Source organism: Corvus moneduloides, chromosome 15 (assembly GCF_009650955.1).
Source record: "Corvus moneduloides isolate bCorMon1 chromosome 15, bCorMon1.pri, whole genome shotgun sequence".
NCBI classification, from domain to species: Eukaryota; Metazoa; Chordata; class Aves; order Passeriformes; family Corvidae; genus Corvus; species Corvus moneduloides.
In genome coordinates this window covers 2,369,954-2,511,898 of record NC_045490.1, presented here as the reverse complement: position 1 = coordinate 2,511,898, position 141,945 = coordinate 2,369,954, and the positions used below count along the sequence as shown (strand labels likewise).

At 47.4% G+C, this 141,945-nt stretch overlaps 6 protein-coding genes across 8 annotated transcripts; 1 reads left to right on the top strand and 5 right to left on the bottom strand.

Annotated features, from left to right (window-relative positions):
• The first annotated feature begins 11,055 nt into the window (after positions 1-11,055).
• On the top strand, positions 11,056-13,537 carry NKX2-5 (NK2 homeobox 5). Its single transcript, XM_032125389.1, has 2 exons — positions 11,056-11,524; positions 12,202-13,537. The coding sequence occupies exons 1-2, from the start codon at positions 11,227-11,229 to the stop codon at positions 12,807-12,809; spliced, it is 906 nt and encodes a 301-aa protein (XP_031981280.1). The 5' UTR covers positions 11,056-11,226; the 3' UTR covers positions 12,810-13,537.
• A 15,864-nt stretch (positions 13,538-29,401) lies between these two features.
• Positions 29,402-34,798, bottom strand: BNIP1 (BCL2 interacting protein 1). The gene is made up of 6 exons (XM_032125275.1): positions 34,677-34,798; positions 34,504-34,596; positions 34,081-34,172; positions 33,154-33,255; positions 32,330-32,448; positions 29,402-30,521 (listed from the first exon to the last, which is right to left on the bottom strand). The coding sequence occupies exons 1-6, from the start codon at positions 34,758-34,760 to the stop codon at positions 30,325-30,327; spliced, it is 687 nt and encodes a 228-aa protein (XP_031981166.1). The 5' UTR covers positions 34,761-34,798; the 3' UTR covers positions 29,402-30,324.
• Positions 34,799-35,705: 907 nt separating this feature from the next.
• CREBRF (CREB3 regulatory factor) lies at positions 35,706-62,204 on the bottom strand. Of its 3 annotated transcripts, XM_032124808.1 has the most exons (10): positions 62,103-62,204; positions 52,510-52,687; positions 52,077-52,392; positions 51,429-51,554; positions 49,454-50,537; positions 45,139-45,333; positions 43,257-43,446; positions 42,730-42,803; positions 42,221-42,343; positions 35,706-41,610 (listed from the first exon to the last, which is right to left on the bottom strand). In XM_032124808.1, the coding sequence occupies exons 4-10, from the start codon at positions 51,537-51,539 to the stop codon at positions 41,495-41,497; spliced, it is 1,893 nt and encodes a 630-aa protein (XP_031980699.1). In that variant the 5' UTR covers positions 51,540-51,554; positions 52,077-52,392; positions 52,510-52,687; positions 62,103-62,204; the 3' UTR covers positions 35,706-41,494. The 3 variants fall into 3 exon arrangements, with proteins under 3 accessions (XP_031980699.1, XP_031980697.1, XP_031980698.1); XM_032124806.1 differs by lacking the exon at positions 52,077-52,392; XM_032124807.1 differs by lacking the exons at positions 52,077-52,392; positions 62,103-62,204 and adding an exon at positions 59,671-59,749.
• Positions 62,205-64,615: 2,411 nt separating this feature from the next.
• On the bottom strand, positions 64,616-75,224 carry ATP6V0E1 (ATPase H+ transporting V0 subunit e1). Its single transcript, XM_032125134.1, has 4 exons — positions 75,074-75,224; positions 72,918-72,965; positions 67,728-67,855; positions 64,616-65,117 (listed from the first exon to the last, which is right to left on the bottom strand). The coding sequence occupies exons 1-3, from the start codon at positions 75,175-75,177 to the stop codon at positions 67,762-67,764; spliced, it is 246 nt and encodes an 81-aa protein (XP_031981025.1). The 5' UTR covers positions 75,178-75,224; the 3' UTR covers positions 64,616-65,117; positions 67,728-67,761.
• Positions 75,225-76,942: 1,718 nt separating this feature from the next.
• Positions 76,943-81,083, bottom strand: RPL26L1 (ribosomal protein L26 like 1). Its single transcript, XM_032125258.1, has 4 exons — positions 81,001-81,083; positions 80,062-80,234; positions 79,010-79,150; positions 76,943-77,114 (listed from the first exon to the last, which is right to left on the bottom strand). Exons 2-4 carry the CDS (start codon positions 80,227-80,229, stop codon positions 76,986-76,988), a joined length of 438 nt encoding a protein of 145 aa, XP_031981149.1. The 5' UTR covers positions 80,230-80,234; positions 81,001-81,083; the 3' UTR covers positions 76,943-76,985.
• Positions 81,084-82,737: 1,654 nt separating this feature from the next.
• Positions 82,738-141,208, bottom strand: ERGIC1 (endoplasmic reticulum-golgi intermediate compartment 1). Its single transcript, XM_032124677.1, has 10 exons — positions 141,084-141,208; positions 119,359-119,420; positions 113,115-113,187; positions 103,575-103,669; positions 102,838-102,962; positions 100,381-100,485; positions 97,171-97,231; positions 95,981-96,081; positions 93,205-93,327; positions 82,738-86,493 (listed from the first exon to the last, which is right to left on the bottom strand). Exons 1-10 carry the CDS (start codon positions 141,101-141,103, stop codon positions 86,386-86,388), a joined length of 873 nt encoding a protein of 290 aa, XP_031980568.1. The 5' UTR covers positions 141,104-141,208; the 3' UTR covers positions 82,738-86,385.
• Between the last annotated feature and the right edge of the window lie 737 nt (positions 141,209-141,945).

Sequence of the window (141,945 nt, the reverse complement as noted above, 5' to 3'; positions counted from 1 at the left end):
GCACCATCAGCCCTCCCTTACGTGGTTTCCCAAGTGGCACAAGGGATGACAGATTCATATTAATTCCAGTCAGCAAATGGATTATAAATACTCCCCCAGCCAGTTGCCACCTGATAGGACTGTCCTTGAGTCCTCCAATTGTGGAAGGGACTTGTCAACTCTAAATTTACCCACCAGCAAGTATTGTATAAAACATAATACTCTGTGATCCTTGGTAGACACTTGTGCTGTAGCCCAGCATGGATTAAACCAGAAACTGCTGGTTCCATCAGCCAGACAGACATCTCACTGCTGCTTATCTCGAGCCTTGGATGGCAGGAAGGAGAAAGGGATGGGTTTGACAGGATGCGTTGGTGTTTTGGTCGTGGAATTGCCCCCGCGCTCACATCAAGTCTGAGTTAATCAAGTGAGGGCCCACCTCACAGCTTTCTGATGAGGTAGCAGCTTCTGTTCCCAAGGACAGCCTTTCCCAGCAGAAAAATGTCCCACCACGACTGATAAAAGTGAAGCCACTCCAAGGATGGGGTGTCCCAAAGCAGACAGAGCTGATACCGAGCAGGCTGAGATAACATTCCCTGTAAAAAGCAGTAAGGCAGGACGCTGCAAGTTTCTACAAATGGACTGTTCATTCGGAGAACCCTAATTAGATGGATTCAAATTTACAAAATGGAAAGAAAACAAAAAAGCAAGCAAGGAGCTCCACTTTTTTCCAGCTTTAGAACTGTCCAAGTGTCTGCAGATGGAGCAGATGCAGGTGTTGGTGGCACCTGTCTGCAGCAGATTTTCTCATCCCAAAAAAAGGGGCTGCCTGAGCGGGAGGACAATTTGTAAACTATCAGTTCAGGCTTTTACCCAAGGCAAACTCCTCTTTTTTTGCCTGTTTCATGCACAAAAGCTTTCCAAGCTGGCCAGCTGGAGAAGCATCTCATCCCTGGCCCTCCACCTAATGGAGACTTGCCTCATATTTCCATTATTTTCACTTGCTGAGCACTTTTTAGCAGCTGAGCCAAAAGGTATCTGCCTTTTTTGGAACCTGTATCTTCCCAGTTGTTTTGGGGTTTTTTTTAACCCCAGGGGAGAGCAAGGCTGGAGAACAACGCATCAGAAAAATCCTGGGGATTTTTGCGTTGAGCAACTGTAGCACATTTAGGAAAAGATTTGACCTTTGTAATAGGACCAGGATTTTTGTCATCTACATGAGAATCACCTGAACATAATCAAGTTACTCTCCACTAAATAGCAATTTCTCCAGGCTTTCTCCATGTCTGGAATACTGTAGCATCTTTTAACCTCCAAAATTCTTTTTAGTCCCACTGCAACCATCTCTAAATCCATGGATGCTTTTAACCTCAAACTCTGCACCTTAAATCCAGGGGTAAAACTCCTGGGTTATTTCCTCCCCACACATGGGATAGGCAAAGGCAGAACCTCTCATACCTTCTGAGCACTTGCACATCCCTGAAACGAAAGAGAAACTGAAAAACTCTGAGGTTTAGGAACAAGGCTGGGAGCTCAACAACAGGGACAAAACTAAATATTGAATTGTTATTTGCTGCACAAGCACTGTGCATCCTGTGCACTTTGGGAGACACAGGCTTTAGGGGAAAAAGGCAAAGCTGAAATGAACCCAAAAGCCTGACAGCGAACGTACACAACAGAGTCACATCCTGAGTGCCGAGGGCCTGACTTTGCAGCTCGCACAGTTTCCCTTTCCCCTCACTTCTGCTCACATGTGATACACATAAAATGTTGCTCAGAGTGACTCCAGTCATAAAAGGGGCTTTTTCAAAATGAGGATTTACCCCAGGGCTAGTGGAGCTTACAATAAAAAAGTGCTCAGAGACAACAGCATTTACTGCCCTCAAAACATAGAGCAGAAATCCCTGTTGCAGGACATTTTATCCTACTGGAACTTTAATCCAGCTAATGCTAACGAGTCATTCAGAATAAATGCGGTGGGAATGAGGACAGGATACACTCTCTAGCCATTAGATCTCCACCATGGAGTTACCCAGCCCATTGCCTCTTCCTCCACAACACCGAAATCCTCAGCACCAACACAGCCAAGGATCAGCCCAGCAGAGCTTTCACATCCCTGATGGAATTGAAGTTCCCAGGACAGGAGATACGTGGGGATTTTCCACTCTGTTTTGCCACAGCTTCCATCACCTTCAGTGGAGAACATTGCCTAAATGTGAACTACTGGATCAAGTTCGTATTTTGTAAATATTATTGTTCTTCCATGAACTTTGGCATCAATGAGAGTGAAGCTGGAGAGGCTGGAATATGACACAAGGCTCAGGAGCTTGGCTGTTATTTGTCCATTTTTTAAAAAGTGGGAAGGGACGGGAAAAAAGAATAGTTTAGAATTGTGGTTAAACACTTTTTTTTTCCCCTAGAGACATTGAGGATTTTGCCTTTGCTTTGTTTATTCTTCCCTGGGACTAAGTAAAGTCGTATTTTTAAACATAGGACATCGCCCCCTTTCCTTTTATATGCTGAAATCCTGAGAGTTGCTCTACACAGGGCTCAGGCTGCTCTGACTACTTGAAGCCAAATGCATCTTTCAGAGTGTTTTCTTGTGGTCTAAGAACGTATTTATTTTTTCAGCCATTCCACTTGGATGTACCTTTGTTCACTTTCCAGGGGCAGTTCACTTTCATGACTTTCTTTCCTTTAAATCACGATATGTGAATAAAGTTTCCGATTTTTCACCTCAGTTCTGTTATAAAAGTTCAAGCACATGAGTGATCCTTGTAACCCAGATATTTAAAATTTGACCAGCACTTTAGGATGTTATTGAATCAGTGCTTACATATTTCCTTATTTCTCTTTGGGGAGTTTATTATCTTTTAACTTTTTTTAAGTGGATATATGATCCAGCTCTGACACACACAAAACCAAGGGCACGTTTTTACCAAAGCACATTTGACAGTGAGGATCCTGGCTGAAAGCATGGATATACCCCCTCATTGAAAACCGTGGAGCAGCTAATCCTGAACTACACATACAGAGGTAGTGGTGAAAACAACTTCTGTTGGACACAGTGAAGGGAAAAAGCCTCAGAAAATAATTCAGGGTAGAGATTTCCACCTCCCTGGGCTGGCTGTGCCTAAAATCCAAAGCCAGGGAATGAGAATCCTGGAGGAGCCAGTCCCCCTGTGTGGACAGTGTTGAGTATCCCGGAGCTGGAGGTGGGGAATTCCTTGGACACAGAGGGGCTGTGCTGGGGCAGCTGCAGGGCTGGAGGGGGGAAGGCATCTGGGAAGAAGCAGTGCAGAGCCTGACAGCTCGGAGACGGCCAGATGTTTTCATCATTATGGAAAAAATCTGTTGGTGCCTCTTTGCCCAGAGAAACACTGGAGGAGGAAATGTCCTCTTGAGCTCTGATCAAGGCTGCACATTAAAACTGCGCTGGGCCGGGGTCAGAAACACAACAGAAATGAGAGGAAGGGATCTTTTCTGACTGCAGCTCTAACCTTAAACGTGAAGGTGCCCCAAAAAGCTGCAGTGTCTCCCCAGGGACCTTTTCCCAAATCAGAGAGCTGGAGACACAGGGCCTGGAGATGGGGCCCCAGTGGTGTTTCTCCAGCACCATCACCCCCGTGCTCTCTCTTCCCTCCACTTGCAGCAGGTGCTGCCCCAGGAATGTGCACTCCTGCACATAACCCTGGAGCTGCAGAGCTCTGGAGATGCTCATCCGGGGGTTGCAGGGAAACTGAGCGCAGCAATTACACAAACAGGGGCTGGAGATCCCTGTCCTGGCTTACAAAATCAGCTCTGAAGGATTCCTGCCGCCCCCCTGCCCCAGACACCCCTGGGTGACACAGAGCCCCGCATCCCAAAGCCAAGATCCAGCAGTCCCTTCTCCCAGGCAGCTCCTCGGGATTCACCCCTTCCCGCGGATCCCCCCTTCCCAAAAACAGCGCGGCTCCCGCCGGCTCCTCTCACTAATTTTAGATTCCAGGGACGGAAGATGCGATGTAATTAAAAACCATAAGTAACTCTCGAGGACCGCCCGGGAGAAGAGAGGACAAAAGAGTAAGAAAGTGGCACCAACCAACCCCAAACCCTTTCGATTCTACAGCAAATAAACCCTGCCCGAGAAATTAAAGGGCGATTAACGTTTTGTGCGTTTCACTTGGATTTTTTTGCCCTTCAATTGGCAAATAGAAAAGGCGGCGGCTGGGCTTGATCCGGGCAGGGATCGCACAGAGCTGGCAGGGAAGAAAGCACCGAGGCACTTTTCCCTCCTTTCCTCCGGTTCTTTTTGTTGGATTGCCGGTGCTCCAAGACAAAAAAAAATAAAGGCTGCCATTTAAAAGGTGCTTCCCCCTCTACCGCTGAAAAACGGGCTGATAATTAATGCAAAATTTAGGGAATAAAAATTCAGATCTGGTTTTATTTATGCGACATTCCTTTGAAATAATAATAATAACAACAACAACAACAACAACTCTCAAAGATATCCAAAACTTGAAAATTTTACCCAGAATAGGGGAAAAAAAAGTAAACATTTTGAAGAACTTTTACAAGGTTTTCGTTTCTTTCTACCCTTTTCTTCTTGCCATGCACTTGAAATTTCTGTGTTTTATATACAGTAAATTACACATTCATCAGGCTGATGAAAACTCTTTCTCGTGCGTGTGTTTACCGGTTTCCCTTTCTTATCTATTTTAATTTTCCAGGCATTTCTTCCCAAATGCTTTCTTTCTGTAAAAGAAGCCGCGGGAGCACCCGGAGATTTTGCTTTCCGGAGAGGATGCAAAAAATGGAACAATTCAGAGAAATCGATCCATTCCCCGTCAGACCTTTACAAAACCCAACAACGGATAATTTCCCCGCTTCCAAAAAAAAAAAAAAAAAAAAAAAAAAATGATCCGGCCATGAATCGTCCGGGAGCCCCGGCGGGGCTGAGCTTTTCCCGATGCCTCCGTTTGCGGAATTCAGGAGTAGGAAAGGAGGAACCGGCTCTGCCAAACTCGCCCCTCAGGGCAAAAATAATCGCGGGTCCGAGAGCTCCGCGGTAGCGGGGGGTATTCCTTCCTTTCTTCTTTTTTTTTTCTTTTTTTTCAAATTTTGGTAGTTGTTGGTTTGTTGAATTTGGAGGGGATGTTGGCTTTTGAGGAAGGGTTGTTGTGGTTTTTTGAAATTATTATTACCTGAAAGAGGCGCGGCTCTCCCACCAGGAGCGTCACCCTGGGGAGCGCTGGGGCATTTTCCAGGACAGCGGGGAGGCTCCCTCGGGGCAGCCCAGCGCCAAGTGCGGCAAAAGAAGCGGGGCCGAAGCGGGAATTCTCTTTTCTGGAGCAAGGGGACAGGCAGGAAGGGCAGAGCGGCCATCCCGACCAGGCCCCTCGGGAGCAGCTCGGCGGGGACGGGGAAGGGGACAGGAACACACACCGCTCCCGGCCGCGGCTCGCCCGGGACAGCCGATTTCATGGCTCTCCGGTTGTGGGTCACAGGCTGGGAGCAAAGGGGACACGGCCGGGAGACGCCAAAGAGGAGCCGGGGGTCACGGCTCTGTAACTCTACTCGCCCGAGTTCATCCTCCCATCCGTCTCGGCGGAGCTGGTCCCTCAGGAAGGGGCTTTTCCAGAGGGTAGGGTCCGGCACGGATCATGCTGCGGGAGCCCCGGGGGAAGGCGCAGTCCCCGGACAAAACCTGCCGCAGCCCGGCGGGGCTGAGCCGGCCCCCCCGAGCAGGGCAATACCTGGAACGCGGCCGGTCCCGCACCTCTGCGGGTGTGACCGGGAGAGGACAGAACACTTTTAAGACAAATAAAGCCCAAACATCGTCTCATGTTAAACGTGACCCGCCCCCCCCGGCCGGCCCTGCCCGCTGTCCCGGCCCGGCGCGGCCCCCCCGGGCTCCCGAGGAGCGCCAAGCGCGCACGGTGACATCGCAAGACGGATCGCATTTTACACGGCCAGCAGGAAGTATCCGAGAAGTCAGACCTTTTATCTCCTCTGGAAAACATCGTGCGGACAGACAAGCCGCAAACACCCTGAAATCTTGCGGCAGTTTCGGGCTTCCCGGACAAGAGCTGCTCCCGTTCCCACCGGAGCCAGTGGGAACCCTCTGCCCGGGGAAGGCAGATAGGGACAAAGTCCCGCCGCCCTTGTCCTTCGAAGCAGCCCAGACTTCACAGTGCCCGGAAGGGATTTCGTTTTTGAAACACTTTTCCTGTCCATCACCAGACACCGGTGTGCCCTGGCCGCGGGAGGCGTGTGACAAAGCGTTGTCGCATGAAAGTCTCTTCGGTCGTTTAATTCCCCGTCCCTAAAAATCACCGTGTAGGTCTTGCCCTGAGTGAGTTCCCCATGGAAACGTAACGAACAAGCGCTTTGGGGATTACCTGGACGCGTTAAAAAACTTTTTCTGGAGCGCAGAAAAGCGGCGGGTCCGAAATAAGCGCAAATAACGCGACCGCTGCCCAAGAACGGGGAGAGGGGGACGGGAAGGTTGCAGAACTCCCCCATCGCTCTCTCTTCACGAGCGAATCCAGCACAGTTACAGGCAGGGAAAAGAAGTTACAGGCAGTATAAAATTAAAGCTTTTCATCTATCTGCTCGGCTCCCAGCTTTCGCTTCAGCCTGGGGGCAAAACACTTCCAGCACCCGAGGTGCAAGAACCAGCTGAATTGTCAGATTCCAGGCACGGAGCCCAGGGCAGGAGGGAAAACTCCACGGAGGCATTTGCTATCCAAGTCCTCCTGCTCAACTCACCCCACCCGAGTCACCGACGGAGGCGGAAAGAGGCGACCGGGCCACCCCCGGGCGCGCCCCCCTGGCCTGCCTGGGAGCGGGGCTGGGGGTGCCCAAACCGAAACGGCACCGGAGAGGTTCATCCGCGCCTTTGCGCCAATTGTCCTGTAATAAAGGAAAGGCTCTTTGGTGCCGTCCGGCTGCTGCGTTTCGCGCTGTGCCCTGACACCCGGCTGCCCCCGTGCTCTCCCTCCGGTTTGCACGGAGGGAAGGGGCCCGATTATCTCCGAAATGCCCGGCGGGGTGAGCTGGGATCAGGAAGCGGCGGGCAGGGGGAGGCCGAGCAGCGGTGGCGGGGATGGTGGCGGGGGTGGCAGTGGCTCCCCTGGCTCCGGCCCTGCCGCCCGGTACCGGGGGTGTCCTGGAGGAAGCCCCGGGCTCGCAGCGCAGCAGTCCCGAGCACCGCGCAGAGGAGAGGCCCCTCTCCAAGGCCGGCTTCACGTCAAGGTCAAAACTCTTTTTTTTTGACGGCTGGAAAAGGGGAGCTTCGTTAGAGCTTGAAAAGACCGGGAGAAAAGAAAAGAATAAAAAACAAGTTTTTAAAAAATGGGGGAAGAAAAGGGGGGGGAAAATGTAGGAAGAAAAGGAGATTTTAGCTGAGGCAGAGTGAAGTGCCTGGACAGCTCCAAAGCCTTTTCCCTCTACCGAATTCGAGAGGGGTGAAAGCAAAACCTTCCCTGGCCCCAGCCGCCCCCCGGGACCCTCGATGGGACCCCGCCACGCACGGCAGCCCCGCGATCCCGCGGCAGAATTTATTCAGCCAGGGCTCGCCGGTTCGCAGCACCCCTTCCCAAGCGTTTGAAAGGAACAGCTGCCCAAAAGAGCCTGGGGAGCCCTCGGGGATCCGCGGAGATCCCGGGGTCCCGGCGGCTCCCGGCGCCACGATGGGAACCGGGAGATTGGCACTGGTTCTCGCAAGGAAACCCTAATAGGCTATTTCTGGACTACTGGCTCTTAACAAATCTATAGCACCTGAAGTGTTAGCACTCAATTAGTGACAAGGTTTCAAACCCCGGCGTTTACTGGCGAGGTATAAACAGAGTCCTCGGGAGATAGCTGGGAATTAGAACGGGAGGGGGCCCTGGACGTCTTAACCGGCTGGGATTAAGAGGAAAACTTTTTTAAAAGGTGCCATCTCTCTCTCTCTAAACAGTCCGAGGTGTCGAAAGCTCGGAGGGAGAGAGGATGTGCCCTCTGGAGCTAATTGCGGGGTTGGGAATTTTTTCTCTTTGTTTGGTTGGTCTCAGCAAGAAAAACCTTTGGTGTCTTTTTTTTATTTTTTTTTAAGAAAAAACAGCACCAAAAAAACCCCCAAAACACAAACCCCAAAATACAAAAACACAATAAACCCAGCACTAATCACATTTAGCAGTCCCGGAGAGAAGCAACGAGCGGCTGTGGGCGACAAGCCTCGCCTGCGAGGAGCCAGGGCAGGCTCAGTCCCGAGGGGGCAGCGAGAGCTGCAAACAGCGTGAAGCCGGCGGGGGACGGAACAGGACATCCACATTTTCCCCTGACAGTCAGAAAAATAGCAGCGCGTTTTTCGCCCCGTCTGCCTCACTTACACCCCTGGGGCCCGGATCTGCAGAAAGTTTCAGGGCGCTGCTCGGGGTCCTGGCTCGCTTTACTTTTTTTAATTTTTTTTTTTTCCATTTTATTTAAACGCAATCAAAAACGAGCCCGCGAAAGGTAAAAGTGATGAGGGAGAGTTCAGGGTCCCTCTCCTCTGCCCCCGACCCGCGGCTCCGCCGGGACACCCGGGCAGGTCCCCCCGGGCTGGGCAGGACCCTGCGGGCTTCGAGCAGAGTCCGGAGCTGGGGGAAGCGGTCGCCCTTGTCCCTTCCGCTGGACAGCCGGAGCCTGGCTTCAGCGGGCTGCTGGAGAGCCCCGGGAAAGAGAGAGAGGGGGTGGGAAAGGGGGGAGGAATGGGTGCTGAGCCCCGACCCGGAAAGTCCGTGAGCTGCTGTATGTCAGTAACTTATTCATCAATCAGCCGGACACAGAGCAGACCTGGCCTCTCTTTGCGGAGTGTTTGCTTTTTCACCAATTATTGCGGCCCTGCAGCTCTTTTTGTTGATACAGTAGTTCTAAAAAGTGCTAATGTTCATTTATCAGGGGGCCGAGCCCGGGACTCCCACTAGTTGTGATTCTTCCAAAAATATAAACACGAAGAGAAGGGCTAAGGCTAAAGCCCCCATTTGTTTCTAAACTGCAGTATTAAAAGTGATGCATTGTTGAAGATAAAGCGGAGATAACGCTGTCTGTCTCCAATGAATGTCTCCCCGACGCATTAATGACATTCCAAATGATAGCTCCGGCTTATCGTTCAATTAATCACTTCCACCCTCTGCAGTCGGGCCCACATCGATCGGCAGCCGCCGTGTGACTGGGGGGCTGGCGGGAGCCCGGCAATCCTCAATTAATCCCGGATTGTCGGCCGGCAGCTCCCGCCCCGCCGGGATGCGCTCCGGGCCCGGAGGGAGCCAGGTCGGACCCCGCCGAGTTCCCCGGGCACACGGAAACCTCCGGGGCAGGAACTGCCGTGCGAGCTCCGGGCCTGACCTGGGAAGGGCGTTTGGCCCAGGATAAAGGAAGGGAGCGCTGGAAGCCGTTTCTCCCATCCCGTGGGATGGGGATGTCACCAAGGCGAACCTGAGACGCGGCTCTGGGTTTGGGGAGGATCGGGATCACTTTGTTATTTTAGCCTGTATCTAACCCATCCCTATAAGCGTACAATAAAAAGGAGGCAACGAGGTTAAGAAAGCCCGCGGAGGGCCAGGGGTGCCGCAAACACTCTGCAAAGTCCCTCCACAGGTCACTCTCCCGAGGCTGCCTCCACCTTCCCCTTTCTCCTCTAACGGAGGAGCATCCATCCCCTCGAGCTGGCTCCCAGGGAAGTCTGCAGCAAGCGCAGCCGCGAAGATCGAGCTGGCCGCTTGGCCGACCCCTCCCCTCATTAAATCCCAATATTTCAGGCCTCTCCGTACACAGGGATCGCTCCGACTGTCATCGCCAGAGCCGGGGCTGGTTCGCCAACAAAGCGCTCCCAGCAGAGCCGCAGGCGGCTGCAGCGAGGGGCTGCGAGCGCCGGGGATGCTGCGGCTCCGGGCAGCACCGCCCGCAAAAACATCCAGAACTAAAGTGCCCAGAAGGGAGACCAAGGTGCAGCGGCGGGTCCGTGCCGGAGGGAGCAGCCCGGGGAGGGCAGCTCGGGGTGGGCAGGTGCTCACCTTTCCACCCGCCCCGGAGGGTCCCTTCCTGCGGGAGGAGAAAGGATTTGCACAGCTGTGACCCCGCCGTTTCCCGGCGCAGGGCTTAGCCAAGGGACCCCCAAACTCACCGCATCCCTTTAGGGTTTCCCTGCTCTGCTCCCACCGCCCGGGGCCGTGGACCGGTAAAAAGATTTTTTTTTTTTTTTTTTAATTTTTTTTCTCGCCCCCCCAACCCACAAAGCCCCGAAACGCCCCTACTCAACCTGATTTTGCTGCTAAGGTTTATTTTAGCGACTCCACGAGAGTTAAATGGATGAGTGGCCACCTCTGCCCCATGAACCCGAGCTGCAGGGACCCGGTGGGGACAGCAGCCCCGCGGCCGCTTGCTTGACTTATTCCTCTCTTACCCCTGTATATTTTGCGACACCTTCAACCCGCGCTTGTTTGGGTTGATTTTTAATTTTTTTTTCCTCCAGACAGTGCTGGCTTTTTGTTTGAAAGCTTCACAAATAAACGGGAGGAAAACCCAACCGGCATTTCCCTCTCCAAAGCCAAGCAGGGGCTGCTCAGGGTCTCTCTCCTGTCAACTGGACATTGCAAACACGGTGTTGCTTCAGAATATCTGTATAAACCCTAGGGGCGGATTTCCTCTTGAGCGCGCTTCACACAGCAGTGAACTCCCGTTTTTTGGTTCCTGCCATCGGATATTGCAGATTACCAAAAACGAAACCTCCGTTCTCTCGCTTAAAAAAAAAAAAATTAAATCAGCACATATTTGGTTGATGGTTTCCTCCCAGCCTGTTTATTTAATCTGACTGTATGATAGATAGCGTCAGATAGTGACTTTGTACACATTAGGCCATTCTGTTCCTTTTCTTTTTTATTTCAAATGGATGAACAAACTCGGCGCTGAAAAGCTGGATAAATGCAGTGCCGCCCCTTTAAAAGAGCGGAGCTGTTTTTGAGATGTATTACTATATTAGGTGACATGGAACTTTGCATCTCTCATACCATCACCGCAATGTTGGCCAATAGAAAGCTAAAGTCACCCAAAAACTGCCTAGTCCCTCCTTCCCTCGCCTTATGGTCCGCTCCTACCTGCCTGCAGTGCACAAGTCAAGGCTACTCTCGGGAATGCTATGTGCCCCCTCCGGGAGCCCACGCTCCACCACTGCTCCACCTTGGCTGCTCCCCACCTACTTTTCCATGACCCTGGGCTGCGGCCGCTGCCCCGCTGTCCTCCGCAATGTTTCCTAGCCCTGTGACAACGACCCCCTTCTCGGTGAAGGATATTCTGAACCTGGAGCAGCAGCAGCAGAGCGGCCTGGGCTCCATGGAGCTGGCGTCGCTGTCCTCCCCGTCCTGCATGCTGGCCACCTTCAAGCAGGAGGCGTTCAGCGCCGAGCCCCCGGCCCTGCCCGACCTGCGGGAGGAGCTGCCCGAGCCGCCCCCCAGCAAAACCAGCGCCGCCTTCCCCGGCTCCTACTACGTGAAGAGCTACGTGGAGATGGACTCGGCCAAGGAGGCCAAGGCAGACAAGAAAGGTAAAGCCAAGTGCTGCTGCCTAGCCGGTGTGGAGAAAAAGGGAGGGCAGGGGGACGGTGACCACCAGCCGGTGTTGGGCGCTCGGTCGGGGGGAACCAGGGCTGCGGGGAACAGGGAACAGTGCGGGGCTGCGCTCGGTCTCGGTGAGCAGCAGCATCTCCATCCCCTCCCGGGCCCTGCGCTGCAGGAGCGGGGCTGACGGCACCGCGGGGAGCGTCCCGCTGACCCCGGCCCGGAGACCCCCAGGCGGGGCCGGGGCTGTGCCCCTGCCCAACGGGACGGGCAGAGCTGCAGGGTGACACGCGAGGCCTCGAGTTCGTACAGAAGCCAGGTGACAAATCCGATTCCTGACTCGCTCGGGGGTCGGGGTGGGTTTCAGCACAAAGCTACGTGCGATAAATCCAGGCTGGGGCACAGGCGGTCGAGACTCGCATCAGTGCACGGGGCACGGTTGTTTTCAAACAAAAAAGACGGAGAATTTGCTAAAGAGGTACTTAAAGAGCGGGGTACGGCCGGTCCTGTTGCCGCAGGAGTGGGCGGCCACGGCGGCCTGCGAGGCCGAGGAAGAGCCGGGGCACGCTCACGTTGTACCCTGTTTATTAAATATTGATTTAGAAACTTTTTGCACCATTTTTTCCCCTCCCCCTTTTTCCTTGGCCCGTTTATTTTGCTGCAGAACTGTGTTCCCTACACAAGAGCCTGGAGCAGGAGAAAAGAGACCTGGAAGATCCCGAGCGCCCCAGACAGAGGAAAAGGAGGAAACCTCGCGTCCTCTTTTCTCAAGCCCAAGTGTACGAACTGGAGAGAAGGTTCAAGCAGCAGAAATACCTCTCGGCCCCCGAGAGGGACCACCTAGCGAACGTCCTAAAGCTCACCTCCACCCAGGTGAAAATTTGGTTCCAGAATCGAAGGTACAAATGCAAAAGGCAGAGACAGGACCAGACGCTGGAAATGGTGGGGATCCCTCCCCCGCGGCGGATCGCGGTGCCGGTGCTGGTGCGCGATGGGAAGCCCTGCCTGGGGGAATCCTCGCCCTACAGTTCGCCCTACAATGTCAGCATTAACCCCTACAGCTACAACGCCTACCCCACGTACACCAACTACAACAGCCCCGCCTGCAACGCCAACTACAACTGCAACTACCCCTCCATGCAGCCCATGCAGCCCTCGGCGCCCGCCAACAACTTCATGAACTTCAGCGTGGGGGACTTGAATTCGGTGCAAACGCCCATCCCGCAGGGCAACGCGGGCATCTCCACCTTGCACGGGATCCGAGCCTGGTAGAGCCGCCCCCGCCGCCAGCCCGCTCCCCCCGTGGAGCGCCGGGGATGGAGCGGCTGCGGCCGCGCCTGCGAGCCGGGCTCGGGACATTTCCAGGCTGTAGGGGGTGAGGACGGTTCAATGGAGCATCCCGGCGGAGCTCACGAGTGCGGTGGCCATGGACGGGGCGGGTTTGGGTATTTCGTGCGGTGGCTGCGCTCCGTGCGGGGCCAGGCGGGCCCCGGTGGGGTTTGCCCGCATTTCCCGGCCCCTCTCGCTCCCCCCCCCGCCCTCCTCCCGGGGTCTTCACCCTGGTAACTCCCCTCCTTCCTTCCTACAAAGCAGCCAGTAATTTCGCTTGACCTGTTCCCAACAACACCCAGCCAAAGCCCTGCAACTCTCTATTTTTTTTTTTTTTAACTTTTACTCTATACTAATTATTATTGACATCCACATTTAATTTTTGCACTTCCCATACGGTCCCCACTGTTTGGTCAGTTCGGCATCTCGCCACCCCCAGGTCTCCCTTGCGAGGCTGCTACCGCCGGCCTGGGCGGGGATGAGGACAGACCCCCCAGCCCCCCACCCCCCCGGCCGAGGGACACGGACACTCCGGCCCGCCAGGTCCCGTAGGGTTATGCACTAAAACGTGAGTTAGTATGGAAATGCACTGTCCGCCCCTTCGTACGTGTTGCCCTTTGCTGTACAAGCTGACGGAGATCAGCGAGTTGTCATTAAAGAGAGTGGCTGAACCTTGGCGTCCCTGGCGTTCCTTGCGCATCCCGGACATCCCAGGAGGGGGGCGGTGGATGCGGAGTCGCCCGTCCCGGGGGCTCTCCCGGGCCGCCTGCCCACTCCGGGAGCCTTTCCCTGCCGGTCCCCCCCGGGTTTGTGCAGCCCTCCCGTGCGTTCGGCATTCCCGTTTCGCCCCTTGCAAACTGTGTTTGTATTTTAAGGAATTTAAGAAATAATTTTTAAAGCCGCTTTCCGAGCTCACCGCCTGGCAGAACCGCTAAGCACCGGCCCCTGGTCCCGGGCTGGGATTGGGACCGACCCCGTTGTTCCCAGTCTCTGGGAGCGAGGTACTGATTTCTTCCCTGCATAAAAAAAAGCAATGCAAGGAGAGGTACCAACACCCCAAGTCATAAACCAAAGCTCCCAGACTGCCCCCAGACTATCCGCGGGAGGTTTCCACAACCCCTCCCCATCCTGTTCCCATGGGGAGAGGGGCAGAGGACCCTCTGCCCACCCCCAAACTGCCCAGGGACAGCGAGAGGGGCTCCCCAGCGCCTGGCTCCTGCCTCTCCTCTGCCTCAGCCCCAGCCTCTCGGCCGCTTTTACAGTAGTCGCTATCAAATGTCAATTATTGGGAGTGAGAAACAACAAACATTGTAATTCAGCGCAGTCACAACATCCTCTGAGAGTGTCTGAGACTGTCCGGCCGGTGACAGGGCGATTAAGGGGACTTGCAACCCCTCCTGCCTCGGCCGTATCGGCCCCATCAGTAAACAGGGATGGAGACAGGGTGGCTGTGGCCCTGGGACAGAGGATGAAAGGCTGCCGGGGAATGGAAGCTGCCTGCAGCCTCCCTCCCAACCCCACGCAGCCCCCGAGGTAGGATGGCACAGATAAGGAGCTCCCACCTCCTTCCAATGTCTGCAAATGCAAGAGGAGCCCGGGGTGCTGCTCACAAAGCCCCCTAAGGCAGCTGGAGTGTAGGCCCCTGTCTGGGGCTCAGGGCTGGGCAAAGAGGGAGCTTCTGCCTCGTCCCAAAGAGAATCTGCCTCGAGGTGCTCACCCCAGAGAGCCAGAGGGACATGGGATCTGTGACAAAGGGGACCAGAGTCTGCCATCCTGAAGCAGGGCCATCCCTCACGTGTGCAGGTCAGGGAGAAGTAAAGGCCACTTGCCCTCATTTGGAACCATCTCTGAGGCTCTGTGATGGCTTTGCCATCTTCCCACATGGGGCTTTGTCCTGGGAGGACGCAGGCTCCAGATGGGAGAGAGGCAGCAGATTAACCAGAAATTGCCCTGCCTGAAGACAGTCAAGAGTGTCCCCCTTCCCAGAACTCTGGGAAAAGAGAGTAGAGGGGGCAGGAGAAACCTGGGTTTAAACTGATGAGTGGTGGGGGGCAGTCACAGTTTGCCTGAGCTGTCAAATGGTCACAATGGTGCCATCCCACTCTGGGCACCTGCTGTCACCACCACAGGGCCTGGCCAGGGTCAGAGCCCACAGGGAGCCCTCAGAAGAAGGACAAGTCATGAGGGAAGGCATTAAGATTTAGCTAAAACTTGAACTTTCAGAAGCTGGCCCTGAGGAGGGCCCTTCACTAAGTGGACAAACAAGACAGACAGCAGTGAAATTCAGGAAAAGCCACAGGAAAAAGTAACTTCCCACATCAACATAGAACCCTTCTCACATACTCCCAACATCCTTTCCCTTCCTCAGACCCCGCTATTTTCTTCAAACACGTTTATATTTTCCTCCCATAATATCTCAGAGCTACAGCTACCAAGAGATCTGACTGCCCAGTGGGATTTTCCCTGCAGTGGCCGTTCTTGGCACCAGCTTTGGGTCCGAGCTCCAGGACTGCACTGTGCTCATTCTCAGCAGGGATGCATGTCCTGCAGCTCCTGCTCACGCACTCCCCTCCTCCCAAGGCTTCCCAGCTCCTGCGGGAATTGCATCACGAGCAGATGCAGGGCAGGATAAGATGGGGGGGCTTGGAGCAGCAGCCGGAGCCTTGGAGCCCGTTCAGAAAGCGATTTAGGCAGAGGACACGAGCACAGCTGGCTGAGGCCAGGCAGGCAGCGCTGGCAGGGGCACCAGCAGCCACGGCTAAAGACCTTCCATCAGCTGGATTAATGGGAAGTGCGAGGGAGATACAGCAGGAATTAACCCCCTGCACACTGATATTGGCCAAGGGGGGCTTCCCTGGCTTCACAGACACCCCATTGCTCCCATTCCTGCTCTCCAGCTCAGCCTCATCTCCAGCTGCAGCTCCACAGCAGCTCAGCCCACAGGGTCAGGCCGGGGCAAAAGGTCCCCCCAGGACTTCCAAGGCACCGCGGCTGTGCTCCTCTGAGCCTCTCAAAGGCTCAGAAAAACTGCACGTATCAAATCTGGCCTGCTCCCGTCTGAGCCCAAAGTGTTTCCCATCTAGAGCAACACGAGAAAAGGTTGCTTGAAGAGGTTGTTCCAGAGGAAAGTGCAGGATCCTGGCGTTTCCCCAGGGAATATGAAATCAGAGATCCTCCCAGTACCCAGGGGCATGCTAAGGGGTGTAGGAAAAAAGCTTCTAATAAGATTTGCGCTTGGATTTGATCTCGCTCTTCCCTCAGATTTTTTGGGGATTACGCAGCCTGGCACTGGCATTCACTGCTCTGTTCAAGCCCAGCTTTTTTTGGGAGAATTCAGTGCTCCAGCTTCACCTGAAGGTAACAGGGCGAGAGCAGCTCGGTATTCTTGAGACGAACTGCACATGGCAAGTTTATTCAAACTATATGGAATTCACACAATTTGTACAGAAATGAGTTGTCAGCTGTCAGGGGCGGATACCAAATCCCTTGCCAGTTTCGTAGGAACTGAAGTAATTGTTTTTCCCAAATAACACCCCTGCAGTGCCAGAATTTTATTCCTTAAGTTCAAGGAGTTTTCACATCGGAAGTTATTCTCTGGAGTCTGAAAACAAGATACGGTCCTGGCAGGAATTAAGCGTTTCAATGTTCCTGAGAAGCTCGGCAGGAAAACAACAGATCAACAACCCTCTCTCGCCAGCCCCTGCTCCTAATTCATCTCACTGACATCGCTTTAGATCAGTATCAGCAGTAAGTGATTTCTTGTTAATGGGGATTATTAAGAAGAATCAACACCTTTAAAATGCCACTCCAAAGCGAGAAAGGGATGGGCTTTCAGGCTGGAGTCCGAGGTTTCATTCCCAGGTGGTTTGTTATTGCCTAAAACACGAAATTAACGTTACATTTGGATGCAGAAAGAGAGGGAAGCAGAGATTTCTCCCAGCAGATCAAGCACGGGCAGTGCATTTGTGAAAGTTCATCAATCAAGGTTTAGCAAAGTGACACAGAATACATTACCTGAAGATCTCTACCTGTCTCCCGCAGTCATCTTAAACCCTGACACTCCAGCGTTTCACGCAGCAAGAAAGACCCATTTAGAGACAAGATCACCCCGAGCAGCCCATCAGCCACATTTCCTATTGTAGTCCTGCACAGACTGGCCCCAGACTGGTGCTAGAGCTGATGGGCTGCTGAGATGACCAAAACCAGGTGAGTTCCTTTGTCTTTGCAGGAAGGAGTTACTGGAACTTCAAACGAAATATAAATTATTTCAGCGGAATCTGGGTGAATGTGCTGAGATCGAAAATAAACTCTTTTCCTGGGCACCAGGGAGAGAAACTCACATTCAGAAGAGCAGAGCAGGGCATTTTTAATCCAGCTCTGTGTGTGAGCAGTTGGAGCACTGACCCCACTGAGACTCTAACACATTTCAAGTTATCCCAGCTTAAAATAACATTTTTTTTTGTGTCAACAAAGAATCACGGTCAAATGGCTAAACCACAGGTCTAAGCCAGGAGATTGGGCACTTTTCCCAACCCCATTAAAGGGGGGCATCATGTTTGCAGCAGGTTCAGCTCAGTCCTGCCCACTGTGAGCCGTCCAGGGGTTCTCCAACATATTTTGCAGAGTTCACTCAATACCTGCTCAGTTTGGAGGGCTGGAAAAATAAGTTATCCAAAAGAAAAACAAACAAACAAACTTGTAAATGGGAATAAATCTCTCAGTGGCCAAAATAATTTTATTCCTTAGGGTTGGTTGAGATTAATTGGTCTCAGGGAGACATCCCGGAGCTGAACTGTTGATTATGGAGATGGGTGAGCTGAAGGCATGAATGACTCTGCTGTGGAGTTGGCAAGATCAGGACTTAACAGGCTCAAATAGGAAAAGAAAAGCAAATTTCTCAAGTATTTCAAACTCTGTGAACTGCTTTAACAACAACTTTGTAAGAAACAAACAATTTAGAAAGGTGTTTTAGAGTTTTAGTCCTAGAACCAACAAATCTGGTTGTTGAATAAGTTAGTAACTTCCACAGTTCAAAACACCTGCTCTCAAACGTTTTCCAGGGGTTCTGTGCATTTGCAGCAGGATTTGGTGCTCTCTGCTGCCACAAGAATACACCAGAGTTTATTTTAGCACAGCAGACGTTTCCTAAACAGATTGCATTTTCCTCCTGCATAAGCTTGGAATAAGTCACAATACTAACTCCTAGAAATTGCCCCCCATATCCCATCTTCCTGGCCCAGGATGTTCTTGTATTCCTTGTTATCTGTGCAGAAGAAAAGCTGCTGTCAGAGCAGTGGAGGAGCAGCACACAGACACGGGCACAGTGCTGGCTGGCAGCAAGAGGAGCCGTTCAAAAACAGGCCACAAAAAAAAAAAAAATTCAAACTCATCTCAATCAAATAAGAAAGTCTCTCACATTTTTAAGCACCAAAAAGATGAGAACGAAAACCCACTGCCTTGACTTCAAATCTAATGATATTAAGGAGATGATTTTTGCTGTTTCAAAGGAGAAAGATTTAAATCTCGCTTGACTCGAGGTCTCGTGCTGCTTTAAGCATCGTGCAGCATCAGCTGCTGCTGCTCCCCTCTCTCCACACACCCTCAGAGCCAGGTCCAGATCCACCCTGCAATTACACACTTCACTTTGCAGACATGGCTAATCCCACTGGAGATTCCCCAGGGACACAGAGAGGGCTCAGGGGGAAGCAGACGGCCACGCTGACACTCAGCCTCACCTCTGGCACCCTCCCATGCCGAGGCTCCAGTGTCCTCCTGCTATTTATTGCTGGTTGTGAGGGTTAGAGGCGTTTTTGTATTTGTTCTGGGTTTTATTTGAGTTGTACCAGCCAACTCCACGCCCAGATGATCCACAGGCTGAGCATCCATGGGGATTGCAGGAGTCCCCATCCCGGAGCCATAAACACACAGGCCTGCTCAGAACGTGGGGTCCTCACTGCTGTCTTTAGGAACAGCCCTTTCCAAGCAATGCCCAAAAGAAATTGCTTTACTTCTCCATGATTGTGAAGAAATGCAAGTGTAATTGCTGCCAGAAAGAGATGTTCTGTCCTATCTCCCATCCAACACCCACAGGCATCCAGTGTGTCCCTCTGGGATCAAAAATTCACCTTTTAGATGCACAGAGAGATAAATTAATTAAAAAAAAAAAAAAATCAGTGAGAGCTGCTGGTTATTGGCTTCTCTGAGAGCCAGGCCTGAGGTGACCATTTGCCTGGTTGGACACCAGTTTAGAGCCCACCAGTATTTCACCTTGAGAACTTAAACCTAATTAATTTCTTACACAATGAGACATCCGAACTGGAAATCAAATTTCCCGCTTGAGTCCTCAGTGGCAGCTTTACCTACAGCGTTTTGGTTTCGAACACACCAAGATTATTTCCCAAGGAGAATATAAATACTTGATATTTTCCCCACCAAAAACCCCGAAAGTCAGGGCACATGAGAGAATCACCCCCCACGCAGCGCATGGGAACAGGGACGTTTCCAGGTTAATTTCTAAATATCCTCTTCAATTTTCTTACTTTCCTGACCACCTTTCCAGTCCTATTGGCCTCAATATTCTGGCTGTGGAAACGCTGTGCTCTGCCCCTTTGATCAGCCCCTGCAAAGCCCTTTCATGTCCTGCTGTCTTCATTACCTCACGTTTTAATTGCTGGCCTTGCAGGGGACAGACAGGTGGTGCGAGGTCACAGCTGGAGATGATGGATGGATTTTGGCAGTGCCTGTGCAGATGACACACACCCAAAATCATCCTGTGGGGCAGAACCCTGGCCTTGGGCCGGGGATCAGCAGGGCACCAACAGCATCCCATGGCTGCAGCCAGCAAGGACCTGCTTTGGGTCCTGTTAGTTATTATTTCCTAACCACACTTCCTCGGTTCCTTCAGGTTAGGTTTTCTAGGCCCCCCCCCCCCCCCCCCCCAAAGTTATTTATCTGAGCACCACCATCCCTGTAAGCTACTGGGACCAGCATTTCACACCCCAGGGAAATGAAACATCCAGAAAAAGGAACTGAGCTCAGGTAAAAGGCAGGAGTGAGGCTCAGGCTGAGGCACAGTCCGGAGAGGCCATTTAAGCAATTAGTTCCCACTTTCACCATCTTGTTGTTTAGATAACATCACAAATTTCACAGATTTTGGTGTGTACCTTCACAATTCATTAACCCAATGCTTTCAAAAAGTCTTCTTTGAGATCATTCCTGTTTTATCAACCAAGACAACATAATCTTATTCACTTCTGAGGAGCATGAAGGTAGGGGAGGTTCAAAATCAGTTGAGAGAAGCAATGTGGGCCTCAGGTCTTCATTCTGTATTTTTATTTTTTCCTTAAATACAGAATTGATGACTTTGGATTTTTTTTTTGGGGGGGGGAGGGGAGTCACTGACATTTTGTGGAAAACTTCTTGGGGAAAAGAAAAAAAACTTAAATAAAAGTCAGTCTGGGAAAACCCAGCTCTGCAGAGTGCTTGTTGTTGCTACAGCATCCAATGCTTGTTGCTTTGGGGTTTTTTGGGTAAACTCAAGAGTTTTGGGATCTTGAAATAGAGAAGACAATTTTAATTGTAGCTCTGACATTCGTTTGTGGAATCCTGAGATGGTTCTTTCACCTTGTGTGGCATTAGACAGGCAGAGAATTCAGGTGAGGAGCAAGGATCCTCCATCACCTGGAAATGCTGCAAGGGCAGACAGAAATCCCTGCTCTGGAGCGCTTGGATGGAAAAACGGTGGGGGAAAGTGAGGGAAAGCCTTTGCACAGAGAGGAACTGACTTTTCAAAAGAGAAAAGGCTTTTGCTGCCCTGAGCTAAAGATAGGATGAGCACAAGCAGCAGCTTTTTAAAGCAGCAGATCCCTCCTTATCACAAATCCCGAGGAAGGAACAGCACTTCCATGGAATGTGGAGTTTCAGAGAGCTTTTCCTCCAATCCAGCATCGCCCACAGGGCGAGTCTCTGGTCCTGCAGGGACCTGGCTGGACCTCAGACACCTGGAGGGACCTTCCCTGAGCTTCTTCCCTCATTTTCATCCTAATTTGCTGCCTGGGTACCACCTTCCTTTATCATTTTGACTTTTGACCTTGGGACAGAGGGGCTCTGCTGTGCCACCAGCGCCGCTTCCTCCCACCCCGGGGATGCTTTACAGGAAGGGCACTGAGGTGATAGATCTGTCAAGAACAAGGGTCAAGTTTATGTTGATCTACAGGTGTTAGGAGCGTATTGATCCTCTGATTAAAGTCCCTGATAGGTCGCCATAAATCCTCAGGGGGATGAAAACGCCACATAACTCGCTTGCAGATGTTGCAGAAGGAGCCAGATAAAGGAAAGCAGCCGCCCAGCAAGTGTTAACAGACACCCTCAGAGCAGCAGGTGAGGCCACGGTATTGTTTTGCCCTAAGCCAGGGTGGCCAAACCTATAAAAAGGTGAAAACATCGAGCAATTCAGGCCTTTGTCAGGGCAAAATAAGCTCTTTCGTTTTAGCTCAAGCTGGGATGGTTTTGGCTCGCCCAGGACTAGAGACAGCCTTAGTACAGACACTTTGTCCTTTTTGGTCAGCCTCTCCAGGCATTTCCCTGACAGTGGGGAATTATACCCGTGTAAGAAGTGCTTTTGTGCACAATCACAGAATGGTTTGGGTTGGAAGGGACCTTAAATATCATCCCATCCCCCTGCCACGGGCAGGGACACCTTCCACTGTCCCAGGCAGCTCCAAGCCCATCCAGCCTGGCCTTGGACACTTCCAGGGATCCAGGGGCAGCCACAGCTGCTCTGGGCACCCTGTGCCAGGGCCTGCCCACCCTCACAGGGAGCAGCTTCTTCCACATATCCGACCTGCCTTTCCCCTCTTTCAATTTGAACCCATTCCTGTCACTCCAGCTCCTGATGCAGGGTCCCTTCTCCCACCTTCCTTCAGATCCTGGAAGGGGCTGTGGGGTTTCCACACATCCTCCTCTTCTCCAGGCTGAACATTCCCAGCTCTCCCAGCCTGTCCCCAAAGGGAAGGTGCTTCAATCCCTTTTATCACCCTTGTGGCCTCCTCTGGACTTGCTCCAAGAGTTCCATGCCCTTCTAGAATAATTTTAGAATAGGATAACTCCATTGGAAGGGACCTACAAAGACAATCTTGTCCAATTCCTTGATTTTGCAGATAAAAAACCCCTTGCATTGGGTACAGCCACAGCAGATATGTAAAAAGAATCCCCTCCTCTGAACTTCCAGCTCCTCAGGCAGCACTGAAGTTCCCCAAAGCATTTGACAGTGACCAACACACCCCCTGTGACCCCTGGAGCCAGGGACCAGGCAGATCTTTCCAGCAGCAGCAGCTCAGGGTTCCTGTAACTGGATGATTTAAGCCCAGCAGCTCTGGCAGAGCGCGATGCTCAATCCCTTTATCATGTCTCCTCTCCCTTCAGCAGCCAAAGCCAGGGCTAATTTTAAAAAGCAGCGATATGGTGCTGCTGCAGGAACACACGTTGCAGTTGGCTGCTGGGAATTGAAATAGAAATGGGCATGGACTGCTCATGGACTGCTCTCCAGTTTGGATGTTGAACACTGACTGACTGCAGCCGAGGTAAAATGCACAAAGAGAACCTGCTAACTTGCTGAAGCCCAAAAGTCACAAAATAAACCTGGCAAGTTACTTTATTTGAGTAATTTTGGGGGATTAATAAACCAAAGACTGAAGTCGTTTTAATGAAAAAAAGCTAATGATCAAAACCAAATTTTTACCTGACTCTGTTCTTCTGGAAGAATAACCCTTTAACTTATTAAATCAAGATCAATACCTTGCATTTTCTCTCTGGTGAGCAGTGACAGGACCCAAGGGAACGGCTGGAGCTGTGTCAGGGGAGGGTTAGGCTGGATTTTAGGAAAGGGTTCTTTACCCACAGTGCCTGACCACCCTCTGAGGGAAGAGCCTTTCCCTAAAATCCAGTCCAAACCTCCCCGACAGCTTAATTTCTCCCACACCTTACTGTGAACCCAAGACTAGAGAAAGTTTTGAACCCATCCTTGCTGCCTTTATTCCATGTTGAGCCCAGCCACGCTGGGCCTGGCAGGTCTTTGATCAGGGAAGCAGAACGTGGTGCAGAACTTTATTTCACAGTGCTACCTAGTGGCTTCTGCAATAAACGATCCGCTCCTCAAAATGCTTCTCCAGACAGAACCTCGTTGTGGAGTAAATACAAATGACAATAAAATATAAACTTCCACCACTGCCTGAAACGAGTTAAATTATGGGAGGGGTGAGGTGGGGGGGGGGAATTAAAAAAAGAAGGGAAAAGAAAGGAAAGCATGCCTGCAAACGAATCCCAGGGGTTTCTGACTGGATATCCATGTACACCAACAACCCCATCCCAACCTCCTGCAGCTGTCTGGGATGCCAGGACAGGCAGCACCTTTATGCAACAACCAGGACTTTTCCTCCCTCACCACTGCCAGGGATTGGCACAGGACGCGGAGCAAGAGGCACCCACAGCTCTTCAGAGACTGTCTCTGCCCCTTTCCCCCTCTCTCACAGTGCCAGTGGTGATGCCGGCTCTGTGCTTAGACTTTCCCAAATTTCCTGCCAGCATGGGGACACTCAGAGTGACAAAGCCTCCTCCCCTGCAAAAACCCTTCCACACCCCTCTCAAACTTTCCTTTGCTCCATAACTGAACCAACTTCTGCTCTGCTCAGGATCACCTTCTTCCTGCTGCCAGTTTATATGGATTTACATATTGATCCATATATTTTCCAGCACCACAGGTGCCTTGGCAAAGGAGCAGCTCTGCTGTCCTGTGTTTGCCCACACCAGACAAGGTTCAGGTGCTGCAGCAGCACAAATAAACGAAGTCCTGTTAAAATCTGACAGCTCAGACAGAGCCAAGGCTGGCAGGATAGAGTGGAAGATGTTAAATCCAAGCCTGAGACACAGCTGCTGGATGTGACAGTTTTCCCATATTTAGAAGGGGGAGAGCAGTCCTTGCTTCCCTGGGCAATGCCTTGGGATCACCAGATGAAAGGAATCATGTAAGTACTAAGTAGTATTAATAGTCCCAGGCACAATATATATATATGAGAATAAATGGCCAAACAATACTTAACAGTTATTTCCAATAGCAGCATTTGTATAATGCCATCGACACTCAACTGCTGATAAGCTGGACACACTTAAGGAATTTTAATAAGCCTTTGAAAAGCTTTAACTGATGTGAATTAAGCCCTGAGATAATTTAGACGCAGGGCTATCATTCTTCAGTTAAAAATAATTGATCTTGGATGTAAACGTCACATCTTGCACCCCGGAGTACAAAGGCAGAGAAAATGTCATTTGTCACCAGCAGTGTCTGGGGCTGATGGACACGTTCCGAGGGACCCCCGGGCTCTGCTCGCCCACAGGAACTTCTCCCGTGGGGTCAGGGACGAGGAACCTCCCAGGAATGAGGCTGAGATACGTAAATTAACAACACACCGGTGCTTATTGCTACAAAGTCACTGGGTCCAGTGCCCCGGGCGAGGGCAGCAAGAACTGCTGCTGTCTTTTGGCTTTAATCCACCAAAATAGCTCTGCTGCCATTCCCTGCTTGCAGGGGCAGAAACAAAGTTTTCATTTGCAGTTTAGTTCTGAATATAAAAGTTTCTTCTCCTTCTGTATTTACTGCTTGTTGTTGCAAGTAAGGCTTTCCCGACCGGCAATTCCTCACTATCTTTTCTGGAATCCTCTGATAGACACATCTTTTTGACAAGGTGATAAGACTAGGAAGCTCTTGTTGAGATCTGCAAGTCTAAATATACACCCACATCTTCACAAAAATTAATTAACTTGTGTTAATGAGAATGTAAATTCTCACCTGTTCTCTTTCAGCATGGACATTACCTTATTTATTGTCTACAAAGTCGTTTAACATAAAGTCTGAAAGATCAGGAACAAAGATTGGGTCAAAGCCTGCAACTACCAAAGACAAAACTATTTTAAACAAACCTGCAGATAAAGAGAATGGTTGTTTTGGTTTTCTTTTTCCTCAATTTTTAAAAAATTTATTTCTTATTGGTTGGTTTTCAATAAGCAGATTACTGGCACAAGCCAGTCAGTGAAAGCCAGGAGCCACTGACATTAAACTATTTTCATTTTTGCTGTAGCTACTTACAAACATCATCTCTGACATTTAAACAAATGGGAATAACATGATGATTCCTAGCAGCATTTGCAATTTCATATCCAAATGAGAAGCAGCAAAAGCAGCACCTTTTAAGAACATGGCTGAGAAAGGAATCCTTCATTATTTAATCCAAAATACTCAGCATTGATATGCATATAACACATAACATATATATCAATATACAGAACAGGAGAGGGCTTGCTTATGCTGGAAACAGCAAGTTTTATGTGGCATATATATATATATATAAAATTATAATATCTCAATATACTGAGCAGGGGGACGCTTGTTTGTCTTGGAAACATCAAGTTATCATCAGACACAGGACAGGAGGCCGACCGGATCAATAGACTTACTCAATATAGAAAAATCTTATCTTCCTTTCAGGCTGGCTGGCCATAATGTCAGCACCCAGATGCCTCTGACAGAGTTATCTCCCATCAGCAGCGGCAAAAACTGCTCAGTGCTTGGGTGACACCTACGAAAAGCCAATAACCCAAACAGGAAAATTTTGTCCCGCTGTCCATTTTGAAGATAAAGGGACACCGAGCCGGCCCTGCTCGGTCTTTGAGGCTTTATCAGGACAACAAAACATCGCTTTGGGTTTGGGTTTCACAACCCCATCCCCTCGGGCCGACGCGAACTGAAGAACTCGCGGGGACAACGAGCCCAGACCCCGGCGGGGTCAGGTCCCAAAGCGTCCCTGGATGTGACACGCAGCCCTGCCGCTGTTGAAAAGAAGAAAGCGAAAAGCTTTCATGTCGTTCTATATATACGCCGTTCTATCTATAGGGCCTGGTGTGCGCTGATGCCCGCGGAGACGCTCTCCCCGCCTGCCCTTTGGGCGCTTATCGCGGGCCCCGAGGGACACACGCGGCGTTATCGCCGGGCCAGGCTCAGAGCAGCCGAGTGGCATTTTCCTTTCATGCCGCCACCGACACCCAGCGCGGGGCAGAGCCTCCCCAGCGCCCCGGCACAGCCCCCGGCCCTCCCGGCACCTCCAGATAAGCGGGATGCAGGAGTCGGCTCTGATGTCGCAGCAGGAGACAAAGGTCGGGAGCGATAATATCTGATTAGCCTCATGTTGAGGTTAAAAATAAAAGGAAGCCCAAGTGGGAGCGGTCCAAGGCACGGCAAGGTGTCACAGCAGCCTGTGCGCTCGTGGGAGCGGGGATCATTGTCCCCCAGTGGCCCAGGGCCACTGCCTGCCCCATGGCACTGAAGGGGGGAACAGCCAGGGCAGAGCCCAAAAGGACTGGATGGATCTTGGTGCAGTGTCTGGATGACCTTCACCAGATTTGCTTCTCAACTCAGTCATGGAAGACTGAGTTGGAAGGGACCCACGAGGATTGTCAAGTCCAGCTCTTCAGTAAAAGGCCCACTCGGGGATAGGACCCACAGGCTTGGTGTCATCAGCACCAGGCTCTGACCAACTCCAGCCCAATTATTTTTAGTGGCGCTGCAAGGCTACAGGAGCCTCATGACTCACTCAGCATTTTAGGGGCCAAGGCAACAGTTGGAGGTGCTAACCTGAGTGGAGATCTCCCTGGACACCACACGAAGGGCCAGGCTCTAAACCCAACTAAGTTAATAAAGATCCCAGTCCCTTCCTCAGACTGCAGCTCTCTTTATGTGGGAGAGGATCAAAACCTCAAGGCACAGTTACAGTGAACCACCACCTCTCAGTCTGTCACCCAAAGAAATCAGCACAGAGTCTCCATCACAGGTTCTTGGGAGAAAACCAAACCTCAGCTCAGTGGAACTGCCATTCCCTTTGTGGCACAGGGTTTGAACCATTTATATAAGCAAGCAGATAATAATAAACTTGTATTCATTCAAAGCCTCAGCCTGAACAAGTCCACAAACAGCTTTCTATAGCAGCAGGATGATTTAAGAGCCCCTGGATTTGGCATTTGGTTGTGGTACAAAGCACCTGCAGCCTGTTTGGAGAACACTTCTCACCTTTGTGGGACAGGAACACAACAAACTCAGGCACCACGGACAGAAAGGGCTTTGGAGCAATGTACAGTCACCAAGACACCACATCTGGGGAAAGAACTTGCTTCAGATTCTCTTCTGTGAGAATCACACCATTACAAACAGGGAGGTGAAGCAACACCAAGCTGATTTCCATCCCCCACTTTTTCCAGAGGAGAGCCCCACATATTTGCAGACAAGTATGCACATGTCCCCTGGATATTCTCAGCCCCCAAAGATTCCAGCCTGACTTGCCTGGCTTGCTCTGGGCCACTTGGCATGCGATAGCAGCCACACACATTTGGCAGAGACATTTTTAGAAACCTCCAAGCTATGAATTCACCTTTCCATTTTGGTAAAGTCAGTTATGTGGAAAGCATTTCAAAAGCACAACTTCAAATACAAACTTCATTTTCCCTTAATTCTTGGAGAGGGGGAGGGAATAAATAATATTATCCTCTTCATTTGTTTTCCCAGAGTTATCCTATAATATTTCTGTATTTGATAACACCACAATCAACAATAAAATAATTATGAATCAAATCAAGACAGTCTTTCTCAGCAGAGCTACAGTATGCTAAATTTGCAATTCTCCTCAGGTCCACGTTTATTGCAACCACTAAAAGGCAACTTTCCAAGGAAACAGATCTAAATAAATGCTCTGGAAGTGACCCTCATGCAGCAGGTTTCAGGGATGTAATGGACACCTGGCAGGCACCTGCTTCTGCCCACAGGCTTTCCACCGTGGCCATGTGGGAAGGGAGACCAGGATCGGACCCACACCCACAGCCCACCACAGCTAAATATCCAACAGCACCATCTGACTCCTGACACTCCAAGGGGCAACTTCAGGCACTTTCTCCTTTTTCCACAGGTGCTCAGAAAAAGCAAATTGCTCTCAGTGGGTTGGACTCCACAGAAGAACCTGAGAGACTCCATGAACCTGAAAGCTCTAAACCTCTCAATGTGCTGAGACATCAGAGCTGCCCCATCCTCATCCCTAAGTGGCTCCAGCTGCACGGCCAAACACCCACAGTCCCTGCAATGGCTGCAGCCCCCTTTGCCTGCAGGACATAGTTAATGAACCGGCACTCAGCTAATGAGCAGGAGCTCATTAGCCCACAGCTGCTTGATTGCTGCCAGCTGCCTGTCTCAGCCCCTGAACTCCACGGCAAGATTTCAGCTCTTTTCAAGCTCCTAGTGGTTCCTTATGCCTTGTTTTAAAGTAGTGTTGTTCTTCAAAGGAAAAATACTTGTACTGCAACTGTTCTGTGACAGTAAATCCCACCTCTGCTTGCAGGGAGCACATCTGGCACCTGCTGCCTTTTGGCGAGGGATGGCTCTGGAGTAACAGGGGCACTCCTGTTTGCTTTCACTTGTGTCTGAGCCCTCCAGCACAGCTCTGAACATTTCTCCAAAGCCCTCTTTCTTTCTTCCTTCCCTCCCAAACACTTTCTGCTCCTGCACTTCTGGAGTCCCTGGTCTCAGAAGGGCTCCAGCTCTTGGCCCCCAAGTCATGCCCAAGACCAAAAATGCTCTGGCCATTCCCTTCTCACCAGCCCTGACAGCTCTGCAGCACAGACACCTCAGAAAATGCCACTCCCTTTCAAAAAAGCTAGCATGAGACCATTTTTTACCTTTCACAACACAGCCTCAGGCACACAGCAGCAAGACCCCGAGACACAACATCCTGAGCACAAATACAAACCCTCTGCAGGCCCAGAACAACTGCCCAGGCACAACTTCCCACATTCCCTAGACCAGACAACAAAAAGCCAGACACAACCACCTCCTCTTCCCACAGTGCTGCTCTCTCTCACTTATCCAAAAAAAACCAAGAAATCGAGTCCTACCTTTGCAGCAAGAGCAGCATCCATGGGCAAGGAACAAGGCAGACACCAGAGCGGAGTCTGCAGGGAGGATATTTGAGCACCACCCAGCCAGCCCCAGCTGGGCACTGTCAGGGCTGATTGGGCCATCCCACCGTGCCAGGAGGGATCCAGGGAATTCCACCAGCTGTGCTCTGCTCCAGCACCCACCCACCGAGCCAGGGTGGGTGCTGAGGCACCTCTTGAGGTGCTTCACCAAATCACCCTTCTCACCCCAAGGAGAAATAACATTTATCTTGCTGCCTCCACTGATTTTTTCCTTCCAGGTCCGTGGCCCGTCAGGAGCAGGGATGATTCCTGGCTGTGGAAGGAAATTATTCCAGTACCAAGTACTGCAGAGCAACCTGTTGCATCCTGGAATTTCTACTCTTCCCCTCTCCCAAAAAGTCCAGCTGTCCTCGCTATTTTTTCCTAATTCCTTTGTATCTAAGGACTGCAAATTGACAGTTTATGCAGGTAGTTTTATTTACAAAAAGACTGGATTTTTGAAGCAGAGTAATTTCTCTTATTCAAACTCAAAATGTGCATATTGTCAATTTATTTCATTCTTAGTGCAATTCTGTATTTTGGGAAAGGCTGTGAGGAAGAACTGCCCTGAAATACAAGGAATAAACAATATGGAAAACCGCATCCACTCTGTGCAGTCTGCCTGTTCCAGGGCTACAAAACAGAAGCAAAACCCCCCAACTTCCAAATGCACAACTTGGCAGTAATTTTGCAAACATAAAGCATGAAGTGAAATGATATAAAGAAAAGGAGGGAAAAGGCTTCTGATTCTAACAGGTTGCCAACGTAGTTCTCATATCTATTGTGTGAATTAATGGTAACAAATGGGGTTCTCATTTTTGCTTTGCTCAGAGCCCCCCCAAGGCCAGTGGGACAAAGCCAGGCTGTGTTATGCTCCCAGAAAAACAACCCATAAGCAACCACTGCTGCTAAAGAAAAAGCAGAATTTTTACACTGAAAGGCTCTTTCAAGCCATCAGACTTTGTTTTTAAACAAAACCCTGTTGACATGATACAATAAATATTTTATTAATGGAATGTGTGACTTTTCCATCCTTCCTCTTACTCTCAGCACCTTACACACAGATGGCAGAGCAGTTTCCAGTCCAAGCCAAGGACAAAACTTAATTTCAAGACAAAAAACCAGCGAGGTTGAAAGTTCAAACTGGCACGTTTGAGTGCCCAGCCCCTCAAGTGTTCGATTCCCCAAACCCACAGGCAAATTGGCATTTCTTCTTTCCACAGCATGATCTACTAAGCTCTTCTGAGGCAGATCACAAGCTCCGTGGGGACAGCACAAATTCCTGCCAGCTCTAACACTCCTCCAGCTACTGCAATATCCCTTTATTATTCCATTTTAAAGCCCCACCGTTATCAACCATCTCTTTCTGATTTGTTGGGGGTTTTTTTGGAATAGTTCAGTGATTGTTGGAATTCTACAAAAATGGGAAGAGTCTCTTTTTCAGGATATAGAGCACTGTGGCCAGGAAGAGGGCAAGGGCCAGGAAGATGAGCAGCTTGTCCGTCAGCTCCCGGCGGTTGTACTTGGTGATCAGCTTCCTCCCCAGCTGGATCGTCCCAGACATGGACTTGAATTCCTCATTTGCTTCCAGGATGGTTCGGGAAGAATTGGCTGAAATTAAAGGGGAACAAAAAAAGATTTAAATCAGCAGGTTGTGCTTCAAAAACAAACAGCAAAATGTGTAAGGATAAGATACTTGGCAACACAGAAAGAGCATGAGGGATCCTTCTGGGTCAGGCTGACTTGTGGGTGAGACAGACACACAGAGTTCTCACAGCTCAGGGGTGCTGACGTGCTGAGGAAAGTGCAAAGCAAAACAAGAGCACTGAAAACTTAAAGATCTGGAACTGAAGTTCCTGGATTTTGAATTTTTAGGTCAGCAGGTCAAATCTAGTTCAGGTTTTTCAGTCAGCACTGCTGGAAGCAGAGTGAAATAGGACTGGTGCTCCAGAGGTCACCAGCAGCAGCAGGACAGGGCATGATTTGAATATATTAATTGCACCACTGAAAGCGTTCCCCCAAGCCCCAGCAGTAAATCAGTGTGACTCAAATGGGCTTGCAGAATTATTCAGCTCAAATAGTTGTTAACAGTAATTTTTGACACACATAGCAATATTTTGCCTAATAAAAATGAGAAGGGTCAACTAGAAGTGTGTGAGAACACAAACACACGGCCCAAACTTCTCAGCCTTGCCCATTTCAAATTGCTAAATGAAACCAAAAGCCCTGGAATCCCCTTTTTCCTGCTTTACAGAAAGCACAGCTTGTAGGACAGTGCATCACCCTACACTGCCCTGGCTGCTCACAGAAAGGTCAAATCCAGCATTATCTGGTTCACAAAAAAAAAAACCTCAGAGCAGAAATAGGTCTGTAGTATTTTGCAAAACACTTTGTCCCATCCCATTTCAAGAGGCATTTTGATCCAAGTGAAAACAGAAAACTTGCTTCCCAGAGTTTATGACAAAGCAGAACTTCCCTGCTCCACAGCCTCAAACATTCATTGCATCCTAGGGAAGGACTTGCTCAGAAAACAGGAATTTGCACTACTAACTCAGAATTTGCAGCTGGGTTTTGTAAATGACCTTTGGTAGTTTTTTCCCTTGATGAATTCCAAGTGCTGTTCATTCAGAAACAGGGTGAAAAGGTGCCTGCCAAACTGTCTTTTTAATGGGAGAAGGAACATGCTACTTCTGCAGCAACGAACTGTGCCCAGCTGCCACCCTCAGATGGAGCAGAAAGCAAGGAGGGCAAACTTGGGTTATTTATCCTTGTCTTTAAAGTTCCCTCTCCTGCCCAAAAGCACAGCTAGGAAGAGGCCCAGGCAGCAACTTCTAAATGCTCCATGAATCATCAGTTCTGACAGGTCACTTGATTTATTGTTTTAGGAGTAGAAGCCAAGGAACTGGGTGAAATCTTGGCTTCACAGGCCCTGATGCACTGCTGACAGAGCAAGTGACCTCGGGTTCAAGGCACTTGATCTCAGTGTCTCAGCCATCCCAGCTGGAGCCTGGCTGGAAGCAGCTTTCCAGACACTCCTTCCTCTGTGTAGGGACTTGTATCCATGCTTTTGACTCCTTTGCCACTCCCAAATCCGTGCCAGGACAGTGGCACAGAGTAACACCAAACACACTCTGGGCACTGTGTGAGCTCGCCTTGCTTTTGTAAGTGCTTTTATGTGAAACTAAACCTCATCTTGGCCCCTTTTCCTTCTCATGATCATGAAACAGAAACTCCAACAAACAGAAACTCCACAAAAAGTACACTATGATTTCCTGTTTATGTCCAGTTGTTACAGTTCTGCTGGCCAGTCCTTTAATCATCATTGGAGCACATTCTCCTACTCTGCTCCTTTCCCCATGCTGACAGAACTGACCAAAGGTGCTTCCACCACCCCATCCATGCCCAAATTCCAGCTGTACCTAAGGTCTGCATGGTCTCCTCGCTCTGCTGCACCTGCTGGGACATCATCCTGCTGATGCTCATCAGACTCTCCGTGATGTTGCCTGCACTCTCTGCCAGACTTTCCTTTGTTGTCTTCCTGAAAAGGGAAGAAAGCAAAGCAGGAAGGGGTAAAATTACTTTTTTTGGGTACTTTGGGAAAATGATGCTGATCGGGAGATTAGAACAGGGCTCGGCACTAAACGTCTCTCCAGTGTACAAAAGACACAACTGGTTTTCACTGCATGAGAAATTCAGATTGTCTTCACTAAACAATAAAAAATAATCACAAAATATGAAAGTCCTGAGCCCAAACAACAGCCAGTGGCTCAGAATCTCACAGGGGCCCATATTTCACCACTTGTTCACCCAGAACTGTGTAACTCCATGGGCTGCTATGGAAGCACTACCACAAACTACCAATTTATTATCCTGAGTATCCCAGCTGCTGCTTTCAATTCACAGCCTGCACACCATTACATCCAGATCTGCATGTGAAAACAGCTTGGATAATGATCCAGTTCTTGTTTAGAACCTATCTGGAATTATTGTAAAAGGCAATATGTAAAGCTAGGAATGTTAATTTATCCTCTTTTCTGCTAAGATAGGCCAATGCCAAGAAAACCTGAATTTATCACAACCCTTAACAGTTCAAATCTCCACAAAAGGGAAATGCACTCATAAAAGAAAAGCTACACTCCAGATATAATGAAATAACTTAAAAATATGATGTCACTTCCATTTAAAACTTGTGAATATAGGAGACACTGCTCAAAGCCCACAGTACAGTGGGACAGTCCCATACCTTTGTCTTAAGACGTCTCTTCCCTGCAGCAGCTGATCTTTCTCAGAGTTGTCAATAGCAATTTTGCAGGCCAGATTTGCCTTTCTCCAGGCTGCCTGGTTGCTGAAATCACAAGAGCAGAGTGTTGTAATGTGATGGTAACACCTTGCCAGCAGGACAATTTTCACAAAGCAACCACCACTGTAACTGGACACCCTTGATACACACAGAAATATTTGGGTTGGAAAATACTTCCAAGATCACCAAGTCCATCCCGTGCCCCATCCCCACCTTGTCCCCAGCCCAGAGCTCTGAGTGCCACCTCCAGCCCTTCCTTGGGCACCTCCAGGGATGGGCACTCCAAACCTCCCTGGGCAGCCCCTGCCAAGGCCTGAGCACCCTTTCCATGGGGAAATTCCTGCTGCTGTCCACCCTGAGCCTGCCCCGGCCCAGCCTGAGGCCGTTCCCTCTCCTCCTGTCCCTGTTCCCTGCCAGCAGAGCCCGACCCCCCCGGCTGCCCCCTCCTGTCAGGGACTTGTGCAGAGCCACAAGGTCCCCCCGGAGCCTCCTTTGCTCCAGGCTGAGCCCCTTCCCAGCTCCCTCAGCCACTCACTTTCCCTGTATTACTACACACAATAACAACATTCTATCCTGACATTCCTCAGTGTAGCATTTATGCAGCAAGGGAAAAAGAAAACTGTGCCAGCTGTCAAACAACAGACTCCTAAGCCACCTTCTTTGAGCTCAAGTGCTCAAAGGGACAGACCAGAGTTAGGAAATCAGGACAGGAGGAGGGAGTTGTACCCTTTCTGTCCCTGACCCCTTGGTCTGGGGCAAAACACGTGTCAGTGTCTTTACTTCCAAACCAGACTCTGACAGGTGCTGCACCAAAGTCAGACTTTCTCTGGGCACAGGGGACTTGGGAACAGCACCAGCTGCCAGGCCCACCTGAGCATTTGCTTCTTGTGGTTCTCCACCTCCCGCAGCAAGGCTTGTTTCTCCGACTCCTTGTCCTGCTCCTTCGCCATCTCCTCCAAGTCCTTCGGCGGAGAGCACAAACACCAGAACCTCATCAACCACCCGCAACTCGCACAGCCCAGCTCCGGCCGGGGAGCGGATTCGGGGCAGAATGAGCTGATAAACCCCCAATCCACGGCTGCGACTCACCAAATCACAGCCGGGACCCCCAAACCCAAGGCCGGCATCCTCCAAAACACAGTCAGAACACCCCAAAGCCCGGCAGGAACCTACAACCGGGATTCTCCAGCCCTGGGCCGGCACCCTCCAAAACACACCCGTGACCCCTAAACCACAGCCGGTGGGCCCGGAGCACAGCTCGGTGCCCTCAGCAACCCCGGCCGGGCGCCTCACCTGGATGCGGCCGCGGAGGTGTCGGAACTTCTCCTTCACGGCGGCATTGAGCTCCGTGAGGGCGCTGAGCGGCCCCGGGCAGTCCCGGATATCCTGGAACACAACGGCGCGGTCAGCGCGGCCCCGACTCGCCCCGCGGCCGTGCCGGGGTGTCCCGGGGCTGGCGGCGGTACCTGCACGGCCGCCTTGATCTCCAGGTCGAACTTGACGATCTCCTGGTGACAGACCCGCAGCGGCACCGCCGCCGCCGCCGCCATCTTGGCCGGGCAGGGCCGGGCCGCGCCGCGCGCGGGCGCCCCCTGCGGGCGGCGGGAGGGGACTCGCGGCCCTGAGGGGACGTGGGGGGCCGGGCCGGGCGGGGATTGGGCCGGTCCACAGGGAGCGGGATAACAACAGAATTCCAGAAACACTGGGGTTAAAAAAGACCTTCAAGTCCATCGAGTCCAAGCTGTGCCCCATCCCCACCTTGTCCCCAGCCCAGAGCACTGAGTGCCACCTCCAGCCCTTCCCTGGACACCTCCAGGGATGGGCACTCCAAACCTCCCTGGGCAGCCCCTGCCAAGGCCTGAGCTCCCTTTCCATGGGGAAATTCCCGCTGCTGTCCACCCTGAGCCTGCCCCGGCCCAGCCTGAGGCCGTTCCCTCTCCTCCTGTCCCTGTTCCCTGGCAGCAGAGCCCGACCCCCCCCGGCTGCCCCCTCCTGTCAGGGACTTGTGCAGAGCCAGAAGCTCCCACTGGAGAAGTTCCAGGTTTACATCCAAGAGCCTCCTTGGGTTTCTGGACAGGCCAGGCTGAGACTGGTTGTGAGCAGGGTGGGGGAACACAAGGCCCCTTCTGTACCCCTAAAATGAGAGGCAGGGCAGTGACCCTTTGCTTTTCCCGCACATTCCTTCCGTGGTGCCGTGTCCCTTCCCTCCTGCCTTCGGACCCTTTGGACAAAGGTGCTGGAGACCATTTCCACAGCAACTGCAGGGAGCCGGTTTCTCCAGGCACTAATCCCGGTTCTCCAGATGGTCCCACAGGGACCCAGCAGCGCTATGAGGCAGCTCTGAGCATGAGGAAGGAAAAACCAGATTATTTCCTTTCCTAGCTGTCATCCCTTCCAAAGGAAAGTTCCTGGAAATACCAGGAGACTGGGGACTTACTTCAAGGCAGCAGCTGCCATTCACTATCACTCCACACATACAATGATTCGAGACAGTATCTCCTCCACAATTTTTATTTTAAATTACAAAGGATGTTGCATACATTGATGAATTTGTATCTGAATAGAAGTGCTAGGGATCAAGGGTGACAGAGTAAACAAAGTCAATAGTTTAATTGTGCCTCTTTTCAAAAAAATAAAACTGCACAACTATTAACCAACATTTAACATTGCAACTCTTAACAGATCATGCTTTGAACAAGGTAAGTTTATTTTCTAACAGAGACAAGACTTTCAGTAAGTTTTTCTGAGCTCCAGTTGGAAGTTGATTATAGAATATCAAGGACAGCATTACAATCATGACCCCAAGCATAGGCAGAACAGGATGCCATGTTTCATTTAAAATGCCTTTTTCTTTTTTTGCATCTGCATGTGCCATCAGCCTTAAGAGCTCACCCAACCACAAATACTGAGCAATAAGTTTTCCTTGGGCATAACATTCTGGGAGGATAGATGATTCCAATCCAAATGTATGAATAGCCATCATTATAAGAGAGATTAAAATTATTAAGTTTTCTTACTAGGTTCTGTTTCCTAATCAGAAGATTATGACTGGCTGGGATGTGCTTTTGCCAATGCCAAATCCAATCCAGAAGTTTTTCTTGCAGGAGTGAGTGAAGTCACCCAAATTTGACTTAAAAAGATACCCAACTACAAAATATTTTAAACTCCAGAAAAACTCTGACCAGTGACGTTATCTAAAAAGTTTGGAGTTTTATTTCTTTTATGGGGGAAACAAAAAAAATGCAAGTGTGGATTAAAAGAGCTCTGGTTCCACTTTTAGCTCCACAGCTCATCAGAAAGACAATAAACACAGAGCCAGTATTTGCTCCCATGGAAGTTCACGGATGTCTAAGAGGCTGAGGATTATAATTCAGAGTGCACACACACCTTCTAGAAGCACTGGGGAGAACACATGGCATATTGTGAAATGTAAGTTGTAGAAGATAGAGATTTTTGTTTGCTGCAAAGAAGATGCAGTCTAAAAGTGCCATCTTTGATTAATGACATTGAAGAATCCCAATTTCCACTGGGAGATATTCAAGAGTGGTGTTTTCTCAACAGACTAATGCCCTTAATACAGTTACAAGAAGGATCAGTCACCCAGACAGCAACTGTTTGAAATGTACTTCACACGATCCCTGGGGTAAACAAAATAAACCTCAGCTGTGTGCAAAGCTGTCAACAAGCCAAGACCCCATCTAGCAGCACCCTTCACCAGGTGATTCCAACTGAAGCCTCCAACTTCAAAAGGAAAGAACATCATGATTAGATGCACTCTTGAAACTCAGGTCTCAAGGCCAAATGCAGATCCTGACATCCACGGTCCCGAACTGGGTTGTGCCTCAGCAGAATTTCAGGAAGACGAGCAAGCACAGAACTGCATTTGCTATTTCTGCTGGAGGCAGCTTGGATGCAACCCTTGGAAATTCTCCTGATAAAACCTTTTAGAGCTTTAGAAAATAACCAGCTATGTTTAAATGACTTATGGAAAAGAAAAGCACATCCAGTCATTACAGTTTGTGAATAAGCTGTTTCATTAATGAAGGCAAATATTAGATAAATATTGGGGGGGTGTCTTTTAAAAATAAACTTTAAACTGACACCTCTGTATTTCCAAAGTGTCTGTTTTCTTTTAAGCTAGTTAAAAGACCCTTCATCCATTTTAGGTTGGTTTTTTGTTTGTTTGTTTGCTTTTTTAAAAAACCCCAACTTTCCCCTGGCCCTCTTAGTATGGAAAAAAAGTCAATCTATAAATTAGGAACTGAACACAGCTGAGCCTGACTCTCACATCAGCTTTACAGCAATGCAGCTTTATTAAATCACAATGATTTCAACTGGTATGATAAGAACATCCAGCCCATCCACACGTAAACATAGCTTTAGCAGTAAGTCTCTCTCATCCCAAAAAACCAAAAAGTACTCACCAAGTATCAGTAAATGTGTTCAATAAACCATAAAAGGAAGCGTTAGCAAAAGGGGTTTCGGGTTTAAAAACACCCTTCAGGAGCACCCCCACGTTTTGCAAGGCCATTCAAAAACTGGTCTTCCATATAAATACAAAAGGACTACTGAGAGAAACTGAAATCAGACCTACCCACACTCGCTTCAGGACGCTTTAATCAGCTCTGATTCCATCTCAGAAGCTTTGACGAGTTCAGAGGGAATGAATAACATTTAGTTCTAGATGTACAAGTAAGGCACAATATAAAGCCACATCATCATCTGTCATGAAGGGAGGGGGAGGACGAGGGTCATACATGGTACAGCAGAACAAGCAGCCCATCGATTCCAAGTGTGGCACCTACGTTCAGACTGACGAGATCTCGACAAGAGCAGTTATGACAGCATGCTTTTAATATGGAAACAAATCCTAGAGAATCCAGTGTATCAGAAAAAGGAAGAGCTTCTGTTTGTAGTAAATCAAAAAATATATCATTGTTTTTGGATATAGGATTAAAAGTGAATATTCACAATGCCTACACTCAAAAACAAACCAAAAAAACCCAGGACTTCGTTAAGATCCACATACTATGTATGAACACTGAAAATCTTTAGAAAATGGTCTTCTCTAAAGATCACCCAAAAACGCATGCCACAATTGCCAAAAAACAGAACATGTACATTTGTTGGTTTTTATACCCTTATAAGATTTTCGTTTGTGATAAGTATACACTAAATGTATATATTTTAATGACACTAGAGGAAGCAGATTGTTACTGGCATTAAAGTACAACCATTTCTAGACGGTTTAAATGCCACAGAGTCCCCTGGTTAAAATGTAAAGCTGCACAGCTTGCCTATGTCACCTTTATGATAAAGTTAAACCAGCAAAAGGTCTTACATTTACTCTACATTTTACTGCCAGGTTTTATTTATCTCAAGTATCGCTGCAGCATTCTGACCAGCCCAGAGTTAGCAGCAAGTGGCAGGAATCATATAAAACGCAGTTTCTTTTTTTTCTTTTTTTTTCCTCTTTTTTTTTTTTTAAACAAAGTGCTTTTCTAAGATATACATACATATAAATAGTTACAAAATAAAGTGTCAACATTAAAAAGCTCAACTATTTCAAAGCTTTAACTTAAAATAATACATAGGAAACACTGAAATGCGAGGGTATGGAACTCACTAAAGATTCAAAGTCTACTTTGAAATGCGAGACCAAAATCATAGTCTGGTTTTCAGACAAAAATAAAAAGCTATAAAGTTGTGTGTTGCCCAGGATTCCCGGACAGTAAAAAACAGGGGCTTTTAAATACCTTGTCAGTTGAATTTGTCACAGAAGTTTTTACCTGATTTCAAACTGCTCTCTCTCAATGTTCAGAGATGCTGCCTCGCCTGCAGGGTTTGGATGGAGCACAGGGACTGCCCGTGGGGAAGGGACAACCTCTGTGTGCCAGCCCTGCTCAGACATGGCCTGCACCTCACAGGACACATTCTCTGTCGGGGTTTTAGGGGCCCTGGGCAGCTCCACAAGAACAAGAGGAATACACCAGACCCACCGTGGAAAGCAGCAGCCAATTCTCACCTCAGCCAAACAACAACAACACAAACGCCTCTAACGAAAACACCCACATTCCACTCAGATTTTGCAAGTCTTAAGTGGATTTACAAAGTTTTGCCTAAATTGCCCTGGGTATTTGTTCAGTCTCTTGTAGGAAAGACTTTCTGTACAGCTCAGTAGTGGTATTTTGGCCTCCTCCTCCCTTTTGAGTCTTCCAAAATATTTAGGTACAAGAAAGCTGTGAGTGTGGCAGGGCCACCACCTTCACCAGCCACTCTTCCTGCACTGTTACCAATTCAGGCTTTTTTCTCTTATAGTACAAGTTTGGATACAAAAATAATCTACTTATAAACAAAAAGGAATCACAGTACAAACAAACTTAGACAAACTAGAAATGAAGTGGAGAAATTCCCCAAAGGGAGTGGGGAGAAAGCCTTCATGGACTTTTGCATTTTTTTTTTCAGCAGCTACATTTGAAAATATTTGGTATTTCTATTTTCAGTAAACAGTGTTTTGTCATCTTTAAATAGGGAGAGAAAGAACAGGGAGGAAAAGGGGGGGGGGTCCATGAAACCAGAGAATGATCTTGCCTTGAGATAAAGGACTTTCTCATCAAAGGCTAAAGCTTTTAATCTGTACGTTAACACTGACTACAAAGCCAACTCTTATTAGCAGAAGAGCAAATAAGAACTTTGTGTTAATATTCCTCAATCATAGAAACTACTGAATTAACAAGAATAAGTCACATATAAGTCTGAAGAAGCTAGTTTCGAAATACCTGTACAAAAATATAAAAGTCTATAAATTTTTTTGTTTTGTTTTGTTTGAAGCCTGTGTTGATCCTTGGAAACATCACATGCATAATAATACATCAACTGGAAAAGTGGCAACTAAGGAATTAGATATTTGTAGCTCCTTTTTTTTTCCTCTTTACATATATACACGTTACAATAAAAATAATTTTATTTTGGTTGTTTGGTGGAAGTATACTACAACAAGCTAAATACTTTTTTTAAATTTTTTTTAAATTCTCAAAGTCGAAAACTATTTTACCAATAGCTTACTAAAATCCAAATATATTAAAATCTCCTACAGTAAGTGCAGAGAAAAAAGATTTAAAGACTCCAAGACGGCCACCAACTTATCTACCATGGAAGCGAACTACAAGAACAGCAAAATAATATTGTTATGTATGAATGCTCCTTCTGTAGATAATTGGACCCAAACAAAAAAATTCACAGTTCAGTAAGATCCCTAACCCTGACCTTTAATTTTTTTTCTTTTTTTCTTTTGTTTTTACATTCAGTACAGTATCATATAAGCTGTGCAAAACTTTACTTAGACTGGCAGTTCGCCATATCAGTTGCATTTGTCTTTGGTACAAAAATAAACAATCGCATTAATGTGCAAGTATTTGTTTTCTTCCGGCCAAAGTACCGAAATTGAGTTTTCTAGAGCCATCTTTTATACAATACATAGACTCTGTGGCATATATCTACATTTTCAACATATTCCTATATACATTCAAAAATTTTTAAGAGCTGGAACAAATACATTAAAACCTAAAATCTCACCATCTATACAGCTTGGTTTTGCCCCTCAGGGTTTTCTTCATACAAAACTTTACCAGCTTATACTGATAGCTCTCCCCACAAAATACAAGGCACAAAGAATATACTTTTTTTTTCTCTTGCTTGCACAGACATTTAAATACTCTATTAAGCTCAGAAAATTAAAGTCTTATATGGCACACTAGCTCTAATGCTGCGTGTGCTATGTACAAGTTAATGGTTGCAAAGAAAGCTTACTGGTTCTTTTTAAGAACAAGAAAAGAAAATCCAATTATTTAAAAAAAAAAAAAAAGGAACAAAAAACTCCCTACATTGACAGCTTCACCAAAAAAATGCTTCCTCTTACTTCACTTGGACCATAAACCTGTCACAATGTCTGGCAAACGCTAAAAATTTTCACTAGCCAAACCCACATTTTTGCTTCTAAAACAAAAGTGATATATTCTGGTCCTAGATCATTTGAAAGAGAACTCTCATTTCTGCCCTTGAGCTTAAAGCAGCTTTGAAACTATCTGGTTTATGGTCCAAAAATGCTCTGCAGCATTTTCTACCACGCTGTGATTTGTTTTCCTACACTGTTACTTGAAACCAATGGAACCTACTGGTGAGTGTTTACAGAATGCTAAGCTGACATGCAGACCAGAATGCCATTTACAACGAGGAACTCAACAGCACAGGTGGAACCTGACCCAGGAGCAGCTCAAGTCCTGTCCTAAACTTTTGCCATGGGTATCCGGAGCCCCACGAGGCCGCCGGTGGGGTCCCCCTCTGCCGTCTTCTCCAGGACTTGGTTCACAAACTCCGACGTCTGTCCAGCCACAGGAAGTCCTGAAAGGGAAGGGGAAGAGAAGCTGCTCTCAGGTCACTGCTCATGGCACATTCCTACGGGTGACACAAAGCCAGGGGACACTTTGGTTGGGACAACTGAAATCAGGAAAGGGTTCATTCTTTCCTCTATTTCAGAAATTGTTTGCATTTCAATGTAGTGAGATCAGAGGGCTGGAGCAGCTCTGCTGGGAGGAAAGGCTGGGAGAGTTGGGACTGTTCAGCCTGGAGAAGAGAAGCTTTGGGGTGACCTCATTGTGGCCTTCCAGTTCCTGAAGGAGCCAACATGATGGAGAGAGACTTTTTATAAGGGCCTGGAAGGACAGGACAAGGGGGGACGGCTTCACACTGACAGAGCGCAGGGCTGGATGGGATATTGGGAAGAAATCCTTCCCTGTGAGGGTGGGGAGGCCCTGGCACAGGGTGCCCAGAGAAGCTGTGGCTGCCCCTGGATCCATGAAAGTGTCCAAGGCCAGGCTGGACAGGGCTTGGAGCAACCTGGGATAGTGGGAGGTGTCCCTGGTGGAATGAGATGAGCTTTGAGGTCCCTTCCAACTCAGGGCATTTATGATTCTATTGTCTTCATGGCAAATACATGGAGTTCACTGCTTACCAAGAGTGTCTTTAATAAGTATGTTCAACTTTTGTTCCATGTTGATTCCTCTGTCATCTTTAGGTACCTGCACCCGATTAACTATTTCTTGTTTAATGGAGTTGATGACAAAGAGTAAATTATCTGCAAAGGAAAAAAAAAAGGATTAGTTTTACAGCACATTCCCCAGGAAGAGAGTCACAGTTATCTACACACAGCTATCTGTAAGTGCCAAAGGTGCCACATCACACGTATTGTAAAATTAAATGGAATAGGTTACATCAAATATTACCAACATTTTCAATAATATTTACAGCACATGCATACATTTACATAATTTACATCTGCAAAGTAGCACGACATTGCAGGTAACCCAATTTACGTTCACTTTAGTCAATGGACTGGTTTTGTACCAACAGAATTGCTGGGTTTGTACCAACTCTTTTCTCTATGAGCCAGGTTACATCATGGTGCAAAATACAGACTTGTCCAAATAAAAGAAAAACTAAGATGGGAAGAGTTGTATTTACCATATTCCGTGTTGAGACCCCAGAGTTTTACTTTATTGGCTTCATACTGGGCTTTCTTTTTTAGTCTACAAGCCCTGTAGCAAGAAGAGGGGAAAAATTAGAACACTACCAGAAATTGCAGAGTAGTAAGAGCCACATGAACTTACCAACCAAACCTCCCAGAGCTGTGATGCACAAACTCATCCATCCTCACTCACCTTCACTGAAAACACTCTGCCACCTGCATCTGCTCACATTTGACACTTGTGGGTTTTATCACTGTGCCAGCTGTTTGCCCCACAGCTAAGGAAGCCAATTCCAGTGGAAACACATCTTTATCTACAGGACAGACAAACCACAGCTCCCAAGGTGCCAGCTGCCCTGCTTTTTGATAAGCTGCTAATTCCCATTTGATAAACTGCAACTCCCATTGCAGGAGCTGCCACATGAAGAAGGATTTCTTTAGGCAAAAATTATTATTTAGATCTTTATCATTCACTTGTAGCAACCCAAATTTTCTCATCCCTGCAGCTTTTCCCAGTGCATACCTGGAAGCCAGCTTGTTCTTCTCTTTCCTTGACCTGGGTCTGGCAGTTAAGGGAAGTTCACTGACGGGTGTCAGGTCACTGATCACCTTATTCAGCTTCCTCAGCTCGTTACCAATCTGGAGGAGTTTTCTGGGGTTGGGAGTCAGGTCTTCTACATCAGTCCTCCGTGATTTCTTTGCTGCATACTTTCCTGTTTTAAATATACAGAAAAATGGGTTGGGAAGTGACACAATGCATACATAAACTTGTGAGAAAACACTCTTAAACAGGCATTTTTTGGGTGCAGTTTAGGTTCCTTTGTTCCTGACAGGAGAATGGGCCGGAATCAGGTGATCCCTGTGGCCTCTCACAATAGAAAGAGCATTTCCAGACAAAGAGCTTTGTACAATTCATATTCTATCTAAATCAGATAAGAGCAAATACTGCTGGCCAGGCCACTGGATGTGACAGAGGGCATACACACAACTGTGCTGAAAAATGTACGTCACAAGTTCAAACCCTGTTGTTTTGCTCCAGCTGTAAACTTGTTAACTCATAGTCAGCCAAAATATCCTCCTGCACACTCAAGTGGATTAAATTCCCAAATAATCTTATTGCTAAAGTTCTGTACTAAGAAAGAGTGCTGAGGCCTGGTACTGAAACAATCTTCAGTGATGCTGAGATGAAGTGATCCACATAAAGGCCAGTTAACCCCTTTTATTGTATGTATTTGACACTCTTTAAGGCCTGGTTCTGCACTTGACTTAAAGGTCAAGTGTCCAAGTGTCTGGTGGGACTGAGTCCTGCAGGCATGTTTGGTTATTTGTTGCTTAGTAATAAATATAAAATAATGCAATCACAGAACGGCTTGGGTTGGAAGGGACCTTAAACTGATGTTTTTCCACCCCCTGCCATGGGCAGGGACACCTTCCACTAAACCAGGTTGTTCAGAGCTCCATCACGAGAAAGAGCAGTGTTAGGGACTTTAAGTACTGATATTTCACTACAGGATAAAGAAGCATTTAAAAACTAAGGAGATTTAAAGAAAAAAATGCTTCCTTCCCTGAATAAATCTACAAGTAACAATAAAAAAAAATAAATCTTTCAATTTAAGAGAAAAAAGTTAAAAGCAGTAATTTTCAACTCTAAGGGAACATTAACCTTACAACCAGGGAAATTGGTTTTATTTGCTTCTTCAAAGCCAAAACCAAATGGAGCAGCCTAAAAGAGGTCCTGTGACAAGAAAACAAAAATACCCCTAAGAGTGGTTTGTTTTGGGTGATGTTAATCATGTTTGTGGTGCAGTAATTGCTCACTGGGAATAAATCACAGTTATTAGAGCAACTGGTTTAAGTTTCTAAGAGGGCATCTTAAGGAAATAGTTTATTCCCAGAGGAGTAACTGCTTCACTGAGCTGCATTCACAGGGGGAAAACAAGGAGGGAGCAGCAGGGAGAGACAGTTGTGCCTTAGTGCTTGTCCTCAGTTCATACCACAGTCCCCCTGAACTTGGCACCCCAGAGCCCTCCCAGCCTCCTGCTAACACAGGCAGCACTGACAGGAACAGCCACGAGGAGCAAACATCAGTCAAGCCACCCATCCAATATTTACAGTATTGCACTGAGAAAGCTTTGAACTCTCGGGGTTTCCACTGAGAGCCCTTGGAAGTCACAATTCTCAATTGATCCACACTCCTCTGGAGGAAACCACACTGAAAGGCCCTACTGTGTGTTCACTGTGCCTCCCTTGGGCACTGCAGAACGCTGGTAACAGAGCAACAGACTCAGAGTGTTCGAATTTTCATGGCCGAAACACAACTTCCCAGCACTTGCAAGGAGGGGAATTTGGCTACTGAAGGTGTCACAAGGAGAAGAGTGTCATTTGTGACCAGGACTCTCTCTTACCATGATGGAGCCCGTTCTTCTGGTACATGTTGCTGGGCAGCGTGTCGCGGTTCCACTCGGATGGCCTCAGCATCCTCTCCTGCTGGGACGGTGTCAGCTGCTCGCTGTACTCCCAGAAGTATCTTCGCTTGCCTCTCTTGCGAGAGGATATTGCAGTCATTTCTTTTAAATCCTCCACAGAATCGTTTTCATACCCTAAAAGGATGCAGGGGGTTGTTTATGTACTGGTGACAGCATTGTTTGTAGCCTTTTAGCAGCAGACTGAGTATTCAAGTTAAGAGCAAAACCACAGACAGATCTGTTCTGCATTATGTAACAGACTTGGTTCCAGCATCAACTGCTCCTGGGTACTTGCCTTAAATCCAGGGACAGACACTGAGCCACTGATGGGGCTTCATTAGTTGAAAAAAACCAAATTATTTATGCATTTAAAGTCCCTTTATGCTGTCTGACCCCCTAAGCCGTAGTCCCCCACAATCCCAGCAGTGCCAAGTACAGAAAGCAGATGTTGGACAGTGTTCTCCCATCCCAACAACTTCCTCCGTGAATTGGCAGGAACACAACCCTAACTCACCTCCACATTTGACAAAAAGCATGGGAAGAGAAGCAGATGATAAAGATGGATTAGCAAAAGACAACAGAGAAAAAATTATTCAATTATAGAATACTCTGAGTTGGAAGAGTCCCTCAGGATCGAGTCCAAATCCTGCTGTTCCTTGAGTCCAAAGACCTTCAGGGAATAAATCCAACCACTGATCCCTCCGAGGCTGGAGAAAGGGGCTCTGTTATCAGGACAGTGACCAAAGGGCCATCTAAGCTGAAGGGATTTGGACACCCACTGTTCATCCTCTTCTTCCTCATTACTGGGATGAAGAGAAATGATCCATGGTAAAGCTATACAATATTCTGGAGGTGAATTATGATGCACCTGATATGATGAACTGCTCATGAAGGACATGGAAATTGTAATGCCACTGTCCACACCACAGAAATATTTTACCACAACTATGTAAACACAAACCACGGGTTTTCAAACCCCAGATATGCTTTAGAAAATAAAGATAACCTATACTAAGGTTAAAAAAAAAACCTCAAACCACTGCACTGCCTTTTATATAATATGCTAATAGTTTACATTTACTTAAGAAAGGAACATTTCTAAACATCACATACTCTGATGGAGCTTAAGGAAAAGCCACCCATGTATGGACTGCAGGCTTAGCAAGCCTTGACCCCATATGCTTCAGCTCTGCTTCATCTTCCACCAGCACAAAGAACACTTTCTTCCTTTTAAAACAGTCCATTCAATCAGTCTGTTTGCACTTGAAAAACCAGTTGAAAGAGGAAAACCAAACTTTCTTGCTTTGGTTTGACTCTCACGTCATAACCCAATGCATGAACAGAAGTCAGGTACACAGAAGGATGAAATCCATCCTGAAGTTCTGTTTCTCATCATTTCATCAACTCATTTACTTTGATTCTCTGGTTTATTGGAAAGACAGGATTTTAAAGGCAAATCAAACAATGAAATATGCTTTATAAAACATGTGTTGTATAGCCAAAATTATTGACAATTTACATTAAATACAGTTTCAAATACCATAAATATTTGTAACTGTAGCTCCATTTTACTCAAATGCTTTTTGACATAAGTATCAAAATACTCTCAAAAAGACCACTGACTTTCGCCCTAAAAAACAAGCTATGTGATTCATTATATAGAAATATATAAATTGAGCCCATCTTCATGATAACACAGAATTAATCCAACCAATGAAAACAAATCTCTGTAAGAGCTGAAGTGGACAAATGTACAACAAGGTTAAAATCAGGACTTCCTGTTTGCTTATTCAAACTGTAATTAAGTTAGCAACTTCAATTACATTGACTTAATACATCCTGCCTTGCAACCCCAACACTGACCTGCTACCATTATAAAGTTACATAAAATAACCCAGTGCAGTGTCCTAACCTAACACACAAACTTGTCCAGCTGCTCTGCACTGTATTTATTCCTCCTCTTAGCAAAGATCACACAGCAGGGCAGGCTTCTAAGAAATCTGAAAGGGTTCCTGTATTTAACTTTGAAGCCCTTCACAAACCTCTCCTGAAAGTCTTTCTTCACACTGTGGTTTCGGGTTTAAATTCACCAGGGTTAAATGAAGTAGAACAGAGAACAGTGTGCACATGACTGCTGCATCTTACCAGGTGAAACCCAAAAATAGCCCCACTGAAACAAACCCAGAGAGCTCCTCCTCTTAACCACTTCACCACAGAGACTTCTGGCAAATCATTTCGAGTGGTTTTCCCCCAGCTGATGGTCCAGGTGCCCAGAGCTGATCTAATGCAGCTTCTTAAAACAATCTCTGTGTCTCTACGAGCACTTTTTCACTAATTTCTTCTCCAGTGCTACTGACAACTGAATAAATTGCTGCATTTCCCATTTCTGGAATCTCCTGACTACTTGATGGCAGGAACAGTCATTTAAAAGTCCTTCTACTAAATGAAATAGGAAAAACATACTCAGTAATAGCAAAACCCATCACATTTAAATGCTAGAAAAGGCCTGGGCTGGTCATTCCCATAATAAACTACCTTTGCAGGGGAATAAAATTGCTAAATCTGTGTCATGGTGATAATAAAAACACTGTTGTCCAAACTTGCCTGAGAGCCAGTCACATTTTTAGCTATTTCTCCTTCACTGTATCTAAATATTTCCTCAGATAACACTTGAAGAAAGCATCTCATTCACTCTAAAAACATACATGAAGAACAAGCAAAAGCAAATCATGTATTAAAAAACATGAGAGGGCCAGCAATAACTGGTAGACTTTTGTCCTTTCAGTAAATTACATCCTCACTCAAAATACCAACTGATTTTGCTTTCAGAGCTCTGGAAGGTTTAATTTTCCTGTGCTGTGCCTATTTTTAGATACTTTACCCATAGTATTCACCTTTAGAGGTAAAAAAGCAACACAAAGTACAAGAGTGACATAATTAGAATACCTGGAGATGTTACCTTCTAAAATAGACAAAATATATGATAAAATTTTTAACATCACCACATTTGAGGTGCATGGCTTTAGGCTTCATTCATGGAAGGGTTTGGCAAGCTTGGATAAGCCCAGATCCTCAGTTACTGCTGCAGAATGTGGATTGTTGGTCAGTAAAATAGTTCATTAATTAATTCCACCCACAGCATTTAATACAACCTCTCTGTTTCATGGATCCCAGGCTTCCAGTGCAACACAACCCCCATGGGCTGCAGAGCTGGAACAGCTGCTCAGGGCCCCACAAAGCAGAGGGAGTTCACTCCAGAAGGGAGGAAGAGGCTTTAAAATGCTAATAAAAATGTGTTGTGTGCATGTGAAAGTAACATAAAGGGCATAATGCTTAACGAGTTTAATGCCTACTCAGGAAATCTAATTAGAAAATAATTTCATCTGAGAGTTCATTATGATAAACACTCACAAGCTTTAGGGAAGCTGCTCTTCTCAACAAGAAAAAATTCAGCTGCTTTATCCCCTCAAAGTAACATATTGCCTAATGTCTGAATATTTTCATTCTTGTACTCTACGACAAGACATTTATAAGATGTGAATATTGTAATAATTTCTGAAATGAAATTAATACGTGGTTACAATCCTGTCGCTTTCCCTGCCTGTTTTATTTTTATACAATGCTGCTGTGTTGTTACCTTCTAGGTGAAGGTTAGTTCTTATTTCTGCTGTTAAAGCTCCATTTCTGCAGGCAGGAGAGAGGAATTCAGTATCCTCTGAAGACCCACTAAGTGTTACTGCTGAAAACCACCAATAAATGATTTTATTAGTTTCAGTGGCAGCCATTCTTTGGATTCTGTGGGAAAACTGTACCTGCAAGCAGGACTTAAGTAATTATGAAATCATTTCACTCAGGATATGATTTCATCCTGACAGACCCAACTCTGGAAAAATTCACAGCTACAAGAAGTGCTAGAAAGCTCTACACATCCTACCAGAGAGCCACAAAAAAAGAAGGTCACACTTACAGGCAGCTTCTCTAGCCTCAGGCTACAGCTGGGCTTCCTGTATTCTCTATTATTATTTTTGTTGCATGACCACAGTTTATGTAGTTTTTCACCAAACAGGGACACAGAGACCTTGTACACTTTGAATTAATTGCATTTTGCAAAGCACTTAGAAAACGTGGGAGGAGAGTTCACAATTTAAGATCAGTGCTGCTCATCTGTAACTAGCAGGAGTTCAAAAGCTTTCCTTCCCACTCAGAGGACAATTCCATCAACCTCCACGTTCCCAAAGCCCAACAATGCTGGTACCTGGTTCTGAGAAGGTATCGCTGATGTCATCGTCCTTATCGTCCTCGTAATCTTCTTCCTCATCATCGTTTTCAGACAGCTCGTGCTCACTGCCAAATCCTTCATCATGGTCCTCGTCTTCAATATCATCCTCATCCTCCTCCTCTTCCTCAGGGTCTGCTTTGGCTGACTGTTCACCCAAAGTGTCTGTTACAAAAAGAGAATAATTGTGCTCTTCCTTCTTCTGTGAGGAGTCCGACACGGACGTGCTGGCCGAAAGACTGCTCTCCCCCACAGCCAGCCCTGGGCTCTCCTGGGGAGGGCGGAGGAGCAGTTCTTGAGTCTCTTTAAAAGGCAAAACAGGAGGTGTGCTGTGACCATGGGGGGACTCGAGTCCTTTTCTCTCTTGTCTCTTTGCTACAGCCCCACAGTAGCAGGTGTTTTCCTTCGCTGCGTCAGCGTGCGCCTGGCTCAGCACGGGCCTGCTCTGTGGTAAGGGGTTGATCTTTACTTTTGCCTTTTTAACATAGTCTTTACATTCAACATGAATGTTCACCTTTTCATTGCTGTACACGTTGGTCTTGACCATGATCTGTGTACTGGAAGCAGGCTGGCTGGCAGGCTTGCTGGCCTTCTGGGCACAGTCCGACAGCGCGGCCTCAGCCTGCACGTTCTTGGAGGAACAGACCGGCGCAGCTGCTCTGCTTGCAATTTTTTTGCCAGGTAACAAAGAATTTAAAGGGTTTTGTTTAACACTAAAGAGCAAATCAGGGTAATAGAGTGAATCTGAGACAGGCTGGGAGTCCTCGCTGTTCAGCTGAGCCAGTGTGGGTGTTTTGCTTATCACCTCTTCATCCTGGTACGGGCTCGAAAAGTCATCAAGGCCCAGGTAATCCACCTCTTTTGTTCCCCAGATGTCACAGCTGGTTAATTTAGTGTACTTAGTTAGGTCTTCACAGTAGGTATCCCACTGCTCCCACTTGGAGGTGAAAGCAGCTTCTTTGTCCAGGATGTCTGTAAAAGACTCCAGGTTCTCAAGCTCTTTGCAGTCCTCCGTGAAAAGCAGGTTGTCCCTGGAGCTTTGCTGATAGTCCATTTCTCTGTCCTGTGCACAATAAGAGAAGTTAAAAGTTAATACAAAAAAAGTATCCATCATCTCTTTCCTTTACTTAATCTGGTATGGAGAGCTCAATTCCAGTGAAGAGTGAGAGAATAGTGACATAGGAAGAGACCTCAACTTTCACCTAAAAGCTTCCTTTGAGGGTCAGAATGGAGTTCAGCTTCTGTGCTTGAGCAACAGATCCTTCTGAAGACACTGCTCTTCCAATGACACTGTATTTCCCTGCTATAGCAAATTCATCTGCTCATCAGCAACTAAACCAGTACCAATATCCATGCATTTAAAATATGAACGACATCACAGGCATCTCTATAATCTAGGTCAATCTTTGCTGTGCTCTTAACAGAATATGCTTGAGTTTACCAGTTCCTGGAAAACCTCATTCTAACACAACCAATTAATGACCACGAGTGACCTTTCTCCTTTGATGCAGGGAGAAAATAAAAAAGGGAATGCTCACATAAGTAGTTTGTGAGTCAACTTTTATTTTCCTTTCTCTGCATTCACAGCTTGGGTGAAGTAGAACAGAGCAGGGAAGAAATTGTTCCCTGTGAGGGTGGGGAGGCCCTGGCACAGGGTGCCCAGAGCAGCTGTGGCTGCCCCTGGATCCCTGGAAGTGTCTAAGGCCAGGCTGGACGGGCTTGGAGCATCCTGGGATAGTGGAAGGTGTATTTGAGCCTGTCCCAATGGCCACTTTGAAGAAGTGCCTGCTGAGGACGCATCACATTTGCTGGACAAGCAGTCCAGCTCTTCCCTAATTAGCAGCCAGCAATAATGAATAATCTTCCAGCATTCTTGCACAAACACCCCTTTATCACTCCAGGAACCTGGTGTTAGTCAAGGAGAGGAAGTTCTGGACACACACAGGTGACCTACCAGTTCATACATGAAGTCTGGATCAGAGCTGCTTGCCAGGAGATCCGTGCTCATCAGAGTCTGCTCTGAAAACAGGTGGCTCCGAAAGGCATCCCCAAAAGGAGGGTCCATTCCACTCACACTGGGCTACAACACAACGGACAGATGTGTCAAAGATGATGTAAAAAGGCACATTTTCATCTTCAACAAACAGAAAGATGTTTTGCTTATCACAGAATGACTGTTTCAGTCAAACAGAAAGAGGATCACCATTTCCTCTTAGTCTCTGAAGGTTTTTACCTCCACAGATAAGCCCATCATTCCCCAGAGCCAGAGAATGCTTTAAGAGCAGCTGACAACATGTGGGAGCAATCAAAAGACACGTTTCTATTCGCCCCAGAGCTTCGAGAGCACTCACTGCTGCTTCATTCTTCCCTGTTGGTTTGAAAGTCTTATGCTTGCCAAGTTTTGGGATATGCTGGCATTTGCAGAGGATGAGGGCCAGTCCTGGCAAGATCTGGGAGTATCAGTAGGCAGGGTCTTCCCCCTAATACAAATCATCCTGTACTAAAGCAGTGTTGACTGTGTTTAGAGCCATTAGAACTCATAAAACTTCCATATAAATTGTAAGGAAAGCAAAATTTATGACAACTGAATGAAGATTGTTACCTCTCTCTCAAGAACGAAGTGAAATTTGGCAGAAAAGCATTATGCAGGATGGCTGGGCATGCAGGGAATGGGCAGCAAGGCCTTCTGCTACATTTAATTCCAGACCTCAATTTCTTTTCTAGACACTCTCACCCTGAGGGTTGGGAAGGGAGAAACACTGTGCTGCTGAAAGTCATTCAGTGTGCTGATGTGTGAATCACTGCAGTAATAAAAGGCTGCTCTGCTCTCCAGGCATCCTCCCTCACCAAGAGACAATTTGGCTGCGGCTTGAACAAATACAGGACCAAGAGCAGCACCACAGCTTCCAGCACAGACCCTACAAAATATACATCCTTTAATATCTTATACATTCTCCCTGCTAGTGCTGGTCAAATTTGTTCTTAAACAGAGGCAAAATTCTTTACAGAAGCAAATAAAATCCTAGCAGACTTACCTGAGGCATTTCCAAGCCCAGATTCCCCAAATCCAATTCCAAACTTGTTGTTTTATTCACTTGTAGATTCCTTTCCAGCTTTACTTCAGTCTCAGGGAGTTTACACTATCCATGCAATGAAATTTTTCCTTAGGATAACTTCAGTTCACCCTGATGGAGCTTTTCTATTTGTAGATTTCTGTGCAGAAGAAACACAGCAAACCCCCAAGGAGGTGAGCAATCCTTCATCAACAAGGTGAAAGCTTAAAAAACAGCCAAAGGCAAGAATTTCCCCTGAAAATTGATTTTTCCTCATGCTGGAATGTATAGAAATTTTCTTCCCCTGCCATCTTTCATTGAATGAAAAGCCACAGATGCTACAGAACAGAGTTGCTGCAAAACCATTTTTGGCCAAGTTACATTTTGTTGTCTTTTTTCCTCACTGCTGAGACCAGCAGCTCTATAGACACACCTGAGGAGAAAACCCTGCCAAATTTGGAACAATAATCAGCACACTGCTGGGTATCCAAGAGAGAGACAATCTTTATGACTAATGTAACAGAGGCAATAAACTCTAAAAATGTCTTAGGCAAAAGTCTCAAAATACAAATTTCAGAACAGGCAAAAATGCTGCTTCAGTGGTATCTTCTTTTCTTCAGGGATGAATCCACCCAGCATCAGATAAGATTACATCAATCACTCACACAGCAACATCTAGTGGTAGAGGATCACAGAAACCATCCGGCAGCAGAGTGGAAGAGACAGATTTCTCCAAGAGAACAAATTAGAACTGTGCCAAACTCACAGCTGTCTAATAAAATATATTCTCTATTAATTCAAATAAGGCATATGTTGAAATTGGACCAATTTATCTACTGGTAGTTTTACCAGTTTAGGAGTTTCTATAGACCTGCTCTACTTCAGATGTTTGTCTAATGACTCTTTGGAGCCTCATATCCGGCTTATTCCTGCATTTTGAACAGTGTAAGGAAAACCCTCACTCAGCATTGCTCCTAAGTCAGACTTTGGTGCAATCTGCTCAGGCTGTGTTTATTCTCTTCTTTTGAAAAACAAATAGTAAACTCTAAGTGTTCTCCCACAGCTCAGAATCCTCCCCCAGCAGCACATGACAGCATCCCCGTGATTATTCCTACTTTCAGATAGTATCTCAGCGAGTTTGTCCTCTTTAGCATATGGACCATCAGACTGTGGTAAAAACAGACACTATGCAAAGAAGTCTTTACTTATCAAAACACCCTGCTTTGCAAATAGCAGCTGGAATATAAAGAACAACAGTTACAGGTCCAGTTACACAGGGGCTCTCAGTTGAACCCTCGCTACCCCTGCCAGAGTGGCTGATCCTCACAGGGCCCTGTGGTGAACGATCCAGTTCCTTGTGAGAAAAGCTCCTTTCTGCTCCAAAACCTCCAGAGAACCCTTTACTTTACTTATTTAAAAGCAGCTTTTAAGTGAAGTTCGTGCCTCAGCAATCCCCATCTCCCTTCACCGAGCAAAGGCCACACCACAGCAGGACTGGTCCTCCCCACCTGGGGGCTGGCAGGAGTGACTGAGTCACTTCTCAGCCTCACCTGGGCTAGGAGAAAGGGCCTGTTCTTTACAACAAACATATGACGTTCTCAGACACAAAGAAAGACACAAGAAGGTTATGATCCCAAATACCTGAACACTTTCTTTCCACGCAGATTGATGCTTTTTCACCAGCACATCAGATTAATACTTTGACAGCACCACCAGACCACCGCCACCACCTGCGTTCACAAGGAGACTGCCAGAGTTCTCCATGACACAAAGGGGAAAGCAAGGAAGCATTTGCTGCTTCTTCACTGGTTATTCTTCGTTGTGTTTTTTGGTAGAACATGGCCCTCAAGCCATTCCACACACAGCCAGCAAGGGGGGTGAAACTTCATCTGTACTGACACTGATTTCAGGAACAACCAACCAACACTTCCAGGTGCCAGCTTCTGGATCACTTCCAAATCCTCAAAACGAACATTAAAGGCTAAAATACTTTTACCATCTCAAAGACTGGAGTGATAAACTTCTTGCACTATTTGAGAACGCCAGTGCATGTCCTCCCAGGTCAGAGCAGTGTATCAGCTAATCCGATTATTCCTGTAATTCTCTTTATATTTCATTCTTGACATTTTATAATATTAATACTTAAATGTGACTTGAATCCCAGTAGGATCTAGTCAACTATTCCACAACATAGGATTTTTCTTAGTAGCTCTGTGGAGGGGGAAAACACAGTGAGGCCATGAAAAGAAAGACACTGCCTCAGGGAGCTGCACAATCCAGGCGTCCTTCATGCTCCCAACAAAGCAGCCCTACTTCCAACTGCTTTCCAAATTTCCCAGAAAGATCAAGATCATCATTAAAAGACTCCTGGTGTTTATACTTAACTCCCAGTGTTTCTACACGGACCCGTAAATAAAGATGTATGGCACAAGTCAGTGACACATATGGAAGCACAGGTGTAAACTTGGAACTTGCTGCGAAGGAAAGTAATTTGTAGGCTGCAGTTAAAGTCCTGTTTTTACAGAATTCATCATTACTGGCACTTTCAGCCCAAGACTGAGTTAGAAAAGAATAGTCCAGCTGTTGTGTTATCGATAATGAATGCAGCTTTGAATGAACTAAAAGAGCTGTGGCAGAGCTCAAGTACAGCAGCACTAAGAATTATTGAAGATAAATATAGCAGGAATTTCTACTTCAGGACAATTTCCATTAATGCCTTCCATCAGCCCTTCCCAAATGCAGAGACACAGGTGGAATACAGAGCCCGAGGCAGCGGGCAGGGTGCCGGCTCCTGTGGCAACAGCCTGCAGGGAAATCACATTAAGGTGATTAAGGAGCCAGGCCCGGAGCTGGTTCTGTGTCTGCAGATCTGAAGTCACATCAGTGCCAAGCTCTGCTCCCGCTCCTGCTCCTGGAGGAGGCTCCTTCCTTCACTGGGGCCTGAGGAAGGGCAGGGCACCCGAGATACAATACACATGGAGAGGGACTGTTTCCAAGGGCCTGGAGTGACAGGACAAGGGGAATGGCTTCACACTGACAGAGAGTAGGGTTAGACAGGGTAGTGGGAAGGAATTCCTCCCTGTGAGGGTGGGGAGGCCCTGGCACAGGGTGCCCAGAGAAGCTGTGGCTGCCCCTGGATCCCTGGAAGTGTCCAAGGCCGGGATGGACGGGGCTTGGAGCAGCCTGAGATAGTGGAAGGCATCCCTGCCCATGGCAGGGGATTGAAACTAAATAATCTTTAAGGTCCCTTCCAGCCCAAACGATTCCATGATTCTGTGGTCTCAGGAAGAGTTACGTCCATTTAACATTTAAGAATTTGGGCTACTGATGGAAGCATGCACATGTACGCTGGTTAAAATCCCATCAGTCATCAACAAGGAACCAAAGCCTTAGAGTTAACACCTAATTAATCTAAAGACAAATCCTAATTAAAAATAATCCCCTGTATATAGTATTTACTTTCTGAAGAGGAATGGTGGTTCCAAGATGCCCGGAAAGACTGAATTTCACTCAGGGGAGCAGCGGGTGCATTACCTGGGGTTACTGCTCTAACCCAGCCCACAGCAGGAGCTCAACTCCGAACATGCAGCACTTAGGACACACAGGCAGCTCCTGTGCATGTGCTGCCTCCCTGGGCCACTAAAACACCCTCCTGCCTCACTACAGCACTTCCAAAGAAGCCCCTAGCAGAGAAAACCCCAAAATGCAGCTTTCAGCCTGGCACCTCAAAGTCTTCCTCGGTCACCTGCGTGAATCATTTGTACTGTGGCTGTAACTAAAGTTGCTATTTCTGGCCCAGTTCAGCTGTGTATTTTGTACCACTGGAAAGGCACATGGAGCGTGGCTGTGCTGTTTTGTTGGCTGCACAGTGCTTATTATCCCAGCAGCTAAATGCCTGCTGTAAGTGCATTACAGGAACAATTACACGTTCATGATGGTGACTGCATCACACAGCACAGCTTGTCGAAGTCACAATTTTGATGCAGGTATAAAAAAATAGCTCACAAGAGCCTGCCAGTACTAAACTTAAAAGCTCAGCCCAAAACATTCATGGTCAACTCTGAATTTCAGAGAAAGCACAAAAACTACGCCATGTGCTTGGAAAGAACCATTATGTACCACGCACTGTTCGCTGTATCTGGACATTTTATGAAATACGGGAGTTAGAGATGCAAGAAGTTCTCCTGCACATCTCTTAAAAACATTTTTTCCTTCCACAGTTCATGCCAACTTGTTTTCTATTATAGAACACCCTCTGCTCAGGGCAGTCTTCATGCTGAGAACGTGCAGACTGCCTGGGGTGGAGTCCATCCCTGGAGGTGTCCAGGGAACGACTGGACATAGCACTCAGGGCTCCGGTCTGGTTGAGAAGGTGGCAATCAGCCACAGGTTGGACTCGATGGTCTTGGAGGTCTTTTCCAATCTCAATGAGTCTGTATTTTTCTTACTTTTGTTTCTGAATAATGTTTCTTTTTTTTTTTCTTTCTCCATGATTATTCAATTATTAGCCAGACTTTAAAAAATTCTTTTACTTTTCTCCCCCAGCACAAAGACACTACGTTCACTAGTATTATTATTATTTCACTGCAGTGAGCAAAGACACTCTTTTAAAATGTCTTCCTGTATTTCCACCCACTGCAATCTCATTCCTGGACTCACCGAAGCAGCCAAGTCCCTCTACTTTCTTGGTGATGGATTTCTATTAAAATGCCAGCACGACCATCTAAGGCATTATGCTCTTTGCTTTTTCTGTCCTGGAGAGAAAACATCTGCTTAAGACCCTCAGACCCTGAGTCTGATGGAGCATTGCCACTTAGAAGAACTAAAGATCCGCAGACTGTTTCACTTCTTCTAAGCCTCTTCCCTTCTGGAGAGGGAAACTGTTACTTCACTGTCTCTGTTCCCTTTCCTCCACTGACCATCCCTTCTTCCTCTAGTGTTATTTTTCCAATCCTACTTGCCCACAGCAGACAGATTGCAAGACCTGGAAGTGATACCTCTAAAGAGAAGCTCTGGTCTGCAATCACACACACAACACTTCAGGCAGCAGAGCCCATGAGCCCCCAGAACACAGCACTCAGGTACCTTCCATGCCAACGCCAATTCCCAGCTCTGGGGGTGCTCCAGCCGTGCCAGCAAACAGGCAGATCCCACAGACTGATGGAATCACAGTCACAGAATGGTTTGGGTTGGAAGGGACCTTAAAGATCATCTGGTTCCACTCCCCTGCCATGGGCAGGGACACCTTCCACTGTCCCAGGCAGCTCCAAGCCCCGTCCAGCCTGGCCTTGGACACTTCCAGGGATCCAGAGGCAGCCACAGCTGCTCTGGGCACTCTGTGCCAGGGCCTGCCCACCCTCACAGGGAACAATTTCTTCCCAATATCCAATCTAAATGTACTCTCTGTCAGTGTGAAGCCATTTCTCCTTGTCCTGTCACTTGTAAAAAGCCCCTCTCCATCTTGTAGCTCCTTCAGGCCCTGCCCCAAAGCTTCTCCTCTCCAGGCTGAACAATCCCAGCTCTCGCAGCCTTTCCTCCCAGCAGAGCTGCTCCATCCCTCGGATCATCCTGGAGCCTCCTCTGGACTCTCTCCAGCAGCTCCAGGTCCTTCCTGTGCAGGGCCCCAGGGCTGGGGCAGCTCTGCAGCTGGGGTCTCACCTGAGAGGGGCAGAGGGGCACAATCCCCCCCTGCCCTGCTGCCCACGCCGGGGGATCAGCCCAGGGCACGGGGGGCTCAGGGCTGGGGCAGGTCCAGCTCTCACCCACCAGCACCCCCAGGGCCTTCTCCCAGGGCTGCTCCATCTGTGCATCCCTAGCCTGTGTTTATATCCCTGACTGTGTTGATATTGACCATCACGCAAAAGGCAGAAGCACAAAAAAGTGACTATTTTTTAGACTAACAAACATTCTGCATCAACAAATTTTGTAACAACTATGCCCAGATTAATATATTCCTACTAGAAGCACTTTTCTGTATGTTCTGGAACAAAGACTGAGATTTTATTCTTATTTTAGTGCCAAGAGTGGGATGTGCAACATGTTAAACTTATTAGGACTATATTAACAGACTTCCATTAATTAAAAACTTGTTAAAGTTAAAATATTCATAGCATAAACCTTTATTAAAATAACACTGCAGAGTTAGGAGAGTTGTTTGCACACGAGAATTAGTAGTAAAACTAACATTTAAAATTTTTTTGAGCCATAGATTTCCTGTGAAGCAGAGTGGGGTGAAAGCAAAGACAAAAAACAAAAGCAAAACTAAACAACAATTCGGCTTCCAATCTTCAGCAATATTCTACATCCTGACAGGATAGCTGTTCCTACATTTTTTTCTGACAGAGTCTTTCAGACTAAAAGAAAAATTAATTCTGTAGTTCCCAGGAAAAAAACAAGAAATAATGCAAGTCTTATGATGAAGGGAATGGTACAGTCTGGTCTACTCTTCATACCGTGAAATTATGATTGTTATACTCTTGTTAGAAATGGGGCATCTGTACCGAATACTTCAAAGCCAGCAGCAAATCTAAAAAATGCATCAGTCAAAATTGCCCAAAAAGTAAAAAAAAAAAAAAAAAACCAAAAAAACCCCCCAAGGCTTAACAGTTTAAAACCAGAAGGATTTAAAAAAAAAAAAAAAATCAGGGAAATTATTACAGCAAGGTAGAAACCTTAAATTTACAACGTTCAGAAAACTTTTGGTTTGACTTTTACACCAATGCCAACTCTCAAGCACTTCTCGTGCAGTGCCAAATCTCCTTATCAAGCTTTGATGTTGAAACATTTAGTAAAGCTTCCCAAACCACAGAGCATGGACACGAGGCCATGGGAATCTAAACCCGTGGGTTCCCTTATTTATCCCACACTCTCGGTCTATTAGTGGGACAAAAGCTTCTGTTTGTTCCCAATTAATTCCTGCTAATGCTGAAGGGACTTCAGTCTCTGTCCCTCACAAGGCTGTTTGCCTCTCTCATTATTTAAAAACCACCTGGGGAGGATGCTCGGTGGCCTGATGCCTCTGCTGCAGATCGCTCTTATCAGGGAATACTCCCACCAAACCCAGAACAATTCCTTCTTGGCTCAGGTAAACTATGGACACTTTTTGAGGTCTCTGTTATTCATGCATCTAAAAAGGAATCTCACCGAGATTGTTTTAGCAGGAAAGGTTTCTTGCAGAAGAATTATCACACCCAGAGAGGCTGCGGCTGCCCCTGGATCCCTGGAAGTGTCCAAGGCCGGGTTGGATGGGGTTGGGAGCAAGCTGGGCTAGTGGAAGGTGTCCCTGCCCATGGCAGGGGGTTGAAACTAAATTGTCTTTAAGGTCCCTTCCAACATAAACCATTCTGGGATCCTATGATTTATTTTCCATAGAAACTCTGACTTCTCATTTAAGCTGCCAACAATAAAAATCGGTAACATTTCTAAGGCACCTGAGTCTGCTCCTTTATAATTTTTACTATGAAAACACATTTAATAATAACCTTCCCCACAAGGATGCTCGGAAGCGACCTTAGAGGCCTTTTAAACACAATCTTTAACACATTTAGAAGCGTTTGAAAGACAATACGACAATCTCATTCTGTTTTGCACGTTATGTGGAGCATGATTTCAACAAGTTACCTCTCGAGAGGCAGCAACAGAAAGATCACGATCACTTTAAGTGAGAATCGCACATTTCAGCTGGCAGCTCGCAGTGCTCCAAGCCGTTCAGCCTGTTGCACGGGGAAGGCTGAATAAACACCGTGCGTCTTATACCGAGTGTGACAGAGAAATTATCCTGGATACCGGCTCCCTTCCAGCAGCCGATGCCCTGAGAAATGCCGTGGGCTGCGGGGCTGGCAGGGACAGGGGGAGGGCACGGCAGTGATGCCGCGGGCAGGGAATAACGCCCAGGGTGCGGACCCTGGGGACAAAGGGGGAATAATAAAGATTGGGTTTGAGTCGTCGGTGACACGAGGGGGTTTCGGCAACATGTTCCCGGCTCGGAACCCGCGTGAGCCTGGACCAGACACGGAGAGGTGCTCGACACCCGTGGGGGGACACGCTGAGAGCCGTAGGCGGCTCTTGAGGCGGCCCGGGGAACTCATGGATGTTTTATAACCCAAATCTGCGGGGACGGGCTGGGAGCAGCAGACGGGAACGCGTCCCGTCCTCCCCTCAGCGCGGGGAGCGGAACCCCCTGTGCGCGGGCACCGCCCCGGGCCGGTCCCGACGCCCAGGTGGGACAGCCCCCCCTGAGGCAAAGCGCTGCGGAGGGACGGGGCCGCGGGTGGCCCCCGCAGCCACAGCCCCGCGTGGTGCTCGTGCCCACCCCGCGTCCCCCGGCCCGGCCCTGACCCACTAACACACCTCCGGCCAACATGGCCGCCCCGCCGCCCAGCGCAGCCTACCCCGGCCGCTGCCGCCCCGCCCTCCGCGCCCGCTCATTGGCCGGCTCCTCCGCCGCGCGCGCTCCCATTGGCCGCCACGCCCGCCGTTCACCCGCCCAGCGGCCCTTTCAAGCTAGGGTGAGATGACATGTAAACAAACCCCCTCCCGCCGCCCCGGCCGCGGCCCCGCGACCCCCGCGCCCCCCCCGCCGCCCCGGGGCCCCGCCCGGCCGCCCCCGGCCCCGCCGCGCCGGACACACCGCCCAGGGGCCCGTGTCCCGCGGGGGGCGGCCCCCGCCCGGCGACCCCCGCCAGGGCTGCGGGCAGCCGGAGCGCACCCGCGCTGCACGGGAGAAGCCCCTTCCCGGGGCCGCGGCTCGCAGCGAACCGCCGTCCCCCCGCCCTGTCGTTACATAAACGCCGCGCCGGAGCGGGGACGGTCCCGTCCCACCCTGCCCCGCACTCGCAGACCGGCGACCGCTCTCCGCCACCTCTACGCCGCAGCCTTTGGAGCGGAGCCGCCCTCCGGGCACCAACGCGCCCGGGCACACAGACCCCGCACGCCCAGACCCCGCACGCCCACGGGTCACCCCCGGCCGTCCCGGGCATTCAAACAGGTCGCAAGCAGAGGAGGCGACTACGAGCCCGAAAAGCAGAGGAGTACAGGACCTGCCGAGCCTTCCTCTGCCTTCGCGGGCAACCCCTCCGCCCGCACGGGCAGAGCGGCCGGGCTCCACGGCAGGACGGTGCTTTCCTCTCCCCGGCGCTCGCTGCGAGACTCGCTTTCCTTGTAAAGGCACGGGCCGCTCCTGCCGGGCGGAGGCTGGAGAGGACAACGCCGACAACTCTCCGCTCAGCCCGCGCTCCGTCCCTGCTGCCCGTTCTCATCGCGCCCACCCCGGCAGCGGGCCCCAAAGCTCCGCTCCGGGACCGGACACCCCCCGCGCACCGCTGCTCTCCCGCGGCCCCAGCAGCCACACCCCCTCGGCGGGCGAGCGGAGCGGAGGGGCCGCTGGCACCATTCCCGTCCCGCTGCCCTCGGCAGCCGGGCGGACACCTCCGCCCCGCTCTCCCTCCCCTCCTTGCAGCCCCCTACCCGGCGACACCGCCTCCTCCCGCCGGACCACCCGGGCCCCCCGAGCCCCGGCCCCCCCGGTGCCCCGCAGCCCCCCGGAGCGCCGCGGCCTCCCCGAGCCCCTCACTCACCGCGCTCAGCGGGGGCCGCCGCCCCGCGCGCCCCGGCCCGGCCCGGCCCCTCCATGCGGCCCCGGGTTTGTTTGTTTATGTCCCTTCCTGACGGGTTCCCGGAAATCGCGTGACTCGACCCTCACGTGGCCCGAGGGGGCGGCGCGCGCGAGAGGCGGGGGGAAGGGGGCCGCGCCAGCCAATGGCCGGGGGCTGTCCCCATCACGTGACGGCGGAGCGCCGCGCGGGGGGTATTTAAGGCGGGGAGGCGGGTGCCCGCGGGCAGAGCGCGGCGGGGCGGCGGCGGCTCCTGCGGCTGTGCCGGGCTCGTGTCCCGACAGCTCGGTGCTGCTCCTCTGCGGCCCTGCGTGTACTTACCCTCTGCATCCATCCATCCGTCCATCTTCTACCTGCTGCTCTGTATTTTTCCAACTGTCTTCAGCTACATGCACAACCACCTTTCACAGTGACAAGTGGCTGGCCTGGACTGCTTCAGACACAACTGGAGAAATTATTACTAATAAACATAATAAAAAATAGACCCAGCCGTTCTTATCTTGCTATTTGTAAAGAATATGGCTTCTAGTCTTTAAAGAAGTTTTTTGCATTTCACCCCATTTCCTCTTCTTCTTTTGCCCCAAAGACTCCATGACGTTTAATTATGGAAACAAGGGAGCAGCCACCCACCTCTGACAACGCAGCCCTTCACAGGAGTAAAATGGTTCCATGATTCCCACTAGAGGAAAAGTAAACTTCCATAAACGCTCCAGAACAATTTCTTGTGAGGGGCAGAGATGCAAATATTAGAATTTCCTAAACAATATGAACAAAAGCAGAAAAAAGCATTTGAAATGACCCTGACCTAAATTCTCACTCTGCACGTTGCCAGAGTTTATGACTTAAAAGTCTTCACAACTTGACTGCGGAGTCAGTTTCCTTCAATTTCCTAATTTTTTTTACCCAAATATCTTTCACCACAGGCACAGGTTTTCCATTTCAAGCACAAATTTCTTTCTTTATTACTTGAACATTCCGTGTTCTCTTCTGCTGTCAGAAAACAAAGACTAGTGCATGATAAAGGCTCTGGTACCTGCATTGTTTGTTAAACACCAGTGGCTGAATCCCTCTGTTCTCATTTCCTGCAGTCATGCAAAAAAAGAAATTATCCCAAGCAGTGTTAATTCCTGGCACACATGGAGCAGACCATTCCATAACCACCATGCAGAGAGAAAGTCATACAACATCTACAGAACAGACACAATCCATTATTATTTCAGCTTCTTCAGTCATGCCACCACCTGGCATCTGCTTCAGAGGAAATATTAACCATGCTGAAAAAGGGGAATTTCTTTCTGGGAAGCACCTAAGTTTGAATGACTCTGTGGCTTCTTGGCGTGGAATAGCTCTTTCCATTAAGTTCAGCACCAGTGAGACCCCATGGGAACTCTGGGTTACTTCTCTCTTCTAGAGCAAGTGAGAGCTTAGAACCTAGAATAGAAAGCTTGTTAAAGACAGTGGTAACACAATAAACTAACAGCACTGTTTGTCACTGATTGTTTTCTTCTGGGATATTTCACTTTAGGGTAAATATGACAAGCAGATCAACATATCTTAAAATCTCACATCTGTCAACAATGTCTTGAAGTATTTCTCTTCCCCTCCTCATACAATGTCAACATACCTCATTCTCCACAAAAGTCAAACAACAACCTTAAGTTTTTATGTGATCACTTGGTTTCAATTTTCCCAGGAATTATTTGGTACAGACTGTGTAACATGACTGTGTACAGCATCTTGCATGGTAAAATACAGCTCTTAGACAGTAACATAAAAAAATCCACTATTCCAGTCCCAACAGCTGTTATGCTTATTTGTAATAACGGGCACATTCTTCCTTCTTTTGCAATTCACACTGTCCGGTTTTGGATCACTGCAAGTTACATGTCAGGATCTTGGAATTTCCTGTGTAGTAATGAGTGCTGGCCCACTGAACAAGTTAATGGTGCTATCCAAGAGGGAAAAGCAAATAAAATATTAACCATTCTATTATGTCGTTGGGCATAACAATAAAGGGAATAATTGTAATTTATCTGGACATGAGGTAAGGAAGCATTCAGGAAGCAGCATTTACATGCTTTGAAGCTACTCCTCAGCAAACAACTGACCAGATCCATCCCCAACCCCACAGACTCGGCTGACACTGAGGAGCCTCAGGAACCTCTTGCCCACGTTGTCATGTGCATTCCCAGGTCTGCAATTCCACATGCAAGTGTCAGGTCAGTACAAAACAACTGTAATGTTTGCTGTTCAATTCAAGCCATTTGCTCCTATAAATATCCTTCAAATGTGCCAGGGAGTAAATCAGCCTCCTGTCAAAATCACTATGAGGTCTTGATACAAGCAACAAGCTGCCCATCTATTCCCACTATTTAACTTAATTACAATTTATCCACATCACCTAAATTTCCTCAGCTCAACTCCAAGTATGGGATTAAACCCACAGAAAAGTAACAGTTAAACACGGCACGAGAACATTTTGTATCAAGCAAAAGATTAGTTTTATTTCCAGGCATGAGAAATTTAAGGCCAGATTTCTCAAGAATACAATTCATTTGGAAAAAAAAAAAATTGCCATCAGCACATGGTAGCACTGTTTCTCCTCTCCTCACAGTTTATTGCACACATTTTTGTCCAGTGCAAACAGAACAGGGGTGAACAGCACAATGACAGACAACCTAAGACCTGCAAACAGAAACTGTTATTACAGATAAAATGAACAGGAAATGTGATCCCACGACCCGTAAAAATAGAAATTTTCATCACATCTGGAGTTAACAGTCAAAAATTGACAGTACCAAAGAGGAGTATAAATTGCATTAGGCACACTGTTAAATGGTATAGTAGGAAAAAATACAGGACTTTGAAGAAGCCACTTGAAGAACATTAGAAAGGTTAAGGCATTACTGCCAGGCTTCGCATCCAACAGCTACGGAAAGGGCACCTTTGGGTCAGTGCAGTTTTTCATCTCTTCTTCACCTGCAAAGCAAGAGGCAACTTTATTATTCCTTTCCATGGAGACAGTTTGCTAATTGAAAGCCTGGCTGTTAACCACAGCTATTTCCATTCCACAAATGCACTGAGCAATGGTCAAGAACTGGAGATAATTCATCTGTGTGGATGTTTTCTTGGCAGTTTCATTTCTGAAGTTACTGCAAGTAGTTTTAGTTACATTATAAGCTGGTAGAACAACTATTTCCCTCAAATGTTTTCACTGCTCTAACGCCATCCAGTGAGCTGGATAACAGCCCTTCTTGGACTTGCACAAAGACAGTTCCTGCTCTGAGAACACAGACTGTGAATTCACTGAGTAAAGGAGAAAAGGCGGTGTTGGATCACAGTTTGGAAGAGTCCACAGCCCGGATTTACCACGGCTACAGAGCTTTGTGTGCTCTTACACGCTGCCATCCAAGCTATTAACTTGGTGAAGTATCAAATGAATTACTCTAAAATCATCCCTTGGATGGGAGAGAGACTGCCTGAAAACACAGAGCAAACTTGTGTAATTTGGCACAGATCAATCAAGTTAGCATACGCAGAGCTCCTCAGCAGAACACGAGGAGCTCACTGGAGCATTTTCAGCTTGCTCAGTTGGTAAAGTAAAATGGGTTTGCTTAAATCATCCTTATTTTTAAGGATCTTTCCACTTTGGGAGTTAGCACTTCATTCTCTTTCCATTTTCCATACTAATCCACCCAAACCTCAACTGAAAGGAACAGGAGGCAGAAACAAGTATAGTACATGTTCCTTGAATGCTGGAAAAGCACATCTCAAAATCCAGAAATAACTGGTTGCTACACTGATGGGAATCCATGCAGTGTCAGAGAGATATCCCAACTGTTATCAGATGGAATCTCGCTCACAGCTCCTGTCTAGTCAGAAACTCCACAGGAGCAGGGACAGGACACAGAGCACCTCCCTCAGCCCTGCAACAGCACTCAAACAAGACTGGAGTGCTGTGACCTGTGACAGCCCATTTCAAACAACAAAGAACAGATATTTGAGGATTATTATATGCTTTTACTTTCTTAAGTAATTCTTTTTCAGGGACAAGAATCTTAATTTTATTCGGAAATCAAGCCAATGAAATCAGATGAAAGCTTAAAACAAACTCCTTCTTGTAACACAACACATGCTATGCAGGGCTTAAACACTCCATCAGTAAGTTTAAAAATGACAGCTCCTCACAAATTCTGCAGTCATCTTCAAACATACAAGTTCCCTCTCTTCTTTGGTATGAATTTAACTCCAGTTCTCTGGAAAATCCTTCACTGAAATGGAAGGGGAAAGGCCTGATTCTGTTAGCAGGCGTCCAGAGGTTGTGTCTCACCTCCTGCCTGTCCTTGCTGGCTTCAACATGCAGACCATGAAGCCCAATTTTTATGTCCAGATAACTCCATCTCAGTTTCAGATCCCAGGCAACTGAATCATCCTATGGGATTCAGGGATCTGGGTGCCCATTACCAAAACACGCTGTTCTCTGTTTTAGCTAACTAATTATATGTTAGCACCCAAGCAGTGAAAATGCTCCGAGGAAATTCTGCTTGACTGACTTAGCTAATTACAGGCCTGGAGTTGAAACAGGGCCAAGTCTACCTTTAGCTTCTGCTTGGTGCTTAAAAGGAGCTACAGACACACACACGGGCTGCAGTCTGACAACATCCCAGTTCACATGAAGCCTTCTCTGAAACTGGGGAGCAAATGTCCAGGACACTTCACAGAAAGCATTTAACAGAGCTATAACATCAACTGTCACTGCCTGCTGCACTGAACCAAGACTGCGTTGTACAAGGACAAAAAACCTGTGTTTAATTATTGAGTTACAAGCTAAAAAACTATAATCGTGGGTGCTTGTTTCCACATTTCCTTCATTTGAACCTTCAATTCCAAACGCTGCCCTCCTGGACAAGCCCAACAGCATCAAGGTACTTTTAGTACAACGCTTTATTTTTGCTGGCCCTGTCAAAAAGCCCAGGAACTGCAAGAACCACATTCCAGCAGCACTGCCCAGACAGCAACCACCAGGCTCACCTGGGATTAAAGCTGCACACAGGCTGTCATTAAAAACAAAATAAACCATCAAGCTGTGAGCTCAGGGCTAGTGCAATGTATTGACAAGAGATAAAGAACATTCCTTCTAATGGCAGTTCCCACTCCAACTTCCCAAATGAATGAGGCCAACTCTGTGTTGCCTTGGAAAGCAGGGCAGGTCTTAGGTGAAATGGTAGCAGGCTTGAGGAGAGGTTTAACAATTGGTAAAGATCAGGAAATCCACTTATGTTAGCTATTAAAAACACCCCAGTCCAATTACTTTTTTTTTGGAAGAAATATTTTGTTCTCCTTATAAATCCCTGAACACAGCACCACATGACAGGATAGAAAGAAAAATACTGTCAATAAATAATTCAGTTCAAGCTTTTCACATATCCAGTCAAGACTAACATCCAAAATGTTTTGTTGCAGCCTACAGAAAGACAGATTTCTCCTACAAAAGAGCTGCAGTAGTTTGAGCACACTGCTCACACTACTGCTCAATGTCTCCTGAAGCTTTAACACACCGAATAGATCATTAAATCTGAGCATACTCACCTAGTCAATGAACTGCAGCACAGCACAGACATCCTTAAGGCCAGTGATATCTAAGATACCAGATTGTTTCATTGCTTAACTGCGGCCCAAAGAGAGGGTTGAGTTGAGCCAGAATTGCAATCAGCCAACTGCAAGACAACCCCCCAAACCAACAGAGACAACATCAGACAAATGACAGAGCTTGTGACAAAGGAAAGGTTGTCCAAAGCATGAGGACTATCAGAGAAGAAAAGGCTATTTCAGGAAGGTCTAGGATCAAATAAAAATTCTAGTCAAGCTCACACACAAGGACCAGCCACCAGCAATGAAGTTATGGCACCAAATCATTCTGTAACTGAAATAGATTGTCCTGTTCAATTGAAAGCAACACAAAACCACCTGATAGCATTTCCTTCATACTTCTCTTTTGACAGGAAAGTGTTTTAAGACACATGAGACTCAGGTATTTGGGGGCTCAGAAGATGGAAACATAAAAGAGACAGACCTTTTTTCAGTGCCTTTGAAGCATCCTTTAAACAACAACCTCTGAGAAACATCCTCTCTCTCGTTTGCTTTTCAGTGTATGACAACCTGTCCTTGTAGATATGGTATATTTTTCAGAGACTGAATAAAAGTGAATTTAAACCTGGCACAGAGGTCAAGAAACAGGAGCTGAAGCAAAAGGGTACAATGCTACAGGAACACCAAAAAAAACCCAGCAAAAAACAACTCCACAAGAACAACCCCAATATGATACAAACCCCAGATCATCAGCACAGCAGCCTTGTCACTGGAGCAGAGCACAAACTAACACCGCAGAAGCTATAGCCAGAACTGAGAACAAGAGGAATGTAGTTTGTGGAAAATATCCAGGAAAGCTAAACAGAAATAAATATTCCACTGTTAAAAGATATATTTGCTTTGTAAATGTTACAAGAGTCAGAAAAAGCAATGGATGCTTCCATGGATTTAAATCTATGTTAAATACTAACTATATAAACACATTTAGTGAACACACTGGCTCATCTGTCTGCTATTTCTAGAATGCTTTGTAAGGAGGAGAAAAAGCAGAGCAGCTTTGTAATGGGAGCTGCCACAAATGCATCAGAGTGCTTAGGCAGTCATGGAAAATTCCACACAAACCTTGATGCTCTGACCAGCAAACCAAGTGCAGGTCGGCTGCAAAACGCCTGGAACAGCCACGGGTGAAAGATGCGGGTCAGACTTAAAGAAAACACATCAATCCTCTTAAAATTTCCCAATATTTCTTTGTAATGCCTCTTTCAGTTTTGCACGGGGTAGAACTCCAGCTAAAACAAGGAGCTGAGCCTGCAGCAGTCCATCAGTCACACAAACCTTGGAACACGTAGCAGGCTCTACAAAGGAATTAAAACATCAGCAAGGCATCGCTGAGAGCAGCCAACAACCTTTAGGTTGACACGTTTCTACTTTGCTGTCCAAAGCAGTGACAACAATGTATTTTGAGACCATATTAATCATGGTATTAAATCTACTTAAGGGAAAAGCACATCAGCTCTTGAAATGATTACGGAATTTCTTTCGTGAGGGTTAATTTTCAGATCCAACAGACAGATCCAAAGGTGCCAGAGCACTGTGCCATCTGCCTCCAGCATCCTGAAGTAACACAAGTGGGAGGAGGGTAGAACACTAAAAGCCTGTTAAAGCACATTATTCCTTTTGTCACTGCAGAGCAGGAAGGAACTCCACGCACGAATCTCTCACCTCTCGCTGCTTCCCAAGCTCAGGCCCAGCACGGCTGTGAAATAAATGAGCTGGGAGCACAGTTAGAATCTCAACCTATGTAACCAGGCTTTGGGAAAAGCAGTGTGGAGTTTTCAAAAGGCATTTGTTGGGGCCATGCTGGATACCCGAGCTCTGAGCCAGGGTGGCATTAGGGCAGCAGCACATTCCTCCTCCCTGCTCTGCGAGGGCTGAGGAATTTAAAGCAGTTGTTAGGCTACGACTGCCTTGCATTCAAGGTAAGTCATGAAAAAGCTTTTCCCATGTTTTGCTTAAGTGATGCTGCTTTATACAATAATCCAGCATGACACCACCAAACAAGATGCAGCATTCAGAGTAAAGCAAACCTCTGTATCCAAGATGCAATGTTCCAGAGTTGCTAAATGCAGGTATGGCATTCGAGCCACCCACTGGTCCTCAAATTCTACCAGATCCCACTTAGAACAGTTACTGTTAATTACCCAGCTCAGACAAGGAAATTAAAGTCCCTTCTGTTGTACCAGAAAGATTTTTTAAAAGGTCTTCCCACCACAACTGCCATCTGTCTGTGCTTGTGTTACAAATTAAGGCCCTGCTATCTCTGCTTAAATGTCAATTTAGGCATCCATATTTTAATTCTGTTAGAATCAGTAGCAAATAATATGATTTACCAAGCACCCTGTCCTCTGTTAGGACATGATGGCACTGTTCAGGAACTGCTTTGTGCACAGCAAAATAGATTTATACTCTGGCAGAACCTCACAGTATGGTGTAACCTCTAATTTCTGCAGCAGTATCTCCTTAGACTTTGCCTGATATTTTATGAGGTTCCTGGGAAGGCTGCTGGGTACAGGATCTGTACACAAATTAGGCACCTACTCATGCAAATATCTTCCATAGAACAACCAAATGAATCCCATGTAATCAATAAGGTTATTCAAAATTATCACTGCTAAATCTAAATATAGAAGAAACAGCTTTAAGTTGAAATGTGACTGACTTCAGTTCAGTGAAAATCAATTTGTCAATCAAGTTGTATTTAATGAAGACAGGAAATTGTTTTTTCCCTATTTTCAACTGGAAAGGTAACTCATAGGTATGACAGCAGGTCTAGCAGAGACTAAACAGCTCTACAGAGGAGCACAGAACAGCAGCAGCCACCTGCTAAGGACACACCAATACCTGGGACAGCAGAAATGATTTTAATCCTAACATATCCAACAAAGAACCCTCAGACACGATTCTTTGGGCTTCCTTCAAGACTGGCATGAAAAATTAGTCTCCTTCGTTAATCACCCAAAATTAAGGTCTGAAATGTTTTCAATGCCTCCTCCCCCAAAAGGAGAAGGATACAAGAACAAACTTCCATATGTTCGGATAAAACAGAGGAAAAAAGGTTGGACCAGATCTTCCGAGGTCCTTTCCAACCAGGGCTGTTCTACAGTTTTATACAGAATAAATGAACAAATGAAAAAAGAAAGACTGTGTGATGAGGCAAGTTCTATCTTGGAACATGAGGCGAAAAATCTGCTTTTTGTTGCATTCTGGCAAGCAGACACTACAAATGCAGTTTATGTGGTTGGGTACAGTTACTGATGGTTGAAAACATCCTAAGATTTTGCTGCTTCTCTTTTTTCAATGTATAACTGCAAAAAGCCAAAGGAAATTCAGAAAACAAGTTAGAGCCCACAAAACTACCCCCAGGACATGCAAGAGCAGATTATAAAACATGTTAATGACAATAGGGTTTATAATGGGTCTGTTTACACAAAAAATCAACTAAACTTACAAGTGAAATACCACTTTACATTTGAAGAATTCCCAGAAGTCAGCTAGAAGTTAAGAAATTCTACAACAAATACATTTCATATAATAATCCAGAGGATGCTGCAGATGCCACATGGCCTCTACTTCAAGAAAAACTGACTTTCAAACAATAAAGACACCAAACCCTAAGCTTCAAGGCGTTTAGAAGAGTGGGACATTATTTCTGTAGAAAAAACCCAAGCAAGAACTTTAAATTTAAACAAAACCAAAACAAAGCTCAACCCTCCTCCTAATTAAAAAACACCCAACTCTCTGTAACATAAATGCAGCAAGCCAGTAAGAATCACCAAAAAAGCTGCCCTTTCTTAGCCAAACATTTGGGACCTATTATGAGACTGGGCTGCTACACACTTCATGTGCGGGGCAAGGAGACCTTCATAGCACTGAGATTCCCAAATTTCCATCCCAAATTCAAGCTGCTTGCACTGCAAAGCTCTTCTCAAATTTCTATATCCACTCGGCAAAACTTTAATTTAATAACTTCCACGGATACAAAACAGAACCAAGTTTGCTGGACTTTTACAGTTAAGCAAGAGTGAATTCTTAGGAGTTCACATATCAAATACTCTGAATAGAAATAAATTTTTTAAAAGTATAAACCTGTATTAACCCTGAATATCACATTACTAACCTAAACCAAGCCTGTTTAAGTTGTACCACAGTCTAACCCAACAGGCCTCTCCTGGAACATGTCAACACTGAGATGGCATTTCTCTAAATATTCATTTTCAATTCCTTTGATTAGCATAACTAATGCCTAAATCGTTCAAGAAAGGACAAATACTACTCAGGTCCAAATGGAACTCTAAATAATAATTTTTATTACAAGTTGACCCTTAAGATCAAACCAGATTTTTACCACTTTACTCTCCATAACAAATTCTTTCAAAGTTATTTCTTCACAGCACTTTTTTTTTTTTTACAAGTCTCTATAGTCTTTAAAAAGAGAGAGAGAAAAATACAAGCAAGCTTTGTCTTGCAGCCTCCAGCTACAGCTGGCTTGAATCCTGATAAAAACCATTATATGAAGAGCTCTCAACAAGTCACTTTGTTATTGCTACTAAATCTCCTACAGAAAGGAGGCAGCCTCAAAATATACTGTGCATTTAAACAGAAATAATCTTAATATATCAAAGTCTCACTAAAAAAACCACCATGCAGAAGTTTTTCCACCCACCACTCTACCAGAATGTATTCAAAGAATCTTAAAGAAAACTGTTCAGTGGGTTAGAATTAGAATTACCTCAGAATTAAATGTAAAGTAGAAAGAAGGAGGCAAAAAAAGTGTAAGAAGCAGGAAAATCTTAGAACTGACCAACTATCATTATACTTGTGAGCAAATGAGGCAGCGAACTGGAGAGGAGGAATAGCAAGTCCATGCAGAGGACAGCTCACAGTGATGTGTCAGAGTATAAGAGGAATTCAGGTTCCTTTTAATTCAGTATTTTCCAATGGGAAAACGTTTTCTTCAGCACACTGAAGGTCCTTAGAACTCAGAATTTTAAGAGCTGTCAAAGAATAGCATGTCTAAATCACTGTGACACATCCAAAAAGCTTCTAACTGTTCTGAGGCTATAAAAAAGGAACTTGTGATTGCAACAGCAGTGGGCCTTGCTTAAGAGGCAGGACATTGTTTGTACTTACAACAGGTAGCAGCAAACAGCACAGGTCACCAGCATTGTGTTGATAACACTGCCAAGAGGAAGGAGAAACAGCTGATCAGGTGTGGTGTTGTGACTGACCACAAGATACACAGGGAAAAAACCCCACAGCAAACAAGAACAAGTTTAACTTTGATCATATGAAAGATGACTCAACATGAATGTTCTGGCTTCTTCCAGCTGAGTAAACTGCAGAGGCTCAGATCTGCAGGACTGACACAGCTCTGCCAAACAGTTCACAGCTGTATTTAACAAAATCACTGGGAACAGGAGCAAAATCTGGTGCAGTGTCCTTCACATAAGTGAACCACTGAGGCTGGATGGACACAATAAACACTTTCCCCATTTTCAGAATTCTACTCAAAGAAAGCTTTAGTGTCAAATTATCACTTTTAATTTTATATAATGAATGAGGGGTTTACAAACGGAATACAAAATAACATCTCAAACAAGCCACGTGAAATCAGCTGTACTGGAAGATTTTCCTTTCTTGGTGAAACACAACCATGTCAGAAACCACAGGAAAGCTGAAAAGAAGGAAGAACCAAGCTCTTGAAACTGAAAATGGTAAAACTGCAGCTACACACATACAGATGGGCTTGAAATGGGAGGAGAAGAAATGGGATTTTCTATCAGGCATCTCTGCAGCTTGTGGGACTCAGTGGCAAAGTGGAGTGGTTTTTCCTTTTTAAATTATAAAAAGGCATTTCCCTCTATGTATTTCCTCCCCCAACTGTGTAACAAAACCTCATGGTAGGTCAACAAGAATAACATCCAGTATTTTTCATCTACCAATACACATGCACTTTGTCAACTTCCAAAGGAATGCTACAAAGCCAGCAATCAAGCTTCAGCAGCTCTTCCAGGGAGTCCCACAGCCACTGACTGGGAGTTTTAACCTAAGCAATGTGAATTCTTAGGGCAGTTAAAAGTTTGCACTAACTTCTTTTGTTAGGAGAAGAACAAGCCTATTCAGGAACAGGCTTTGCGTAGAGGATTTTTGGGTATTTTTCTCAAGAAGATGAGAGGTGAACAGACTACCAGGTATTGCTGCAGCACAGCAATGCACTACTCATACGTGTTAAACAATCACATTTTGGAATAATGACAGGACATCTATTGGTGACCCACAGAATTCCCACACTTCCATGCCTGGAAGCCATATTTCCAAGGTATTTCTGAGGACAGGCAAGTTTCCAGGCATAAAACACCCATTATGTTTGAAAGTGAGGCAGGAAATATTAGAGCTTGAGGAATATTGAGAGTTTAGATAAAGAACTGACAGAAAAGACAGTTGGTACCTGTGGAGTAGAGGGAGTGTCAGAGAGAGGAAGAGAGATTAAGAAGCCATTATCTCCTAGAGAAAAGAGAAAGACAAAAACTTGTCTGCTTTTTAATCTGAGCAGCCACAACCACTGCAGGAAAAAACTCTGCTTAGAAGCGCTGCTGTTGTCCTCAGCCGCAAGGGCACCAGCACACATCTAACCCAGAACTGAGGTCCACCACAGCAACCTCTCCAATCTCACCCAGTGTGAAACCAGAGGATGGTGGAGTAAGTTAGGAAAGGTCAAGTAAGGAAAGAAAGAGGAAGTTGTTGCTCAAATATCGCCTGACAATGAACCACCTTGACACAGGACGTTCTGTCCGCAGAGGTTTCACAGAATGGTTTGGGTTGGAAAAGACCTTAAACCTCATCTCGTTCCACCCCCCTGCCATGGGCAGGGACACCTTCCACTAGCCCAGGTGGCTCCAAGCCCCGTCCAACCTGGCCTTGGACACTTCCAGGGATCCGGGGGCAGCCACAGCTTCTGTGGGCACCCTGTGCCAGGGCCGCAGGGGAAACCCAAACCCGTGAGGGGCTCGGAGGCGCGGGGACACCGCCCGGCTCTGGCAGCCCCAGGGGCGGCTGCTCCGCTGCACCTCGGCCGGGCCCAGGCCCGTCCGCGCTGCGCCAGCGCTGCGCCGGGAGCCCGCGGGGCTACGGCGGCCCCGGGCTCGGCGCTGCGGGGCCTCGGCGGCGGGGCCGGGCAACCTCGGGGCGCCTCAGGGCTCCGGGGCCGCTTCCGCCGGAGCCTCCCCCCACACCCGCGGGGGACGGAGGGGAAGGTGGCCGGTGCCCGCCGCTCCCCGGTCACTCACCCGCGGTTCGGCCCTTTGGGTACAAGCCAGGGCAGGACGCCGCCGACCACCCCCCAGAACACGCTCATGACGATGATGGGCACCGCGAGGCCGCCGTACGCCATGGCTGCGCTCTGAGGGGCCCGGGGGGCGGTGCTTGCTGCCACGCCCCGCCCGGCGCCCGCCAATCGGCGCCCGCCACGTCACCGCGGCCGGCGGGAGCGCGCGCGCGGCGGGAGCGGAGGGGCCGCGGGAGCGCGCGGTGCACGTGCGGTGGGATCGGGGATGTGCCGTGGGACCGGGGATGTGCGGTGGGATGGGGGATGTGTCGTGGGGCCGGGGATGTGCCGTGGGACCGGGGATGTGCGGTGGGACCGGGGATGTGCCGTGGGATCGGGGATGTGCCGTGGGACCGGGGATGTGCGGTGGGACCGGGGATGTGCCGTGGGATCGGGGATGTGCCGTGGGACCGGGGATGTGCGGTGGGACCGGGGATGTGCCGTGGGATCGGGGATGTGCCGTGGGATCGGGGATGTGCGGTGGGACCGGGGATGTGCGGTGGGACCGGGGATGTGCGGTGGGATCGGGGATGTGCAGTGGGATCGGGGATGTGCCGTGGGATCGGGGATGTGCCGTGGGGCCGGGGATGTGCCGTGGGATCGGGGATGTGCCGTGGGGCCGGGGATGTGCCGTGGGATGGGGGATGTGCCGTGGGGCCGGGGATGTGCCGTGGGATCGGGGATGTGCCGTGGGATGGGGGATCTGCTGTGGGATCGGGGATGTGTCGTGGGGCCGGGGCTGCGGGGTGCGCTGGGACCGCCGGCCGGGCCCAAACAGGCTGCCGGGTAAGAGGACACGGAGCTCCTGCCGGGTAAGGGCTGGCTCTGAGCTCCTCAGGAAATTGGGGTGCGGGACACGCTCCCACAAAGCAGCTCCGCACCAGCCCCGCAGCTGGAAAGGGCCCGGTAAGGAACGAGTCCCATGGACTTCCTCAAACCGACTCAAGGTGAAGCAATCTCGTATTAAGCGGCACGAGCTGGAAGGACAAAACCTCCCATCCTACACGAGAAACCCACTCGCAGCCCACCCAACACAGCTCCACCGTCGTACTGCTTTAGAATGGCTTCTAAAATGCAATTTTCCTTGATTCCCAGCATCCGTTTTTAGATTCCATTGTTGTTCAGGCAGATGAATTTCTTTCTCTCTGTACCAGCAATCAGAGGGCCATTCACTGAGCCAGTAAATTAACTGCAGGGCTGTTTCCAACACACTGCAGCAGCTCTCAATTACGGAGGTACAAAGTGCCAGGAAAGATTTCCTCCCACAGAAAATTCATCCAAAATAGCACCACCAACAGCACTGAAACTGCTTCACCCTTGCCCTTCTCAAACTTCAACTCATGAGCACTGGTCGTAAATCCCAAGAGACGACACAGCAAATCAAGTGCTGTGTTTGACCACAACGTGCCTGGAGAACGTCTAAAATGTTATCTTTAACTGTCAAATTGATAAGCTGGTGAAAAAGTGTAATTTAAGAGGATTAGAGATGCACAGCCAGCATTAGCTTAGTTCAAATGTCTGATAAAATATTAAATGTACAGAGTGCACAGAATTAACGTGATCATTTATAACCATGGACACATCGAAGATGAGACATGAGTGTGATGGCTGCTAGATGGGTGTTTCAGGATTGCACTGCTCTTTTTAAGGTTGGCTGAAATATTTCTTTACAGGGAAAAAAGCCTTTAGTTTTCTTAAAAGTAAAAACAGGTATAAAAAGCTTTTAATTTAGCATGAGTATTTTTTACCATCATCAAAACACAAGGAATATTGCTATGTTGAGCAGGACACACCACATCAGTATTTTCTAAAGGAGAAGGCACACAACAGGTTGAATTTTAGCAGTTTTTTAATGGTGTCAAACAGGAAACCATCTATTCTTGCATCTTCTCGATTGTTTCCTCCTTGTACTTGCCCTTCTCCTTGCCAACCTGGCGGGACTTGGCTTTACGCTCCAAGATCTTCTTGCGGTCCTTGTCCAGCTTTAGCCTGGTGATCACCACCTGGGGAGAGCACAAGGAATTCAGGGTCCCTGCTCAGGGTCAAGGACAGCAACCGATGCCAAATCCACCTCGAACCACAGCACAGAGCTGCTCTGGGCACCCTCTGCCTCACCACCCTCGCAGGCAAGAGTTTCTCCAACAATTCCTGTTCATGCTCCCCGTCTTTTCTGTTCCTGCCTCCTCAAACTGGCAAAGAAATCGATGTGTTGGTATTACTGAAAGCACTACTTGGAAAAGACAACAATCAAATCCTAGAAATCCCATACAGGCACACTTCTCCTCAGTTCCTTGTGCATTTAGGTCTCTCTTAATTGTAATTTCCACCTCTTTACCCAGGAGAGGCAGGAACTGTTCACACAGCTCAGTGCACGTTGGTAACTAAACATTCCTCTGCTCCTCTTGCACGAATAACCAGAATCTTTATGCAAAGCTTTATCAAGATCTAGTTCCCAATTAATGAAAATTTTCACAGAGTGAAGAACCAGCAGAAAATTCCATTTCTCTCATTCAGCACACAAGTACATGCACTGGCTCCACCACAATGTCACCTTGTCAGTCAGATGTTGTTGCTGCACACAAGTTGTGATGTTTTGGAATAATTCTGCCCTCCCTCTGCTGAACACACCAACCATTTACACCAGAAAACCTGTTACAACTGGATTTTTTCCACCAACACTTCCATCTTTGTGCCCACATGGCAAGGCTGAAGCAGACTGAATTCATCTGCTTCAAACCAGGTTTTGGCAAGTTCTTGTGTTTAGTTTGAAATGTTTCCTGTTATGATCTAAACAGGCTTTGCCTGGTTTTCACCAACTCTGAACACCTCAGGCTAAACCCAGATTCAGTTCACAACAGCCTGCAAGAGCAAATCACAATTCTGAGCATCTATTTAAGCCTTGCCAACACCTCAGCCAGTGCAAGTGCCACACAGCAAAGATGAAGGACTGTTCTAAATGATCTGTTTAGTGCTTTGAAAACATCAATCTCTTCAAAGAAGCACTTCAACCAGATCCCAAAGTCTCCAGCAGCTTTCTACTCCTAGAAACAGCGAGGAGTTCTTGGTTTCAACTCACTTCTCTGCTCATGACACCATGACACAAGATGCTTTCCTTGATGCAGCATCTCCATTCATTATTCACAGAACCACAGAATGGTTTGGATTGGAAGGGACCTTAAAGCTCATCCAGTGCCAAACCCTGCCATGGGCAGGGACACCTCCCACTAGCCCAGGCAGCTCCAAGCCCCGTCCAACCTGGCCTTGGACACTGCCAGGGATCCAGGGGCAGCCACAGCTGCTCTGGGCACCCTGTGCCAGGGTTTCCGCACCCTCATAGGGAAGAATTCCTTCCCAATATCCAATCTAACCCTATTCTCTGGCAGTGTGAAGCCATTCCCCCTTGCCCTGTCCCATCCATCTTCCCTGTAGCTCTTTCAGGCCCTGCAAAGCCACAGTGAGGTCACCCCAAAGCTTCTCTTCTCCAGGCTGAACAATCCCAGCTCTCCCAGCCTTTCCTCCCAGCAGAGCTGCTCCATCCCTCGGATCATCCTGGAGCCTCCTCTGGACTCTCTCAGCAGCTCCAGCTCCTTCCTGTGCAGGGCCCCAGGGCTGGGGCAGCTCTGCAGCTGGGGTCTCACCTGAGAGGGGCAGAGGGGCACAATCCCCCCCTGCCCTGCAGCCCACGCCGGGGGATCAGCCCAGGGCACGGGGGGCTCAGGGCTGGGGCAGGTCCAGCTCTCACCCACCAGCACCCCCAGGGCTGCTCCATCTGCTGATCCTGGGGGCTGCCCTCACCCAGAAGCATCCCCAGCACTCGGTGCCAAGTTCCACCCATCCCAGAGAGCCCAGGAGCCCCCCAGCTCTGCTGGCAGGTGCCAGACCCCGGGTGCCACCGTACCTTGCTGGGGTGGATGCCCACGTGCACGGTGGTGCCATTGGCCTTCTCCCGCTGCACGCGCTCGATGTAGATCACGTATTTCTTCCTGTACACCTGCACCACCTTCCCGATCTGCTGCCCCTTGTAGTGTCCTCGGACCACCTGAACACAGCAAACACACTGAGCCACGCTCCACAACCTCCCTTTGAACAGCCACCCCATCTTACAAACCACAACTGAATTATCCAGCTGAGCTGCACAGGCTGAAACCCCAACTCTGCTCCTTGTGCACGCAGCCACAAAGACAGGAGGGACTTGCCAATTTCAGCATCACGAACATGGAAAATAGATCAGAACTGTGTTTCTCCCCCATTTTCCCTGCAGTAAACCCTAATAAAGGAGTTCTGTAGCTTTCAGCCAGGTTTCAATTTTCAATAGTTTTTACCCTAACTTTTCACCTATAATTGAGTACTATATAAAGAAGCCACTTAACTTGGATTCATTTCTAACCCAATCTTTGAAATATCATAGGTAGCAAACAGTCTATAAAAAAGAAACCGTTCTTTGCTTTGTGCTTTCTTGCTAAAGTTTTTAATTCAGCATAATAGTCAATGTAAGAAACTGAAGTGCAGCAAAATCGCCAGCACCTTTCTGCTCCTGCTATCTTCCTCGTCACTGAAGTGAATTTAAGGAACTCAACAGGCCAAATCATAACTTGATCAACTTGGATTATTTCTGCACTGCTCAGGGCAGTGCTCCAGCACCAATGTGAATTTGTGCCGTGCTTCCCTTCTGCACAGGCTACATACGGAAGGACAATCCCAGAATCATTTGGGTTGGAAAAGATCTCCCAGCCCATCGAGTCGAACCTATGACCCATCCCCACCTTGTCCCCAGCCCAGAGCTCTGAGTGCCACCTCCAGTCATTCCTTGGACACCTCCAGTGATGGGCACTCCAAACCTCCCTGGGCAGTTCCAATGCCTGAGCACCCTTTCCATGGGGAAATTCCTCCAGGAAACTCCACAGAGAGAGAAGTTCAGGTGTGACAGAGCAGCCTGGGACAGGGCAGTACCTGGACCTCGTCGTCCTTGCGGATGGGCATGGAGCGCACGTTGTACTTCTGCCGCAGCTCCTTGGACAGGGGCGAGGACATGATTTTCCTGCGGATGTGGGAGGGGGCATTGAAGTGCCTTTTGCGGTTCTTGCTGCGGTCCGAGGTCACAAAGGGGTTGAACTTCATTTTGGCTGCATAAAAAAACCCCATCAGTTGGAGAGCTGCTCACAACACACACACACTACACTTCACCATCCACGCCCACAGAGTCTGCTAGGGCATAAAAGAGCGATCTGAACTATTCTTAATGCCACCACTGATTAACAAACCCTCATATCCTGGAGTCCAAAAGAAAGTTGAAGGCTCTTCCCTGACTGACAGTGACTCTGCGACTGACACACGTGCACATCAGACCATCCCATCCAAACCTCTGCATTCCCAGCACTCAGGACACCTGCATCCTGACCACTCTCGTTTACATACATTTATAAAAATGTATCTTCTGGGCTGGCAGAGGGAACTCGCACTGCTCCTGCATCTCAATAAAGCTCCTTACCAACGTGCACAGGTAACACCTCTACAACTCCAATATATCTCCGATCTTTCCTAAACAACTGCGCTACAGGACTGCCTGTAAGGATACTATTTATCCTCATGCCAAAGGACAACCCAAATTAAGGATAAATTAAAGGCTCTTTTTGCTCAACTCCGCAATTTTGAAGCGCACACACTGGCAGGGCTCGGCTGTGTTAACTCAATACCACACCAGCAAAGCACAGACTGAAGCAGGCCGAGCTCCCCCCGGAGACCGAGCTCTCCCCGTCCCGCAGCTCCGCGCGGGCCCCCGGCCACCCGAGCCCCCTCCCGCTCCCTGCCGCTGCCCCGCGGAGGCTCCGCCGGCCGGGGCCGGCCCCGGATGACCCCGATGGCCCCGGATGGCGGCTGCCGGTGCCTCACCCGCTGCCGCCGCCGCGCCGCCCGCCCGGAAGAGGAGCCACGGCCGCTTCCGCTTCCGCCAGCGCCGCCGCGTCTCGCGAGAGCCGCGCGCCCGCCGCGCCCCCTGGCGGCCGGGGGTCAGCGCTGCAGCGGGACCGAGCGGGACAAACCCGGAGAGACCGGGAAGAGACCTGGGAACAGAGCCGGGATACAGCGGGGACAAACCCGGAGAGACCGGGAAGAGACCTGGGAACGGAGCCGGGATACAGCGGGGACACACCTGGGCATCATCCCTGGAAAGGACCTGGGACACGGCTGGAACAGAGCCGGGATACAGCTGGGACACACCTGGGCATCACCCCTGGTACCCACCTGAGCGTCATGCTCTGGTACCGACCCGGCATCAACTCCTGGTACCCATTTGGGCATCATGCCCAGTACCCGCCTGGGCACTGACCCCCAGTACCCACCTGAGCACCCTCCCTTTCAGTCATCCCCTCCTATTCAGCAGCAGTTCCTTCTCTCCATGGCCAGCGCACACACTGGCAGGGTGAACGAGGGTGAAAACAGGAACACTCCACTGCTTCCTCCTCCACAGCCCAGCCCATGTTCCTCAGCCCAAAGGGACACCAGCGACACCAGTCCCATGTTCCTCAGCCCAAAGGGACACCAGCGACACCAGTCCCATGTTCCTCAGCCCAAAGGGACACCAGCGACACCAGTCCCATGTTCCTCAGCCCAAAGGACACCAGCGACACCAGTCCCATGTTCCTCAGCCCAAAGGGACACCAGCGACACCAGTCCCATGTTCCTCAGCCCAAAGGGACACCAGTGACACCAGTCCCATGTTCCTCAGCCCAAAGGGACACCAGTTGCCTGGGACTTCTGCCAAGTTCAAATTCCCCTGCCCAGCCCCTGCTCCTGTGTCACTGTCGCCTGCATCCCTGTCCCCACAAACCAGCTCGCTTGCACAAACCACTTCCCTTTCAGGTAGATGTGGTCCTAATTCAAATTTTCAGGACACAGATTGATTTATTCCCCAGGAAAATTGGAAGAAATGAACCAATTAGTTGGCTGAGACATAGCTAGGTTGGGTTTGGGTTGGGTTTTTTTAATAAAGATAAGCTGGAAAAGTTTGGGACTGAGTTGCAGCAGGCTGAGATTTGGACAAACACCTTCCCCAGAGCCTTTATTTATCATTTATAGAGGAAGGGACCTTCAGCACCACCGATCACTTGTGAAAATCTGAGTTCCCATCACTGGAAGAGGCAGGATCTCTTCCTTCACAAAGATGTTGTCCAGCCCACACCAAAGTAAAGGGAATTGAGTTCTTAAGATGGTGCAGCTATCTTGAGCCCAAACTCAGTGTGTTGTAACCCTTTACTGTTTAATCTTTAATAATTGCCTCAGACACAAGGCTAAATGGACATTGAAGGAGGAGGGCACAAAAATTCGGTTATTTCATGTACCAAGGAGCACAATGACTAAAGCCAAACCAAGCAAGTCCCAACCGCAGTCCACTCACCTTCCCTTAAAAAAGGAGAGGTTAGGACACTTGGTACTGTACAAAACCAAGCACTGAATGTCCAGACATGACTCAGGGCCAATTACAAAAGAGCCTCGTGCTAACTTTCACCACAGTGACCTGGCTCCCAGTGATTTCACTGTGTGATAATGCTCAGTCCACTGAAATCATAATTAAAAACAAAAGGAAAAAAGCCCCTTTAGATTGATTTTGCAACTGGAGTGCAGCAAGAAGCCAATCAAAACACGTAAGAGTTTTATTTTTAATTATGGAACTATAAAGGCTAATAGTTTATTAACATAAGGTTGTAAATTAAAGACAAATGCCAGAACTCCTTAACAGTCTCCACTGTAGAAATGTCGAAGACTTGTGCTTTAAACGTCGCTGTACCAGACACCGCAGGGCTGCCCCTCCTCCCTGCCCCCCTCTCCCACATTCCAAGGAGAAACCCCTCACTGACACCCCCAGTTTGCAACTTCAAACAACCCTTCTAAAGCAGAGACTCATCCCAGCCACTGCCAGCCCCAGCAGCCCGCGTGTCACACAGAGAAAGAACATTAAATGAGAAGGACTCAGGAACTGGTGGCACACAGGGCCACCTACATCGCAGACCTCACTTCTGACAGCGCAGTCGAATGCAAGTATTTGAGAGATCAGATCAAACATTCACAGATGCATCTCTCCCGGATTTTTGTACCCCACTTTCATTTTATTTTCTTTAAAAAATCCTCTTCAGCAGTCCAGATACTGCCTAGAATACACCTAATAACTTTCCCTAGAGCTACAAGTTTTTAATTCCACCATTGCAAAGCATTCTATGCCTCAAGTTCGCACCATAGGGTGGAGTCTGGAGTTACAGGGAGTAGTTTAAAATGGGAGTTTCAAATATTTTACTTCCTACAGAGATGTCTTTCTTGGAAACCCAAACACTTCAATGAAAACACTGACTTGAAAGGGCAAAGTCAGGAAGAGGGATGAGCACCTACAACCGAGGCTTTCCTTCTGCTCTGACTCAAAATTCTTTTGTTTGCAAGGACATCTAAAAGCACAACTAAGCTCATCTTGTCTTCAGAAAATTAAAAATGGAAGTGAAATCTCATGGATGCAGAGGCAGTAAATGCCTTGCTTTCACATTTGGAGAGATGAAGAGCAGATTCTTCTGTAAATACACGATGCAGTGCCACTGTGTGACCCGAGCCAGCCACGCCTGAAGGAAAAGCTCAGCCCAACTTCCAGCAGCCCCAGAAGGTGGCCTTGGCTTGGTAGCACTCAAAGGCTTAGACCTGGTTTAGAGAACCAAGGTACAGACTATTTCTCCTAACTTGAGTACAATTTGTTTTCCACATCTAGCCAAAAAAAAAAAAAAAAGTGATTTATTACCTTATTACAGGGGATATTTTGGCAGAGAGAGCAGGCACGCTGAAGTGTTTTATTTCCGAAAAAAAAAAAAACCAAAACAAACCAACCAATTTCACTGGTCTGGTTTAGAGAACTGGCCTGGACTGCACAGGAGGCAGTTTAATACAGATGGGGAATGGGGAGCAGGATGGAAATAACACACCAGGGGACACAAGGAATCTGCAACCCACTTTGTCTGTGTCAAAGAAATTGTACTGGGGGAGAAATTTCAGAAAATGAATTGTACAACTGCACTGCAAAGATCTCCCCTTGCCCAGCTCAGGAGAAGGGTGCACTAAATAAATCTCAGCATAAGGAAGATGCTAAAATATTAAAAATTTCATCGTTGTAATCCACTGTTCCCAAGCTGTCAGCAAAGACTCACCAAATCCAAAAGGAAAAACTAGGACATTTTAGCTGTGAGCTTCAGCTGGTCACAGTGGATTAGAGGAAATCCTTCAGCCAGCAGGAGAAGCAATTGTCATGGAAAATCCCACATCCAGAGGGTACCGCTCGCAGGCACACGGACACGTGCCCCAAATGAACACAAGCATCTCATTTTCAAGTTCATTTTTGTAAATGGAAAAAGAAAAAAAATGTAAAAAAATCTATCCATACATGAAGGGGTCCAGGAAGTCACACAATCCAGTTTACACCTAAAGTAAGAGCAATCAGTCCAGAGTAACAACAAGGGAAAAACTCCAGTGCTGTCGCTTGTCCGAAGTCACTACAGGGCAGAGCATGGCAGGGGGAGAGCAGCTGGCTTCTTCTTCTTGGTGGGTGGATAAAACTGGCTACACCTTCCCTGCTTCCAAAGTAACGAGACAATTTCAACAGACAATCAGGAATTCTTCTGAAATGCATCTGACTCTAACAGTAACACTGAATATTCAACGATTCGTATCATCACAGCATAAAGTTTGGATAGTCTGCCTCCAGGAAAAGGCAATGGGTATCACCCAAGAGAAACTCTGCACCCATCTTAGAATTTACAGCACTGAGTTCAAGATTTTTATTTTATGATTTATTTTTTTTCTTCTTTTATCCATCCTGGAACACTTAAAATTTGTGTATCCTCAGCTCAGACATTCACAAGGCATGCGGAGACTGTCACTACTCAAGGAACATTGATGAGGCTCTGGAAAATGTACTGGCGGGCGTTTGGTCTCATTTTTGTGACCTCATGCCCACCACAACATGCAAGACAGCCCTGGCAGGAGTTTTCCCCTCACATCTCCGTTTTTTGGAGGCTCCAGAAGACAAGGCTTGAAGGAATGGACAGGGAAGCTCAGGTACCATTTTAAGGAATCAAAGAAAACTCCCAGCAAGGGTCAGCCTGTGGGAATGCTGCCCTGTGTACCTGTGGGAGAGCAGTGTCAGTCCAGGGCTCAGAAAAGATGCCTGACTGAGTTTTAAAGGAAAAGGGAGGCACCTTAAATCCTGAAAAGTCAGAATTCCTGTGTTTGACAGGTGTGTTGAATACACACACACAGAGCAAGAGGGGAAGCTGTGCTCATCCACCCAGAAGGCTGCACCATTTTTCTGAGCACAGAGAATGTACAACCTCTTTTCAAAAAAAAAAAAACAATAACAACAATAATAAAGCAGAAGTGCAGAATCCAGACTTTTGGGTGGTCTGTGTTTAAAAACAGAAGAAATAAAAGCTAATGCTGTAAAGACAACTATTCCCTTTCAAAGCAAAGGCCACATAAAACTGTGTTGCTCAGTTTGGTTTTTACTTCATGCCACCTGTAAACACAAGACTGGATATTCAGTTAGTGGGAAGAAATGAAACCACTTTTACATCCAGAGTAAAAGAAATGCCCTCCACTGCTGGGATCACAGATTACCCAGGAAAAGGTAGCTGGGGAAGGCTTCCTCTTCTCCTTTGTTCACTTCATTAGAAAGGTTGTATCTGAACAACTGAGCTTTCAATAAAAGCATAGAACATTTCTTGATACGTTATTTCTGCCCTCTGTCTCTTAGGTTTGCTGTGGGGACTAACACTTTCCATTCCTCACCAACAGATACATCACCTTTTTGGCACCATGGGTGGAATTTCTTCCTCATGTGTAATTTTGCCCTATACAAAAGTCGATTGTCTGATCATGCAAATCCAACAGAACTCCAAAAAGTGCCACAAGACAGTTCAGCTCTTTGCCACCTACTCCCTAGTCTGTGCACTGCCATAGCGACCTCCCAGAGGACAGACTGTCATCCTTACTTAGATCTGATATGGCATTTCAACCTCTCTTTCTGGGGGGAGGGAATCGAAATCCACACCCTGATTCCACTGATTTTTCCCTCTCAGAGCTCTGAAATGCATGGAGATTTCTTTGATTTGTTGAAGACGTCTTCACTGAACAGCCTGATTAGAGAAAAACATACTGATTCAATCAAATAGAAAATAAAGACAAAAACAGGTAGTGGTAGATCTCTCAATCTTTGCTCCTGTCCTTGGAGTCGAGGGTAGAGTTTCACTGCTACTGCATTTTGCCCAGCTGGATCTTCTTCCAGGCCTCTGATGCTGTGAAAATGCAGGAGTCGAGGATCCCAGCTACAGTAAATGTTCCTCCAATGATGGCACATATCTGGAATTACAGAGAGAGGAAAGACATTTGTCACCAACGAGGGAAACTTTCACACAGCTCAAACTTGGAGGAGGGATCCTGCTGCTGGGGTATTTTCTGGAAGCACAGAAGGAACTGGGTGACAGCACTGGGGATGGAATTACATGAGAATCATTCACAAAAAACATCCCCTGCAGTGGAATAAATTAGTCCTGAACTCTTCACAGCCTGAGCCCATCACAAATCCCAGCTCCCACAGCATGAACACTGCTCCTTTCTGGGCTAAACCCCACCTAACTCAGCTTTCTAGAAGTTCTATAGATGTTGCTCACATCTTCCTGCTACTGTTTTCTATTATAAACACCACAGCCTTGTAGTCTTTTCCCCATTTCACAAGATAATAATTCACAAACAGGCGAAAGACACTGAAATAGCACGTGAAGGGCAGTGACTAACAGAGAACCCAGCTCCCAGCGACACCACAGCTCACCCTGTCTAACACTTTCCATGACAAGGGCTGCTGACAGCAGCCAACTTAACTCTTTGTGGGACAAAGTTTTCCACACAAGATGTCTTGGGGCAAATTAAAACATGTAATCACTTTCAAGAAAAGAGTTAGGGAAAAAGTTAATCTCCTGATTAGCATTAACAGCCTATTTCACTTCCCACATGCTACGAAAACACAGAAATATTCTGTGTATTCTGTCAAACCAGAGTCCCTGTGGAGACAGAATCACAGAATCATTTAGGCTGGAGAAGACCAACGATACAAAATATTTCCCTGCTACACTGGCTCACTGGTTTGGGATTAGTCTCTCCTTCAGCTCCTAGCTCATAACAAATCCCCTTTTTCCAAGGCAGGCCCTTGTCAGGAGATAAGCTCCGTATCTTGCTCCCTCCTCACAACCCAGTGTTGTTATTCTCAGAACCACCTCATCCTACACAACGTAAAAGACCAAATTGAAAGAGCATCACAGTTATGAAGTAAAAAAATGTGGGAGTTAGGAAATTAGAACTGTGTAATTAGCACATGGCTGGTAACGTTTTTAGGTTACGTTGTGGTGTATCACACTTTCTGTGTGAACGCTGCCTGGTGGCACCCTGGGGCTTTCTTCCCCTCCTGTGGTGTTTGACTTCTGCCTCCTCACCAGCAGGTGGTTTGTATTAACCCAGTCAAACGTTTCTGTATCAAAAACAGTGTAGCAGCAGGAGCAGGGCAGTGCCTGTCCCCCTGTGCTGGGCACTGCTGAGGCCACACCTCAAGTGCTGTGTCCAGTTCTGGCCTCTCATGGAAAGATGGACATGGACGGGCTGGAGCATGTCCAGGGAAGAGAATGGAGCTGGGCAAGGGGCTGGAGCCCCAGGAGCGGCTGAGGGAGCTGGGAAAGGGGCTCAGGCTGGAGCAAAGGAGGCTCCGGGGGGACCTTGTGGCTCTGCACAAGTCCCTGACAGGAGGGGGCAGCCGGGGGGGTCGGGCTCTGCTCGCAGGGAACAGGGACAGGAGGAGAGGGAACGGCCTCAGGCTGGGCCAGGGCAGGCTCAGGGTGGACAGCAGCAGGAATTTCCCCATGGAAAGGGTGCTCAGGCCTTGGCAGGGGCTGCCCAGGGAGGTTTGGAGTGCCCATCCCTGGAGGTGCCCAAGGAAGGGCTGGAGGTGGTACTCAGTGCTCTGGGCTGGGGACAAGGTGGGGATGGGGCACAGCTCGGACTCAATGGCTTTGGAGATCTTCTCCAACCCAAACTATTCTATGCTAAACATCATAAAACTGCAACACAGCTGACACAGAAGGAAACTGGTGCCACACTACACGCACCACGCCACGTCTCTGCTCCCACACAACACCCCGTGGGCAAAGTCACAGACAGAAAAACAACGTAAGAGCAGCAGCAGCAGCGCTGAGGGAAAGGAACAAACAGCTCACTGACGGTGAGCAAAGGCAGTGAGAACTACAGCTCCTTTCCATGTGTATTTATAACCAAGATATGAACATTTAGTGAGCTCAGTGAAACAAGGAGCTGCAGGAAACGTGGCTTTTGCAGGACACTGAGCATTCCAGCAGATCAAGGCTGCTAAAACGAGAGCACCAGCCTGAGGCAAAGTCAGGATTTTTAGGGGACAAGTCCAGCTCCTGCCCCTGTGGCCCCCTCCCTGCTGTCCCTCAGGACGTGACACAGGGTGACTTCCCAGGGAAAATGCCCACCACGGAGCTGGGTTATTTCAGTTCAGAGCAGCTCAGCTGACGGGAGATGTCACAGCACAAACACAAACCCCGTCCAACACCCAGATTCTGCATCACACGGCAGGAAAATCTGACTTCAGTGCAGCAGCACAAGGGGCTGGGGAATTGAAAAAAAATATATAAATTCATCTGCAGAGCTCTGTAGTGCTGAGTGGGGATGAGTCACACACACCTGGCACTGGCTCGGGGCCTCCTGCACACAGAGCTTTGAGTCCTGGTGACGAAAAAAGGGCTTGGAGTCCTTGTGACCAGCACTGGGCTCTAGGTCAGCACAGGAGCTGCCCCACGGTGTTCCTTTATCATCACAGCTCTCATACGTATGGGAGGCTGGCAGCAGGCACTTCTTTAGATTTAATGGAATAAATGACTGGGAATGGCCTGGGTTTAGCTCTGTGAGGTCTGTTTTACTCAGGCCCAGCCATGAAAGGATGCAGGGGAAGAGACACAGATGTGGAATAATCCCAGCAGTGAGAGCCCATCCAACAGGAGGAATGCACCTTGAGCAGAAGGTGATCACAGCAGAGTGGGATGCAGGCTCATGCCTGAAGGAAAACACGAGTGGATATGTAGGAGGAGGCAAGGCTGCAAGCAAGGTGACAGAAAGGCAAATGTCAGACACACAACTGTGCTCCTCTGGGATGTCCTGAAGTCTGAAAATTACTTTTAAGGACAGAGGGGATCAGTAGGACACTCAAGCAATTCCTAGTAAGGCAAGCTGCAGAATCCCACCCAGAGCTTTTCAGCACATCTGGTAGAACGCTGTCTTGGCTTGAAAAACGCCACAGGAATGAATCTGTGACACCTCTCAGTACCAGTCCCCAGGGCTGAAATTACTCTGCCTGCAACCACTCTGTTCCAGCTCCCCCCCCTCATTATTTCCAGTTTAATTCTTTTTCACACCTAGAGGCCAGATGAGTCCTCTCACACCAGGAAAAAAAGTTTCTTTGGATTTTGAATGCTTCAGCAGAACTTTGGCTGCTTTTCTCCCTGCTCTCCCTCCCAGACCCTACACTGATCTCATGATAAAACATTCTTTCAGTCTGGCCACTCACAGGAACTCATGAATTTTCAGCAGTGAAACTTTTCCCCTTGCTCCATAACCTCAACCAGGAGGCCTTGAATGGCTTCTCTTTATGAGGGAGGAGTTGATTTTAAGTAGTGAAGTTTGACATGCAAAAAAACTTGTGTTTAACACTATGCCAAGTGTCTGGTTAACCCCAGGCAAACTCGTGGAACAGTGACAGTGGCAGCACTGATCCACAATACAAAATCTTATTTAGTATTGAACTTTTTGGAGCACGACATGTAAAGTAAAAAAAACCTTATGCTAAACCAAAGCCTTTGCACAGGAAGCACCTCTCAAATCATACAGGAAATTAGGCTAATTCCCCACACCACAAAGATCTAAGGAGCAGGCATGAGATAGAATAGGGACAGAGAGGATCTGGGAATGCTGCTATGGGGCTGGAATGCTGCTCTTAGCAGTGCTGAAGTTTTGGAGGGCAAACTCATTAGTGACAAAGAGCATCAGATAATCTTGGCAGCAGCAGCAGGAGATGCCTTTGGCTCTCTGCTGAACAGCCAACACCCCTCTCCCGTGGGATCATCCCTCCAACACTGCCACCATCACCCCCCTAAAGCTTCTTTCAAGTCCACAGGATCACCCCCCATCCCCAGGACAAATTTAAATGTCCTGAAATCCACACAGGGGCCCAAGTAAACAGTGAAGGAGCCCCTATCCCAGAGCCTGCCTTGTGGTTTTTAAACTGAACAGCTGCTGCTCAGAACAAGCTGCTGCTTTCCATGGCCAGGCAGTGGCTCCACACGCCCCAGCCCAATCCCTGCTGGCCCTTAGCCCAGTGCTGGTCATCACTAACTGGTCTCCAGAGCAACTGTGATGCAAAAGGCCACGCTGGAGATACAGGAAGGGGCTAAAGAACAGATCATGTCATCCAAACAGGGCAGGGAAAGCAAGGCCGGGGAGTTTTGATCCTCTGCAGCGCTGCTCCCTCTTCCAAGCTGTTCAATGCCACCTGCAAGGCTGTAAAGCTGAAATGCAGAGCCAAGGCTGCCCTCCTGTACAGCAATCCCGGCCCAAAGGAGGGCCAGAGCAGCTCACCAGGGCCAGATGGCCCAGACTGAGAGCCAGGATCCAGCCCCCGGAACAAAGCTCTGCCTCCACACCAGGAGTGTCTGTCACACCTGGGTGACGTCCTGACACAGCTACTGCCAGCACCAGCATCATCCTCACGCCTCCAGAGGAAGGACATTCAACTGAAATGGCCCTCAGTGAGCTGCTTGACACCACAGCCATTTATAAGACCAAACAAAGCAGCCAAAAGTCAACTGTAAAACTTTCCTTAAGCAGCCCAGCAGCCAGAAAGTGCCTGGCTAACTTTACAGACAGAACAGGGTGAAATTCAAGCAGGGGCCAGTGATTCAACACTCAGTCCAATGAGGAATATGGTGTGTGGAGAGGACTGTTATTTTGGGGAAGAGGAGAAACTGAAATTCTTATTTAATGAAAATGAAGCAACCTTTAAATCTTTTCACAAACAGAAGCGGAGCTGCTGTTCCGTTTGTGGATTCTGAGTAGGAAACACACACTTCAGTTTTTGAGGTGATGGGATACGAACTCAAATGAGATACAAACCCAAAATGTCACTGTGGCAACCAGGAAGGAAACCCTCTCCTGTGGTCCCTTATATCAACCCAGAAGGAGGGTATCAAATTCAACAAAGATGCTATTTACAGGCATGCAATGGTGCATCAGCAGTGAATCAATGCTGACAATAAAATTAAAGAATAATCACAGCTATCAAATCATTTCCCATGAAAACACCTCCACACCCTCACCCCCAACAAGATGCGTGAGAAACCTCTGGTAGCATAATTTATGGGGAAGAAGCAGAGGCAGAATGAGATGCCAAGTCGTGAAATGCTGATGTTTGACCTTTTTTAGGATGATGTTTTGAAGCCAAGCAGACGTGCTAAGAACAGAAAGTCTTGCACCACGACATTTAGATTTTGCTCCAAGTCCCCGTCTCTGGGTATTTGTGTATTCCAGAGGTCACTGTCCAAAGTTCAGTGAAGGGAACTTGCTGTTTATCAGAAGCTGCAAAATCAAAAACCTGAAGTGCAACTCTGCCACACTGTTTATGTGACATCCAATTAAAACAGTCAAACAGTTTAAAAATCAGAATTTGAGGTCTTTGCTCCAGCCAATTTACCAACTGCTTCACATTCCACCATGCCTCGCTGGCACAGCTTACTGCAGCTTCAATTTTAAGCCAACTCCCTGAGGACACATTTTTTTGAAGTTCTGGAGGATCTTTAAATAGCTCTTTGCCTAATGAGCAGTTTGGCCAGCACAGCATTGTTCTGGATGCTGAGATCAGGACTGCAGGATGCTCTCTGGACAGATCCAAACGTAACTCGTCAGGAGAACACCTCTGGAATTTGATAATGCAGCTCTTCTCCACTTCTACCCAGGAGTAAATGCCTGGAACTGGCATTCCCATATTAAGCCAAGCAGCAGCACTGAGTAAAACAACTGCCCTGCATTCAGTGCCTTGTAGGAGAGGAGAGATGTGGCTGCTGGTGAAATCTCCACTGCCAGTTTTCTTCCTATTTACTGTAAAAATCACCCAAATACCAGCAGATAGCGAGGACAGGCAGCTCTGCGTCATCTAACAGTTCTCCTTCCCTCACCTGAACAAAGGAAAACCTCTCTAGGTGAGAACAGGATGACTTTGGGATGGAAAAGGGTGCTGAGGCCCTGGCACAGGGTGCCCAGAGAAGCTGTGGCTGCCCCATCCCTGGAAGTGTCCAAGGCCAGGTTCGACAGGGCTTGGAGCAGCCTGGAAGGACACTTCCAAAAGACATCCTTTGCTAATAATGAAATAGATCTTTTTGCCTTACATGTCGCCAAAAACAACATTCACGACCATGGAAATGCTGGATCAAATCATAATCTGAGCCAGAGAAAGACTGTTGACCATGACAGGTCAAGACTTTGCAATAATTTATATACCTTTAAAAAGAGAGTATTTTCAAAGGTGTCACTGCCCATGGCAGGGGGTGGAAAGGGATGAGGTTCAAGGTTCTTTCAAACCCAAACCATTCTGGATTCTCTGCACATTTGATCTCATCATTACTGAGCAGTTTACTGCAGTTTTCCTGCTCACCACGTCAGCTTTACTTCCAAGCTTCTGACACGCTGCAATAGAGCCCATCCTGCCTAGACAGAGCCTGGCACTTCTGCAATAGGTAAATTTTCCTTCTTTTTGTGCCTAGCTGTTAAATGAAGTTGTCAGAGCACTGGAATTACAGTCACCTCACACTCCAGTACCACCCCAGGGACGTGCTGCTTTATCTCCACCACATCACAATGCTCCGAGGCAAAAACTCGATTCCTCTGGACAATAAAGGCTCAGGAGAGAAATGAAAGGCAGGCAGAGGAAGGGAGAAGGAGAGGTTTAGGGTAACTCACCGATGTGATAAACCTGTACAAAGGCTGTCTCCTCTCTGTGTATTTCACTGTGATGGGGCTCAGGTCATACCGGAACCAGATGGCCGGGATGATGCGGCCGGTGTGGCTGTAGGCTACGTATTCCTGGGAAAGAAAGGGAGAAAATGGCACAAAGTGTGAGCAGTCTCATTCCAGAGAGTGTCTGCCATCAAACTGCCTCTGTGGGTTTGGCCCTCACCCCACTGTTTTGGACCAGGGACCAGATGGAAAGAAGCAAACAGTGATTCCTGCGTGACTGCCCACCTCCAATCCTTATCAGCCAGGAAAACAAGCTCTTCACAGCCTGATGATGAAAGAGCTGGGACAGAGAGTGATGCTGATTACTCTCACCTTTATTCAGAGTTACAGGACTAAACAGAAAAGCTGTCATTGATTCTCTGTCATAGATCTGCTCTGTTTAAATACAAACAGCCTGGCTGCAGGTGAAGTTTTGGTACTGTAAATCACATGTATGTCTATATTTTGTATATAAACCATTCACCAAACAAATGGAATTTAGTTCTTAAGAGCCTGGAAACTCCTCCTTGTCCTTGCATTCCTGTCAGGCCCTCTTCCCACTGGGACCAGCAATGGGAATGTTTTGCCCTTTCAGTATGAATCATCTGCAACCACGTTCAAACCACGTTAAAAACTCCTGCTGAAAGCCAGGATGAAACTGTATACAGAAAAATATTGGCAAAGGCTCAAAGATTATCCCAGGCTGGTTTGAGAGAGACATCTTTCAGACTGCCAGTGACAATCTCCCTTAATCCATTTGTTTCCTAACAGGTCCAGTGCCATCCATGGCCACAGGACAGCACCAAGCAGGACACGCTGCCCAGCACCAATACCAACACCAACTCAGTAACTAAAGTCACATCTTCTTGAAATAATATTTTGTCTGTGCTGTCAGTGGAGATAGATATCAGTTTTCAAGGATCAAGACATCCACAGGCTGAAGAAAAATCCAAGGAAAGCAGGCTGGGGACCCAGCAGTGCAAGGAGAGCCATTGGCACTAGCGTGGCACAGGCTGCCTCTCCACCCAGCTGCTCTTCCCTTCCCCAGCCCTGTGATAAGCTGCCAGCTCAGATCTCCTCTCCTGGTTCAATTTTCCTTCACAAAGAGGCAAAGACAGCCTCAAATACTTCAGAAAGATGGAAAAAGAACAAGCAACAGGACACTCATGAGCAAGTTTAATTTTGCTCTCTGTGAGCTAGTGAAAAGAGCATTTATCTTCAGTAATCTTATATAAATCCCAAGTTTCCTTATTTTTAGGGGTTTTATCCCATGATGACAAGAGAAGGAGAAGTCCCTAGTCATGTCATTTTCAGGGCTTTTACTGGAGTTCTGCAGCACATGTGGGGACAGCGGTTATGTGGGAAGTGAGGAAGCAGAGGAGCTAAGAGAGGAGACAGAGTCCACACTTCAGACTCTCCTCATCTCCTCACACCAGCCACTCTGTGCCAGACTATGCCCATGGCTTCCCATTTCTCTTTCCCACTGCTCAGTGTGGGAGTAAAGGTCTGGAGCACCACGAGAAGAAAGCGCAGAGGCAGCAGCGCTTCTCAGCACCTCAGTTTTGACAGAACTGACCTCATTTTTTCCTTCCTCTCCCCTTCTCCCCACCAGCAATCCTGCCCTAATGAGTCAGACTTGGCTGAACGCCCCAATTTGCAGCCAAGCTCACAGAAGTGTCAAAAGCTCCTGCTGCCTATTTTCCAAATTACTTTCAGAACTCCTATCACTGGAGTCTTATCAGAACAGCAGTTGTGACATTAAGCAGAACAAATACATTGCCATCTGAGCAGAGGGAGATGTCCAAATCCCTGGGACACACCACACAAACCAGCCCAAAAGCCACTGGGCAGGAACATTAACCTGAGAACTAGTCTGGGAGAGTGTGTGCTTGATTATCAGTTAGGGCAAACTAGCAGGAATTAGATATTACAGGTTCTGGACTTTTGTTAAGCACTTGAATGGCAAATAATTTTCAACTGAAAGATGCTTTCTACCTTAAAAAGTGAACAGGGTCTTTTTTTTTTCCTTAAAAAACAGTTCAATACATTGAATTATTAAAATGCTGAACGTGGAACTCAGTGCTCTGGGCTGGGTGACAAAGTGGGGATTGGCCACTGGCAGGACTTGGTGATCTTGGAGGGCTTTTCCAAACTAATGGATGCTGTGATAATTCACCATCATAAAGCAGGGATTGTGAAATATTTGCTGCTACAGTTCAGTGGCCTAATGCCTGAAATCAACATTTGTAACAAGCTAAAAACTCTGCTGATTTGTCTGATACATCCATCACAACTGAGACTGTTCTGCTAAAACCAGGTCTAAGTGATGTTTTGTGTGCTCAGCTGGATTACAGTTTCCATTCAGGTGCACCTTGACTGGCACAAGAGGAGTTCCTGCAGCCTGTAAATACCTCCCACACAAGTTACAGAAATCCACATCAGCTGAACCGACAGACAAGAACGCCAGGAGGAAGAACACCTTTCTCAGGAATGAAAGCACCACCACCACCTGCTTTGGCAAGCCCTCACAATCCCAATCCCGGCAAATGCCAGCACCAGGAAAAGCCCCACTCTGAAGAGCTTCAGTTCCTCCTTCTCCCAGCAGAGGCTACTGCTCACCTACAAACTCATGCACAGGGCACGGAGCAGAGCAAGAGGGGAAGGAATGGTGGCTGAACATCCTCCATGCATCCCCTGGGATGCAGTGAGGAGCTTCCTGGAGAGCCTCCTGCTCCTTTACCTTATTTGCCACCGTGTACTGGTAGGAGTATCGCTGCTTGCCGCTCATGTCCTCGTACACCGTGGGGACAATCTTCAGGATGTAGTCGTGAGAGGCAAGGGCTGTGCTCCGGGAAGGAAAGGGAAGGACACGTTAGCATTGAAAGAAAGGAGTCTGCCTACAGAACAGTTCAAAGTGGAGCAAGTCACAAAAAAGGGTGTCTCCCTCCTCCTTATCTCAGTGACAAAGCGACAGCTTCAAACCCCACATCTCTGCCCTTTGCTCAGAACTCTGTCAGGTACCTGGCTGACACCAGAAGCCGCCCACCACTTCTGTAGGACCACAACTCAACCAGGGTTTGGGTTATTTGAAGCTTCCTAACTGCTTGCAACTATAAATGGTAACACTTTTTATCACCACCACAAACAGCGTGGTTAAATCAGGAACTGGCTGAGGTTGGGACTGCAGCCCACTGAGATCATTTTGACAAAAAAACCTGAGGTATCACAACCTGTGTACTTCCATTTCTTTCTTGCTTTCTTATCTTCCTTCTCCAAAAGCTGCTTAACTCTTTCTTTTTTCACTATTTAAACAGCTCATTCCATTTTTTGTGTCTGCTAAAATGGTTCTAAAACAGAACTCTAAATGACATCTCTGCAGGGTCCTCTAGCCAAGTGTAACACAATGACATTTGGCTTCTGGAGGTAAAAAAAACCCCAAACAACAACTGTATAGCTTCAGGAACAGCCACAGAAATTTTGTTCCAAGAAATGGAAACAGGACTCATATCCTGCAGGAGCCCGAACTCCTGAGAGAAAAACTCTCTACACCGAATTGTAGCATGCATTGGCAATTTCCTTTTTGTGCTGGGCATAAAGAAGGGCCACGAAAATGTCCCTCTCGCCATCCACAGAGTAGAAATTTAGAGGTAATTTGCAACACAAGGACAGGGAAAAGTTCTAGTGGAAGTAACAGCAGCAAAGGGACGCTACAGGAACAGGATAAAAAACTCCATAAGGACTGCAAAGGACCTTTTGGGCCAAGCCTTTTCTGCAGCACTGGAGGAAATGGAAATGTCAGCCAGCAATGTCTGGATCATTTGGGCTGAAGAGGCAAATTAAAGACTTCTGGATACACCAGTGTTGCATGAATGGCCCTGCTTTCCCTCCTGCAGAGGGTGGCTGAGAGCTGCAATCCCCAGCAATACCCACGGTTTGAGCTGAGCTTGTCTGCTCCCTCCAAGGCATTGAATGCTCCGTGAACGTTGTGGACCTGGAAAGCAAAAAGGAGCATGAAGAAACTGTGCTCTGACTTGATACTCTTGACCTTTGCTTCCCTACCTTGTGACCAGGGGATCAGCCTGATTCAACCTTTCCAGAAAACAAAGCCTCAACCCAGTAAAAGATGACCCCAAATATCTTTCAGTGACCATCATCACAGCGGTTTGTTCCAAGTGAAAAAGCTGATTTCACAACATCTTACAAGATGAAACTCCAAAACCACTCCAAAGCTAGAGGAATTGCAGTTGGAAGAGGCCAGTTGTGAAATTTTCACCGTGAGCTATTTCCTAAGAGCTTTGCAGAGTTAACTGTGAAATTAATTTATCAGGCTGAAAGGGAAATAACTGGAAGTCACACTGGGGCTAAAACTCTGGAGTTCTCCTCTAAACGTGGTTCGTGTCAGAGCAGCTGGGCTTGTACAACTCATCAGCCTTGGAGATGGGAAGGACACATCCCAACACTGCCATCCCTTCAGCTTTTCCTGCAGCTGATCCCAGGCCTGAGAGTATCTGTCTGCCCAGAATAACAGGATTTCCATCCCTTGCAAATGCTGTGACCTGGAGTCTGATCTCCACCAACAGAATAATCCATGTGTGAACTCTCCAGACAGGGAAGACTTTCCAGACAGGGAAAAGCCCACAGCAGGAGCTGTAGGTCAGAGGTTGTGCTGCTCACAAGGTACAAAGAAAGGACAAAGAACTCCACAGCCTAGAAATTCCTGACCTTAAGTCAGACAACAGGGAAGAAGAGTTTGGAAGGAGGATTTAGTCATGGGTGTGACAGTTTCAGCTCACCAACAGGGCAATGCCATCTCCTTCCCAGACCCTCTCAACAACTGGCAGCACATGGATGTATCTGTCTCATCCTAATGGACATTTCCCTATTCCCAGCACTACAGAGTGGATCATGCAGGAAGCACCAGTGAACCCGTTTCAGCTCAGCAGAATGGGAATTCTGGGGAGACAAAACCATCAGCAAGAAGCTTCAGCTTCAGCTGGAAGCTGCTGGGAACAGGAGCAGAGCAAAAGCAACAGCTGATCCTGCTGCAGGGCCTTTTGCTCTGCTGGGATTTCACACAACCATGACCATTCCCAAACTACATCTGCAGGCTGTGCTTATCCTTTACTCACTGGAAAAGGCCCAAGAAGAAAAAGAAGCCCCTGGAGGGGGCTACAGAGTTATGTTCCATTCTTGGTAGAGCTATGAAGTTAAGTCTCTTATAGAATATCTGGGCCAGAGACTCTAAGGTCCACTTCAAAATTTTGGTAGATTTTTCCCTCGTGTAGATGAGACTAAAATTCAAACTAATGAGTTCCTGCATGTCAGGTAATGCAGTAAAGAGAGAGATGTAGAAAGCAGAAGATGATGCATTTTCACTGTCAGGGGCAGACAACTCCCCTAATCTAGCACTCAGTAGAAATTATGATTAAAAATGCATCATCTCCTACTTCCACATCTCTCTCTTAACTGGGTTATCTCACATGCAGGAACTCACTGGTTTCATTTATGATCTCATCTAAATGAGGAAAAAAGCTACAAAAAGTCTGCCACTATTGTGCACAAAGTACTGATGAAAACTCAAAGCTCATTCAGAGCCAGATGACATTTAAATCTCTATTTCAAAGAGACTGGTTTTTCTGGAGAATGCAGCCTGTCCCTTAGTGGATCATTGTGGCAGAGTCAGTAACAACCTACAAAGAACAAACTCCCAGCACATGACACAAGTGAATGAGGAGCTCCTCACACTCTTTAAGGAATATAAGCATGTATTACATCAAAACAGGTGGAGACAGCCCGAAGTATTCAAAGGTGCTTCTAGACAGATTTAAAGCTCTCCACACTTGCTGGCTCTCACTGCTTGCTGAGTAGCAGTGGTGGTAGCACCTGTTTGGTGAACACATCCTTCTTTAATTTGTGCTGCTGAACTGCTGTTTGCCTGCAGGACCAGCAGCACCTACGTGCTCCCTCCTTGTGCATGCAGACGATGAGTAGTTACTCTGAACTCTGAAAATACTCATCTGAACTTGCCCGAATCAGGAGCCAACCCCACGTTTGCTAGACAGGTTTCTCACCAGCAGCACAGAAGACACTTGCTGCTGGTCTGTCCAGGCTCCTCCTTCATGCTGATTCACACTGCAGCTGCCTTACTCCAGGACTCCGTGATAAAACAATGGGAATGCTCCCTCAGAGCGCCGATTTCCCACGCAGGCTGCACAACTCCCTATTAGCACTTACCTAATATTTTTCATAATCTCAGTGTGCTTTACAGACATTAAGCCAAGCTTATTTATATGCTAATATTTCCCCGTTCCCACACAAGATATTTCCTAAAAGAAGCCGGGAGCAGAATCAGAAGACTACAAAGCAACGCTTAGACTTGTTAGCATGAAAAAGGGTTTTGGAAGTGGGTGTACAAGGAGCAGACTAATGAGACGTCTGTGCTGAGGAAAGAAGATTACAGAGAGACTATGGGTAAGCAATGTTTAGGGTGAGTCTCAAGCTGGGTGTGCACATGTGGAACTCCCACCTGCGAGGCCAGCTCCTTGGAAGTAGGCTGGAGAAGTGCTGTAATCTGTCCTTATTGAGAAATCAAGTAATATTACATAACTTGCAACACCTGGTGAAACTCTATCCACTGGGCAAATGCATACATTCAGCTTCTTCCCAGCAGGGAATTGGCAGTGCTAAGTCTGACTTGTGTTTCACAGAACAAATTTGACTAATAGGTGTCTGCTATACAAGTACAGTGAAGTGAATTAAAAAGAGCTTGACTGGTGCTGTGGTAAACACAGTAGCGAGCACACATCTTCCCTGAGTGCATCACTGCTCCTCCACAAAGGCAGAAAGGATTGTTTGCTGTGTTCATACTAAAACCAGATTTTGCTGAGCCACAAATCCTCATTTCTACTCCCTGCAGGAAGACAGACACAGAGTTTTCCAAAAGCCCTTTGAGTTTCAGAAGAAAACAGCACAGCTCCTCTGTGACTGGACACTGCTCCTCCCTGAAGTGGTGGCAGCTGTGAACTCTCCCAGACTGAGCTTACGTTGCAGAGACACACAGCCCTGCCATGAAACCAAAATACCTAATATTAAACCACTCTCACTGCATTCCCCTACAGCCAGGGAATTTTCAGGACTCACCTGTAACTTGTCCCCAAATGAGAGCTTGTGGATGACGTGAGTCATGTCGGGGTTCTGGGGCTGCGCCGTCGCGCTGTGCGTCGACACGTGGAAGTTGCCAGGGACCTAAAATTAGCCAAGACAGGGAAGACAGGATTTCACATTTTATCCCTCAAGGCATTGCTAGGCTCTGTGATGTGACATGGGAACACCTGGGTCCATCCAGCCAAAGGAAGGCTCTGGGATACCCTCCTGCACCTGACCAACACCACGGCACTCAGGTCCTGCAGCTCCGGAGTCCAGCACCCCCACACTGCTGATGTCCCTGACCAGGAGTTGATGAGTGGATCACTCCCAACTCCAGGGATTTCCAGCACTTAAGGCTACGTCTTTCATCCCTACTAAAATAAAATTCCCATCTCTCTTGCTCAATGTCTCACTCCCACATCTGGCATTTGCAAATGGGCCCACTGCTGCAGAGCAGCCCAGGAAGATGTGGATATATTCTTCTTCTTGTAGTATCAAACTTCACCTTTGACACTGTGTGCAAGGATGAGTTTTATATAAAGACAAAAACCACCACCAAACCCAAGTGAGCATCCCATACAAACCAACCTAGATCTTCCCCTTCTCCATGTGGCAGGAGCCAGCAGGAGCCTTTCCTTTTAATTTTTTTAATGGAGGGAAATACAAAGTTCTGAAAAACACAAGTTTCACCTAAGGACTCAGTTCCAAGACAGAAAATGAGCCCTGGTGTCACTCTGATGACACCACTCTGCAAGCACACACTTTTCAGGTCACTAGCCCTGACATCTTTCAGCAGATACAGCTCAATCACTGTCATGGAGGGTGCAAGAATATTTTCCTGTTGAGAAAAGGTTGTGAAATGAAGCAACACTGAGGAGCAATCTGGCACAGCCCAAGGCAGGAGTGGGAGGGTGGTTATACAACTGGTGCCCAGCGTGCTCTCTGCAGAGACACCTCACCAGCAGGGCCACAGGAGGCCACATGCCCGTTCCATGTGCTTTGAGGAAAGCTGATTTAATGACTTGAGGAACAGCAGTGCACTCCTGGGAACACTTTCAGGTGTGGACACAAGCTGTGTCATAAACAAGCTTGGCAAACAGGGCATCAGGCCCTGCAGCAAGCGGGACACACAATCATCTCACTGTCACCTTGTCCTCCCTCGGCAGATGTGACAGCAACACCCAAGTGCAAGCCTTGGTCAAGTTTCCAAGCCTGGCCAGCTCTCAGTCCAGCTCCCATCTCAGACAGATGCCTGTCCAATTCCTGCCAAGGGACTGCAGGCTTCCAGGTCACACGCAAGAGGTTCAGGTTTCCAGAGCCAGAAGTCCTGGGTCAGCTCCTCTCCCTGGGACAGCTGTCCCAGCCACTAAATGAGACACAAATCAGCAGTGGAGGAAGCTCCTCACTGCCACGTTCTGCACCCCCTTTTGGAGCTGCTTTGGCGAGCAGGACACACCACATCTCACAGACAAACCCCCAGGTACCTCAGCTCTGTGCTCTGGAAATTGTCTGAGCAAGAACTACCTTTCCAGAAGCCCTTTCCCAGTTTTGTGGACTACCAGCTGCCAGAGGGTCTTGGTGGCTTGGACATGAGGAAAAAGTCCTCTTTTTAAATCCCTAATCCTTTCCATGACACAGAATCAGGACAAGGTTCTGTCTGTTATTTTCAGATGTGCTTTGACATGACCTGGGAGGAAAAGAAGGAAGTAGGATTTTGTAGCCTGTGGTACATGAGGAGGAGTGAATAAAGGGTGTGCCCTTCTTAGGACATCAGTGGGTCCCACCAGTGCCTCCCCCACCCCAGCAAGTCATCTCCAGCATTACATAGCAAGATTATTCAATCTTGAACACACCCATCCCAAAGAAGAGCCTCCTCCAGGCCTGGATTTTCATTCCTTGAGCCAGAAGTGGAGCATCCCCACGAAGCATGCGCAGAGTGCTGTATTCCAAACATCCCAGCACAGAGCTGCTGGCACCCTCCAGTAGGGAACATTCCTGTCATTCTGCAGCTCTCAGAACAAAGGAGAGCTGGGATGCAGCCATTGCCAAAGACCTCTCCACAGTGACTCACATTTTGGAGGTGCAGAAGTCGGGAGGAGTAAACACAGAAGCCGTTTGGCATCTGTAGGGTTTTCACACATCCCCTGAACATCGGGCTGCTGTGCTGAAAGGCAGCACGGGCCACTGCACAGAGCTGCTCTCTCTGTTCAGCAGTTCTGTCTCCATTACCTGCTTTGGAGAGTGAAGAAAACCCCTGATCTAACACATTCCCTGTGGGGCTGGCCATGCAGCCTCCTCTCCCCACACTGACTTAACTTTCTGTCTGATCAGGGACATGAACACACACACTGCAGGACAGACACTGCGATTTTCGAATTTTCCTTTTTCCAAATGGATCCTGCCAGCATTTCCCCAGCCAGCACAGCCTCACCCACTGCCACTGCCACTCACCTTGTTGATGCTGAAATGGCCCTCGAACCTGCAGCCATCCCCGTTATTGAGAGGGATCTTCATCGAGTTGTCAATGTGACCCACTTCGTGCCTTCCCATTTCATCCTGGATGTCCAGTCCAACCACTGCAGGGGTGAGAGGGAGAAGACATAAAAAAAAGTCAAAACAAGGTAAGTAACAGGAAGGTTGCATAGGAGAAACATGCATTGCTTTTACCTGGAAAAAATCCAAACCATCTTTTTTCCTGACGTTTGACTAAACTGTCCTTCATCAAATATTGTTGTATCAGAAAAAAACTTTATAACTAAACTTTTCATTATGTCTATTTGACATATCCCATATCCTGCCAGCTGACTGCAATCCCAATCACACAAACAGAAAAGCTTCAGGCACACAAGGCAGGTGACTTGGGAAGAGCCAACAACCAGCTGGTACATTCGGAGTTCCGAATGGAACTTGGGAGGCTTCTTGCTCCCAGACACAAAAAGGTTGCTATAAAATAAAAAAAAACCAGGAAATGAGATTTATAAAGAAGCCAGTGAGGGAGATCAGCCACTAACACATGGTCCAAGAAAACAGGTGCCTGGCCTGGAACAGAAAGCAATGGGATATTGGCAGAGGCTGCAGCTACTTGATTTCCATCCTGTTACAGAAGAAGGTCCACTGTACCAGTCTGGGCCCATTTCAAGTATTACTTAGAACACAAAGAAATGCTGCTAAGTGAAAGGGATACTCACATTCACAGTGCAGGTTTGGCAAACTGATGTTCAGGTTCACTTCTATTTTACCTCCGCTGTCTTTGTCTGGGTCATCCACATAGAGCTCATTAACTCTGCAGGGCAGAAAACACAGGTGGGTTCAGGCACAGGGCTGCTTTCCACAGGGAAAACCCAACAACTTGCATGGGGAAGGGGAAAAGGAGACTGGAAAGAGGGGGTTTGATTGTGTGATGGCTACAAGAGAGTTACAGAGAGCAGGGAAATATCTCCAGGATGGAATGGGGGCAAATCACGGCTTAATTTGACTTCTTGCTTGGCAAGTGCAGGAGACTTTAAACAAGTTCTGCACCAGCAGAAAACAAAACTTCTGCTCTATGCTTCCTGCACCCTTCTCTACCCTGAGTTTTCAGAGGTGCTACAAAACAAGACCCTAATGCTGAAGAGGTGGCAGGTTTTTGAGCTAACCCTCCCCTCCCCTGGGCTGCTACTCCTTTTAGGAAGGAGGGAAGCGTGTGCTTTTCCATTTGTTCCATAAATAGTTCTAGAGAAAGACTGCTCTCCACTACCCCCCAGGAAAGCTTATTTGTGTCACTAATTGCCTTTTGTTATTGCCACCCAGCTGACAGAGCAGCAGCAAGAGAAACAAGGCAGCACAGCATGTTTGTATCCTTCTCCTTAATATCACACTTCAATCTATGAATGGTAACCAAAAGCAGTGACTAAAATTGAGGAGAAGAGGATTTGAGCCAGGAACAGATGGGAAGAAACATCCTGGACAGCAGGATCTCACACACTCTGCACCAGTCTCCCAAAGAGTAATGTTGTCTCATAGCACCCACAGCGCTGGCACGCATTTCACAGGAGACAAAACACAGATAGAGAGGCAGAGGAACACAAGAGTATAAATATTTATTGTTGGCACATACAATCCATCCGACACAGAAAAAAATAAACCAAAAAAACCCCAGTGCTGAATTTACTGAATGGTCCTGGAGAACCCACCCTGGGGAAACTGACCCCATTGAACTGAGACAATGCTGAGATTACCTAGCAACTCTTTACCCTGTTCAACAAGTAAGAAGATTTGACAATTTATCTTCCACTTGGACAGATTGTAAAGCTATGGAAACTTAGATTCGGGCAAATGATATAAAATAAAACTAGTAAGTGCTCTGCAGCGTTTTTGTTTTACACTCAGAGAGCACAAAACTCTTTGACAAGCCCCACTGGAAAGTCCACATGCTAACAGTCAAACCAGACTAAGGCAGCTACAAGACAGATTCAAAGTGATTTTGCTCTGGTGATGCCTCTCTGGGCCACAGTGAACTGTTTGCCCTGTGGATTCAGAAGAAACAAACCTTCACACTGAGAAACACACATGCTGTCAGTTTTTTTGGAGGCAATTACTCACAGGTCAGTGGGGTTTACAGACACTCACTTAAAACCAGCACAGCATTTGTCTTCGGCTTCACAGCCCTACCTTTCTCTGTTTTTAATCGGCTTGACAAGTTGCTTGCAATCATTACTCAACCTATTTTTCAAGTGATTAATAAAAATGACACAGAGGGAGGGGAAAGATTGCTCATCAGTGACCTAGTTAGCAGCTTTTTGGCTGAGCCCTCTCCTCCCGGGTGGAATGCATCCTCTCCTCTACTCGTTCATTACTGACAGATTGGGCAGTGATTGGATTAAGTCATATGTCCAAATAGGGCCGGGAGGAGCAGCTCCAGCCAGGACAGGCATTAATCCCCCAGAGCAACGCACCTCTCAGTGCTCCCCCATCCTCCCATCCATTTCCCAGTTGCCAGCCAGCCCATTTCATAACCCCTGGCTCCTTCCCAGCGCTGTGCTGTCCGAGATGTGGGCCATGCCCAGCCAGTGCTGCGGGCACCTCGGCGCTGCCGGCAAAAGGAGTGTTAGCAGCAGGGCTGGCAGAGCAGAGTCAGGTCCAGCAGCTCAGCTGAACATCCCAGCTCTCTGGAGAAAAGCCCCAGCAAGGTCGGTGTTTGGATTTGCTGATTTCTAACCCTGAACCTGTCAGAAATCGTGCAGCAGGAGCCTTTTGGTGATGAGCGAGTGAGAGGTGGTTGCTGGCAGAAATCAGAGGATGAACTGTGCACAGAGAGCCTGTGGAAGCTCTGACATAGGAAGGCAAGTGTTGAGGTCACCTGGTTGCTCGCTGGATCACTGAGGCACAGAGAAGTAGGGCAGCTTGTCCAGGTCACACAGGCCATTAGCTGCAGATAAAGGAAACTGGTTTCCTGTCCCGCAGTCCGGTCACTGGACCAATGGTCCCCAACCTGTCCCTTGGGCAAGGCCCACAGCCACTTCCTCCTCCTCCTCCTCTTCACCTAGTAGCCCCCTGCCCCTCTCCTGCTCAAGTTCCAAATTTCATAACCCAATCTGTCACTTCTGACATCTGACAGCTCGTGACAGTTGATCCTTCCTTTCCTCCCCTTCATTTCAACCCGCAGCATCACCTTCCACAGAGCACCCATCCTGCTGGATCCTGCTTCTCCCTCCCAGCTCCAGCCACTGCCTCCTCATGGCAGCATCAGCTCTTGCTGAGGGCCCAAATGGACAAACCCAGCTCCAAAGTGCATCCTTTGTGCGTCACTGATGTTCCCTCTCACTGTGGGGAACCAAGGGCACGGCGACAACACACCACAGGCTGCACTTGTTGGGGCAAACCTCACAAGAAATGTTGTTTCCGACAAACTGGGTATTTCTCTCCTCAAATATCCGGAGTATTGGAATTCTGGGAACCTCACAGGTAATGCAAACTGCCAGGGTCAAGGTTACTCCTTCCAGTGAACCACTGGCACCCAGGTGTGGATGGCAGAGGGCTGGCACTCATGTGTCCCTTGCTATCCTCCTCCCCAGGGCCACAAAGCCAAATTGCACACAGCTTTCCTACCATTCAATCAGACAATCCTGGGATGTCAGGAAAAGTACTATCTACCCCCTCTAGCCACTCTCCCTGGAGGAGTAATGTCTCTGGTGGAAGAAAAGAAGTTGGCTCTAATTTATAGCTGTGCCTCCTGAAAAATAAAGTGTCCCAGGAGTAACAGTGCTTTAACAGTAAATCTGGGATGGTCACAAGGGAAATAAAACCTGAGGCCAGGCAGAGAGAGGCAGTGATATTGGTCACATTGTGACTCCAAAGCTGGGGTGTACCTCCTCCAAACACCCCAAACATTTTGGAGTTGGTGTTTTCCTGGCTGCTGCTAAGGACTGTTTGAATAAAAGCAGCACAATAAAGCAGGGTGAGGGTGCAGAGCTCTGGAAGTACAACGAAGGCAACACAACAGGTGAGAGCTGGACCTCTCGCCCCCACAGAGCTCCCACACTGACCCAAGGAACGAGAGGGCAGTTTCTCCATGATCCACACATCAAGAATCTGCTTCACTTCTAGAAAGAGCCACTTGGAAATACTTCACATTCCTGAGTGATGCTGCTGGGCTGCTTCTCCCGTTTGCTTACAAACTTCCAGCGTTCCACGCAAAAAGCTGGAGGGACCCTTTGGCCAGATCATGCCAATGGCACGTGAGAGCGAGGGAAAGGGGGCCACAGCAGCCAGAGGGCACGGCACAGCTTCAGGATTTTATCCAAACAAAGTCAGACCTGTTCCCTGTGCTTTAGGTCTCAGATTTACGACACAACAGCTTTCTTTCCCCAGAAACAAAACTTCCCCAGTAATTTATTTCCGCCCAGCAGCCCTGGCCACTACAAGCACTTCAACAACTGAAGAGCCTGCAGCCCTTTGGATCCAAGGGTGGGCACTGCATCCACCTTCCAGAGCTTCACACACTGCGTGGGTGCTTTCTAAAGACACCTGCCTTGTCTTCTGTCTTCCTTGTCCTAAGCCCCCCCTTCAAGTTTTAGCCTTTTTTCTCCCTTTTCACAGCAAACAGCCAGGCAGCCTCCTCCCCAGTCATCAGCCATAGAGAAAATACAGCCACTTACTGCAGAAAGCTGCACTCTACCTTGTCCTCCAACTCCCAGGAGGCACCCTCTGATCTCCAGGACCCCATGGCTAAGATGGAACATAGTTATTCTTTCTTGAGGAAGCCCAAAGCTTCTCAGAAGACTTTCTCAGGTGAGCTCTCTTGGCTCCACTTGCCCTTCCAGCTCTCATCAACCACCTTCCAGAAACACAACCCTCCCAAGCCAAGATTCCTGCACTACCACATTTTCAGTGGTGCCAGACCAGAGAAGCCCCAACATTAGACACATCTTCTTTTCAATTTGTGTGAAGAAACAACAAGCAGGTCAGCAAACTCTCTCTACAGTGTCATAAACTGTGCATGTGTCTGCTGCTCTGATATCTGTCATCTTCTGCATTTCAATCGGTTCTTCCCTGTGAAGGTCCTTGTCCCAGATCAGCTGTGAAGCACAACAAACACGCTGCCCTACAAAGGAAGGAATTGCAGCTCTTCAGGAGACAGGAAGAGGAGAAGGGTTCGAAAGACGTCAATGTAGACTTGAGTCAGGAATTGCAAATGACATCATGACATGACCTCCTGCTTCCTGCAAGCCCACACAGGGCACAGCAACCCCGCACAAATGTCTAACACCTCGCATTAGGTAATCTCCACGCTGCTACGCAAACATTAATTAAGCTTCTTACCTGCCTACCTCTCTCAGGGCTGCTAAGGATTACATCCTTCTGCAGAAAAGTGTCTGTCTCAAGGTCAGTCCGTGGTAGGAGCAGGGTTACAACTCCCATTCCTGTTTGCCTACGAGGCTGTGCTGCCTGTGCTGGGCTGGTTTGCTCCAGCATTTCATCTGCCTCAACTGGATGAGCCAGTAGGGTTGGAGGTGCATCTCCAGCTTAGTGTCAGGACACAGGAATTGTGGCATCTGCTGCTTTGTGCTCCCAGATTACGGTTTGCAGCAGAAGAAACCCCCCTGTTGCAGCAGCAGCATCCCACTCTGCTGGTTGGTACCATTTTCATGGGCTGAGAGCCACAACACACATCCCACAAACTCTGGAAAGCTATGGGATAAAAAGCCTCTGAAGACAGGTTTGGTGACAATTCTGCTGCTCTGCAGGATCACTCTTGGGCATGCAAATGAATCCAGTGTGGACAAGGAACGCTGGTCCCTGAAACTCCTGGAGTTTTGCTTCCTCCCACACTCCTGACCACCTTCTTGGGCCTGTCCTGTTTCAGGCCAGGAATTGGGCTTTGATCATCCTAGTGGGTCCCTTCCAGCTCAGGATATTCTATGATTCATGATTTACGCTTTCAAGCAAAGGCAGTCATTTTATTGCAGATATTCTGCTTAAGTAATTAATTGCCTTGCAGGGGGGCACAGCTTCCCAATTAGCAAACTTGTCACTTCAGATAGGTTTTTGTCTGTTATTACACTAAAAAAAAAAAAAAAAGAAAGAAAAAGAAGAAAAAGAAATCACTGCCAGGAACAGTCTGCTGCTCCCTACAGTGTGCTGTGGCAGATGAATTAGTGTTGAGCAGCAACATTCATACCACAAACACCACATTCATACCCTCCTACCCCTTACCCTGGCTGCCAATGCAAGGCAGACTAGATTAGTTAATTACATCTTTAATCCTTAATGATGGAATACTTGGAAAACTATTATTGATCTTACAGAACATAATTCATGACCTAATTACAGTGATAAAACTGCGAGATTATCATCTTGCCAGCTATTAACGTCTAGCACTGATCTGAGTTAATTAGAAAAGAGATGGGTGATTTCTATGCTTCTGGTTTGCAACACAGCAGCAGAGCAATGAGGAGGCTGCTACAGGCTGGACAAGTAGCCCTCAGACTACTCTCAACTCAACCAACTACTGATCTTGCCCAGGAAAAACCAGACACATTCAACCCTTTAGCTTCATTTCTTCAGTCATTTGAGTCATCGGCTCAGTGGGACAAGAGTGCTTGATGCTGTTCAACTTTCAGAGGTTCAAATGTGGAGCAGAGACCTCCTTTTCTTTATCTTTTACAGAATTGAGGAGATTCATCAAAGTTCTTGGTATGGAACACTTAGGTTAGAAAAGACCTCCAATATTACCGAGCCCAAGCTGTGCCCCATCCCCACCTTGTCACCCAGCCCAGAGCACTGAGTGCCACATCCAGGTGTTCCTTGGACACCTCCAGGGATGGGGACATTCCAACACCTGAAGTTTGGACTAAGTCTTCAGTCACTCTCAGTCTGGACTAAAAAAAAACCCTAAAAATCAAGAGGATCCTTGACTTCCAGAGTTAAACTCGCCCTCCCCTTAATGGCAATGATGAGTTGTGACTGAGAAAAGCAAAAAAAACCCTCTTCCCTCATCAGCCCTTCACTGTGCTTTTCCTGGGAAGGATGCAGCCCCACCTAAGTGCCAAGCTTGGATTTCCTTCATGGCTGCTCAGAGGCCTGTGAGGGTCACACAATAAATCTGGAAGATGAGCAACTTGGGAGTTTTCTACCCTTCTCAGGGCTGGTCTCCCCAGGAAACCCGTCAGCAGCAGAATAGGACGTGCCTTTAGAGTGTGTTACCTCTTCCATGGGCTTCCTGCAGTGTCTTGGTTTGACTTCCTAACTGGAGTCAGCTCCTGTGCACAGACACAGCCTTGGCGCTCATTAGAAATGCCCACACGAGTTATGACACAGCTGCTGTCCTCCCCACACAGGTAATGTTTGGGTTTAGGGCTATGACTGTGATCCTCGAGATGAGGGTGTCATTTCTTGGCTTTCTGCCACCCAGACAAGTCTTCAGCAGCTGAGACTGTAAATGCTACGACAATGGGCTGGTCAAGGAAAAACAGCTTTGAAGTTGGGCAAGAGCAGCCAAACTGAGATTTCGAGTAATACCAGGCACTGAGGCTGCTGCATTCAGGTGAATGTGGAAGAAAGTCCAGCAGTGGGCAGAAGCCAGTGAGTGTTTGGGGTTAGTGTGGTGCAGAGCAGACCTTCTTTTCTCACGTTGCAGCACGGGCTCAACAAACCACAGCAACCTCTTGCTGTAAATGCAGCTACCAAGGGAACCTCTCGGTGGTGAGAGTCAGACAGCGAATCCTGTGAATCCTGTGGGCACCACTGCTGAGGTTGCCCTGAAGGAGCTGGCCTTGCACACACCCCACACACAATTACTCGCTGTAACAGGGCTCTGAAGGAGGCAGGAGTGCCCAGCAGGGAACCTGCCCCGTCTCTGATGTAAAACACCAGGCCAAGTGCTCTCATTTCACCCTGCCATCAAAACTGTGCAGCTCACCCCACCCAACCTGGCTCTGACAAGTGCTTTAAGGGAAATACGGACACAAAAGGAGAAAGAGTGATGCAGTCTCACAGCACAGCTGGCAGTGACAAAGCAGGAAAGTTCATCCCATGTAGCTGCACACCTGTTAACCATTCAGGTCCTGGCTGGCATTGGGAAACGTCAATCTGGGTGAGGTATCTGTTGTAGGAGACTCTTAATACAAAAAAACCTTGAAGCTTGCATTGAAAGTTGATGAGAATTGAACAGTTTGCACGTAAGGAATCTTCCATATCTTTCTAAGTATTTGGATCATGGGCAAACAAGGCTCAGAAACCTTTTTGAGACAATATTTCCGCTGTTATTTGCTATGACCAGTTTAAATGGTGGCACAGAGTTCTCACAAGTTCCAGACCACGCAGAGCTACCAATTCTTACTCCCAATGATGAGGCTCTGCTGCCTCACAGCACACTGCCAGTAACACCTGACTGAAAGGGAACCACAAGAGACTCACAACAACTTGTGCTGGGTTTCTCAGAAGAGAAACCAACGAGTAAGAAACGGAAAAAGAAAAGTTTACTCCAGCTTTTGAAGTCGCTGAACTGGGAAGGACTTGAAGTGACTTTCTGAAGTATTTCCACTGTTCTGGGAGAGTCTTTTCACAAGTGCTGGGGGTGAACGTTCCCAGCAAGAGTCTGATGACTTGTAACTCATCAGAAGGAGGTTTTCCTACTCTTTCGTATGAGCTTTTGTGTTGGACAGACCATGACGAATCAGGTTCCTGCAGTCATTTGTCCCAGGCTCTTGAATAACATCCCCTCTAAAATTTTACTGCTTTACTGCCTGCAAACACCTCCTCCCCACGCAGCTCCTGCTGGGAAAGGCACTTACCATCCCTCCGAGGTTTTACTGAGGAACTCGCCAGCTGAGCATGCTTACAGCACTTCCCAATACTTTTGTGGAAAATGCATCATCTTCTTAAGGAAAAAGCAAGAAGAGGCCTCAGAGAATTATGCGATTGTGCAGTTCAAAGAGGAATTTCTAGTCAGGAAACTGCCACTACATGGGCACTCAAATAACTGATCAAAACTAGGTATCACTAATTCCTCCTGTAAAGCATTAACTGAAAGAAAAAGAAAACCAGGCAAGAGAATGAGATCTAAGAGGAGAGCAAGAAAAAGCACTGCTTTACTTGAAGCAATCTGTTTTTTAAAACAAGAAACCCAAGAAAACTCCGCTCTATGAAGTGCTCCATAAGGTGACCCCGGATTTCACAAGCAAACACATGAAACTGAATTCAAAGAAACAGTGAGCAAGCAGGAGATCTGAGATACCATCTCTGAAGCAAACGTGCAACAGGCACAAAAAATGATCTCCAGCTTGATTACACTCCTGCCTTCAGTTAAACATTAGTCAACATTAACATTATTCCTGAAATTATATTCTTGAGCCGAGACAGAGCTGCACAAAAACAATGAGAGAGCCTCCTGCTTATCAGAATAGTCAATCTGATCACGGCCCAGGAGCCCAGGGTTGCAGAGCCTTTTTGCTCAGCTCTGACATCTGCTGCTATCAGGACCATCATGTGAGCCTGACAGAAGTTCCACCCTTCCCAGCTATCCAGGAACTGTGCCTCACACTCAGTGAGCTCACTGCCACATCAGCAGGGTGATGGAAAACGTTTCCTAGAGCCCCAAACAAAGGTAGATGTGTTAATGGTTACTAAAAGTTTTCTTTGAGGCAGGAAGAACATGAGAACAGGGGAAAAAATAAAAGTCTGATTAACTCAGTGTTAACAAGTGCTTCATGCTTGTTCAATGAGCAATTTTTAAAAGTAGAAATTATTTCCATTTTTCTCAAAGCTGTCACCACCTGGAGCAACTTGTCTTCAGGCACAAAAACTGTGAACAAGGTTTCCTAGTAAGGCTCCACAGAAGAAGAAAAACTTCACACATTAATAAAGCTGCCTGCATGAATCAGAAATTCAGCTCTGACATTATTTAAAAAAAACCCCAATTATTGATATTAAACTAATAATTCTTATTTTATGCAATCCATTTTTCCATGCTGCTAATTATGCAATCCAGCATGCAGCTAATAAAGGATCAAGCAGGTCTGGAACAGCTTCCTCTATCAAAAATAGTTCAGAACCGAGTTTGCCTATTAATTTTAGCAAATTAAAAAGCTGAATGGATGTCTGAGAATTTGGACTCAACCTAAAGGAATCCCAAACCCATTAGGCAACTAAGTGACCTAGTGAAATTACAGGAATATTTCTCTCAGATAACAGTAAAGCTGTAAGGATTCACATCCACACAAACAAGGGCAAACATGACTTTTACTTACATTTCAGTGGCTATGAATCCGGTGAGCTCCGACAAGAAGAGAAACAATATGAAGAGACAGCAGCAGACAGAGACTGGAACAGAGGGAAGGAGAGGAAAAGGTTAGTTTTGTATGTCTAACAAAGACAACAACTGTTTTCACACAGCCATATCCCCCCATACACACCTGAGAATTAACAATTTTTTAGAGCCCATGACCCAGAGGAGCCCACCAGAGCAGTGAGCTCAATGCCATGCCAGTATCCACACATCTTCATTTTTGGGTCACTTTTTCTATCATGATTTCCACCTCCCCACAGCTCCTGCATTCTCCATCTTCAGCACACAATGCTGGTCTGCCAGCACTCCCTCTTCTTGACAGAGCTCCTTGACAACACAACTTCTTTGGACCCTTGGCTCCCAATTTTATTACTATTAAAACCTCCAGAAGACAAAAAGAACCAGCACCTCCTTGCTTTGACAGCACACAGTCCCCTAACATGGTGTTTTGGGGATGAGGACACATTTTGGTTCTCTGTCAAGTCCCAAAGCTGTGTAAGTCACCTCACAGGCTGCACTCCTAGAGCTGGGACAGCAGAGACATGGCAATACTGGACTAGTGCAGCCAGTGCCTCACTGCTCTTAATTTCTCCATTTGCTGACATATTGACTCTTCAAAGAGGGAAAATCCCCACTGAAGGAATTGTGAAGTACCCAGAAAAGTCCCATGTCTTTCCTAAGAATTCCAACCTGGAGCTGCAAGGAGGGAACCCAAAGAAACTGGAATGTTACTGTTTACTCTTCACCAGGAAATTATTCAAACCATTGACCAGGGACATTCAAGCAGCAGTGACAGAGTCACCCACACAGGAGGGGCTGGAAGGAAGCACAGCTGTAAATCCTATGGATCAGGGATGACTGGAGCAGACAAGGATGAGCCAGCTCAAGGCGACAGGGCTGCACAGTGTCTCTCTATTAAATACAATACCCAAATTCACCATGAATCACTCACAGGAGGGTAAAGCAGGAACTGACAGGCTCTTCCAGGGCCGTGACAGCCGGAGCACAACCCCAGCACAACCCCTTGATCCCAGCACAGCCCTCTGTGAAATGACCGCTTCACCAGAGCCACCAATTGGGGTTGAGAAATACATTAAAAAAAAGCCCTGTTCCTCAACTTTATTCCACATGACCTGTACAGCCCCAACTGCCCATTATTTCGGGAAGCTCAAGCAACAACAGGCTGGGAACAACTTTGTCACAAAACTGCCCCGGTCCAAACTCCCTAGGAAGAGAATGCGAGAGACACGGGAAGGAAAGAGGAGCTGAGGGCAAGTACTGAGCCAGACCCTCGAGTGACCTAAAGCCTTGTGCTTCATTCTTCCAGTCCTGAGGAAAGAGGAATGCGTTGCTTCCCCTTCCTCATCAGAATTTCAGCTGTGGATTCATTTAGTGACTCTCTCGAAAGTGCAAGGGATTAACAATGGATTAAAAAAATCCATTCGCTAGGATAGGGAAAGAGAGGAAAAAGCCCTGAAAACCAGTAGGAAAACAGGAAGCAAGAAAGGATACTAATTCCTGAAGAGAAACCTGAGATGGCCACACAGTTGCTCCCAAGTCTTGGCTGTCAGGACACAGAAGGTCACCAGGGCTGTGACCCAGCTGAGCCCCTGGCACGGGGCGCCACAGGCTGAGGAGGAGAAAGGTCTGCTTTAAAGCACAGCAGCAAATTCTTGTGAGAACATCCACACCTACTTAAGAACCCAGAAAAAGAAACCAAGGCAGGAGATGAGTAGATCCAGTGTTTGTACTGTTGATCGCTGACAGAGAGACACGAGATCTCTGATCTCTGGCAAGGGAGAGTGTTTGACATAGACAAGGCTTTTTTCTTTAATTGCTTCCCATACTCCTTGCTGCTTGTTATAATCCCATAAAGGCTTTCCACAGCATCAGCCAGACCTCTCTGCTCTCCAGCACTTCTAGGAAAGCCTGGTACTACTAACTCTCTTAACCGAATTCTCTCCCAGAGCTTCGTCTCTCTTCCAATTTTGAAACTTTCTTCTCTGCCACTTATATCATCAAAATATTTCCTTTTCCAGTACTTGCTTCCTCAAGCCCATCTTTAATTCAGCTCTTGCAGTGAAGGTTCCTAACAATACTTACCAAATACAGCACAGTAAAATTCCACTAACCTATATCTAAAAAACCCTGCCAGAATGCTCTGAAGTGCCTGGCAGGGGCTGACTTTCAAAGCTCCTCAATGCTTTTCCCAGACTTCAAACCACAGAGGCAGTTTTGAAGCTGTAAAAGAGATTACTGAGTGTGGACATGAGAAGGAGACATAAAATCATGAGCAGCCTGAAGGAGGTGAGTGGGGAACAACCACTCACTGTCTCTTCCAGCATGGGAACAACAGGGAAAGAGGAGGTTAAAAACAAGAGGTTTTCCTTTACGCAATGCTTAACTAAATTCTGAAGATTCTTGACTATGGATGCTGAGGATATTTAAGAAATAAAATCAGATTACGAAAAGGAATCATACATGCCCTGAGGAAGAAATCCATTGAGGAATATGAAACCCAAAGGAACCAACTCCAGCTTAGGAAGCTCAGAAGCCAACTGAGCAAAGCCTGGTGAAGTGTTTAACCTGCCCCCTCCTGCTCTTCCTCGGGCATATGCTGCCGGATGCTCTGGGAAAGAGGACAGTGGACACTTGCACTGACTGTTAAACTCCTCCTATACACACACATTTTCAGGGCAGGGGGAATTTTTGGCATGAGACTCATGTGGAAGCATTATGAGTTACTCTGTCTCCAGAGGCAGCGTTTCCTCAGATGCAGAACAGGAGCTCCTCTCTCAGAGTGGAGCTGCAGGCACAGACAACGTTCCCAGAGCAGGAATTTATGCACGGGGTGCTTCAGCTGCTTCTTTCACAGCAAAGGCTTTTACTTGCTTCCATGCAAATGTGCAGTCCTACCACCCACATTTGACAAGTGTATGATATTTGGAAAAGTAGATTAAAGGCTGGGATCAGACAGAATCAAACAATTCATGCATAAAGCTTCGTTTAACTGCAAGAGCACGGCGACGTTCCCACAGAGCTCCTACAACATCTGAGACACGTTTTTTAAAGCTCTAATGTGATAACATGATCGATATATCAAAGGTTGCTGGTGTAGACACACTGCTGTTGGCTAATCTGCAATCCCAAAAGGATGGGAAACTCTGCCAAGGTTTTTATGCCTGCACTAACCTTTTTGTACAAATCCCTTCTACTACATACCCCGTCTACGTACATTCCCGGCTCTGCCTCCCCACCCTACAAGAAATGAGAGAAAGGCAAAGTGTTTAGCACATCACACAGGCTGAGAGAACGTGGAGCCATGTCTATATTAAGGCATAAAATTAATAGTATTTATTATTCAGTGGAGCAAACTGTTATGAAGCACAAGGAATGGGTCCTGTTACAGGCGCCGTGTGAATCATAACTTCGATATTTCCTGATGTGTATTTAAAACTCCAGCCCCCAAAACAGCACAGAGTATTTCTGGATAACATTTCCATGTGTGCATACAACATGTGCACGCAAACTATGCATCCACACCGATGGCTGGATAGCAGGATCGTGACAGCAGCTGCCTGGGCTGCAGGCTCCTCTCCAGAGCCCCGCTGCTCGTGTCCAGCCAGATGCCAACTGTCAGCCAGCCAGCAGTGCTGCTGCTGCTGCCTCTGTACCCAAACATGGCCAGGTTGTCACCACGTCTGTCACACTGGCACCACAGACATGCTACACAGGGTGGGAAGGCCTGCAAAAACTGGTGGAAGAGGGACAACAGCATGGCTGGGTGAGGGCACAGGGGTGCTGCCTGAAGAAAGGAGGTTTATGGAGGAAAAGGAATGAGTAACTTCTACACACTTCCCAGAGAAGTCCACAGCAGAGTGGGTGTGTTGTTCTGGAGAAACCTCACTTGAAGTAAACAGCAGTGGATTGCTCTTGGTTCCTTTATTCCTACAAAAATTGTTTGTAGCTGAGTGGGTGCCACACAGACCTGAAGTACCTTGTATGCGGCGTTCACTGCAAATTTGGGAATCAGAAATCCATACTTAATAAAGCATTGATAACCCTCCAGGTGTTTTCTGAACTTGCTCATGTTCGAGACCACCTGCTTTTCTCCACCAAAATCCCCCAGCACTTACTGTCCCCTAGGTGCTTCTTCCCTAAAAGCCTTGGCCCATTCAGCCCAGGCTCCTTACACCCTCGTGGCAGGAGCAGAGCTGCTCTTTTCCACCTCTCTTCTTCTGTAATCTGCTGTGTGCCTTCTTCCCTAATAAACCTCAACCCTTTTTTGAAAATTGACCTTTTTATAATCTAAACCCCACTGTTGAAATCCTGCAGTAAGTCCATTCCTATTCCAGAAAGCCTTCAGCACCAGAAGTTGATACTGAACTAAGGTTTCAGCAGAAATCATATGGAAAAGACCCAAATTAATAGTTGGATACTGTGGGCTATTTTATATCTGCTCTGTAAAGCTTAAAGAAACTTAAAGGAAGGACTTAAAGAAAGCCAAAATAAAGTTGCAGTCGTAGTAATTTCACATAATTACTAAACCTTAAATCATTTTTTGAGAGGCAGAACCTTCCCCTACACTCAAGCCCCCAATGTTAACACAAGCTGACTTCCCTAAAGCATTTTATCACCAAGTCATGCAACCTTCCCAGGCTTCCAACTGGCCTGGCAATGGGCTGGTCTCATCCACGGCCTCCTACAACACCTAAGATTAGTGGCTTCCAAATTACAAGCCTCAGGTTTGGTCAGACAGAAAAGCCCATTAGGAAAGCTGCTCACAAGATCCTCACAGGCAAAGCCACCAGTTTCTTGGCTGCCTGTGTGGTTCAGAAGCTTCTATCAGCCTGTCTAAAAACACTCAGAGAAAAAGAAGGAGAACCAGTTAGAGAAGAAAAATCAAAGCCTGAGAAGCTGCAAATAACAATAGAGAGAAATAAGTCAGCTAATAATTTTAAGTAAGAGTCACAACCTTCAAGCCTTCCCACAACAGACTTATCACTTGAGCTGTTTACTGCAGATCAGAAAGCCTAAACTGGACGGCCTTTGATGGGTTTTTTTTTTTGCTTCTAAAATACTCTTTTGCAGGTGATTCATAACAAGACAAATTCTCAAAGGGAGCCCAGTTACAGTGTGGGAACTCTTAGTTTCCAAAACAGAAGAGAAGGCAGGATCACTCACAAGTTCAAAGTGTTCTTTCAAAACACTCAATCTCATCCGCCTCTGAATTCCCAAACAGTTTGAGTCAAGCCCTTTGTTCATAACTCCAGCAAACCTAAAAAGGAGCCTGGATACAAATAATTCAGTGGCCAGGAGAACTCAGGGGACAAGGACTCTGAGGGTAAATATTTAGGGAAATGTGTTATCTTCACAGAAGCACAGGATAGTTGAGGCTGGCAGGGACCTCTCTGGAGATCATCCCATCCCACTCCCCTGCTCTGAGCAGCTTGCTCAGGACCAGCTCTGGTTGTTTTGAGCATCCCCAAGGACAGAGACTCCACACCACCCTGGACAACCTGTTCTTCGACCCTGCTCACAACGAGGAGTTTCTTCAGCTCACAGAGGGCTTTCCTTTGTGTCCTGATTCACTGGAACTGACTCAGTCCTGCGTGCTGTCACCAGGGGATGTGACATCACTCACGTCAGCAATGACATACAAGACTACTGACCCATCTAGCAGAATGGCTGACTGGAGCACAGCTCCCTGATCAAAGGAAGTCCCTGTTCAATGGCACAGGAAGGCTGCATTCGGAGGGTAATTACAGGCCTGGCAGGATCAGCCTGATCGATGTTTACCAAGCCCTCTGCCCAGCCAGCTCGCTGCACATAATTGTGAGAAATGGCATTACTCAGCCTCCAGCCTCCCTCAGGAGCAGGAAGGAAGGACAAGGGGCCCAAGGCAAGAGATTTGTATCAGCCAAAGTCTGTGTTATTGATACATGGGAGTGAGAGTGGATCGCTATCGGTGGTTGGGACTGGAGGCTCTTTAGGGTCCCTTCCAACCCAAACCATTCTGTGATGCCACAATTCTGAATTCACACAAGCTGTGCCACTGTTTGATGGGCAGAACAAGCTGTCTCAGCAACAAAGGACTTTCCAATGCTTAATATCCCTTAAAAAAAAATTCCCTGCAGACAGAGAGGCCAAACAATCTTTAATTTTAGACCAGGGCTATGCAAGGACATCAAAAAGAAGTTACTTACTAATGGCCCCTGTGTAGGTTGGCTGTGTAAGGTCTTTTGGCACCTTCCTGTAGATGTCAAACCTGAAAGAGGAAAAGCAACAGCCATAAAACAGGTGGAACATTTCAATATATTTCATGCCCCCACAGGGATGAACGACGCTGAAGTTTTTTCCACCCAGCTTTCCAACACCATTTTTTCAGTAGGCAAGAGGATATGGGAAGGAAAAACAAAACAAAAAAAAAGCCCTTTTCTTCTGTACAATTATGTAACTGTGCTCTGTCTTGGCTCCCGTTTCCAAAGCACTTCCCTCCGCCTCCCTGTTGTGGATCTGTGCAATCTGAACTGTGAGAGGAGCCAGGCAAGAAGTCATGCTGGACAAGTTTACAGACCACTGTAAAAGGGAAAGGATACTCTACAGACTCCTGAATAAAGATGCCTGGCAAAAAAAAAACCCCAGTGAAACACAACCTATATTTCCCCTTGTAGTCTGTATCCTGCCAAACCAAAAATAGACAACCCCAAAGTCAGAAATCCAGGTGTTGAGACAAAAAAAAAATCCCTTGGACATTGGATACAACAACAGAAATTAACGCAACAGGTTTGTTCCTCCCCCAGCAAAATCCAGGTTAATATTAGACCGTTGTTTTGATTCAGTCATAGCTTTTAATATCCATAGGGCTCAGCTTTGCTATTTTAAACTGCCCATGGTTAAACTCTCCCTGCCCTCCTGTGTTAGCTGTATTATTTCCTGCCACCTTGGGCTCCTGCACGCCCAACCGCAGTGCAGCTCTGACATCAGTTTTTCCACCACTCAGTAAAAATTAATTAGTGCATTAAAAACACCCACCCACCCACCCTAAAGAACGAAGTGACCATTTCTGCCCCAAAATAGACTTTTTTGGATATGCCACAAGTGGGTGAGAGCTGATGCTTTTTCCAGCCCTGGAGAGGCATGAGAAGCACCAGCTTCCAAATTCCCAGTCTGTACTGCACCAGCATGAAACACCCCTGTGTTTACTAAGTAGCTCCTACTACACCAAATATTATAGTGGGAGTTTAAAAACTAGATCATTGTTCTTTCTTTAGTCTTCAACTGCTGAGATAACTGAGGCACTGCATGAACAAAACCCCATTTGCCTTGCATGAGATCAGAAGGATCTTGTGCTTCACTCAGAAGCTGAAGCTGGAGGAAGAAATGGAAGAGAGGGAATGAAGAGCAGGTTGAAAGATATTTCACCTGCCCAGCTCGAGCCCTGAATAAGCTGTGCAATCACTTAACACCCCAACAACCCTCTGTGAGACACCTGACAGCAACACTGCACAGGAGCTGTGTTTTCATGACCCTTCCCCCTGCCACCTCCTACACAGCCCAGCAATATTCCCCAACCAAACAATCCATGTAGGGTTTTCCAGCTGCCCTGAGAACATCTGGAAAGTGCTGCTTGCATTCTTTCCACATCCACCAGAAGCATCAGGATGGTGAAAGAACCCAAAGTAGCTGATGATGTCACGGTCTCACAGGCAGAGGAAGCTGCTGCTCTCCCAGCCCATTAAATGCTGAAAGCTGGCGTCGTCTGGCCAAAGTCACAATAATAGATCAACAAGGCTAAAAAAGCTGAGAGAGAAACACAGAGGGAGAGAGAGAGACAGAGCACGTGAACACCAGGAGCTGCTGAGTGTGAGCGAACACTCAGAAATAGGAAACAGCTCCAGGCTGGATTCAGTAAAAACAGCAGCGTGTGGATACTATAAAAGGAAGTTTGTTCTCACAACCAGAAATATTTGCTAGTATTGAAATGATGGCCCATCATAGCATTAAAGAAAAAGAATTCTAGCTTTTTAAACAACTGTCTGGAAAGCTGATGTCACATGAGGCAGAGTTCTCTCCTCTGATTGTCATTTTACTCACATAAGTAACACCCAACACCACAAATTAACTTTTACATGGCCTAAGTAAGCTTGGATTAGGCAGAGACACTACAAGAAGTGCTCAGCTAAGGTTTTACGGATGAAAGCAGAAGCCTGAAGGATGCCATCCAAAGCCTGACTCAAGAAGAAGGGAAGGCAAGGAGGGAAGGAGTATTAAAGCTTGCACAAGGATGCTGAAATGATCACAACAATCAACAATAAAGGAATGGAAAATGACAAGTTTGGAGTAAGAGGCAAACACTACTGCTTAAATTTTGCTCACTGATGTGTGATACCAGTAAATCCAAATGACCACCAGCCCAAAAGAAAAAGGACTGGCTATGTGCAAGTCTCCTGGCAGAACAATCAATTGCTTGGAAAAGACATGTTCTGAGGGTTCATAGTCTGGCAAAGGAACCAATAATCCTCAGGGCTCCAGGCAACTGCTCATAAGGCATCTGATACTGGCCACAATTTATACAATTTCCTCAGTCTGATCCTGGTTAGTGAAAAGAGCAGTGGGGTTTATGCATTCAGAGAAGGGCAAGTGGGAAGCCCGAATGACATCAAAGTTTGAGGAGAATGATGAATGATGGCATGGCCAGGACACAGAGCCATCTTGTTAACTCTGATTTAAACTCCAAGTTAGAAGAAGATATGAAATGTAAAGGATTTAATGACAGCTTGAAAAGTATGTTCGTGATACACCAGAGAGATTAAATGCTAGCAATGAGGACAGAACCCCAAAGAAGGCTTCATTAATTACATATAATTGCAAAAATAAGTGAACCAAGCAAATGTCTCAAACAAATCTTTCAAGTTGACAAGAGTTATTGTAACAGGAGACCCTAGGTCCCAAGAAATGAGAGATTTGTGAAAGCTCCCATCAGACCTAAGGGTTAAAAATCTGCCTCCACTAGAAAAACCTTTCTCCTTTTGCCACTGGCTCCTTGCCTACCTCCCAGAACTGAAAGCAATCCCAGGAGAGCACTTACACTGTCCCGGGAAGAGAAAAGAATGAGGATTAGACACCAGAGATGATTTGTAATGCATGAGGGAGGAGGCCATGGAGCTGTGTGCATGGCAAAGGGGAACAGGTTTTACTTGCCCTCAGGTCAGACGTTCCTGCAAGCACCTGCAGTAAAAATTCCAACAAGCCTCCAGGTTCCTGAGGCATTGGTCACTCAGAGGAGTATTTGTACCCTGAGAACAGAGAGGAACCTTGTGCTCTGTTGCAAAAGCTGCCTCCCAGCTCCCTGCTGTACTCAAAGCAGTGGAAGGTATTACTAATGCTGCAGGGAGACGGGATGTTCAGAGGGGCTGTACCTGCCAGCTCATCCGGCACAGACACCCTGTGCCACGCTGAGCATCCACTGGGAGAGTCTGGGAGTCATCCTACATGGCCACGAGAAATCAGGCTGGAGATTTACAGCTGCTCAGTGAACTCCCTTAACCTGCAGCTTCTCCTGCTTTAGGAAGGGAGACATCACTTCACACTCACAGAGCAGGCACATGTGCATTTTCCACTGCACGTTGTTTATATTTAGCTTTCGGCAACTTTCTTCCTCCCCTCAGAAAGACAAGACTTGTAAGGCGAAGTTGTATCTTTGAGTTAATCAATTAACATCGAATCAGAGTGGAAACAACAAACTTGCTGCTAGGAAAGTTCTTCCTCCAGGCCATACGTGTTCTCATAAAGGGAAGGCTGGGCCTTGCAATTCCAGAATATGAGCCTAAAGATAGAACCAGGCTGTCATCAGCAGGAATTTCCTGACACATCTATAGTGTCTTTTCTTTCAATGGAGAGCAGGGCTGCAAACAAAGAAATAAAAAAAGGCTGTTTGGCAATGTCAGAGGTTCGCAGGAACCAACATTCATAACTAACATGAGGGAATGCTTTTTTATCAATCCAAGAGTTGAAAGGACACGGCAAAAAACTCTCACTTTCCCGGTGGGAATGTCAACAACTGGTAAAACAGCATCACAGAGATGAGCAGGGGTGATTCCTAACTAGGTTCAAACAGAATTCACAAATCTTTGTGTGATTAAACCAGGTCTGGGGCAGAATTTCAGCTCTCTGATGGACAGAAGTGCCATAGTCTTTTGGAAATAGTGAGGGTGACCTCGAAGGAGCCAAACAAAAGGGTGGCAGATTTCAAGCACCAGTAAGTGTTAGAAGGATTTCAAAAGTTGTACCTAGATTAATATGAGCCGCTGCTACTCAGATTTTTTCTTCAGACAGAAATATATCACAGAATCACACAACAGTTTGAGTTAGAAGGGACCTTAAAGAGCATCCCATTCCAAGCCCTGTCATGGTCAGGGACACCTCCCACTAGCCCAGGGTGCTCTGAGCCCCATCCAACCTGGCCTTGGACACTTCCAGAGATCCAGGGGCAGCCACAGCTGCTCTGGGCATCCTGTGCCAGGGCCTGCCCACCCTCACAGGGAAGGATTTTTTTCTAATATCCAATCTAACCCTACTCTCTGTCAGTGTGAATCCATTCCCCCTTGTCCTGCCCCTCATCCCTTGTCAATAGTCCCATCCATCTTCCCTGAAGCTCCTTCAGGCACTAAAAGGCCACAATGGGGTCACCCCAAAGCTTCTCCTCTCCAGGCTGAACAATCCCAGCTCTCCCAGCCTTTCCTCCCAGCAGAGCTGCTCCATCCCTCGGATCATCCTGGAGCCTCCTCTGGACTCTCTCAGCAGCTCCAGCTCCTTCCTGTGCAGGGCCCCAGGGCTGGGGCAGCTCTGCAGCTGGGGTCTCACCTGAGCTGTGACTGACAGTGCTGGATGAGTGGCAGGGAGGGCAGGGGACCCAAACACTGCAGTTTTTTCTAGAGTTGATGCTTCACCTGCCTGCCCTGAGCAGGGGATGAGCTCACTCCCCCAGCAGGAGCTGCCACAGGCAGGGCTTCCTGCCAGGGCTTTATGTACACTTGAACAGTTTCAAGTTTGGACCCGAAATATTTCAGGAAATGAAGTAATAAATACATTATTTCACTGAAGATTTCCACACCTCCAAACAGAAAAATCCTCTCTGACATCTCTGGAATTTGAAAAGAGCTTTCCTAACAACTCTGTCAGATGCTGTTACGTTTTTCATGAGCAAGAAGCAAAGAACATGAGGCAATTAAAAAACTCCAACGACTTATAAGTAGAACTAACTAGACACTGGTTAAATTTGAATGTCTTGTATCAAAGAGAAACTCTGATACCCAAAGGAGTTCATATCAGAGAAGGAAAAACACTAATTCCTCCTTCAGTTTCCAGCATTTGCCCACCCCTCCCTGGCACAAAGACAGGAGGGATGCACTGGCCATGGCACCCAGGGGTGAATTTCTCCCAAAATTACTGATGCCCTGTGTGGACTCCCTGCAAAGACACAGCAGAAGCTCTGAGGAGCTCTGAACCACAGCTCTGGAGTGGGATGTTTTCATGTGCCCTTCTGCAAGGTCTGGTTTTACTGATTTACCTGAGGGGCCAGGGAAAGGCTGTCTTGGAGCTCTTGGACTGTATTTTGGATTCCAGTTAATCAAGCAGAACTGTAACACATTCTCATGTGGCACTTGGTCACAGAACAGAATTCCAGCATTGTAAATCAGCAGCAAAAAGATTAATTTTTGTCCCTTTCCAGACAGAAATTTAGCATTAATGCTCACAGATGGGAAAAATGGTTTTGTTCTTCGGGAGATGATGTTTTTTCCCCAGGAGAACCAAATATTTAAACATCAGTCTTCTTTTTGAAGCATACTGGCTCTATTGTAGTTACTTCAGCACATCCTTAAAGTTAGAGGATGTGAGCAAATTACATTTCTGATGTCAAAGATGATTAAAAAAAATAAAACCCCAATCAGTATCATGGCTGACATTCCACTTTTAGCAGGTCAGTGGTGGTGTAAATACACCATTGTCATCTTGTCTCAGCAGAAAGGGTCCGTGGCTGTGATTCACCCAGAAGAATGTGGGTGTTGAAACAACACTTGATTCTCCACCTCCCATATTCACCAGCTTGGAGAAGTGGCATCTATTTTTCAGCAGATACCACATTTGGAGCTGAGGTCACCAATTCCTGGTGACATTACTCACTCTCAATAACGACTCCAGCGTAGAGTGAACAACTACCTTCATTTTATTACACATCAGTAGCTTTGAGATCTCTTTGAATAAAAGAGACAGCCTGGTGCTGCTGAACCAATTTGTTTCTCTAACAAATAATTGGACTTGAAGTGACTTGCAGGGACAACACGTTTTCCAGCAGAAACAGAACTTCACTGTGAAGTTCACCAAACAACTGGCAATTCTACAGCAGAAGTGACTAAACTACACAAAGGGGGAACTATCAAATACAGAGAGAAAAAGTGAACTTTGAGGGCGCGGAGCCTCCCTCACTGGGGATATTCCAGAACTGTCTGGACACCAAAGGTTGGATCAGTGACCCACTGTGGTCCCTTCTAACCTGATCCATCCTGGGATTCTGTGATTCGGAAAAAGGGGGTTTAGGGTCAGTAGAAACGCCATCCCTGACTGTTTCCTTCTTGGTAAGAACCACAACTTCCCTGAGAAAGAAATGGGCTGCAGGTTGAAAAAGAGAAAGGCAAGGCAACTATGACACATAGACATGGGGAGGAAATAAAGAATAATACACCTTTCTAGGCTGAGATGGCTTCCTGGATCAACAAAACCCCTCAGTTAAGCGGTCCAGTTGGAAAGACAGCACAAAGAAGCTGGGAAATAACAACTCCTCTCTTCAGCCCTTTGGTGGGAGACTGATTTGGGACACACCATTCAAGATTTCTGTGGAGATCCCTCTTCTCACACAATATTTATGTATCTGCAGTACAGTTAATTCACTCCCACAGCAGCTGCCTAAGTCAGAAGGCAGGAGTAAGTTTGTCTTTTCACAGCCCTTTTGAAAACACAGCTGTCACACCAAAACCTCTCTCCTTTTTTGCTCTAAACCTGACACAACAGCTAACCCTGCATTTTTAGGCAGTGTCCTCTGTTCTATAAAGTGAACAAGGCTAAGCTGGCCTTTGAGGAACTATTTCATGCAAGAACTCTTTCCTTGCCACTGCACAGGGGAGTAAAAGCTGGTTAAAGCAGTTACTAAACGTTGTTTACCCTTCTGCTCGTTTGCTGGTAATGCCCCTCCCCATTTATCAGCAAGGAGCTGCAAACTGGAGATAAATTCTAGTGAAGTACCGCTGCTGGTTTTCCCCATTTGTCAAGTCCTCCTTGCAAAGGGGATCAGAGCGTGGCTGCAAACCTCAAATCTCAAGAAGGCATGAGGTCACTATTTCTCCACACACACACACCAATTCCTGACTAAACAAAGAGCTTGCCTGTTCTTTACAAAGTCCACTCATTAAGTTCTCACCAGTAAACCCAGTTACAACGTGGAAGAGAGAATTTCTACCGTTACACGCTGAACTTGCCACATTCAAGAAATGACACACAGGCAGCCCATGCAGACATTAAGTTGTAAAAAAGCCTGTCTTGAAAAAAAAAAAAGGGAGCTTTTTGTGAAAAGAAGATAAACTACTCTATTTGTTACACTGGTTTTCTTCTTCGGGTGGGTAGAAAAACTGCTGTGCTGTGCATTTCTGGGAACATTCATTCAAAACAACAATCCCAGACTGCTTTTGATGAAAACAACATTAAAAAAACCTACAGCACTGTGGAAGATATGCAGAGAGCAAGGCAGGTGCCAAACACAGCCCTGGACAGTCAAGCCTATGCCAGCATCCATTTGGTTTTTGATAAGAGTCACTTTGAGGCAGGTCTGTCTGATAACAGGCTTGAAAACACCCACTGCCTTTTCTTTGAGACCGTCTGTCATTTAGACATTCTAAACAAATTCATTTTTAGGCCGCATCGCTCAGAATTACACCAGCCTCTCTAATTACTTCATGTAGGTATCAGTCAATCCAGCCAGCTACAATTTCTATTTAAGTGCCTTTAAAGAGACGAATCATCCTCAACTTTGAGGATTAGTTTTCCCTGGAGACAAGGACATAACCTTGGGATTTGTCACTCAACAGACTTCTGTTCTTCCTCTTTCCATTTCCTATCTGCCTCCTTGAACCTTTCTGTTGTTTTACTGCATTCCAGAGAGCAGAGATTGTTGGTTCCATCCGCTTTATTTGGGTTCCCCACAGGACCTACAGATCTGATGCAGAGACAACCAGCTCTTCCCACAAGATTTGTATAACTGGGTCTGTTCTGAAGTCTGATTTCATGACAGAAGAGCTGCAGTAGCAATTCAGGAAACCAAGGCAGGTGTGAAGCAAGAAGAGAATGAGCAACCTCAGCCCCACTTCAGGAAACACGTCTGAGTGCACATGAAATGGGCTGGAACGATGGTTCTGAAGAGTCTCCCATAGCCCACAGGATGGGCCACCACACAGCTTTGTTTCCTCATATTCTTCCTGCTCCCACCTCTGGAAGACCCTTCCCTTGAGACAGAAGAGTTTATGGACTATGATTCATTCAATAGCTGCTACTATTAAGGCTCTTAACAGAGACACCAATTCCAGCTGAGAACCCACTCTACAATAAAAACTTCATCCTTTTTAAGGACGCCATGGGAAGCAGAGAGAAACTCAGTCATGGTAAATATACCTTGGATTAAGTCCACCTGACTTTCAAAGATGACTGTGCACAAATAGACTCCATTTTTTCTCTCCACGAACACTTCAGAGGAGGTTGGTGTTACAAAGGTGAGATCAGAGTTTAACCACCGCGTCTGTCTCAGAAGTTTCCCCTCTCCTCCAAATCAATGCAGCTTGGAGGCAGAAGGGGAGGAAAAAACCCAGGCCCTATTGGTTATTTTCCATGTGAATTCATGGTATCAGAAGGAAGCTCTGCCTGCTGTCAGAGCAGGATCATTCAGGCTGGAGACACGGCCAGATGGAAACGCCCTGGCTTTAATCCCCAGCGGTATTTCTGCAGAAACCTTCCCACCAGAGGCATGCTGCTTAGTGACAAGGAGCATTTCTATCTGTGTGCTCTGCTGACTTCTCAGGCAGCTTCTCTGGTCATCTGAGCAAAGCTTGAGAATTAGAAGTGCCCAGGAGAAAACCTGGCTCCCTCCAGCTCCAGCACGGTGGGTCTGTGATCAGCCACTGGAACACCCAGGGATGGCACTCCCCATCCTCTCCCCAGCATCCATAACATAAATATGAAGTAAACCAGGTTCTCAGGCTGTAGCTTCTAGATCAAGAGTGGGGACCTGGAGCTCCTGGAGCGGGGCCGGCGGAGGCTGCGCAGCTGAGGAAGGGCCTGGAGCAGCTCCGTGCCCAGCACAGGCTGAGGGAGCCGGGGCTGCTCAGCCTCGAGAGGAGCCCCAGCTGAGAGGGGCCCTCAGCCCTGGGTGTCCCTGGCTGCAGGGAGGGCTCAGGGCAGGGCCCGGGCTCTGCTCCGGGGCCCGGCAGCGGCCCCAGAGCACCGGGCAGGGCCTGAGCGCAGCAATTCCCCCGCCCAGGAGGCAGAACTGCTGCCCTGGGCAGGGCCCGGCCCCGAGCAGAGCCCAGAGAGGCTGTGGGGTCTCCTCCCTGGGGATATTCCAGAGCTGCCTGCACACATCCTGTGCCCTGTGCTCTGGGATGGCCCTGCTGGAGCAGGGAGGTGGCACCAGTGACCCACTGTGGTCCCCTCCAACCTGACCCATCCTGTGAAACTGCTGCCCCTGGACTCGAGCTCTTGAGACAGACCAAAATAAAAATAGATAGTGCTAGAAAAAACCAAGAGAAGCGAAGACGGCACAGAGAATACTCTGGTGTTACTAAAAAAACAGATTTTTAAATAAAAAATCGAATCACTTAGATAAGAGCTTCCAAGTTGTTTAACAGGCAGCAGCTTGGGTCACTGCTCCCAAACAATGACTTTGGGACAATTGATCCCAGCTTTGTCAACAAACTGCTGGGCAGCACAAGCCCAAGCACACCAGTTGAGGAGCACAAGCCAGAAGGTGGCTTTTAAACTCTTCAGAGGCCATTTAGCTCTAAATAAAACCAAGCAGGCTTAGACACAGCCTCACTCCACCAAAGGCAGGCAGGTACTTCTACCAGAACACACTTTTCTGGCTTTGTTCCCTCCTACAAAGCACATCAGACACTCGTGCTAAGATTTTGAAAAGCAAAGCAGTTACTTCTGTAAAATAGATAAATCTAAAGCCACCAATTTAGCTTTCAATGTGACAGCTCAAGCTGAGGGAGATGCAGAGGTAGAACAAACAGCACAGCTGAGTCACGTTTGCACACACGGCGCTCTTTTGATTAGCAAAATACCACTTACTTAAAAAATAAGAATAAAATCCCAGACACCTGTCTGAAGTAATTGGGGGGAGTTTTACTGCTCACAGTTGTTTAAACCATCCCTAGAACTCCTGCATCCAGGACCAGAGATAGATTAACCTCTTTACTTGTTAAATTGATCTTATTCAGCAATGTAATAGCTGGGGTGTGCAGAGATGGCCTGAAATATCAGTTACCCCATCCCATGTGCCTAAGGACAGAATATGTGAAATGAAACAGTAAAGATGGCCTGGGAGAACAGCTGGGATCTGGGACACAAATAAGGCACAAACAGGACACAACTCCCCTCTGCTTAGTGACCCTGAGAGGGGCTGGGCATCACCAGACTGCCCTGGGAGAGAGGAGAGGAATGAAAAGCAGGCTGGGCAAGGGACACAGACTGCTCAGCAATGCCCTGGGCTGGATTATGCTCCCCAGGTGCTGGAGAGCTGCTACTGGAAAAAAAGTCACACCTGGTCTGACCAGCATTTTGGAGCAAGTCTCTGAACTAGGAAAGGATGGACTTTAATTGGGGAAACATCAAGAAAAGCCTGTCCTTTTTAAGCAAAGCCTCTCTTACTTTGCTCGAAAAAAGCACCGAGTTCCAAGGCCCTCTGCATTTTCAGTTCCTGTGGTCCTTGCTGTACCTGTGATGGGCAAAAATCTCCAATTTTGTTCCACAAACCTAGCAAAGAATTTCTACACATAGTAAATTCACTCTAAAACAGGTGAAGAAGTAGAGCTGCCATATTCTTACACCTTACTCTATGCATGTACAGGAAGCATTAATTTTTCTATTTTCATTGGGAAATATTAGCTCAAGGTTTCATTCTGAAATCCTTTCTTTAGCTGTTTTTCTTCCCACCCAAAGACAAGTGTGTGTTCTGACAACTCTGCAAGAACACTTAGCTCCTACAACCCAGCACAGGCAATAAACAGCAGGAACTCTGAAGAAGAGCTCCAACCAAGTAGGTAAATCTGTTTAAATGAACAACAAAACAATGCTAGGAAGTCAGCAGCAGCAGCAGAAAATAGGAACTACTGACTTTGAGCTCTTCATTCTGTTAATTCTTTGTTTTGATGACATTTCTATGTTTCCTGTCTGCTGGAAGATGAGAACATAATGTGCAGAGAGCAGCTCAGGACAGCTCTGGCAGAGCCAGGCTGCGATCCTGCGGATGGGATGAGCAGTGGGAGGCAACAGACCTGAATTTGTTCTGCTCCCGGCACTGACTCACTGTGTAATTCCTGTTCCACTCAATTAAATCTTTCTTCTTCAGCTTGTTCATTTTGCACAGCAGCACCTGGTAACATCTGCCCACCTTTCCTCATGCACATGGAAAACTACAGATGGAAAACTGCAAATACCTGAAGCGAAACAGGGCAAAGCTCCAAGTTCTACCTGAAGGAATGGCTGGGGTTGTGTTGGGGGGATTTTAGCTTGGAGATCAGGAAAGGTTCTTCCCCCAGAGGGTGCTGGGCACTGCCCAGGCTCCCCAGGGAATGGGCACGGCCCCGAGGCTGCCAGAGCTCCAGGAGCGTTTGGACAGCGCTGCCAGGGATGCCCAGGGTGGGGTTGTTGGGGGGTCTGGGCAGGACCAGGAGCTGCACTGGATGATCTTTGTGGGTCCCTTCCAGCTCAGAACATTCTGTGATTCTGTGATTCTTTGAAGGTCTGTACAAGGAAAGCAGCAGGAAGGTGGCTTTAGGAAAACAAACTGGATGTGCTCTGCAAGAGCTGAGGTTGGTTCAGTACCAGGGCCGTGGCTGGAGAGCTCATTTGTGAATAATCTTGATGGTTTTGTGAATTGGGACACAAACTTTGAAGCATGTGCAAAGTCAGATAAGTGATCCTGCTAATCTCAGTTTCAGCAGAAAATAAACACTGAATACACAAACACCAAAGCTTGGCCCTGAGTGTGAGCTGGAGATGCAAATACAGATTCAAAGCCGGACTAATAAGCCGATACTTGTAAATACCAAGCAGCTATTAACACATTTTATAAGATTAACACCCGCAGAACAGCAGATAACAGCACACATCATTAAGCAATCAGCCAGTCCTCATTCACACACAATGGGTATTAACACACAAAGTGCAGAACCTGAGCTTTACTGGACAAACTCTCAAGGCTTCAGAATTACATCGGAAACTGTTTAATCCTCAATTACTTCGAGCAAGCTCTGATATGAGAAGGACCAGACAGGGAGGTGGAGAGGCTGGTGGAGTTTTAAACCAGTTTATCTGGACTGCAAGCAGGTGAAGGCTGCAATTTTCAAATGCTGTATGACTGACTTCTCACTCACAACATCACACCAGTTTTCAAAGCAAACAGGATTTTTTTTGACCTGCTGACTCTCCACACTTTTAAACTCGGGAGTGAAATGTAGGAATAGGTTTCCTTGCCAGCCAGCTCCTCCCTCTTTAATTCTAGTTCCAAGAACATAATGAAACTAACAGAGGAAGTGTCTGAAACAAGGAGGAGTACTGAGAACAAGAAAACAAGGTTAGGCCAGGAGGACTGTCATTAATTATATAATCCAGCCTTTGGGTAACTGGACGTTTAGGGAAAGGGGCTGAGAGAACCTTGGAGGCACCAGCCCCAGCACATTATGTCATCTGGCCTGCTGGTTACTTAGCAGGTACACGATCTGCATAGGGGCAGAAAAACAAACCCATTTATTTCTAGGACAAAGCACTATGAATCCCCACAGCAGGTGCTGAAAAAAGGCACGAAAACTCATACACTCTGCTCCCACTTCGACTGATTCCTTTCCAAGGAGCCAGTTCTCCTTTCTCCTCCCTTCTGCCTGCTCTGTGGTTCCATTGTGCTGTCCTGCAGAACACCTTTTTGTCAACCATGTGCCAAACTTGGTGCTTTTATCCTTTCAGTGCATATCGAGCTTGTTCTCTCAGGAATACACACACAATTGTATTGCTGCAATGTGCCAGAAGTGCAACTATTTGAGGTGACACTGAAGGATAGAAGACAGGAAGCGGTACATCACTCTTCTTTTTCCCTCAAAATAAAATGTTAGGCTCAAACATATTCCAAAGGCAATTAGCAGGAGGAGAAAAGTATAATCTCAAATACTCAGAGGTGGAGTCCTGCCAGCAAGCATTTTATTTCCTTGTAGGCAGTGAAGCAGGTGTCAAAATGAAGGATGGAAGAGAAATGTATTTTTAATAAAGTGAGCAAATTACGCTCTGCTTCATCAAAACAGGAGAAAAGTGTCATGAAGAAAAAAATGTTCAAGTAAGGGGACTGGTATTTAAAGAGATCCAGCCCTTTGCTGGACTGTAAGAGCCATTGCACTCCTGAGTGGGAGCAGCATTTTCTGGAGAACAGAGAGAATGGGGAAGAGCATTAAACATACATGGCTGCTCCCCAAACTAAGCAAATTGTTCAGATACTTGAATGCCATAAGCTGACTGTAACCCTTCCTGGCCCAGAGCCTTCGACTCAGAGATTCTTGTTCCTGCAGCTCCCCAGCACATCCCAGCACTTCCACCCTTCGTGATCCCCTTGGTCCTGAACATTTCTCCTTTTCCCTAAGGGACACCTGCCAGCTCAGGGTTCCCAACCTCCTGCCACATTCCCTTCCCACAAACAAACAGAAGTCCTGATCTGCAGCAGGCACTGAACACAGTGCAAAGCTGGACTGTGATTTCCAAGAATTTACATACACACAACCAGAGAGCTATGGAAAAAAAGAGCTGCACCATAGTCTTTCCCACAGCTTCCAGGAATCACAAAACATTACAGCTCTGCTGGTGCCTTGCACTGCTGAACACCTTGAAAGGAGATCTGGGTAAGAACTATTTTAGCATCAGAAATGTGCAGGTTTTATTTGTGGAAGCTCCTTTCTGGTTTAAGTCCCAGCTGCACTTGCTCAGCACAAAAATCAGAGATTGGTACAAAAGAGCATGAACAAATGTAACATCTGGGGAATCAAAAAAAGGGGGGAGAGAGGGGTGTGTGAAGAAAACAACTGCACATTCATAAGGCTTCCCTCAAAAGCACACAGGCCAATCCACACCTATTGCACAACAGAGATTTCTCCATATCAGTAAGGGAAACTCCTACCCAATACATGGGATTCAAATATATCGTACTTTTCCAGAGTATCAGTCACTCTGCAGGGACTGGCTCAGGTTCTCCTGTTTCAATTCCAATCTAAGGAGACAACAATTTCTGTACAAGCTTCTACAACTCAGTTCTGTTTTTATCTGCGTGTAAGTGTGCTACCTACAAGCAAGTACAACTCTTCTGCATCACCTGGCTTCCAAGTCAAGTTCCTGGTTTGACACAATTTCCAAGAAATATCTGCATGGATGCCCATTAGAAAAACATAACTGATACAGACTCAAGAGCTGCAACTTGTAGCTGGGGATCAGGTTTACCACCGGTTTTTAGTCCAGGTATACTCTGTTATAATGCAGAAGCCAGATTGAGATTTCAGTGCAGTAGGGTCACATTTGATTTAGAATGACACAGAATCTAAGCAAGGCTCCAAGACTTCACCTTTATCAGGAAACAAAGTCATATTTACATTACTGATGTTTTAGGGGGCACACAGTGGTCTACAGAGATGGACAATTGATCTGCTGATCTGTTTTAGGATATAATTGTTAAATAAGCACTAAAGAATCATGATCTCCTGAAATCCTGTCAGCAGTAATACAGGCCTGCACATTTTAACACAGCATTTTGAAGGCTCTTCTATTACATGCCAATCTTTCTGGATTCTCTGAATTAAACTAAATACATCTCGTTTGGAAACATCTTTCAAAAAAAAAAAACAAAAACAAGCAGAAAAGCAAACATCTAAACACACAATTCAAACAGTGAACTGCACTGGCCAACTGCATCTTGTGTGTCTGCCATGACTACTACTGAAATACTCAGACATTTCACAATAAAGAAGATCTACTACTAAAATACTCAGGCATTTCACTATAAGGAAGATTTTGTAGATTGTGGCAAGGCTGTGGTTAATTTTTTTTGGCAGACCAAGTTTTCCATTTCGAGAGCAGCTGGCTCTGTGCAGGAATACCTAGACATCACTTCAGAGCTTGTGCTTGGATAAAAGACAAGAAAAACAGATGATTCTCCTTCTCTTCTTCCTTCATTGCAAGACTATTCTCCCCACCTCCACCACTTGAACTACACGGCTAAAAAATACACCAGCACACTTCAAAATACAAGCTCAACAACGTCCACAGCTCCCAGTCCAGGCTGGTGGCATTGCTTCAGCTCTGTTTACAGTGTGATTCAGTCATTTTCACAGCAGTGAACTATGATGGCATGAAGGAAGCATCTGTGCCACCAAGGACTGAACAAAGGAGGACAGCTGAAGTTCAGAAGGAACAATGCAAAACTTTCCTACAAAGCCAGGCCTTAATATTTTCCTACTTACTCAGGAGAAAAAAATCTCCATTCCAACAGTATTTTGAGAGAAATGATGCACTAGGGAGACTTAGAAAGAAATATTTACATACATGCACACCATGTATAATCAGTTATTTGTGGCACAAACATCAATAGACTCTGTCTGTACAGCTCTGCTTGCCCATCTGACTGCTGTGACTGCAGAATAATTTCTCAGGTGCCCTCAAAGGGCTATTGTTGAGACAAACTTAGTCATGGCACTGCCTGGCACCCAAATCCACGTTGGTCATTACGTAAGGTGGCAGCAATACCACTTGGAAGGGTTGTTTACCAGTGGCATTGCACAATGTGAATTGGAACGGGCTCGCCCGACGTGGCTGCAGGTGGGGATGGAAATGCCCCTGCAGTTACTGCTGAAACAAGCTCAGTCTGTCAGAGCATGGTGCTAATAATGCCAAGGTTGTGGGGTTGATCCCATTCACTTACAAACTGGACTCGATGATCCTTGTGGGTTCAACTGAGTTCCAACTGAGAATATTCTGTGATTCTGTAATTCTATAAATATGTAACTACCCAACACAGAGCTGTGCTATGGCCCCTGGACATTAATTTAGGAAGTGATGGCTACCAGCTCAATCACATACAGGAATTAATATTTTGGACAAAATCATTGCAACCTTACTGCTCTTAGGAGTATGTTTGGGTTTAAATTAGCCTGAGGAGTTGTGATGATGAATAGACAAACTGATGCTCAGACTTGTGACCTGGCACAGTTGTGAAATCAATTTCCAACCAGATTAATGAGTACAAACCAATAGATTTTAGGTGATTTTGAGTCTATGAAGGAAAACCTTTTCCAAACTAAGCAACCCCTTGGACACCTTCTCATTCGCTTTGAGCTTAAGGCACGTAACTCGATTCTAGTATACAGGCTTCAAAAAGAAGGAACCTGTCTTTCATGATCCCCCCATTTTTCTTTTGGCAAGCTTGGGAGGATCTTTCTCTAACCCTTCAAATCTCCCTTCAACCTGTCTGGGCAAGTGGCAGTGTCTGTGGCACAGCTCAGGGCAGGGCACACGCAAACCTTTGTGGGGCCACTGCTGTGCTCAATCCAGCAGCACAACCCAGCAGCTCTGAGCTGTTTGTTCTCCTCCTCCCCGCTCTGCTTCAGCCAAGAACACACCCACCTGCTGCTACCACCCTGTACCTGCTCACAAATGAGCTCAGGATGCCTCTCCTCCAAAGTTCAGCCACTAATTCAGCCCAAGGAAGGAGTGTGTGCTGCTGCAGGCAGTTAAAGGAAGGTGCTGGGACACAGCCAGCAGGTGCACGGAGCACCAGGATCCGATGGAAACACGGCACTGCTTCACTCTGCAAATGAGAATTCCTGAGCAAACATGGACATTTCCACTGACATTTGACATTTAAGATGTCAAGTAGTCACCATTTCTGCTGAACAACTGGCAAATGTTCAAAATGTTCAAATGTTGGCAAACAAATCCAGGACAAGTTGAAGGCTTAGAGAAAGATTTTAGTTGTAAACCTCCCAAGTCTGCCAAAGTAAAAATGGGGGCATCACGAAAGACAGGTTTGTTCCTCCTTTTCTGAAACCTGAAGACTAAAATCAAGTTATTTGCATTAAGCTCAAAGTGAATGAGAAGGTGTCCAAGGGGTTGCTTAGTTTGGAAAAGATTTTTCTCCATAGACTCAAAATCATCTAAAATCTATTGGTTTGTACTCATTAATCTGGTTGGAAATTGATTTCACAACTGTGCCAGGTCACAAGTCTGTCTATTCACCACCACAGCTCCTCAGTGTAATTTAAACCCAAACATACTCCCTCTCCTAAGAGCAGTAAGGTTGAAGGGTGTCAGCTTTGGTTAAGACTGAACAATCTGATTTAAAAAAACTCTTCAGGAACTAAAGCGAAGACCTGCCCATGTCCCAAAACAATAAAAATGATCCATAGGTCTGAATCAGCACACCCACATTAAAATATCATTTATCACAGACATGCCAAAGAACAGCTGACAGTGGGGGCCTGTGCAGACAGAGTAAGAGTTTTTACCTTCCACTCTAGATCAGCATTTAAATCTAATCCTTTCTAAGCCTGGCTCCTTTCCCATGACCTCCAAAATCCGGGTACAGCACACTGTTACTTCATACAGGTTATCACACTGTGAAAAAAAAACAACCAAACCCCAAAACCAAACAAGGAACAATAACAAAACCTTAATGAAAACATCACAATGATCAATTGTGGGAAATAAATTCTGAATTTCTCAGCTACGCATAAAAATAAGGATTCACAGATATTTGCCGCTCTATGCCAAACACCTGGCCAGGGCACAACTGTGAACTACCCAGAATTAGAACAAAAACTTGATTTCAGAGTGGCCTGTTTTAGTTTTTCTCAGTGTAACCAACTAAAGTGACCACAACGGTTCAGAAGTTTCAGTATCTTGCAAACCCATCAGTAACTCTTCCATGCAAATAGGCAGGTGCAAAGAAAAGCCACCAGAGTGAAGAGAACTTGCAGCAGTGCTTCTCTGTACCACGTCCACCTCCACTGCAAGGGAGTCACTTCATTTTTACATCTGTAATTCTCATTTTCACGGTGTCATTTTCAATACCTGAGCAGTCTGAAGTCCCAGCATGAGCTCAGCCTCCTGCTAACTGGATCACACAACATGTGGGAACCCTTCTGGCTGGCTCACAATCACCACTCAAAATGGCCCAGGCTTAGAGTTTAATCTAATTGCGATTCAAACCATCCTCAGAGGTTGCAAGTGTGCAGGTGACACCAGATCTTAAAGGCTCAAAGGGGAAATGCCCTTTCAGCTCCAGTGAGAGAACTCAAAATCCCCAATCAAACACATAGAAAGCTGCTTTGCTGACACAAGTTCTAAAAACCAGGAGATGGGCAAGAAGGAAAAATCTGTCTCTCCCATTCAGCGAAATGGGTGTTAAAAAACAGGAAAGAACCAGACCTTCTGGAAATACAAACTGATTTTGTAGTTCTGTAGGAGGGCTGGTGTCTTGTGACATGCACTGAACAGACCTGTACTGAAGGCTCCAATGTGGAAGCTGAAAATTTGGTTCTGTACCAACATCACAGCAGGACTGGGGGGATTAGTCTGAATGAAATGCTTTGAAAAATGAAAAGCATTAGGTAAATACTGAGTATTATTAAAACCTTAAAGATACTTAGGACAGAGTAATTACTATTCATGTGAGATTACTGTGAAAATATTGGTTTATTTATGAATTAAATGCAGTTTGTATTAGGAAAGGGAACCACTGATAAGCCAAGAAAACAGAAGTCCTACAGAAAAAAAAATTGTACAAAAAAGTACAAGTAACAAACCAAGCAACTTCCATGTCAGACTCTGACTGATGGACACAACTTCCAAGAAAGATTTTTAAACACTTTTGGTCATTTTGGCCATTTCTAGAAGAGAGGAAAGAGATTGGTCCCATGGAAGTAACTTACTTCCTTGAGTTCTAGTTGGTGAAGAATAAGGACATTTTTGGTCCTGGGCTGTTTTAACTACTTGTCATTTGCGTCTCTGTCATCTCCAGATGAGATCCAGGCAACCTATTCCCCTTAGAGCTACTTTGTGTGGAAACAGAGCTCAAAGCCTAAACTTCCAGCTGGTCTGCAATGCCCCCCTCTATACCTGATGTCAGCTGTCAACATCCTGCCACTCTAAAACATCAAAAATAAAACTCTCAGTGAGGGGAGAATACAAACACAACAAGACCTTGCCTTCCCAAATGTCCTTGGCAGAGCAGCAAGGGACAGGATTCCTTCAGATGCAGCCTGTGGAATGTGTGGCCTCCAGAACACACCACCTTTCCACTTGGAATTTTGGACTCTTGAAGACATGCAGGGGCACTTTTAAAAGTTTCTTAACAATCCAAGCCTCTAATCATACACAGGCATATAGAACCCAGGGTGCCAAACTGTACCTGCCAAAGGGAACATCCAGCTGAAATCTCTGAGAGAAGAACCTTGTATTTTACATGGTGAAAATGTCATTTCTTCATTCACAAACTTACTCAAGGTGGTGACCTTATTTCTCCAAGAGCCTTGTATTGCATGTTCTAGAGTTGTCAGGAAGTACCTGTACATTTTTTTTAACGTGTGCATCATGCTTTACCTATAACAGTAAAATTTTCCAGCCTCAGCAGATTTTGTTCCACTGCCTGCACTCTGAACAAAACCCACAACAGCTAAAAAGGGCTCTAACCTTTGCAAACCTTTTGATCCTGAACTCTGTTCGTGCTTCTAAAACAGGAAAGTGGTTTGTTGCACGTGACAATAGTTCCTCTGTACTTTAAATATAAAATTCCTGTTATCAATGGCAGCCTTTGAAAAACTCATCTTTGCAGAAAAGCTGAACTTCAGCGACCTTACGTTGTTTGAGAAAGAGCTTTGAAGTGTCTATTTCTAATCCTCCACTCTGAATGACAAAGAAGTTATTTGCAGTTGTGAATCTTTAAAATGCAGATCTGAACTGATGTCTCTGTTTTTGTAACTCATTAACACAAACCCTGCAATTCAGCTTTCACTGAACGTCTTTGTTCCATTCCAAAGTGAAGCACTAGTGCTGTCTTTCAAGATGATTATGCTCTTGGTGAGCCAGTGTTTCCACATGCACATTCTGAGACCCAACAAAAATTACATTTTCAAAGACACCAGAAATAACATTTTCTTTATCTGCTATTACAAAGTGACAGCCACAGCCCAGGATCTCTTATTGTTCATGCATTTTACAAGGCTGAAAATGGATGGCAATAGGATTCGCAGCTGGCAGAATGTCTCCAAAGCTGAGAAGAATTTTTCTATCAAATTTTACACAAAAGCAGAAACGAGGCTCTGGGCCCCGGATCCCACATGATCCAGCAGATGCTGTTTCCAGCTTCAGCAAGTTTTCATTCAGAAGCAACTGCCTCCATGTTCAACAATGCCCCATGGATCACACAAGATCCTGTTAGCCTGTATAAATGAGAGGCCTGGTTTAGAATTACAGTAAAAATATAATGCACAACTCTTTGTTTGGGAGAACTAAAACACTGCACTATCACCATTTCCCATCTCAAGGGGGTGCACATGTAGGGGTCATGATGATCCTACATGGAAGGGACTGTAATTAACCGTATATTCCCAAAAATGTACGTATTTTTTATTGTAGTATTAACGTTGTAGTAAAATCTGTACGAGAAAAGTCATCTGTGCATCTTCTCTTTGGCGTCTCTGAACTTGGAAAGGTGCAAATTGTTGGTTCAAGAACAGCTCAAAAGAGAAAATTAACCCACAGTTGCTATTTTGGCTCCACTGAAGTCAGAGGAGTCTTTCTCACTTCTGATTTGGCACCTGACACTGCTACCGCCCAGGGGATGCAGGAGCCGCACAGAAAGGCCAAATCCTACAACCTGCACCTGCTCAAAATGGCAAAACCAAAGGTGGAGGCACTGATGCTGGTTCCCAGCCATCAGACACGTGGCACGGCTTCAGCACATGAAGCCTCATGTGGGAGCCACGCTGCAAAGAGTGACCCCTTAAAGATGCTCTGGGACCTCCACCCTAAGCAGTGACCCCCTAAAGCTGCTGTGGGAGCCCCACGGTGATCTCCTAAAGCTACTGTGGGAACGCCACCATAAGAAATGACCCTCTAAAGCTGCCGTGGGAACCTCACTATAAGGAATGATGCCCTAAAGCTGCCATGACCTTCGAAAGGTGCTGCAGGAGCCCCATCAGAAAAAGTGATCCCCCAATCTGCTGTGAGACCCCAGGAACCTGCGGGAGGAGCAGCAGCCCAACACCCACATCCATCACCCCCGAGGTCCTGCTGCTCTTCCCGTCCTGCCCGGAGAACCCAAATTCCACACAACCCCTTGGGCTTGATGGAACAGCATTGTGGATCAAGAACCGCTGGCTGGGCAGAACCTCCCCGTTCCCACGGCCCTTCCTTGCGCACACATCCATCCATCCATCCATCCATCCATCCATCCATCCATCCATCCATCCGCCCATCCTACGCGCACCCGCGCGGAGGAGGGGAGGGGAGCGGCGCGGGGCGGTGGCGGCCGGCCCCCGCGGGGCGGGCGGGCTCTGTCGCGACTCTCGGCGACACTCACCTCCTGAAGTCAAAGGGCATGGTGGTGGCGGTGCTGGTGGCGGGCGGGCTGCGGGAGCCGCCGCCCCCGGCCCCGGCTGTCGCCTCGCTGCCGGCGGCTGCAGGGCCAGGAAGTGACGGCCCCGGCCCCGGCCCCGGCGCCGCGCAGCCCCAGCCCATTGGGCGGCCGGGCCGGCCGGGGCTTCCGCCGCCGGGTTACGGGAGCGGCGGCCCCGCGGTGAGGGGTGAGGGATGAGAGGTGAGGGGTGTGGGCGCAGGGGTGCCGGATTCGGGATGCGGGATTCGGGATGCGGGCGGCCCCAGGGCCCGCTGAGCTCCCCGCGGGGTTCCCGCAGTTTGCGGGGTCCGCTCGATGCTCCCCGTGCTCCGCTCAGCCGCGCGGCTCCGAAGGCGCTGCCAGCACGGAAGCACGGAATTGTTTCGGTTGGAAGAGAGCTCCAGGATCATCGAGTCCAAGCTGTGCCCCATCCCCACCTTGTCCCCAGCCCAGAGCACTGAGTGCCCCCTCCAGCCCTTCCTTGGGCACCTCCAGGGATGGGCACTCCAAACCTCCCTGGGCAGCCCCTGCCAGGGCCTGAGCACCCTTTCCATGGGGAAATTCCTGCTGCTGTCCACCCTGAGCCTGCCCTGGCCCAGCCTGAGGCCGTTCCCTCTCCTCCTGTCCCTGTTCCCTGCGAGCAGAGCCCGACCCCCCCCGGCTGCCCCCTCCTATCAGGGACTTGTGCAGAGCCACAAGGTCCCCCCGGAGCCTCCTTTGCTCCAGGCTGAGCCCCTTTCCAGCTCCCTCAGCCGCTCCTGGGGCTCCAGACAGGAGTGTGGCCGCTCACAGGGGCGAGGTGTTTCAGGCTTTGTCCGGCATCTTT

Coding starts and splice junctions, on each gene's coding strand:
- NKX2-5 (XM_032125389.1), top strand. CDS start 11,227: ATGTTTCCTAGCCCTGTGACAACGACCCCCTTCTCGGTGAAGGATATT. Junction 11,525..12,201: donor GGCCAAGGCAGACAAGAAAG/GTAAAGCCAAGT, acceptor ATTTTGCTGCAG/AACTGTGTTCCCTACACAAG.
- BNIP1 (XM_032125275.1), bottom strand. CDS start 34,760: ATGGCGGCGGCGGCGGCGGTGCCGCTGCGGGTCTGTCACCAGGAGATC. Junction 34,597..34,676: donor AGATCAAGGCGGCCGTGCAG/GTACCGCCGCCA, acceptor GTTGTGTTCCAG/GATATCCGGGACTGCCCGGG. Junction 30,522..32,329: donor GGAGACCATGCAGACCTTAG/GTACAGCTGGAA, acceptor CTTTAATTTCAG/CCAATTCTTCCCGAACCATC.
- CREBRF (XM_032124806.1), bottom strand. Junction 42,804..43,256: donor AAGAACAAGCTGGCTTCCAG/GTATGCACTGGG, acceptor TTCTTGCTACAG/GGCTTGTAGACTAAAAAAGA. Junction 41,611..42,220: donor ACTTATTAAAGACACTCTTG/GTAAGCAGTGAA, acceptor CTTCCCTTTCAG/GACTTCCTGTGGCTGGACAG.
- ATP6V0E1 (XM_032125134.1), bottom strand. CDS start 75,177: ATGGCGTACGGCGGCCTCGCGGTGCCCATCATCGTCATGAGCGTGTTC. Junction 72,966..75,073: donor CCCAAAGGGCCGAACCGCGG/GTGAGTGACCGG, acceptor TCCTCTTGGCAG/TGTTATCAACACAATGCTGG. Junction 67,856..72,917: donor GCTGTTTGCTGCTACCTGTT/GTAAGTACAAAC, acceptor GTTGTCTTGCAG/TTGGCTGATTGCAATTCTGG.
- RPL26L1 (XM_032125258.1), bottom strand. CDS start 80,229: ATGAAGTTCAACCCCTTTGTGACCTCGGACCGCAGCAAGAACCGCAAA. Junction 79,151..80,061: donor GCAAGGACGACGAGGTCCAG/GTACTGCCCTGT, acceptor TGCTGTGTTCAG/GTGGTCCGAGGACACTACAA. Junction 77,115..79,009: donor TGGGCATCCACCCCAGCAAG/GTACGGTGGCAC, acceptor TGCTCTCCCCAG/GTGGTGATCACCAGGCTAAA.
- ERGIC1 (XM_032124677.1), bottom strand. CDS start 141,103: ATGCCCTTTGACTTCAGGAG. Junction 103,670..113,114: donor GGATTCATAGCCACTGAAAT/GTAAGTAAAAGT, acceptor TCTGCCCTGCAG/AGTTAATGAGCTCTATGTGG. Junction 102,963..103,574: donor GCCAAACCTGCACTGTGAAT/GTGAGTATCCCT, acceptor TCACCCCTGCAG/TGGTTGGACTGGACATCCAG.